This window comes from Pinus tabuliformis, chromosome Q (assembly GCF_031772625.1).
Source record: "Pinus tabuliformis cultivar Carrire ecotype Pingquan chromosome Q, CPIR1, whole genome shotgun sequence".
In the NCBI taxonomy this organism is placed as follows: Eukaryota; Viridiplantae; Streptophyta; class Pinopsida; order Pinales; family Pinaceae; genus Pinus; species Pinus tabuliformis.
The window spans coordinates 523,338,336-523,482,514 of NC_142296.1; the positions used below are offsets into that span (position 1 = coordinate 523,338,336).

Sequence of the window (144,179 nt, forward strand, 5' to 3'; positions counted from 1 at the left end):
GTGGGATGTTAGAGAGAAAAAAAGGGGCTTAAGATTTTGTAGCAACTTTACAAGACACTGGTCTTAGGTAACTCTATTGAGAGTACCTCTTTCTTTGCATCTACACATTTTTCCATAGTAGAGAATAGAGATCAAAGAAACCTCACCTTCTAGCTAGGTTTCTCTTGTAAGGCTTTCCCAAGGGAAAAAAATGTGCCTATTTTGGTTAGTGTGTGTATGTCTTGTTAATCTATATTGCTTTCATTTCAGCTAATTTATGTCTAAACATACAAACAATAAATAAAGAATCAGGTATCTAAAAAGAATTAACATTCACAGTAAAAATTTCAATATTTTATCAGATCTATTATGATAAATTGTTCCAATGGAATATCCACGACAATTATCATCTCCACATCTTGCCTGAACGACTAGTGACTTCTTTACTACCACTTGCTACGTCGGTCAGTTTAACATATTATGTGATTGTATGTTACTTTACCTTTGATGTTCTTTTCTTATTTTATCGCCATTCTTCCCATCTTCAAAATGCAACATCCTCAAAGAAAGTAAATCCAATAACCATTAATTAGGAGTTAGGCTCAACAATCATCTTGAATCCATTTTATATTTGAACCCATCATTCATATCAATTGGAATTTCATTTTCAAAATATGCCATGATGGTTAGGTTGTTACTTTCATCAATAGTATCAAAAGATTTTATTATGAGGACAAGTATAAAAGGCAAACAATACATAAAATAATTACTAAAATTTATTTTCCCACATATTACAACTATATATTAGTTATATCGATATTCTCTTACCCTTGTAGCAGTAAGTAAGGTTCCAAATTTATTTATCCTCCCTTAATTGACTATATAAACCTCATTATATCTAAAGTGTAATAATAAACCTTTATATTCACATAAGGTTACGCATATTCATGAAGTCATATAATTTCAATTTACTTTTGTTTTTTGAATGGTTATACACATTTTTCAATAACCAAATTATCTTCATCATAAATTAGTCCACAATAGTAAAATTACTATTTATACAAAAATATAAACCACAATAAAGATAAATGTAAAAGTGTTTCCCAAAAATTTCATATGAAACCATTGACTTATTACATATTAACTTGTTACATGTCTTACTTTTTTGAACTTGTTATAGAATATTTGAATTCATTTTAATCATTCTTCCAAATTGTGGAATGTGCAATTCTCTAAGTTTAAAATGTTGTTTTTAAACCATTGCACTAAATTACATCTTAACAAATCTTGTATAAATATATTACCAATTAAATAAAAATAGAAATAAAATAAATCCCATACAAAAATATTATTAGTTAAATGAAAATAAAAATAAAACACAAAAAAATTACCAATTATACTTTACCAAATGTATCATGAAAACATATAAATCAATAATGGAAAATCTTGAAAGAACATTACCAGGTGAAAAAGTATCACCAGATCAATTAAAAAGTACCAATTCACCTTATAGGTAATTTTTTTCCTCTTTTAATTTTGTTTCAATATTTTATTTAATCACTAGATATGTAGGAGTTAGATGTTAGATGTTAGACATAAATATTTTCTAAATTCAAATTTTTTATATAGTAAGTTTGTCTTTATTAATAAAATTACGGACATTTTTTTAGATAAACCATCTTATCCCATATCTATCAAGCACTGAGAGGGATCAAATCTCTTGAGGTGCAAACCTCTTTTTTGAGTGAAAAACTTGAGGAAAGGTTAAGATGGGATTAAATCTCCTAAGGTGCAAACCTATTTTTTGAGTGAAAAACTTGAGGAAAGGTTAAGATGGATCCATATATTTGATCCCTCTTGGTGCTTGATTGATCCAAGGATGTTTGATCCCTATATGCGCTTGATAGATCCAAGGTTAAGATGGATCTAGGATGGTTATATAATATATATATTTGTATCTATGTGTCTCTTTATTATTCCTCTCTCTATCTCACCCCCCAAATATACACACTCTCTCTCCATATCTATCTATCTCTCTCTCACTCCCTTTTCCTCTCCCTATCTTTCTCTTCCCCTTCGCTCCCTCTCTCTCTCTCCTCCCTCTCTTTGCTCCCACTCTTCTCTCTTCCTCACTTTCTCTCCATATCTACCTTTTCACTCCCTCTCTCCCTCCACATTTATCCCGCTCTCCTCTTTTCCTCACTCTCTCTCCATATCTACCTTGTCACTCCCTCTCTCCCTCCACATTTCTCCCTCTATGACTTTCTTCTTTCCTCCCTTTGTCTCCCCCTCCATCTCCCTCTCTCTCTCTCCTTTCTCTTGAGTCCTATCTCTCTCCCTTTATCTACCACCTCCCTCTATCTCTCCCCCCATCACTCTCCCCCTCTCTCTTCCCTCCAACTTTTTCACTATCTCCATCCCTCTCTCCTTTTCTCTCTCCCCTCCATCTGTGTCTCCCTCTCTCTCTCTTCTCCTTCTCTCCCTATCTCTCTCCTCCCCACTTCTCTCTCTTCGCTCCTCTCCTCTCTCCCTCACTCTCTCTCCACCTCTATCTATCTATGTCTTTATTCTTTCCTCCCACTCTCTCCCCCTCCAAATCCATATCTCTATCTCACCTCGATCTCTCCTCTCTATTCCTTCCTCTCTTTCCCTCTCTCTCACCTCCCTCTCCCCCCTTCCCCCAATCTCTCTCTCTCTCTCTCTCTCTCTCTCTCTCTCTCTCTCTCTCCACCCTCCAACTTTGTCACTCTCTACTCCCCTCTCTCTCTCTTAAATTTGATCCCATTGTATTGTGTTTAAGAAAGTATCTAAATTAAAAAAACTCAATTGGTTGTTAAATATTAAACATATATTTTGGATTAATCATGTCAAAGAAAATACAATAATGAAAAACTTAAGAATCATGCATTATATTTCCTCTATTATTGTGAGTCAATTTGCTTGCTCTAATTTCTTGGATCCTTAGTTAAGATGGATCTATGTTTGTTCTTGATCATATTATTTATATTATATAAATTTCACATATTTATATATAAAAGTATTCTCATTTTTAATTTTATCAAAACCTTGATTTAATTTCTATGGAAATAATTTTAGTATTAGTGAGGATAGAGGGTTTAGATATATCTCAAAAGTAATTATAATCATTTTCTTTTCAGATTTAATTAAAAAAGGTTATAAAATAAAATGAAAATGAAATATTGATAAAATATTTTGATTGTGAAATAAGTTATGTTTTTTGGGCATGTGGTATCAATAAGTCATGGGATTGTAACAAAGCCTATTTACAAGTTAAGAATATCTATGGTAAAGTCGGGTGAATATCCATGGTAAAAATCTTGTCATATTGTTATAAAATATTTTGATTTCGAAATAAGTTATGATTTTTTGGAATGTAGTATTGATAAGCCATGGTATTAGATTGTAACAAATCATATTCACATGTTCATAATATTAATGACAAAGTGGGGTGAATATCCATGGTTAAAAATTCTTGGCATATAGTTATAAAATATTTGATTGTGAAATAATTTCTAGTTTTTGAGCATGTGGTTATAATAAGCCATGGTATTGTAACAAAGTCTATTCACAGGTTAATAACCAAATAAAAATATAACAAATTGAATTTTAGTATTTTTATTACTTTAAATTTTTATAATTAACCGACCCAACATTTAAATGTTCAATGTTTTAAAATTGTTATATTACACCTGCACATCTATTGTATACTTATAAATAAAATCAGGTTAAAATATATAACACATATAAGTCGTACTTGTTAGCGCTGCTACATAGCTTTGGTTTTTGAAGGTCAAAAATGAGCTTGGTCCGCTCGGTTATGCTTAAAGGAAGCTCATAATGGTCATTCTTGCCTTTTTTCCTTAGCCCCACTCATTCTACCTCCATCTCCGTTTCCCCCGTTTTGCTTCTAAAAAACCAACAAAACCCCTTTTTGTTGCAAGCCCTGAGCGCTAAGGCCTAAAAACTACCATAAAACCTTATCCGTATAACCCAACGCGCTCATAAACCCCTCTTTTAATCACAACTGTCGATTTCTGTCTACTGATCCAACGGCTCCCATCACACCCGATAAAGCGACTTGCACGATCATTTCCCCATTGTCCGATCATCTCTGCCGAAGATCCAACGACATTCGCTCTCCTCGCGCCCATAAAGTGATGGAATGATAATGTGCGATGGAGAGCGGTTTTTCTCTGCCGCTACATTTCATGCGTTGAATGGGATCGCATGCCCTCGTCTTTTTACTGCCTAATGCCCAAAAGGCAGTGCGATCGATACGGCTTACCGCTTAACCCTTCGTTCCCGCTCAATAACGGCCGCGCACTTTCACCGCCCGATCACCGTTGGATCTGTCTACCTGATATCCCATGGCCCACGTTCGTCCCGCTCCCACCTCTTCCGATATCCTCCATCAAGCCATCTCCACCGTCTATTCTCCCGATCCGATGGGCGATCTTTCTCCCTCACCCAACTCGTCCACCTGCCATGTAGTCCACATCCCTTGACCGTTCCGTGTGCTCGAAGGACGAAGGTGACCGGCTCACTAGTACCAATTGCAGTTGCTCCTCAAAAACCATATTTAAGAAACAGTATGGCCAAAAGGAAAAAGGACAGAGCACGATCATTTAACTGCATTTAGCAGTTATGGAACTTCATTGATACGAACACTCCAGTTGCCTGAGAGGATAGCAGAGCACCTGAAGAGATCAGATTCATCCACTGAACCAAAAAAACATACTCAGAGACTCCATCAGGTAGTTAAATGCAGTTGGTGGCCAATTATGACCCCTCCATACCTAAAATGGCCCAAGTGCCCTATAATATCAATCTATAAATACCCAGAAGAAAGATGTAATCAAGGTTGATGGTTGATGTTTTTGTGTAAGGTTCAACTTCTAGAGACTGTAACTATTTTGACACTTGCAGCATCTCGTCTTCATTTTCAGCTAATACAAGCTTCTTTTGTTGTTAATTGCTCACTTTTCATTCTTCTTTTGTTCCAAGCTATGCCTCATAGGATATATTCTTGAGCTCTTGATGCTTAGCATTAGAGTAGCTGTCATCCTATCTCTATGTTAAAATCTTGTATGCGTCATTGAATAAGTTATTCAGGTTTCTCTTCATCTAGTGCCAGAGAGTTGTCATCATGTTTGTGCATTAGGAGATTAGATTTACAGGCTTCTTTACTGGTTGCAGTCGGCCATCACATGGTCTTGTGCATCTGCTGGTGTGGTCAATATTCTCCATATTCACCCAATCCTTAAACTATGAGTAGTTGGTGGTCTAAAGCCTCGTAGTCTAGGGGTGATCTCGCATGTCTAGAGTGAGACAAAGTAGAAGTGGTTATCTGGATTGGACAAGCATCATTCCTTCCATTCATCCATTACAACAATAAGTTGAATTTATATGTTACCAGGCATCTCCAAGCTACAACCTAGGAGAGTTTCTTGGAATCCTAACATAATTGGTGCCGTTGTCGGGAGATTGAATCTTAGCTTCCCTGGGAGAATGACACAGATCTAGCTTTGATGGTAGACAAAGTCTGGACACATTTCCAGTTGTAATCATCTATCTAGCGACTCTACTAGAGGACCAACCTTTGGCGACTCCACATTACAGTTCTGGCTCAGTTCGTGAGGCACACCCGGAGAAATCCTCAGAAATCACCAGCTGACCTAGTGCCTGACCCTGAAAAGATTTCAGAAAGGAGCATCAGGATCAGGTAATCCCAAACAATCTTATGCATCTCTGCAAGAGAGGCTTGTAACTGTGCATACACATTTTTAGGATACAGAGCCTAACATTGTTAGTGAAGAAATACCCTCAGAGATTCATAATGCTCCTTGTTCATTAAGCTCCCCTTTAGATCTCAGTCCAAAGAGAATCTCCCACACATTCCATCATATTGCTTTGTCACTATCATCTATTTCACAGCTACCTACCTTTCAAACTGCCAGTATCCTTCCACCTACCCCAGTCATGGCAGGCCCACAAGCTCCCACTAAGATGGAAAGAATCATAGCTGCTAGGTATGGACCCCTGGTCCTACCTGTTCCTTTGAATGCCATGCCTGTAGGAGAATACCAGAAATACATGCCTAAATTCACTGGTACAAAGGGAATAATGGTTGAAGAACACCTTGAATCTTTTTATAGTTATGTTGATAACCTGGATATCAGTGAGGATGATGTGTGCATGAGAGTGTTTGTCCAAAGCCTTGATGGAGAGGCTAGAAAGTGGTTCAGAGAGCTGACCCCTAGGTCCATAACAGACATTGAAGCATTAGATGATGTGTTTTTAAAGCATTGTGGGGATAAGAAAGACCTACTATACTACCATACTGAGTTTGGAAACCTCAAGAGAGAAAATGGGGAATCATTGTCTGATTTTAATAAAAGATTTAATCGTATGTATAGTAAGATACCAGCTGAAGTAAATCCTACCCCCACCTCTGCAAAACTCACCTATGCTAATGCATTTGACTCTGACTTTTGCTTGCTGTTGAGAGAAAGAAGATGTGCCATGCTGGCCGAAATGCAGGATGCAACCCTAGAGGTAGAATCTAATATCATGGCTGTAGAAAAACTCAAGGGTCATGCTGACAGAAGAAGGCAGAGAGGTGAAGCTTCCACCTCTTCTTCATATTCAGAGCCCAAATTAGATAAAATGACTAAGATGATAGAGTCATTGGCTGCTGAGATATCTAAGCTGAAGGTTGAACAGAGTTCTGGGAAGGCAAGGCTGCCTAATTCATTTGCTCCTAGAAATCCAAGCTCATTCAGAAGAGCAGATGATCAATTTCAAATCATTCAGAGAGTAAAGGAGACCAATGAAGAATAGATAGTTAAGACTCCTTTTCAGAACGTAGTGATGGAGGAACAGTTTAATGAGGAGGATGAGATTCACTGCATGGAAGACAAGGGTAGTGCTGCCTTTTTTACATTAGCTGCCTATGAAGAATCATTACTCCAAGACTAGACTAGTCAAGAGTGGGACAGAGAAGCTGTTCTGCAGACTGATGAAAAAAAAAGGTATAATTTGAGGTCAAGGACAAGTAATGTCAAGGAGAACCCTACCCAAAGAGCCGTTGTCCCCACAGAGCAGCAGATCAGCAAACAAAAAAAGCCAGCAGCTGATCTAGTCATCCCCAAAGCCCCAACTCAAGAGGTAAGAAGCCCTGATAAGTTCCCTTCCCCTTTCAGTTTTGAATCAGAAGTCCAGAAGTTAAAAATATATGTGCCTCTGATAGAACTTGCAAAGAGTGAGGTATTTAGAAAGCCTATCCTTGATGCCCTTGAGCTAAAAGCCTCACAAGCCTCCAATGACTATGTAAATTTGCAAGATGATAAACCTGCAGTTGTGCTTAGCCCAATGACTAAACGCTCTGATAATAGCTCCCCATCATTCTATGTCTCCTTGACCATTCATGACAAAACCCTCCATAACTGCCTGCTGGACACCAGTGCCAACCATAATCTGATGCCCAAAGTTGTCATGGAAGAGTTAGGCCTTGACATTACCAGACCTTATCATGATCTATTCTCCTTTGATTCAAGAAAGGTAAAATGTCTGGGATTAATCAAAGACTTGGCTATTACCCTAACTTAGCTGCCCATGAAAAGCATGATGATGGATATTATGGTGGTAGATGTTCCCCCTAAGTTTGGTATGCTACTTTCTAGAGGGTGGATTAAGAGGCTGGGTGGAACATTACAAAATGATTTATCTTATGCCACTATCCCAGTTTTTGGAGGGGAGAGCAAGAGATTGTACAGAGAAGCACAATTGGCCTACATCATCAGTGATGAGAAGAACCCTCTAATCATCCCATCTATGCTGTGGACACTAATTTTGGAGCATGTATTCTCCAAATTGAAGAATCCCAGAAGGCCTCATTACATCTCAAGAAACCAATAATCCGGGCCATGGAAGAGCAAGGAAGTCAAGTTTGGGATATGTTCTTTGATGGAGCATGTTCAAGGGAAACTGCAGGAGCAGGGGTGGTGCTGATATCTCCAAAACAAGAAAGCACACATCTGTCTTTCAAGCTAAATTTTCAAGTCATCAACAATATAGTAGAGTATGAAGCTCTGATATTGGGCCTCAACGTAGCTAAAGGCAGAGGAATCAGAAAAATAAAGGTGTTTGGAGATGCTGATCTCATCATTCAGCAAGTGAACAAAACGTTTCAAGCAAAGCACCCGAGGCTAAAAGCATATAGAGATGAGGTATGGAGACTCAAAGATTCTTTTGATAGTTTTTGTATCTCATATATCCCTAGAGTCAAAAATTAGCTCGCTGATTCCCTTGCTGTGTTTGCTAGCATGTTTATCCCTCCCATGCCTCCCAGACTAGTTTATGAAGTTCATATAAAATATATACCATCCTTGCCTGATAATGTCCAACATTGGAAAGTCTTTGAAGATGATGATGAAGTAAATAGGTTTTTGCAAGTCATTGATGAATTCTCTGAAATGAAAATTGACCAAGAGAATGAAACCTTGGAAGAAAACCCCCAATCCCAACTAAAGAACAGAATTGACCGAGATAGCATTTTCCAGCTGCCCACCAATCATATATCTAAAGGCCTAGTTCCCTTAGAAAAGTTGTTTGACCAGAATGATGTGCCTTATAAGGCTGCCCAAAAAGAGGATCAATTTGCAGTCCATAAACATAACATAGGAAGCCCAGATCATCCAAAGCATATAAATTTGTCCACCCATTCGTCAACTACGCAAAGTTCTGATTACTGCACCTTGATGAAGCAGTTTGCTGATGTCTTTGCCTGGGAGTACAATGACCTTAAAACATTTGATAAAAAGATCATCCAGCATAAGATTCCCTTGGAGATAGACACCATCCCTTTCAAGCAGAAGCTGCGACCCATAAATCCTTTGCTCTTTCCTTTGATTGAAAAAGAGATCAAGAAGTTGTTGGTTTCCAAAATCATAGTCCCTCTCAGATATTCAAAACGGGTAGCCAACTTGGTAGTGGTGAGGAAGAAAAGTGGAGAAATCAGGCTCTGCACTGATTTCAGAAATTTAAACAAATGCTCTAAGAAAGACAATTATCCTCTACCCAAAATGGAGAGTTTGTTGCAGAAGTCTCAGGAGCTAAAGTGATGTCTTTCCTGGATGGATTTTCAGGGTGTAATCAAGTCGTTGTGCATCCAGATGACCAAGAGAAGACTACATTCACCACTCCTTAGGGCACTTTTATGTATTCCAAGATGCCTTTTGGTTTGATGAATGCTGGAGCAACCTTTCATAGAGCTATGGACATAACATTCGTGGGAGAGAAGGATAAGTTTGTCCTTATCTACCTTGATGATATAACAATATACTCCAGCAACCATCAAGATCATTTGCATCACGTAAAGAAATTATTTCTGAAATGCAGAAGGTTTGGGATATCAGTCAATCCTAAGAAGTCACGGTTTTCTTTAGAAGAGGGAAAGCTGTTAGGACACATTGTCTCTGTTGTAGGTGTCAAAATTGACCCAGAAAGAGAGAAAGAAATTCAGACCTTGTCTGTCCCAAGATCAAAGAAGGATACCTAGTCCTTTCTGGGCAAAATAAATTTTGTAAGGAGGTTTATTCCAAATTTTGCAGAACTTGTAAAACACATCACCTCCATGTTGAAAAAAGGGTCAGAAATCAAATGGACTGAGGAAGCAAGAAGATATTTTGAATACATCAAGAGAGCCATTATGGAAGCTCTTACTTTGATTAGCCCAAACTATAGCAAGGAGTTCCATATATTTTCGTTTGCCTCAAATGACACTCTTGCTGCAGTTCTATTGTAGAAAGATGATGAAGTTTCAGAACATCTGGTGGCATTCTTCAACAAAACCTTAAGGGATGCTGAGCTGAGGTATGACATTATAGAAAAATAGGCCTATGCTCTTATCAAATCCTTGAAAGCTTTCAGGATATACATCCTGCACTCCAAGGTAATTGCATATGTGCCCTCTGCTTCAATGAAAGATGTCCTAACGCAGCCAAATGTTGATGGAAGAAGGGTTAAATGGATTGCAAAGCTGATTGAATTCAATATAGAGCTGAAGCCCACCAAGTTGGTCAGAGGTCAGGGCCTTGCCAAATTGATGGCTGAAGAAAATTGCATGATGCTGGACATAAATCTCATAAGCACAATTTCAGAAGATGGACAGGCAAAAGAAATAGCTACACCAGGGTAGAGCCAATCAGTGGCAGAAAATATAACTTCTTGTGAATGGTATTCTACAATAGCTCAATTTTTACTGAAGCTAGAAGTTCCTTCAGGAATGAGTTCAAGCCAAACTAGAACCATTAAGCTTAGGGCAGCCAAGTATTGCATTCATGAAAACTTGCTGTATTGGAGGGACCCATCTGGAATCCTTCTAATATGTCTGGACAAAGAACAATCCATAGAAGTCATGCATCAGTTTCATTCCAGCATTTGTGGAGGACATCACTACTAGAAAACCACAGCCCACAAGATCCTCCGGGTTGGGTATTACTTCTTGTGACAGGTGCCAAAGGTTTGAAGGAAAACAACGGTTGAAATTCCTGCCCCCGAAGCCAATTCATGCCAGTGGCCCTTTTCAACAGTGGGGTTTGGATTTCATAGGAGAAATCAATCCACATTCCAGTGGCCAAAACAGATGGATCCTAGTAGCCACTGACTACTTCACTAAGTGGATTAAGGCCATCCCTACAAGAAAAGTTGATCATCATGTGGTCATGAGGTCCTTGACAGAGAATATCTTCACCAGGTTTGGTTGTCCACATAAATTAGTTACAGACAATGCAGCAGCCTTCAAGGCAAAGGAGTTGGTGGAAATGTGTGACTCAACGGGCATTAAACTCGTTCATTCCACCTCATACTACCCTCAAGGTAATGGCCTAACAAAATCTTCCAACAAGAGCCTGATAAGGATAATTAAAAAGCTGCTGGAAGACAACAAAAGGAATTGGGATTCCAAGCTTAAGTATGCATTATGGGTTGACAGGGTCACCACCAAGAAATCCACAGGGAATTCCCCATTCAAACTAGTATATGGCACTGAGGCTGTATTCCCAATTCAGTTAACCCTCCCTGTGGCAAAGTTCTTGCAAGAAGAGCAGAATGAGGAAGATGATAAGGCAAAAAGGATTGTTGATTTGGCAGAAGTACATTAGATCCGAGATCAGCTGGTTGAGAAGTCCGCAACACATCAAAATAGAATCAAGGAAGTCGTCAACAGGAAGGCAAAGACAGATAGTTTTCAGGTTGGAGACTTGGTTCTTAAGTGGGATGCACTGAAAGAGAAGAAAGGTAACCATGGGAAGTTTGATGCTCTGTGGACTGGACCTTTTGTCATCACTCAGATCCAAGGGAACAATACTTTCATGCTGCAAAGTATGGAAGGAGAGACAGTTTTTGATGGCCCAGTTAATGGGTGATTTTTGAAAATTTATGTTGTTTAAGGTCTTCAGACCTTAATGTTGTAAATAGGCTTATTTATCAGGTTTTAGTGTATATTTAATTAGACTCCATGCCCAATGGGACACTAGGAAATTTTGCTAATCTGGTCTTCACAAGAAAGGCAATGGTTTGCAGTTCTTGAGACCTCACAGGGAGGATCTCATCCCCAGAAGGAGCCAGTGTTAGCGCTGCTACATAGCTTTGGTATTTGAAGGTCAAAAATGAGCTGGTCCACTCGGTTATGCTTAAAGGAAGCTCATAATGGTCATTCTTTCCTTTTTTCCTTAGCCCCACTCGTTCTACCTCCATCTTCGTTTCCCCTGTTTTTCTTCTAAAAAACCAACAAAACCCCTTTTTGTTGCAAGCCCTGAGCGCTAAGGCCTAAAACTACCATAAAACCTTATTCGTATAACCCCGCGCGCTCATAAATCCATATTTTAATCACAACCATCGATTTTCGCTTGTCGATCCAACGGCTCCCGTCGCGCAGGATAAAGCGACTTGCACGATCATTTCCCCACTGTCCGATCATCTTTGCCGAAGATCCAACAGCATTCGCTCTCCTCGCGCCCACAAAGTGATGGAACAATCACGTGCGATGGAGAGCGGTTTTTCTCTCTCCTCCGCCGCTACATGTCATGTGTTGAATGGGATCACACATCCTCGTCCTTTTACCACCTAACGCCCAAAAGCGGTGCGATTGATACCGTTTACCGCTTAACCTTTCATTCCCACCCGATAACGGTCGCACACTTTCGCCGCCCGGTCACCATTGGATCTGCCCGACTGAGATCCGATGGCCCACGTTCGTCCCTCTCCCACCTCTTCCGATATCCTCCACCAAGCCATCTCCGCCGTCTATTCTCCCGATCCGACGGCCGATCTTTCTCCCTCATCCAACTCGTCCACCCGCCATGCAATCCATGTCCCTTGACCGTTCCGTGTGCTCGAAGGACGAAGGTGACTGGCTCACCAGTACCAGTTGTAGTTGCTCCTCAACAACCATATTTAACAAACAATATGGCCAAAAGGAAAAAGGACAGAGCATGATCATTTAACTACACTTAGCAGTTATGGAACTTCATTGATACGAACACTTCAGCTACCTTAGAGGACAGCAGAGCACCTGAAGGGATCAGATTCATCCACTGAAGTAAGAAAACACACTCAGAGACTCCATCAGGCAGTTAAATGCAGTTGGTGGCTAATTATGACCCCTCCATACCTAAAATGGCCCAAGTGCCCTGTAATGTAAATCTATAAATACCCAAAAGAAAGATGTAATCAGGGTTGATGGTTGATGTTTTGATGTAAGGTTCAACTTCTAGAGACTGTAACTATTTTGACACTTGCAGCATCTCGTCTTCATTTTCAGCTAATACAAGCTTCTTTTGTTGTTAATTGCTCACTTTTCATTCTTCTTCTGTTCCAAGCTGTGCCTGATAGGCTGTATTCTTGAGCTCTCGATGCTTAGCATTAGAGTAGCTATCATCCTATCTCTGTGTTAAAATCTTGTATGCGTCATTGAATAAGTTATTAAGATTTCTCTTCGTCTAGTGCCAGAGAGCTATCATCCTGTCTATGCATTAGGAGAGTAGATTTGTTGGCTTCTTTACTGGTTGCAGCCGGCCATCACATGGTCTTGTGCATCTGCTGGTGTGGTTAGTATTCTCCATATTCACCCAATCCTTAAATTGTGAGTAGTTGGTGGTCTAAAGCCTTGTAGTCTGGGGGTGTTCACGCATGTCTTGAGTGAGACAAAGTAGAAGTGGTTATCTGGCTTGGACAAGCATCATTCCTTCCATTCATCCATTACAACAATAAGTTGAATTTATATGTTACCAGACATCTCTGAGCTACAACCTAGGAGAGTTTCTTGGAATCCTAACAGTACTTATAAATTAACATCCATCTTACCATATAAATTAAAATAATGATTCCGTAACTATATTTAAATTAAATTAATAAGCTCATAAAAATTTAATATTTGCAATATAACGACATTCTTAACCGTGAATATTCAAACCCATTTTACCATAGATATTAATAACTTCAAAATATGTTTTTTTACAATACCATGGGGTAATACAATGACTTATCAATACCACACACCCAAAAACCATAAATCAATTAAAAAAGAAAAACCAAAAAAATATAAATGTTTTATTTTAATTTAATTTTATACCAAATTTTAAATTTTAAATTATAACTTAATATTTACAATAAACATACAATATAACAAGATTATTAACCATGTATATTATTAACTTATAAATAGGCTTTGTTACAATACCATGGCTTATCAATACCACTTGCCCAAAAATCATAACTCATTTCAAAATTAAAATATTTTACTTTAATTTTATTGCTCTAGATGTTTTAATGTAATGTCCTATTTAACATTTCACTAAGTCAAATCACATAAAAATTAAAATTAAATTAAATTAAAAAAAAAATTAATGTAATGTAATCATTTTAACTCGGTCAAAATAAAATAATAAAAATAAAAATGGCCCATGGTATTGATCTGTGGTATTGAGAATCCATAATATTCATGTAGAATATAGCCTATTTAAAGGGGGCAATTAAACCAGCCTAGATCCATATTAACTATGGATCTACCAAGCATTGAGAATGATCAAATCTCTTAATATGCAAACATCTTTTAGAGTGAAAAGAGATTTGATCTCTCTTGGTATATATAAAAAGACCTTATACAATATGGATGCAAAGAGGTTTCCTGAAATTGCTTCTAACTTTATCCAAAACCTCCACCTTCAATTGAAGTGAGGGAGGCATAAGGATGTCTAGTCTTGGCTAGAGCCTCGAGGAATAAAGACGAGATCATCTTGCAGAATTCAAATAATATTAAAAATAGTATTGTTGCCAAATTTAAAGAGAAATTGTGGGAAAATAAAGAGTTGGAGGGAAAAAGGAAAGTGCAATATTATAAGGAGGTGATAAAACCCAATCTAGAAAACCAAATTATCTTTGTGCCTTGACTAGTGTTAATATGAAAATGAACATTTCTAAGATTAGAACTAATTTTCATGAGCTTCATAGTGAAACTAGGCATTGGTGAATTCTCAAAACACGGTGGGAGGGTTGAAAAAATACATTGGGATGAAAGAGTTTATCACCAATCCTAAAAGGATTGAAAATAAAAATCACTTTCTCTTAGATTGTCCATCTTATACTCACATGAAAGGAGTTTGTCACCAATCCTAGAAGGGTTGAAAATAAAAACCACTTTCTCTTAGATTTTCCATCTTATACTAGCATGAAAGAGTTTGCCACCAAACTTGTTAGGATTGAATCTTGTACTCACATTAAAACGCTTTCTCTTAATTTGTCCATAGTATACTCAATTTCACTTTCTCCATCTTAGATTGTCCATCTTATAATCACGTTAAAACACTTTCTATTAGTTTGTCCACCTTATACTCACATTCAATCCCCTTCAAGCTTATAGGAATTACTAATCAAACATTAGACAGAGCCTAACATGTCTTCAAAGAATATAACCCAGGTGGAGGGTGAATTAAACCCGTTGCTACCACTAGAGCTATTTTCCTTTGACAACCTTCTTAACATTTTAACTCATCAAAACTATGGTGATTTGGGAACCCTTCTCTCACTTCTTTTTGAGCAGATAAATAAAAGGTTAAAGAATCCTATTTAATATATTACCTTCTTAAGGTCTGATAGACCATATAAGCCTTAGTGGACATTAATCACCATAGTCATAATTATACATCTAAATGATCATTTCACTCCTCTTAATATTATTATAATAATATCATACATTTTTATTTCTATTTTTATATATAATAATTCAAAACACCTATAATTAATCTATTATTTTTTAAAATTTCACATTACTTTTAATTTATATCTAGATTATTAATTTAATAATAATTATTATTAATTCACAACAAATTTAACAAATTTCTAAATCCAATTTTCTAAAAATTAAAACTAAAAATAATTACGTAGTATTTATAAAAAATTTAAACAATTTTCATTTTTTTAAATAAGATAATAATTATAATGAAAATATTTAAAATCCAAAATAATTTTTTTTAAATAAAATTCTTAAATTATAATTTTTTTAAGTAAATTTTTTAAATTATAATTTTTTTAAATAGTAATATTTTTACTAAAAAATAAATAATTATATATTATTAAAAAATTATAATTAAAAAACTTACAATTAAAATATTAAAATAGATATTCATTTTTCTATATTTAATAACAATTAATTATTTTAATTTATATTAATATAAAAAATATCAAATATATATATATATATAACGAATTTTATTTACCTTAATCACATATTCATTTCAAACTCACCAGCGTAAAACCTTTTTAATCCACACTGATTTACGTATGTGTATATATATGTATCAAAATTGTTTTTTAATTTACATGACTTTTCTTCCTACTATTAAGACAATGTGACATTACATTCGATAAAAAAAATTAATTATATATATATTTTTAATGTATTTTGGTTATTTTTTCTGAGTTGATAGTTTCATATAGCTCATAATGAGATTCCTATTTCATAAAAACATAAACCATGTTTTTACAGTGTAATAGGGTTTCCACTCTGTTAAACTATTGGTGCAACACTCGAGAAATAAATTGCTCCAGCCTGGATTTGTGTGTCCCCACAAGACCACAGATAGTCCAAATTCCATGTTTCTAACTCTGCATTAAATGGAGCCAGGACAAATGACAAATATTAAACGTGACATTCTACCAGGTACAGAATAAGTTATCCGCTGTAAAAAATTTCGGATAATAAATAAGTCTGGTAATAACATCCGATGACAGAAACGGTGGGCTCGAGTAGTCACGTGTGCAGTTCAGAGAACTTGCAATCTATATAGGCAAATGCTATTTCCAATCTTATAGCATTATAAATGCGGCTAACAAGCGAGGGAAATAGCGCTCGCCCTCTCTTTCCATGCTCCATTCATTTGTTCACGTGCTGTGGAAAGAGAGAGCGAGCACTATTTCCTTCGTCTATCAGCACGCATTTATAATGCTATAGGGTTGGAAATAAGAATCACTATCGACAAAAAGGTTGCCAGAATAGATAGTTCTGTTGGGTAGGGAGGTGGACGGAGTGGGAGTGGGGGCATAAGTCAGTATGGGGCACCTCAAGTTGACAATGGAGAGTGAAATGGAAGCGACGCTCGTTATGCAGAACAATATGAAACAGGGTTTGCGTCACATGGCTATGATCGACTCAAAGTTTCAGAATTGAATATAAACTGCAGATTTTAATAAGCAATTGTTATTTATAAATTCTGTATATTCTTTATTTTCAGTTTCATAATTTTTATTGTTATTTATAAATTTGGTATATTCTTTATTTTCAGTTTCATAATTTTTCCCAAGTACGTTTTTCAAAACTTTTAATAGTTTTTTTAGCGATGATTTTTGTATCTGAAACATTGTTATAATTCCACTAGAGTTTTGTTTCGATTTTGTGTGGTGTTGGGGAGAATTAATGGTGGATACTTAGATGATTTTATTTATTTTTTTATTTTATTTTATTTTATTATTAGTTTTATAGATTACACACATATTTTGTATAATAAATTTATTATTATGTAAATTTTGATGGTCAAATTTAACTATCTACATAATATTGGTTATTTTTATTAATTTTAATTGATTTTAAATATTTTTAAATTATAAATTTTTTAATTGTTGTTAAATTAAATATTATATATAAATATCACTTGAGTCTATAATTTACTAAACCATTTATTTTTTATCGTTCAATTTACGAGATCTTCTACTGTAAGTTCCCGGAAGAACTATATAATTCCCTGCGGAGAGTGTAAGTGAAGGGTCGGTCAAAAGGACAATAGTCATCTTGTTGTGGTTGGGGCCCTGCTGATCTTGCAGCACTCCACCACCTGGACACCGATCTAACAAGAGCGGTAGATTTTTGGTTACAGACTACTCTGGGAGGATATGTGTTCGAGTCACGGGGGCTTCACTCAATGAACCTCTAACATAGCACCTGCGTTCGTGGCATACTAAACAATACCCTTGATTTGACTACATATTGGAAAATACCTCTAAAAATCACATTATTTAACCCCCTAACAATATGAACCCAATACACCTTCCCAATTCAAACACCCCTGCCTTCACTAGATATTGTAGGTATCCATTTTTTATACCCCTTTATATTTTTTCATTAACTTTGAGCTCCATTTTTTATACATGCCAATATAAAAACCCTTTACCCCCTATATTATGCTCAATATATTTTGCCATTTTTTCTTCAATATATATCCCCCAATATGAATGCATGTGGTATGGTATTGCTCCCCCAGTGAAGCCCCTGTGGGCTAAATTTGCGACAGAAAGTTATGAGTCCTTCTCGAAGGTTGATGTTGTGTTCCGATCGGGGCTGATAGGAAAATTGTTGAAGGAAGTGCCTCTTTGGATTAAAATTATAATGGTGGAAGAAGGTTTAATTTCCTTCGAAGAGTCGAGCATGGTAGCATAAAACCCTAGTGGTGCGGGAAGGATCAAAGGGGGAAAATGCTACTGAACAGGGGACTGTGATGCCGTTGAAAGGATGGATGTAGAAGACTCACAAAGGGCTAGGGAAGTAAGAGCACAAAGGAAGGCGTTGATAGCATAAAAGTGGCAGGAAAGGGCCACGCAGACAATGAAGGTGCATGTGGAGGGACCACACCAAGCAGGAGCGGCGTCGAGGGGTCCATAAGGAAGAGATGAGATTGCGGAGAACTCAGAGAAAGGAATAGAGACAAATGGGCTAGACAGAAGCCCGTAAGGTAGTAGCAGCCCTCCCTCCCCAGTTGCGGGGGAGGTGTCTAATGGAAGTGGTTACAATAATCCCGAAGAATATATGGAAGATGAGATGTGTGATTTTATGAGACAACTGTTTGCGGAGGGAAACGCACTAGATGAAATCAAGAATATGATCCCCCGAAGCTCAGGTAGCATTCACCCCGACCTTCCCCTAGTGCTTTACGACAGTCCTAGTAGATTTTTTGCTAAGTTGCTTAAAGCAATACAGATACACAAGGCTTTGTGCTTCTAGCACGCACTCAAGTCATAATGGTAGGATCCTTTACCAGATATCCACAGTTCTCTGGTCATGGAAATGAGGATATATAGCAACACTCATACCTCTGCAAAGCTATATGAAGAGCTCGCCAAACGCTAGACCACCCTTAGGGAGAGAGCCCTGAGATGGTTTATCAAATGGGCAAAGTTAAACCAGAATTCCATGATGGATGACATCAAGAAGAGCTTCGTACAAGAATTCAAGCTTCCACAAACATATCAGCAAGGGTTGTCAAAGTTGTGGGAGATAAAGTAGCGGGATGGTGAGACCACCTAGGAGTTGATGCAGAGGTTCAAGGATGCGACTAGCGAGCTAAGTTACACCATAGACCCCAATCACTAGAGGGATTGGTTTATCAAGGCACTCCTACATCTTACCTGAACGCCCTTAAAACAACATAGGATTAAGACCTTGCAGGATGCTCTGGAGTAGGAAATTCGCATTGAGGCGATGGTAGGATACCCACATGAATATCGAGGGGGCCAGGGTCATAAGACTCATCGATCATGGGACTCCTGCACTAGATAGCCAGCATACCAGAGAAATTGAAAGACTTACAGTCGGTTCGCCCAGCAAGACCCAACATGTGGTGCACCCATTGTTTGGTCGAAGGTCATGTCACAACTGGTTGCCCGAGGCTAAGAGGCATGAATCCTACATCAGGGCCCGCCGAACAATTGGGGGTTCCGCCTATAGCTAGGGTTGCGGTGATAGGATCACAAGGAGCATTTCCGGGCTGAAACCAACCTAATTAATGTGAGGTCTATAGGAGTTATGGACACTCAACACGATTATGCCTGATATTGTAGAAATACTCAACTATACCAAAAAATAACTACTGTGAGTTTTTCGTGGCCACGACTCACCACACCAAATAGTGTCGATCATTGGATGCATTGGCGAAGCGGCTAGCCCGGTTGACTTTCAGGATCAATGAGACCACTCGCAAAGGGCCAGGAGGGGGAGGAGGAATGAGGGCCCCCTGCCTTCATTCCTCCTCCCCTGGTTAACACACACACAACAGAGGATTTCCCCGAGTTAATCACAAGATGGGAAGAGCGAACCAGGAAACGGGGAACTAACTTGATCAATGCAGAACCGATGGCTACTAAAATAATTCCATTATCCAATATAAACATAGTCACCAGAGGAGGAAAGAAGACGGGGGATGACCGGGGTGCGCCAGATCAACCCCTGATTTTTTAAGTAGCTTCCCCAAAACAACCATACGAACTTGGACAGCAGAAATAATACTATCAGGAAGCAGCAAAAATGTTCGAAAACTTGGCAGAATCTCAAAAGGACAAGGTACCAAATTTAGAAAATCCCATTGTTTCCCGCCCAATTAAGGAATGGTTCAGACTATTCTTGCAGATTGTCGACAATGATCAGATGTTAGGAGAGATATGCAGGAGTCTGAAAGAAGTTCTTCCAGAAGGAGAAATTGGGGAAGAAGGAATCTTGACAAATTTGCTAGAGAAGCACACGAGAAGAGTCTGAAAAAGCAAGAAAAGAACAGGCAGGGAGTTTCGAATTGACACACAAGTGGCAGGATTCCAGATCAAAGATACAATGTTGGACCTGGGTTCATATGTTAACACTCTACCCAAGAAAACATGGGAGGCACTAGGAAAACCACAATTGAAGTACTCACCGATCCAGTTGTAGATGGCTAACCAATACTGCATTCTGCCCATCCGAAGGCTAGAAGATGTGGAAGTAGATGTCATAGGGGTGAAGACACATGCAGACTTTGAGGTAATAGATATAATGGGTGACAAATATCCTTACACAATACTGCTTAGCATCGATTTGGCTTATGAGAATTACATTGTCATCGATCTCAAGAAGGAGTTGATGATCTTTTAGGTGGAAGGGATGTAGGTAATACAACCATTGGATGGATACCAAGGGCCAAGATTCACGGAACTAGTAGATGACCGAGATGAACCTGGAACACTAGAATAGATCTATCGATTAACAACATGGAGGAGGGAAGATTACATCAATCCCACGATGGAGGGGTCAGTCAGCTGGAGGAGTATATAGAGCTTAGAGGTTGGCTTCAAGGCTATATGGGATGCTTGGCACCAAGGAGGATATGAAGTCAATACAAGACGATGTGCTACAATATGTCACATCAACTCGATTGGGACAAAGGTAAGATATTATCCTAATTTCCATGGCATATATTCAGTAGATGTATTTCTAAGTAATGTTGATAGAACCATAGGGGAAAGCCACAAGGTACCATTGATGGACATTGCACTGTAAGAAACCCCAATATGGTGGTGGGGATCTCACCGCAACACCCTTCATGATTGGGATAAGATTAAGCGGGCCATGAGAGAAAGGTTCAAGCAAGAAGGTGACCGACTGTGAGAGTGTGTAAAATACAAGGGGGCCTCTGATCCCTGACAACAACTAGAAAGATGCATAGAAAAATGGAATAGGAAACAAATCTCGAAGGAGCTATGGGTACACATGTTTATATAAACCCTGGGTATAGTCCCTCAGGTGTGGTATATACAAGAAGAATTTCGAAGATAAACTAGGGGCTAGAATGCACTGGCTAAACAATTTTGTAGTGAATTTTCATTCAAAGACAGTGACAGACGGATAACCGAGGCTATGTATGCCATCAAAATAATACTCTTCACATCAAGACAATTGTGGGAAGGATGCATTGACAAAAAGTTCTTGAAATACTTTTATGAGTCAGGGTACCCAGAGTTGATGGGTTGTGGGAAGGTGAGCGCAAATCCAGAGGAGGTTGATCTAGAGGGACTAAGGCATCTAATGTTTCAAGAGACTGAAGGATAAAGGGATATTCAAGAGGGACCGATAACATATGTCCCCCACTTGGCAATTTCCTCCAACTAAGACTGCGGAAGCATAAGATCGGGACGGAGGACAAACCAAATATGGCATCAATAGGGGACTACTGGGAAGAACACATGACTAAGGAAATTTTTAATCTATTGAGGGAGTATGAGGATTTATTCCCATCTTTAGTTGCTAAGTTAAAAGGAATCAAAGGAGATATCAAAGAAATACAATGACGCGGAAGAGACACACGTGGTGTGAGTAACTTACTATCAATTGATTGCACGACATCTATATAAGTTGGGCCTCGATCAAGTCTTGCGGCAATGTCTCCTCCTATGGGAGTGCCACTCTGGAGTCACAAGAGGGAATGTCGGCGGAAAAGAAACATTGAGGAAGGTCTTGCAAGCAGGGTTATGGTGGCCTACAATCTACAAGGATGCCAAAGGATATGCAAAAGGGTGTGATGTGTGTCAGAGAATTGGAAAATCGTCACATCGTGATGAATTACCATTACAGCTAGTACGCTAATGCATATCTTTGAGAAGTGGCCAGTGGATTTCATTGGGGCAATCAACCTGTCGGCACGTCATTCTCAAGCATGATATATCATCACAGCTACCAAACATCTCATGTAATGAGTAGAGGCAGCATCAGTGAAAGATTGTACAACATGTTGGGTTTGTTATATTCTTTCCATGACTGGCCTCCCTAGTCAACCGGAGGGTTAGAGGGGGGGCGGAGCCCCCCCTTCATTGTGACGACTATGCAGCGGGGGGGTCATGGGGGGGCAGCAACCCCCCTTGTACGAGGGGTTTGAGGGGGGCGGTTAGCCCCCCTCTACGGGGTCCAAGGCAACACCCCGGGGAAATTTTCTTTTGACCCTATATTAGGTCAGGCGGACCTACCTATGGTTTTGTGCATGGTTTTCACACATGGTTTTGGATGTGATGGTTTTCGGTCCATGGTTTTGGATGCAATGGTTTTCGGTCCATGGTTTTGGACTCGATGGTTTTTGGTCCATGGTATTGGATGCTTCGGCATGTATAAATATGTATTGTAACATTGAAAGGAACATAATTAAAAATCAAGCTGGTAGTCCAAGGGATAATCTCTGTGTATATGTGTTTTATGTGTTATGCTCTCGCATTGTTTATTTTTTGTTCTTACAATTCGTATGCAAGTAATTTCTGTACGGGGTTAAAACCTACACAACAGACACAGTTGCGGGGCTCATTTTTAAAAACATCATATCCAGGTTTGGGTGCACAAAAATCCTGACAACTGACCAAGGGACTCATTTTATAAATGAAACATTTTCATTGTATAAATGAAATAGTTTCATCTGGCCTCCTGCAGAATCTCCTAGTCCAACATCATAAGAGTAGCCCATACCACCCTTAGGCTAATAGGACGTTCGAAACATTCAACAAGATACTTGAAAAGGGGCTAACGAAGATATGTTCGACAAGTCGAGACGATTGGGATGAGCATGTACCAGCCATGCTATGGGCGTACAAAACAACAATCAAACGATCACACAAGAAAACACCTTTCTAGTTGGTATATGGATAGGAAGTTTTGGTACCAGTTGAATTTGTAGTACTGAGCATCTTCATTTTTCAAGCTACAAAGATGACAGACGATACATCTGATCTAGGTGGATATTGGTGGTCACCCGCGTATTCCACTTGGACCCTCACCATTTTTCTTTCATTTTTTTTATAGTTTCCTTAATTGTAGCACAGTTTACTATTTTTTGCAGTTTTTGGGTCCTAAACTTCTGGAGTCGTTTTGAGGCCCTAAACGACGCTTTTTTGGCAAAATTCCTTTTGGTTATTTCCAAGGAAATTTCATCATCAGCTGTAGTCGTCAGAGAGATCTTTCCAATGAGGTATCATACGCATCAAACGGAGATAATGTGGCCAAGTTACGACCCCAGGTATTTGGTTGCCCAACTTACCCCAATGGGGCCCATAAACTCTAGGTGTTACATATCCTCAGGTTATGGTTTTGGTTGTTTAGTGTTTTATCTTATCATTCAATAATAAAAATGCCCTTAAGCCTCATTGTAACTCAGTTCAGAGGCATGTAGTCACCACATCTCTTCTCAAAGATAAGCTACCATCGCCCGAGCTAGTCTTATTTCCATTATATTTGTAAGCATACTTTTGTATTTGATATTAATGAAATGAAATTTTATTTCTATTGCACATTTGTATTTATGGTTAAATCTGTAATTTGTTGCATTCATGTTTAAATCTGGATCAATGGTATCAGAGTGGTTTGCCTTTTCTCTATTTTTTTTCATGTCCCCAACGAGGTTTGGATATAAGGAGTTAGGGATCAATCTGGTTGAACCTTTGCAAGATCAACCTCGCAAACCCCGATGACCGCCCATGGGGGAAGAAAAGAAAGATGAGGGAGTAGGAGATCCTATCAAAATATTTCTTGAGGAGGCCCTCGAGAAACAAAGGAACGTGATGATGGATAACTTTTCCCAGATCCTTCAATAGTTGCCCACCAGCAGTGCATCCACATTCAGCAGCTGTCTAGTCAATTTAACGTCTTAAATTTCTCTACATAAATTATCAATCCGGGTATCGTAAACTGATGAAGTGTGGTGCACTATATGTGCTTAGTTAACCTTTCTCTTACTTTGTTGTTTTATAGTTTATTTTGTTTATAGTAATGGTTTTATAAACAAATGAGTGATTTGTGTGTGTATGGTGGTTTCTAAATGAGTGAGTGTGTGTAACTGGTGGTTTCTAACTACCTTCTAAACTTGCAAAGAAAGAGATTGAAAGAAATAACTTGAAATGAAACTGAAAGCAAAGCATAAAAACCACTTTCTAATGGCACTAGTCACTACTCATGCTGCTGCAATAAAAAGGTAAGAAAAACCACTTTAAAGACCAATTATAATGTTCTTCTCTTCCTAACACTCTGCTTCCAACATATAGTACTATGTGAAACACGATTAAGAAGTAGTTAGATATAAGTCTAAAAAGTAATCAAGCTCTAAGATGACAAATTATAACACCACTTTGCCTTTCTCCAACATTCTGCTTCCAACATACATTGTAATGTGTAACAAGTGAAGAAAGAGTTAGTGATATAAGTCAAAAACTACTCAAAGCAAGCTGTGATTTATTAGTATTCTGACCTCTTAAAGATGAACAACTTATGATAAGGAGACCATCAATATGTTAGCATACAACTTGAGAAACTAAACTTAGAAATCAACCTAGAAAAAAAAAATAAAGGCAGCAACTTATGAATATGACAACTGAAAATACCATTAGAGATAAAGCAAATACAACAAAGACATCTGTACAAGGCAGAGGCCCCCTACCACCTATGAAATCAAAGCAAAATTAAACACACTTGCATAAATTAAAATTGCATGAATGAAAATCTAATCTACCTTACATTCTACAAAGCAATATTTACAAAATGAAATCTACTCTACTTACATCCTAATATGCTCCATGACATCTACTTCACATCTCCTTCCATGTTGAGAACATCAAAGCTTTATTCAATTTCTTCAAAAGTACAAAGTACAAAAGCTTTCAAAAGCCATGGGACTAACAAGCTAAAAGGACTAAGAAAAGACTAAAGGAAAGACTAGCAAATGAAGGAGAGAGATCTCCTATTTATACAAAAAGATGAGAGCCATCTCATTAATGAGAGTCCATGAATCTCTCCCTCTACCTCTAGAGTCCTAATCAAAATAGGAACTGATAAGACACATGTCTTTTTAGAGTTACAATACAATTAGGAGATGTGACACATATCCTCATGATCCCATGATTCTTTCCAACCAAATTCGAATTTGGCCTTAGAGTGCCACATAAGGGTCTTCTAGAAGCCTCCTTTCAACCTACACATGTCAACAATCTCAACCCATTTGTTAGGTATAAGCATATGCACATTATTTTCTAATGTTTAACCACAAATTCACTTAAAAGGCTTAGAAATAACAAATATTGGAAAAACATAAAGGTGGTCCAATGATAATGAAAGTGGGATGAATGTGGTGACATAGTAGTGAAATGGAGGTGAAATGGAGGTGATATAATGGACATAATAGTGAAAGTATAATGCAAATGAATGACATTTTCAAGACTCAACATACCCCCCAACTGAAGCTATTGCATGTCCTCATGCAATATATATTACATTAACTCTTTTGATCCTTGAGCTTTGGCTTAACTTTGCATGATATCATTTGATAACTTCATATTTATGCAAAGTGTTTCACTTGAATTGCAACATGGTTGGTTCTTGTGTTACAACCATTTTTTTTGTTGTTGCCTTCTATTTTGATCTTTGAACTTTGCATAATGATATTTTGATTATTGTTGCAAAGTATATCTTTATTGGATTGCATGATGGTTGGTTCTTGTGTGACAACCATGATTTTGTTTGTATCCAATTTATCCTTTAAGCACTTTTTCAAAAGCCATTGTATGCTCATAATAGCAATGTAATAATTAATATATGTTGGAAGTATGTGAGCTCTTGAATATGATATGGACATGGCAAGATATGAATATGAATGTATTCCCCCCCCAACTGATGGTATTGGCAATTTTATGAAATGAGGAAGAGAAATGTTTTTCCAACAATTATCATTCTAGCTTTTTATGGAATTCTATGGTTAAAAGTTATAAAATTTTGTACCTTCACTTACCCTTTGGAATGGATGAGTTGTATGTGTGGTGGCTGAAAACTTCTGATCATTTTCTTCTTCAAGTGGCTGATCAAGAGGAGTCATGGATAGAGAGATAAGATGACTTTTTATTGCTTCTACTAAAACTTGCTGAATCTGCTCCAAAATGCCGAAAATAATAGTCTTCATGTCTTCAAAACTCATTGTCACAATTCCTACTATGTGAAAAGATGTTCTGATGTCGAACATAGTAGGAAATTGTTGGCTTAGTGACCATTAATGGATGCCACTAGTCAACACGAGAACTCTCACCATTGATGACAATGAGAGTCAAGATGCCCAAACACATCTTGCTAGGTACGAATGAATTTGTTGATGTCGAGTCACCTAGAAGATCTAACGAACAAGGGACATTAATGTATTCCCATTGTTTGTCATCATGAGGACTTGCCATTAAGGCATGCAAGCCTCAAGGCGTTTTTACAAAGAACTTAGACTCAAAGGACTATGGACTCAATAATTTGCATTGAAGCAGGGCTTATTTGCAGAATGAAAATGACAAGGAATGGAAAATGGCAACGGAGAACAGAAATGGCAATGGCAATAAGCATGTGAATGAGCCTCTTGCTTTTATTTGTGGGTTATGAATGGACAAAAGAGATGGAAAGTGTATGTGAATGTAAGTGAAAAGTATGGAGTGGAATGAGGTGAATGGTTTATTATGAAGTATGGATGTGATGGATGGATGTGATGGAGACAATAGTATCTGAAAGTTTTTCAAGTGTTTGGATCTGATTTTGCATCAACATATTTCCTCTTTGTTGCTGATCATCCTCTCATGAAACAAATTGGTCTCTTAGAGAGACACCATTCTCTTGTAGTCATTTGTCCTTCCTCCTGGAACCTGCAAAAAATTAATACTTCTTCTGCAATGGAATGTAAGATTATCAAAGGAGAGAGGTGATCAATCTCTCTAATTATGATATTTACACACAAAACTAAGAATTTGTATTAATGAAACAAGTCCTCAAAGGAAAAATCAAAAGAATTTATACATGCTTTGGAATTAGTGCCTCAAGTTGATGTTGCTTCTTTTCAGCAATTTATTTCATTATTTTCCATTTCAAACTCTAATGATATATTTCTCATTTTATAGATCTTGTTGAGATCTTTCCAATGGTACTTAAATCATCAAAATCTGGTTTTGTATGAGAAAGATAGGCTGATTTGAACAATGAGGTTTTTCTGGCTACGGAATTGGGGAACAGCTCTGTATCTAAAAATCTTGAATAAAAAGTTAGCCATTCATCTTTCATTATCTGTCCAAAATTAATCAATACCTTCAGAAAAGTGAGAAAATAACTTGTTCATTTCATTGATTCAAAATTATTATTTTTTCTTGACATGCAGCGACTTAGTGTGGCGACTCAGTGTGGTGACTTTGTGATAACACACAATTTGACTTCCCTTTGACCGGGGTCTTTTTCATCAAATTTGATCGAATGAATAGGACACCATCCATGTACCAACATTTCCCCAGCTACCCATGTGACTTGTTTTGCTTGATGACACCTGCAACCTAGAGTTTAACAAAACAGCTGCGGAATCTGGGATTGGCTGCGGAAACGCTGTATTGGCTGCGGAAAGTGGCTAAAACAGTTTATCATCAATTTTGAAATTTTTTTTTTTTTTTTCATTGTCTGCAAGTAGGAACTCTGTGAATGGAGCAAAACAGTTTTAAAGATGGAAATAGATCAGAGTAATTCCTATGCATGCTGTAACAGAAACACCCAAATCAATCTCAAAATAATTGGGAAGTTTAACATGCATGTGCATATTACAGGCGTGATTCAAAATTTTTAGCAGCAACGGGTGCACTCAGGGGAATGCCTCTTACAGCTCATTCTTACAGATAAGCAAATGGTTTGAAAATTCCAAGTCTTCTCTTTACTTTGGCCGTATATCTCATCACAATAAACACCACTGCCGTAAAAAATTTTGGACACGTCTTGCTGTGAGTCGTGCGTTGCATGAGACTATCAGTCATTAAAGACGTGTAATTAATCTTGAATACAGCACATAATTGATTCCCAATTAGGTTTCTCTTCTTCAGGCACGCGGAATTAAATCAGCATTCAAACTACCAGTTAATTAACTCAACTCCAGTTTTTTTTTCACGCGGCAGCAAGAAAGAGGCTCCAAAGAACCGAAGATTTCTCCCAGACCGCCACGAATTTCCTCAAACGGTTTCTGGGTTATCTAATTAACCCACCTAGCAAAAAAACTCATGTTTTAGTTTTTTGAAATTTGCCTTCATTTGGGCAAATCGAGTGTTTTAAATTTGACGTTTTTCTGCTGTTTACGTTTCCTTTTTTTCTGAGTTAACAGTTCTGCATTCGGCTGTGAAATTGATTTTGAATTTTTTTTTTTATATGGAATACTTTGGAGGAGAGGCAGCTGAAGGATATGGTCAGGAAGCATTCCGAGTTTATTAGCTACCTCATTTATTTGTGGACTGAGACTCAGAAAAATTGCATCCATTCAAAGCTAAGAATTCAATAGCAGGCTTGGATACATGATCAGCACCAAGAATAAGAACTGCAAATTTCTTATTAGAATTCTCTTTCATTCGTAATGAATTATCCTTCGACACTCTATTTCTTATAGAGGACTCCTTTATTTCCTTTTCCATGCCCCAATTTCCACGCTCATTATCAGAGTTAGCTACAGCAGCCAGCAGGTCCACAATATGAGCCAGGAGATCCTTGTCATTAGCGCTGATTTCAATTTCTGCATATGACATGGCATCAGATGTCTGACCCAGTTCACATCTATCCAGGTGAAATGAACCACCGGCGGCCCCAATAATATCCAATGCCTCATTGATGAGAAATTGATCAAATAAGTGTCCATTAAGAGAGACCGATGTTTTGTATTTCTTTCCCCTATTAGCATTATCTGAATGATTGGCAGCCTCTTCCCTCATTCGTTTAATATAACCATATAGGGGAGTTATTTTATAAGAGTCTCACCAATGATTGGGAGGATCACTTGGCCGTGAAGCATTTCTCTGTGTTGTATTTTCAAGTGTATGACAGAGATACGATAACATGGATGAAGCACGGGGGCAATGATATCATCAGTAAAGACCACAGCGAAAACTAGGAATGGAGATAGCCATAGATTGTTTTTCTTCTTTTTTGTCTTCTCTGAAATTGTAAAATTTTATAAAAAGGATTAATGATTTTCAATTTCAGGCAGCAAATATTTCAAGAAAAACATGCTAAAAACATGACTTTGACTGAGGTCTTAGGCTATTTTTTCATCGATCTAAGCTGGGTGACTAGGATAGGATCCATGTCAGGACAATTCTGGAGATGCCCATGTGGTCGGTTTTTTCATTAGATGCCTGTAACCTGCTAAACCTTGAAACAGCTGCGGAATTGTCAGCTAGCTGCGGAATCAGGGCAGTTTCCGCAGCTAAGTTGCAAAACCTTATTAAAACAGGATACAGTGTTTTGAAGACCACTACAAACCATAACCAGACAAGTTTGGACAATTTGAACCTATCAAAGCAGTTGAGTTTCATTTTTTTCATCATTTTTTTTTTTTTTTTTTGAATCAATTGAAATGTTGAAGTTTATTTTGTCTCCTATATTTTTTCTTTACAATTCTTTTTCTGATCCTCCAGATCACACAAAGCGCAGGAGGAGATCATACTCAAGAATTATTATATTTTTTTTTTTTACTTAACAATCCTTTTTCTGATCCTCTAGATCACACAAAGTGCAAGAGGAGAACATACTAAAGAATTATTAATTTTTTTTTTAGATGTAAGAAATAAGGTCTCCTAATTACACTTCCCCGGCAACGGCACCAAAATGTCTAGTCAATTTAACGTCTTAAATTGCTCTACATAAATTATCAATCCGGGTATCGTAAACTGATGAAGTGTGGTGCACTATATGTGCTTAGTTAACCTTTTTCTTACTTTGTTGTTTTATAGTTTATTTTGTTTATAGTAATGGTTTTATAAACAAATGAGTGATTTGTGTGTGTATGGTGGTTTCTAAATGAGTGAGTGTGTGTAACTGGTGGTTTCTAACTACCTTCTAAACTTGCAAAGAAAGAGCTTGAAAGAAATAACTTGAAATGAAACTGAAAGCAAAGCATAAAAACCACTTTCTAATGGCACTAGTCACTACTCATGTTGCTGCAATAAAAAGGTAAGAAAAACCACTTTAAAGACCAATTATAATGTTCTTCTCTTCCTAACACTCTGCTTCCAACATATAGTACTATGTGAAACACGATTAAGAAGTAGTTAGATATAAGTCTAAAAAGTAATCAAGCTCTAAGATGACAAATTATAACACCACTTTGCCTTTCTCCAACATTCTGCTTCCAACATACATTGTAATGTGTAACAAGTGAAGAAAGAGTTAGTGATATAAGTCAAAAACTACTCAAAGCAAGTTGTGATTTATTAGTATTCTGATCTCTTAAAGATGAACAACTTATGATAAGGAGACCATCAATATGTTAGCATACAACTTGAGACTGATTCCACAGGTTTCCATCCCCAAACTGATGGCCAAATAGAGGTTGTCAAGAGGATGATCATACACATTCTGTGCATGTACAACTCAAAGCATCCACGAACATGGGATGAGAGCCTCCCCCATGTCCAGTGCAATTATAACTGGGCTCTCCATAGCTCAACTAGCCATAGACCTTTTCAAGTGGGCTTGGTATTCCAGCCACTATGTCCCATTGATGTGGCCATACCATTTTCCACGACTCAGGAAAATTTGACTCATGTCCAGTCCAAAGCTGATAAGGCAAATAACTTCATTGAGCACATTCAACACATCCTCCAACAGTTCCATGACATATTGGACAAAGCCAATGCGAAGTACAAGTAGTGTCATGATCAACATGGGGTGCCACACAAGTTCCAGGTGGGTGATAAAGTTTGGCTACATTTGCAGAAGGAGCGCCTCGCCAGGCCCCACCAAAAGATTTGCCCGCTTCGATATGGGCCATACACCATCACCAGACTGTGGGAGATAATTATTTTGAGCTCAACATTCCCCCATTCCTTAGCCTGCATCCATTGTTCAATGTAGATCACCTTCAGCCATACTTTCCACCATTACTGGACACATCCGGCATTGCAGAATAGCTCACACCAACAGAGTTAAATCCAGACTGCATGGAACAAGCTGCAACTTATCAGATCATGGACACGCAGATCAAGAACACTCGCCAACAGAAGATCCAACTATATCGAGTTGTCAAATTCAGCGAACTCCTGCACCAAGAAAAATGGCTCACTAGGGACCAAGTTCAATAGAAGTTTCCTCATCTCATGAAGGAACTCAATGCAATGGAGACCATTGCTTCCTAAGGGGGGAGGACTGATCCTGGTGGATATTGGTGGCCACCTGCCTATTCCACTTGGACCCTCACCATTATCTATATATATATATATATATATATATATATATATATATATATATATATATATATATATATATATATTCTTTTTTCTTTTTCAATTTCCTTAATTGTAGCATAGTTTACTATTTTTGGCAGTTTTTCGGGTCGTGAACTTTTAGAGTCGTTTTGAGGCCCTATAACGATGTTTTTTTTGGAAAAATTCATCTAGCAATTTCCAAGGAAATCACGTCAACAACTATAGTCCTTGAAGAGATATTTCCAACGAGGTATCATACACGTCAAATGGAGATAATATGATCAAGTTACGACCCCGGGAATTTGACTACCCAAGTAACCCCAACGGGGCCCATAAACTCTTGGTGTTACATCTCCTCAGGTTAGGGTTTTGGTTGTTTAGGGTTTTCTCTTATTGTTAAATAATAAAAATGCCCTTAGCCTCATTGTAACTCAGTTTAGAGGCATGTAGGCACCACATTTCTTCTCAGAGATAAGCTACCATCGCCCGAGCTAGTCTTATTTCCATTTTGTTTGTAAGCATATTTCAGTATTTGATATTAACGAAATGAAGTGTTATTTATGCTACATCTCTCTATTTATGGTTATTTCTATAAAAAAAAAAATTCTTGTTTAAATCCAGATTAGTAGCATCGCTACATAAGCATTTGGAGGCATTGATGCAATTAGATGAAGCCAGATTTCTAGCCAAATTCCACCAGTCTATTGAGCAAAGGAGGCAGAAAGCATGGCACGACAAACACATTAAGAAAAAATTATTCACGGTCGAAGGACAAGTTTTATTATATGATGGCAAGTTTCAGAAGTTCCTAAGTAAGTTGCAGATGCATTGGCTCGGTTTGTTCATAGTCGCGGTAATTGATGAGTCCGGAGTGGTGAAACTTGTGCAACTGGATGGAATATTGATACCAGGATGGATGAATGGGGCACGCATGAAACCTTTCCACCAACACAACACTGAATTTTATAGTTGATGAGATCTCTGAAAAGGGCCTATAGGTAGGTTTAGAGTCAATACGAATAAGTCAGTCAAGCAGTCAGTCTGTTTATTTCTTTATTTTCAATACAATAATTCTTGTGTGTCATTTCAATTGCGGTACCTATGCCGCCTCACCGCAACCGACAGTGGTCGGGGAGGTCATTCACACATTTCACAAGTCTTATCCACCATACTCAGCGTCTTTTTTGTAATAATTAGGTAATAATACCCCTCTCAGGTAAATTTCCGTAGAATATTTTCTCGTTATGGAAAGAGTTAACTAATAAAAGCTGCCATTACAGTCACATTATTACCCATCCGCTCCACTTTGTACTTTTTCCGTCATACATCATCCAAGTTAGGTACATCTCAACCAACGACAATTTAACATGAACGATTCTACATAGGGAAATTTTTCATGGTAATTAGTTAGCGAGTCTAGTCAGAAATGTTGTGTCGAAGCTGGTCTACTTAATTTGCATGGATATGCAGGAATTTTTAGAATTTCCAATTTAGGTGACATAATTGTTTGAGTCTCGATTTGAACCTCAAAAATGTCGCTAAATCACTCCCTATTAGCCTCTTTTAACTATTGTATATCTGCATCGCATAAGAATAACGAAGATAATCTCAGTTCTTGAAGATAAATTAAATGAACGAATTATTGTTTTGGAATCATTATATGGGAAATATGACAAGGCAACACTGGTAGACAATGACCTTTCAGATTGCTTCTAGTTTCCAGCACTCAAGAGGGAGGTATATATAGAAGAAGTGCCAAAGGATGATGGCGCAATGGCAACGAAGATCAAAGTAAAATTTTGGGCACTCTAGCGGTTGAAATTGATTAATGTAAGGAGTCTGTCGGTCTTCAGAACATCTTTTGCTGCAATGCAATGCACTAAACTTATGGTGAGTAGGATGCATGGTGGTTCACTCTGGTTAGGCAAGGAATATAAAATTCATGTGGAGGACATTTAGCACCTCACCAGAATCTCAGCAACAGGAGATGCAGTGTTGTCAACGTTCCAAACAGGTCGAAATGAGATAAGAAAGAGGGGGACAATGATTGTTATAGCAAGTAGAACACCAAGCGCAGTGACAAGGGTGTTAAAATAGATTTGATCAAAAAATACCACATCAGATTCACCTACTACATCATTTCAGTGAAATTAATGTGACACTTCTCTAGAAATGAGTGCACATTAGACACCATATCAGTTGCGGAGCACTGTTGCGAAGGAATTTTTGCTAAATTGGTCTACATTCCTACTGAATGAGTTATTTGAATCTTGCGATGATGTCTATAAACAAAGCACAAATTTCATTTTCTAGTATTTTATTATGACCTTGGTGATGTGGAAATGGTGCCCGCTAGCAGGGAGGGACCTCGTGGAAATCATAGATGAACAACCAATAGGGCTTAGGTACACACCATGGAGGACGTCCGAGGACCCCAGCAACAAAGAGATCAACAAGGTATGCTTTAAAGAATGGTACATGAAGATGCTTGTGACCATAACGGTGGCAAGAAGAATCCCCAAGGGACTACTCGATAAGTACTCACAAGAAATATGGTTTGGGGTAACACATGGCCAGACTTATATCAGGCCACAATTTGTCCACCCAGAGACTTTCCAAATGAGGCCACAGAGGTTCACAATAGAAGAAGGAGCATTCCACACAGAGGTCGGATCGTGGCCAGTGGTCTCCTACAAGATTAAAAATGGCCAATACAAATATTTTTTCAGGGGCATGCAACCGCAACCGTTGATAAGAGACACGACCAAGATCAGTAGGAAGAGGGGTCCAGAGGAGAAATTGCAGCTAATGGTCTATCAAATGGAGCAACATATGAGCTCCATTAAGTAGACAATTACCAGCTTCAAGGGTTCATCATGGATGACTTACCAGTCCATTTCTTTTCAAGGGTTTATTTTGCTCAATCCAATCATAACTACTCCCCTTGTTGTGGCTATCCCCCATTACATCCCTCACTCTCAGAAAAATCCGCCCATCCCCAAGCCCAGGCAGCCCAAAGGTACCAAGGTATCAACGGTCAAGAAGCAGAAGACAATGCCTGTCGTTCCTGTTGTTGACCTCACTAGTGATGGACTCCAGTCAGCATCGACCTTCCCAATTTTTGAAGAAAACCCACAGTCCACCTCTACTATTTCACCCGGGTCGCAGGATCCATCCCCCCATATAGCTTCCACCTCCGCGACCCTGTCTGATACAATCCTCCAGGCACCCACATCGCCACAGAAGAAATGGAAGTCGATTCAGCTATCTAGCCCACCATGTCATTGAACAAGGGTAAAGGCCATACTACTGTTCAAAGATCCATGATATCCCTATTGCTAGGGTTGAGCCCACTCCCGAGTGAGGAACCACTCACCTCACAACCACACTCCACTGAGATCGAACCATTTCAGTCCTCATTTCCAATACATTTCCTCGTTGTTCCAAAGCTAGTCATTATCCCTCCCACTCCCCAATTTCTTGAAACCACGTAGCCTACAACTTCCTCTGAAGGCCACTTAGAAAAATCTATTGCTAGCATCTAACCCCTGCAAAGCAACTTCCCGGACCCATCAACAATGCAGCTCTAGAACCTTCAACACTAGTCATCTACACAACTGTTTGGATTTATCCAACAAGTAGCTCAGAGGGCTAAACAGATCCAAAATGACCTAGTCATCGAGCACGAGTAGCAGAAGCAAAAACTTGTCGTTATCACTGTTAGCGTTCGAATTTGCCTCAGGCTGAGGAAGGCAAAACTCGAGGCCACATCAAACCAAGCTCGACCTCGTAGCTAGCCCTACGAGGACAGGAGAGGGCTCTCTCCGGGTCTATCTCGGCAAAAGGTCTTCAAAGGGGCTGAGATGACCGATATGAATACTGATTTTAGGCTAGTAAATTGATAAAGATAGTTTGATTTAAGATTTTTAGGTTTTTGTTGGAAAACAGGGAAAGGCAATTTTGGGTGCGGGGATGTGACACAGTTTTTGCAGAGGTCTTTTTGGGGCAAGGTAGGAAATCGTCCTGATGTATTTAAAGGAATTGAATGGATAAATATGACTGATGAGGAGCTAAGGAGAGCGAGAAAATTTCAGGAGTTCTCCTTAAACAGATGAAAACATAGATATTAAACAAACTTAAAGGGAGAGCATACAAGATTATGAATTCTACCTCAACACTTCATTTGTTTAATTTGCAGAAGAGAATAGTAGGAAAATGATACACATAACAAACTTACAAGTACATGAGAGAAACACACCATCAACACAACTAACCACAGGAATCCCAAATAGTGCTGCAAAACCCTGGTCTTTCCTTTGCCAAAATTGCAGAGATACAATGTGTAATATAGTCTAAGCTTATCCCTCAAGAGTCCAACCATGAAAATGACTAAGAAGATACATAATATAGGCAAGCTAACACATTTTCTTGCCTTTATGGGTTGATCTCATCATCCTAGGAGCTATTTCAACCAATTCTAAACAAAGCACTACAATCTAGGCAATCAAAACAACTTGCCTCTATAAGCTAGGAAACCAATTCATTCATTGATTTTTTGCTATTTTATGAATGAATCTTCTAGAATAGGTAAATAAGAGTCAAGTAAACATAAATTTCCATTAATTACATCAAGGAGGGTGAAAAATCCCATCACAAGTCAAAACTGGTCAAAACTGAGCGAATTCCTGAGCTGGAAGGTGAAAAATGTGCAAAAAATCCTGATGCGTAGCGCGCCAAAACCCTACGCGTAGCGCGCCTTTCAGCTCACTTTTGGGGTACTTCCCGGCATCCAAATTGGGCCTAGGTGGTCTTGTTGGAAAGGTCTGAATGTGTACTTTCCAACCCAAGTAGAATTTCTCAATTTGGTGCCCATTTGCCCTTCCAAAAGTGCATTCTCCCAAGACTGCTTCCTGTGTGTCCAAAAAGGGGCAGTAAGGTCATTTTTTGCATGTTTTTTGACCTTTTGGGGGCCCAAAACTTGATGAAATCTCTTGGCAGTGACTGAGCAGATGTATTTCATCATGACAAATCCAAAAATTCAAACCTTTCGTGATTTAGACCTCCCCATCTTCAGGGTAGCGCGCGGCGCGTTACGCGTTGAGCCAAAAAACCTGTTTTTTAACCAAAAATTTCAAAATTGACAAAAATTTCTCCAAATTTCTTGAAATTTGGGCTAAAGGTGCCTCATCAAGTGACATGCTCAGCCAAAGAGGCTTCGGCCAAAATCTGAAGACGATCAAGCTCCTTTTGCCATTTTTGCTTCTTGACCATTTTCCTCAATTTTGCCTTAAGACTCCTAATTCGCTCCTTGCAAACCAGGTTCCGGACCTTGTAATGCATAACCATGTGTTTCAATAATGCATGATCTCTATTGATACCAAAAACAGTCCATTGCAAGTGGACAAGCTTGCAATTGAGCCAAATAAGTAGGCTCCTCCCTGACATGCCGACCACCTTTGCCACCTTTGTGATACCTCCTTGGCACACTTACCTCTGGTGTAGAATCACTATCATAATCCTGCTCATAATCTGACTCGGTCTCTGACATGTTCTTTAAAAACAAGGTGGCTCGAATATATATATTCTGATATACAACTGTGTGCAAAATTGACTGTAGGCTTTTTCTTTTTCTCAACATGTTGTGACCAAAGGGACACAAATATACAAGGGAACTGTTAGGAAAGGGGAAACATTAGGGAAATGGGGACAATGGAAATAAAACAAGGAATTTAGGGAAGGGAAGGGACATGAAAATTTTCAAATTTTAGGGTTTAGGATGAGGTAGGGTAGGAAAAATATGTTTGTAGTAGAAGGGAGGGGTTTAGGATTGGAGGGAGAATAATATAGGGTTTTAGGAGGGAATATTGGGGAAAATGTTGGTGAATATGGGAGTAGTAGGAAACACAAAAGTGGGAAAACCTTGGCAGCATGTAATTTTGAAACCCTAGCAAACTAGGCCTTTGAATCCACACAGCAACTTTAGGGTTTTTACATTTAATTTGCATGGCACATCTATCATAATTTTTTCTCATTAATCTTGCAAAACCAAGAACCAGCCATGGAAATGAAGCCTACCTGTGGTTTGCTTGAGTTAGGAGAGGAGTTGAATACTTGCTGGCGAATTTCTGGGCAGAATTCCCAACGCGTAGCGCGCCTCACCCAACGCGTAGCGCGCCCCTGGTGCGTAGCGCACGAGTAAATTTACACTAATAAAATTGTGTTGATGCATAGCGCACGAGTAAATTTACACTAAGAAAAGTGTGTTGATGCGTAGCGCGCCCCTGGTGCGTAGCGCGCCCACCCTGATGCGTAGCGCGTACCCAGCTACATAGTGCATTTTGAAGGAGGATTTGGGAGGCCTTCCCGGTGTCACAATCGGGCGCAGGATAGCTCGTTGGAAAGGTCTTTGAGTCTACTTTCCACAAAAAATGGAATTTTTCAATTTGGAGTTCATTTTCCCTGTCAAAAATCAAATATCCCAAGACTGGTCAAAATGTGCCAAATGAGGCTGCCTCAAGGCAGAGTGCTGTTGCAGTCAACTTTTGAATGCCTTCCTCAACTCCAAATTGAGCTCATGATATCTCATTGGAAAGATAATTATGTCTAGTTATCATTTGACTCATCAAGAAATTCATTTGACCAACCAAGCTAGGCGAAAATTTGTTTTTCCCAAGGTCACTCCAGAGGTGCATTTGATTCTCCTGAGGCAACGATATTTTTGACATTTCTCTAAAACCATGACACCTGTGTAAAAAGTGAAGGAGTTTTTTCTTCCTTTCCATGTTGTTGACAAAAACCTCTCTCAGTTTTCCCAAATTCATTTTTGATTGCTCAGAAACATCATGTGAGTAAAACCTATCTCGATGTGTGAAACAAGGGATTTTGTCGAAATGAAGCGAAATGAAGGGGATGAGGGGCTTCTAAATTCTTGGGGAAATTTTTTGAAGTAGGGAGGGATGTTAGGAAGCAGGGGAAAGTGTAATCTCAGAGATCGAGCGAGGGGAAGGGGTCCAAATGGGCAAAACACAAGCCCAACCTAGAAAATTGCCAAGTTGTAGCAAGAAACTAGGGTTTGTGCGAAAATGAGGAATTTGCGGGATCTCAGAGATGGGAAGTGTTTGATAAGGTACATGAAGGATATGGGAAGGTGTATGAACATCTGGATACAATTTTTGCTAATGATTTGACCATCCAAGAGAAATTGCCTTCAAAACCCTAGGAGAGGGAAATGAACCTTGCCTAGGCGCAACTGAAGCATGAACAAGGTGTAAAATGACTCATTAGGCACTGACATGATAATGAAAACCCTATGAATGATGATAGACTCAGCTGAGTAGTGACATAGATCAGAATTTGGGCAATTTTGAAAAGAGTGAAAGCAAACCCTAGACCTAATGCCTATTGACCAAATTTTGCTTGAAGACTCACTGAAATGACAAAATTTGACCTTGACACTCTGAGACCACTTTGTAAGATAATATTTGATCACTGGAGGAAGGCTGGATATACTGACACTAACATTGGATCCAATGGGGATGGTAGCTCCTTAGAGGTGCCAAGAACGACAGATCTTTGGGATTGCAGACCAGCGCCTTATCCATTGGGCAATGGAGTCAAAACTCAAACTAAAATGCATGACTGAAAACTGATGACTTGGATGAAACAAATTGACTCTCACTCAACTAAAAATTGACTCAATACTTAAACACAATCGACAAACTGGAAATGATGCTCAAAGTGGAGCTTATTCATCAAACCTACTCTAACAGTTTCATTCATCACCTGATCAAGTGAAATGAAACAACCAATGCAACCAAGTAAGTATCCCGTCTACTGGTTGAATTCTCCACAAGTTCTCGCTTATGAATAACAAGAGAGAACTACTGAAAGGAAACTCCCATGACAACTTAGAAACAAATCCGTTGAATGATATGAATTCTCTATCCGCCTCCAAAAACACTGCATAAGGATCTTGAAATTCAAGCACACTGGAACTTAGCTCATCAAATGGATTTCTCTTCTCCTCATACCATGAATGCAAACTTTGATCTGAGCCTTGTGATGAGACCTCTGCTAAAAATGACAAAGAAACCGGCTGCCGGATCAAGTTCTTGTCAGCACATGTTTCAAGCTCACATGTAGTCAATGGAGAAAGACTTTGACTGCAAACCTCATCCAAAACATCAGCTATTGGATCATGAAAAACTTGAAAAGACTGATGTAATGTATCCATTGAAAATGTATGACATCCTTCTAGCTGTTCATCTTTTTCTTGAGAGATTTTACGAAGATTATGCCTTATAAACTGAAATGCTTCGAAACAAAAGGGTATAGAATCTTCCTGCATCATCAAATCATGTATTTTGTCTTCCACAACTTCATTTGTAATCTTCCCTTCAATTTCATTTGGTGGCTGCAAATCTGATGCTACAGGCTGCTCAAGAGTTTTGTTATTTGTCTCATCCTCAACATTAACACTGAGAGATTGTTGATTTGTTATAGGCTGTTCATTTAAAGATTTACTATGCAATCTACCCTTCAAAAATTGAAATGATTCAAAACAGAATGGTACGGAGTCACCTTGAATCATTAAATCATGTGTGTGCACTTCCAAGTCTTCATCTGCAACTTGACAATCAATGGCTTTTGGGGGCTGGATATCTGAATATGAGAAGTCTTGAACAAAATTTTCATTGCTCTCAAGATGATTCAAATCAAGACTTGTTGACATTTGATTTCTGATTGCATGGTAGTTATCTCTGATGAACTGAAACGAATCAAAACAAAAAGGCAAAAATCCTTCACTTACTTCAAACTTTGATGCACTTTCCTCATCATTGTCATAGTTGCTATGCATCATTTGATCATTGTACTCGAGCTGTTGTAAGTGAACCTCTTCCTCCCACAAACTAGCTATTGATTTGTCTGCAAGATTAGCTTCTGTTTGGAGAACATAATCATCATCATATTGATCAAACTAAGGCAAAACATCAGTATAAAAGACATCATCAAGCATACATGTCATATCAACAGATCTCTCTTCTTCACAATGATCTATAAAACAATCACTATGACAACTGGGATCAGAAACAAAATGTTTTGGGTTAGCAACTTGTTCTTCTTCAATCAGCGAGCCATGAGCTTGAACATCATAAGCATTTCTTGCAGTGATCCTTTGCATCATCTCTTCCACTGCACTTACCAAAATGTCAAGCTTCACCTGTAGAGATGTCGATTTTTCCGGATTTATGTTTTTCATCTCTTCTTCCTTCAACCTTGCCCTTCGGATCAGCGAATGAGCCTCTACATTTACTGCACTGTTTTGCATCTCGTGAAGTGTTGCAATATCCCTTTCTCTCAGTTGAAACTCCATCTCCGGATCAAAGGCATCCAGATAGTGCAAGAGAGCCGATCTAGGAGTAGGCCTTATATCAACTGGCATCGAATAATAAACTTGGTTAAATCTAGCTGAAAACTGTTGTACTGTCTCCCCTGGCAATCTTTTCAGCTGGTTATACTCTTCGACAAGAAAGAAAAGGTTCTGCTCGATCACCCACCTGTTGAGAAAAACTTTGACAAACTGCTGGAAATCTGAAATGCTTGCATCAGGCAGGGCTTTGAACCAACTCTTCACTTTGGCTTGCAAAGAAAGAGCAAAAAGCCTTATACTAACATCTTCACTATCAACTTCAAAAAGGTCTAGAAAAGACTCAAAATTCTGCGCATGTTGCTGAGCGTTAACATTCTTACTTTCACCATCGAACCTCGGCAAGTATAGATCATAGTTTTTGGGGAAAGCATGAAGAACAGAAGGTAAAACAAGAGGTTTATACCGATCTGGAATTTTACAAGGTGTATGGGTATGTACAACAGGTATATAATCGGTCTTGGTCTTTTGAGGTTCATCAATCTGAAGATGGTCATCACAAAATTTAGAAGAAAGGTCTTGATCAAGCTCAAAGGCATGCAAATCTTTGGTATTCACAATCTTCAAAGGGAAAGAATCAATTGCAGGCCTGGGATCTTTTCTCAAGCATACTATACTTTGCAAAGCCTTCTTGACATTCTTGGGAAAAGAGAAGAAATAATTTATGACAAAGAACAAAATGTCTTGGATGAAATTCCAACTTGAATACCTGATATGTTCATATTGTCCTTTCATGTTTCTGCTGGTCGAGATCATCCTCCAGTGGATTCTTTGGATCTGATCTCGAAAATGATTTAGAGTCGCCATGTGAATGATTTCAGCCTTGCCAGTGTTTGATCGTTGTCCACCGTCAATAATCAGATCTGAACTTGATACATGTACTGGGGTAATTAACAAGTTAAATGTCACGTTTACAAGCTAGACCAGAGATTGACTGAAGCAGTGTTTATCTCCTTCCGCTAATGCAAAGCAAAAGCGTTTCGAAGGCTACCTGGCATAACTTCAGGCTCCATCTGTAGCTATATAACAAATGACATCAACAAGCAAACCATTTGTTCTCCCCAGTATGGTCGCCACTATGTTAACGTTCAAATTTGCCTCAGGCTGAGGAAGGCAAAACTCGAGGCCACATCAAACCAAGCTCAGCCTCGTAGCTAGCCCTACGAGGACAGGAGAGGGCTCTCTCCAGGTCTATCTCGGCAAAAGGTCTTCAAAGGGGCTGATATGACCGATATGAATATTGATTTTAGGCTAGTAAATTGATAAAGATAGTTTGATTTAAGATTTTTAGGGTTTTGTTGGAAAACATGGAAAGGCAATTTTGGGTGCGGGGATGTGACACAGTTTTTGCAGAGGTCTTTTTGGGGCAAGGTAGGCAATCGTCCTGATTTCTTTAAAGGAATTGAATGGATAGATATGACAGGTGAGGAGCTAAGGAGAGTGAGAAAATTTCAGGAGTTCTCCTTAAACAGATGAAAACATAGATATTAAACAAACTTAAAGGCAGAGCATACAAGATTATGAATTCTACCTCAACACTTCATTTGTTTAATTTGCAGAAGAGAATAGTAGGAAAATGATACACATAACAGACTTACAAGTACATGAGAGAAACACACCATCAACACAAATAACCACAGGAATCCAAAATAGTGTTGCAAAACCCTGGTCTTTCCTTTGCCAAAATTGCAGAGATACAATGTGTAATACAGTCTAAGCTTATCCCTCAAGAGTCCAACCATGAAAATGACTAAGAAGATACATAATATAGGCAAGCTAACACATTTCCTTGCCTTTAGGGGTCGAGCTCATCATCCTAGGAGCTGTTTCAACCAATTCTAAACAAAGCACTACAATCTAGGTAATCAAAACAACTTGCCTCTATAAGCTAGGAAACCAATTCATTCATTAATTTTTTGCTATTTTATGAATGAATCTTCTAGAATAGGTAAATAAGTGTCAAGTCAACATAAATTTCCATTAATTACATCAAGGAGGGTGAAAAATCCCATCACAAGTCAAAACTGGTCAAAACTGGGCGAATTCCTGAGCTAGAAGGTGAAAAATGTGCAAAAAATCCCGATGCATAGCGCGCCAAAACCCTACGCGTAGTGCGCCTTTCAGCTCACTTTTGGGGCACTTCCCGGCATCCAAATTGGGCTCAGGTGGGCTTGTTGGAAAGGTCTGAATGTCTACTTTCCAAACCAAGTGGAATGTTTCAATTTGGTTCCCATTTGCTCCTCCAAAAGTGCATTCTCCCAAGACTGCTTCCTGTGTGTCCAAAAAGGGGCAGTAAGGTCATTTTTTGTATGTTTTTTGACCTTTTGGGGGCCCAAAACTTGATGAAATGTCTTGGAAGTAGCTGAGAAGATGTATTTCATCATGAAAAATCCAAAAATGCAAACCTTTCATGATTTGGACCTCCCCATCTTCAGGGTAGCGCGCGGCGCGCTACGCGTTGAGCCAAAAAACCTGTTTTTTAACCAAAAATTTCAAAATTGACAAAATTTTCTCCAAATTTCTTGAAATTTGGGCTGAAGGTGCCTCATCAAGTGACATGCTCAGCCAAAGAGGCTTCGGCCAAAATCTGAAGACGATCAAGCTCCTTTTGCCATTTTTGCTTCTTGACCATTTTCCTCAATTTTGCCTTAAGACTCCTAATTCGCTCCTTTGCAAACCAGGTTCCGGACCTTGTAATGCATAACCATGTGTTTCAATAATGCATGATCTCTATTGATACCAAAAATAGTCCATTGCAAGTGGACAAGCTTGCAATTGAGCCAAAGAAGTAGGCTCCTCCCTGACATGCCGACCACCTTTGCCACCTTTGTGATACCTCCTTGGCACACTTACCTCTGGTGTAGAATCACTATCATAATCCCACTCATAATCTGACTCGGTCTCTGACATGTTCTTTAAAAACAAGGTGGCTCGAATATATATATGCTGATATACAACTGTGTGCAAAATTGACCGTAGGCTTTTTCTTTTTCTCAACATGCTGTGACCAAGGGGACACAAATATACAAGGGAACTATTAGGAAAGGGGAAACATTAGGGAAATGGGGACAATGGAAATAAAACAAGGAATTTAGGGAAGGGAAGGGACATGAAAATTTTCAAATTTTAGGGTTTAGGATGAGGTAGGGTAGGAAAAATATGTTTGTAGTAGAAGGGAGGGGTTTAGGATTGGAGGGAGAATAATATAGGGTTTTAGGAGGGAATATTGGGGAAAATGTTGGTGAATATGGGAGGGGTAGGAAACACAAAAGTGGGAAAACCTTGGCAGCATGTAATTTTAAAACCCTAGCAAACTAGGCCTTTCAATCCATACAGCAACTTTAGGGTTTTTACATTTAATTTGCATGGCACATCTATCATAATTTTTTCTCATTAATCTTGCAAAACCAAGAACCAGCCATGGAAATGAAGCCTACCTGTGGTTTGCTTGAGTTAGGAGAGGAGTTGAATACTTGTTGGCGAATTTCTGGGCAGAATTCCCAACGCGTAGCGCACCTCACCCAACACGTAGCGCACCCCTAGTGTGTAGCGCACGAGTAAATTTACACTGAGAAAAGTGTGCTGATGCGTAGCGCGCCCCTGGTGCATAGTGCGCCCACCCTGATGCGTAGCGCGCACCCAGCTACATAGTGCATTTTGCAGGAGGCATTTGGAGGCCTTCCCGGTGTCGAAATCGGGCGCAGGATAGCGCGTTGAAAATTTCTTTGAGTCTACTTTCCAACACAATTGGAAATTTTCAATTTGGAGTTCATTTGCCCTGTCAAAAATCAAATCGCCCAAGACTGGTCAAAATGTGCCAAATGAGGCTGCCTCAAGGCAGAGTGTTGTTACAGTCAACTTTTGAATGCCTTCCTCAACTCCAAAGTGAGCTCATGATAGCTCATTGGAAAGATATTTATGTCTAGTTATCATTTAACTCATCAAGAAATTCATTTGACCAACCAAGCTAGGAGAAAATTTGGTTTTCTCAAGGTCACTCCAGAGGTGCATTCGATTCTCCTGAGGCAACGATATTTTTGACATTTCTCTAAAACCATGACACCTGTGTAAAAAGTGAAGGAGATTTTTCTTCCTTGGCATGCTTTGGAAAAAAATCTCTCTCAGTTTTCCCAAATTCATTTTTGATTTCTCAGAAACATCATGTGAGTAAAACCTATTCCGATGTGTGAAACAAGGGATTTTGTCGAAATGAAGCGAAATGAAGGGGATGAGGGGCTTCTAAATTCTTGGGGAAATTTTTGGAAGTAGGGAGGGATGTTAGGAACTAGGGGAAAGTGGAATCTCAGAGATCGAGTGAGGGGAAGGGGTCCAAACGGGCAAAACACAGGCCCAAACTAGAAAATTGCCAAGTTGTAGCAAGAAACTAGGGTTTGTGCGAAAATGAGGAATTTGTGGGATCTCAGAGATGGTAAGTGTTTGATAAGGTACATGAAGGATAGGGGAAGGTGTATGAACATCTGGATACAAGTTTTGCTAATGATTTGACCATCCAAGAGAAATTGCCTCCAAAACCCTAGGAGAGGGAAATGAACCTTGCCTAGGTGCAACTGAAGCATGAACAAGGTGTAAAATGACTCATTAGACACTGACATGATAATGAAAACCCTATGAATGATGATAGACTCAGCTGAATAGTGACATATATTGGCATTTGGGCAATTTTGAAAAGAGTGAAAGCAAACCCTAGACCTAATGCCTAGTGACCAAATTTTGCTTGAAAACTCACTGAAATGACAAAATTTGACCTTGACACTCTAAGACCACTTTGTAAGAGCATATTTGATCACTGTAGGAAGGTTGGATAGACTGACACTAACAATCACCACAGAGCGAGATCAACTCCGACAGACCAATCAACACTTGCAATCATAGGTCGAGCAGGTGACATCAAAGCTACGAGAACTTTGGCCAATTGTGGCCGATTTAGTAATTGAAGCGCTCAAGGATTTTTGGGGTTACACATTGGTCGACTGCTACGGCCATATTCAAACAGCATGCACGGAACTTGTGGCTACCTACAAGGAGATGAAGAACAATTTAGATATGGAAAGATCAGCACTGCCTGATCCAACTACAAGCTACATCACGAAGATCGAGCAAAAACTCCACACTGCCGATGCATTGAAAGCTTCGCTAACTGATGCGCTAGTGGATGGTTATGTGCTAATAGAGTAGGTCAACGATTAGTCAGGCAGCCTAGCCATGAAAAACCAGCTAGTGTATCTAGTTTTCCAACAACTCTAGCAATGCATCACTGACAGCAAGACCTATAGGGAAAAAAGCCAACTAAATAAAATTGATGACGAGATCACCTCCCTCGAGGCCAGGGTACAAAAAATTGAGGAGGAATTAGCCAAGATGAAAAAAAAAAATTGTGATCTTAGGCCATCGGTTCATAAGCATGTGATTTCTCTACGGTATGTATGTGATGAGGTCGAAGAATAGTGGAGCACCCTATAGAACACTCGACCCAATCAACTAGACTCCACAATAACAACCAAATTTCTCCAAAAGGTAGAAACCCTCGCAGACGTCTAGAATATGGCATTAGAAAATTATAATTGCTTCCACCAAGAAATGATTGTCACAGTACCTGAGTTGGGGCTTTTGTTTGGAAAAGAATGCCAAAGTGTAGCAGAAGCAACCTTGCACAAAGTGGGACCAACACAGCCAAAGGCAGAAGCAACGACACCTCTTGGTACGAAAATGACAACAATGAAGAGACCCTAGGTTCAATCTCAAGTGGCCAACAAGGCTTCAGTGTAGCCTAGGACAACGCCAACATTTTCACCTTACCGGGAGGGAAATCAATCTCACCCGAGGTGTATCATGACCGAAGTTAGATGTGGCTAGATGGGGCATCAAGGAAATGAATATAACATACAACAATAGCTCATTGCTCTCAATTATCTATAATATCCAAGACTACCACTCTACTCATACCATCGTAGGAAACTACCTAGCTACTAATCATTCATTTAAAATTTTAAATAACCCATAAGGAACACACCAATACAATATGGAACCCAAACTGCTTCTTTCATTAACTAGAATATAAGGGAGTACACGACAGATTACAAAAGGCTCGAAGCCTATTCTTCAAATACACAACGAGTACATTCTCAGAGAATGAAACTGAAAAGAATGGACATAAGCAAAGCAGCGGACAGTCCTCACCTTTCCGCAACCGATCCGTCTCTCAGGATCCTGCCCTTGCTCATCCATTTCATCACCAACTCCTTCCTCATGCTATATTTTTAATCAAGTGCTCATTATTTAGCTCGAAAATCAAAGTTCTCATATTGGCTTAAAAACTGAGCGATTGCGCTTGTCTTGTCAAGACAATCACAACGCAATTCATTTCATTGAAAATCGAGTTCGAATGAAGGAGAAAAGCCCTGTTGTTCGTTTTCCTAAACAGCTAAAAAAATTGCAGAATAAGACAGAATGATGACATGGAAATATAGTTAGCATGATGGGAATCTTCTTTAGTTTTTGCCCAATGAGGTTGCAACAAGTGTCACTTCAGGATTCACCAGTTTGGTTGTGTGAAGGTGAAATTTCCCAATGTCCTACAAGGTAGAATTATGGGTTCATGAGAATATTGTGTGGAAGTTATATATATATATATATATATATATATATATATATAGATAGATAGATAGATAGATAGATAGATAGATAGATAGATATATATATATATATATATATATATATATATATAATTTTATTTTATATGATTTAATATCATATATTATATTATAATTATTTTATATATATTATATATTTATACAAATATATTATAACTCCGAACCATATCCAAAAGCGAAATATATACAATGGCACATTTAAATTTCATATGGTATAGTCAAAATCCAAAGGTATCGAATATTTAATGGGCGGCAAAATATATGAAGCGAAGGGAAGAGGGCGAGTCGAATGCGTGACCTCCCCCTCCCAACTACGTTGCAATACCGTTGAACCAATGACAGACTTGTAAACGGTGGCCCGAAACATTATATTTATGCCTACAATGATGCCGACGACATAGCGGAGGGAGCCAGCCCCACGAGCTAGCTCCCTCACCATACGACCATGCTATATAACCATGGGCCAACACTAATGGATAAGCGTGCTTAGGCACTGCTAATCTTGATTTAAATTAATTAATTCATTTTTATGTTGGCAGTAGTTTTGGAGGCACGCCAATTTTGGCGGTGCTAACTAGAGTCTTCTCCAGTTTTAGCGGAGTTTCCTAAGGAAACATTGAACGAAGCATATCTTGAGAAATTTTCGACCAAATTGAGCTCAAAAAGAGGTGTTCTTGGCTAATTTGAACATTCTGAACACATTGGTGCAAGTATCAGGAGCTATAGAGCTTTGTAAACAACATTTTTTCCACATTGAGCTAATATAGAGGCCCAAGCCATGGAAGCTGGACCAAGGAGATGTAGCCTAGGAGGGGTGAACTCCTTCATCAAACAATATGTTAATGTGTCTCTTTGATGGTTTGTTGCACTGTATATGTTTTTTATTCAGTATTTGTTTCTGAAGCTATTTTTCTCATGAATGTATTTTAAAACATAAGGAAATTTACCTAATTGTATGCACAAACAGCTAATGAAACCTCAACACAAGGAGCAATAACGAAACTAATCACACAAAAATAGATCAAGTTGGTATCAGAGCAAAGCTTGAATTGCTTGATTTCTTGAGTTTGTGAAATTAGGGTTTTAATGGTTGCAAAATTGTGATGCTTACAAGGTTAAAGTTGCAGAGAAGAGAAGGGAAGCTATTGGTTGTAACTCCTGAGGTAATGCCCAGAAGAAGGACAACAATAAGGCCACAATCTCCACCACCCAAAGTTCCAATTCCAACTACACTTGAATCTCCTCAAGTTTTGTCTTCAATTGAGATTGAAGAGGTACAAGCATTACAAATTTCTGAGCCTAAATCCATAGCCATTATGTTGAGAGAAAAAGAGCCTGAAGGTCCCTCTCCAGAGGAGGAAGAATTCAAGAAAAATTTCTATACTTTGACTGATATGGTTAAAGTCCTATATGAAGAGAGGAACACTAGAATTGTTGGAGAGAGTTCTAAACATCCACAGGGAGAAGGAAGCTCTGAGGACAAAAAAGATGAGAAGAAGGATTCCGAAGGGAATGGTGGAAAGCCACCTCCATCTCCACCATCCTCATCATCTCCATCATCTCACACAACATCATCTTCCACTACCACCACTGAAACTGGTCATACTCATTCCAAAACCCCAAAAGGAAAGACTCCATTACTGAAATTGGACATAAAATTTGAACTTCCCATGCACAATGGGGAGGTGAATGTCGAAAAGTTGGACAATTGGATTCCACAGTTGGAGGTATACTGCAGAATTCAGAACCTTCAAGAACATGATATAAAGATCCAGTTGGCTTCATTGAGGCTAGAAGGAGCTGCACTAGTTTGGTGGGAAGCAAAGACTCAAGAGGAAATGAGAATCCATGGTAAGATATCTGTCACTTGGGTTGAATTTGTTTCTGCAATTAAAATATAGTTTTATCCTTTAGCCTATATGCAAAAAGCCATTATAAGCTAGCATAATTTTAGGCAGCTTAAAGCCAAACGGTCCAAGATTATACACAGGAGTTTAGGAAACAGGCTTTTTTATTAGGATTGATTTTGAATTCCCAAGGCACACTGCTAAAATACATTGGGGGTTTACATTCCTATCTTAAAAACACTATTCTTATGTTCAATCCAACTAACTTGGATGAATTATGTGTGCAAGCCACACATCTTGAATCTAGAGGAAAGAACACTTATGAAGAGAGTAGTAATACAAAGCCACCTAAGGGTACGAAGAAAGAGAAAGGAGGAAAATGGAAAGGGAATAAAAATGCAAGTGTGAAGAGAGAAGGGGAGAAATTTATCTGTAAACATTGTTCAAAAGAGGGACATAATGAGGATCATTGTTGGAAACTCCATCCAGAAATGAGACCAAATAAGTTCAACAATAAAACGAAACAAAAAACCACTGCTATCACTCAAGAAGATTTAGGTTCTGAATCGGGTGATGAAAACAAAATCACTATCATGGGAATCAAAGGAAAACAACATATTTCAAGAACTAGTTCACAAAATTGTAACACTACTACTACTCCTGATGAAAAGAGACGAATTGAGTTATTTCATGTTAGGGTCATATCTAAACACACCAATGTTGACACTCTTCGATAGTGGCTCACAAGTGAATCTAATCTATAAAGACTTAATCAACAGATTGAATCTTGAAACTGTACCTCACCATAAACCATACCCTTTGGGATGGATAACAAGAGACACCGATTTATAGGTTACAAGAAAATGTGTGTTTAAGTACCGCTTGATATTTTAGATGTGGTGTTGGGTAGTCCATACTTTTATGAATGGAAAGCAATCTTGTAGCACCATAAAAACAAGTATCACTTGTTCAAGGATGGTGTGGAGTATATAGTGAGAGCCCATCGCAAAAATTTAAGCATATCAATTGTTAATGTAGGTTAGGCAAAAATACTAGTGAATTCAAGTAAAAGTTTAGTACTTCTCATGTTCAAGCCAAATGATGATATTGTTTATGAAAATGTGGTTCCATTTAATGCAAGTTTCAATTCTGATTTGGTTGGTTCAGTTCATTAGAGTGTTGAAGTATTTCAGGTTGTGAAAGAATCATCCTTCAAGGAGAAAGAAACTTCACATGAAATATCTTTGCAACAAGAGGTTTCTCTTTGTGATGTTAGCATGCAAGGGTTGAAAAAATTTCAAAGTGTAGAGACACCAATGCAATGCAAAAGTTTGTTGAACAATAGGCTTATGCAATCATCTCTTACGCCATGTTGTGCACCAATGGTTATGGTGTCAAAGAGGAATGGTAAGCATTTCAAGTAAGAGGACAAAATGAGTCTTTTTCGTCAAAGAAAAGTTGTAAAAAGAGGTCAGTGCAAGAATATACGTAACACCAAAAAAAATGGTTTGTATGGCTTTTAATGTTGTATGTTCTTTGTAGCACTTCTATTACATACATGTATTTGAATTATGGCAAGAAAGATTCCTTTATTGAAGAATTTGTCCACTTGGGTGACATAAGCATGTTTAGAAAGTTTTCTTATGCACATGTCATCTATGAAGGAAAATTGTTTGATGTTTTGAAGATATCAAAGTACAAGTTTGGTTTAACTTCTTTGATGCATTTGGGCCATGATAACGGAGGAGGTAAGTTGGAGACAAGCCTCTCCAAGTTGGATGCCATTATTGATTGGTCAATGCCCAATATCATCATTTAGATAAGAGGTTTGTTGGGAGCAGCCCAATGTTGGAGGAGAGTTGTTGTTGACATTTCTTATTTTGAAGCTCCTTGGAATGCATTGTCATGTGTGTACAAAGTCTTCCAGTGGGGGGAAAACAACAAGAGGCATGTGTTGCTTCAAACAAAAAGACCAGTTCTATTCTTTTTTACGCTCTTTAAAAATTGAAAGGTTCATTTGAGTTTCAGGTTTATGCAAACAACTTCACCATCTTATTTCATTCAGAAGATTTCCATGGTGTAAATATTAAGTTGCAGTGATCCATGAACTCACATTGGATGGATACTTGTCAAAAATTTCACTTGGTTTGAAGGTACAAAAGAGGTATAAGTAGCAGATTTATTGTTATGCCTTTTAGGCATATTAGTTATATAATTGTTGTTTTTAGGCATCATTATGTTTTACATGAAAGTTAAGTTCAGGAAATTTCATACTTTCAAGGTGTACAATCGGGCTTGAGTCATGTAAACCAAGTAGTGAAATTTGTCATCCATTTGCATTATATTTTGTTATGTCATATTAGTAAGAAGGATGTTGCTTTTGATGGTGACATGGAAAAAACCATGAGTTTCTATGAAAAAATGAAAATGGTGCAACAAACAGTGCAAGATCAGCTTGAAAAGGGCATAGACAAGTACATGTATTATGTCAATCACAGGTTTCAAGTCGACAGTGCAAGCTGGTGTCAGTTTTGTAAAAAAAGGATTCAAGTTGTTGAACAAGGAGAGAATGTTCAGATTTCACATTCTGAATGAATTCCTACAAAATTTCTGAATCAGTTTCAACAAGACACCATCTATGACATAAGAATGGGCTCCTCAAGGTAAGTGAATGTTGATTTCCTTAGAGAGGAGCTCAAGGAAACAAATTCATCAAAAGCCAATTGGATTGAGCTTGTAAATGTGAGAGGGTTGTACCTTCATCTACTTGTCAGATAATAGTGATATTTTGGGGTCCAAAAGGCTTATAGTGGGGAGGAATGGTCATGTGCTCAGTATTTAGCTCAAAAATAAAAGCTCTCAGATATCCTCAAAAACTGAACGACTGTGTCTATCTCGTCAAGGCGATCGCAACACAATTCATTTCACTGAAAACCAAGTCCAGATTTAGGAGAAAATGCCTGCTATTCATTTTCCTAAACAACTAAAAAAATTGAAGAAATGACAGAATGATGACATGGCAGTACAGTCAGCATGCTGGGAATATTCTTCAGTTTTTTCCCAATGATATTGTGACAAGTGTCACTTCAGGATTCACCAGTTTGGTTGTGTGAAGGTGAAATTGCCCAATGTCCTCCAAGGTGGAATTATGGGTTCATGATGAATATTATGTGGAAGTTGTATTATATATATATATATATATATATATATATATATATATATATATATATATTATAACTCCAAACTATATCCAAAGGCTAAATATATACAATGGCGCATTTAAATGTCATATGGTATAGTCAAAGTCCAAAGGTATCGAATATTTAATGGGCGGCAAAATATATGAAGGGATGGGCATAGTGTTTCAGGGAAAACTAGTGTTGATTCGAACTGCTAGTCCCACTAAGACGGGTAGCTATCTTAGAAACAAACAATGAAAGCTTTTCAAGAGTTCCTTTAAGTGTGATAGATGGAAGAGAAGAAAAGAGGACCAACCTGGATCTTTTGCTTTGATCCTAGCTTGATTTCTCCTTCCCTTGATAGAATTTGCCACTCCTCTCCTACTTTTCCCGCTTGAAAGAGTACATGTAGAGTCAAAGTAACAACAAACTATAAAAGCATATCTATCTAAAACATCATAAACAATGCGGAATCAGAAACAAATTGACCATACGATTGCATTCATAAACTATAAGATTCACAAATACAAGATCATATGGAGGAAACTCAAAGAACTTTACTAATAGTAATGTAAGAGAGGATTACAACCTAGCTGTCTGATCCAGCATCATCCTCCCAGTTGTAGAAGCCCTCTTCACCTCATGAACAAGTAAATCACCCAACAATGCAATGTCTCTTCTCAGCAAACCAACAACACTTCCTTACAAAATACAAAATTCCAGCCTTCAGATCTCTCAGATGAGGGATCCATTTATAGATGTCTCGCAAGGGTGTGATTTAGCTCTAGGTTTTTGATTAGTGTCATTCCATTGATAGTTCTTGGTTCCACTTGGAGATTTCATGATCTCTTACTCATCCCTGGGTGAATTCAGAGAGGCAAGTGTCAAATGAGAAGTTTCTGGAAGATTCCATGTTCGTCCACTTAGCAAACTGTCTCTGCCATTTGTCTATTCTCGCTCATCGCACCCTACAGAAGGCTTTTTCAGTATGCATCACACCCCCCATGTGTACAAGGTGAGATGCATCGCACCCTGACCATGGAGTAGTCAGTATGGTCCAATTTTGGCCAGTTCAGAGTAGTTTTTGAAGCGGAACTTCTGGGAGATGATGTAATCAGTTGACCATGATCCTTTAGGGTATGAAACAAAACTTTTAGGGACTAAAGAACCCTTGGTTTATGGACATATGAGTTTTGGGTTGCAGTTCCCAAATATGTCTATAACAGCTGCCCCCTAAAGCATGAGGTCGTAAATATTCTGATGTCAGGTGAAATGCTTTATCATGAGGATACGAGGTATTTGAACTGGAAGGTGACCTGTATAAGATACAATACAATACATCATCATCATATTATTTTCATCATCTAACTAAGGCGGTCATTCCCATGCTCAACTTTATAAATTCGTTTTCATGTACATAGGATAGACAATCGTCTACTGTTGCAGACTTGTGATTCTTCACATGAAGAGTCATCTTCCCTGGCTTAGATGAATATCTGTGCAGCTTTTGTGTACATTTGATGGCTTTATTTTCCTGAATATATCGCAGCCTGGATGGATGAAACTAGATCCAGGGTATTTAGAACTAGTCTAATCTTCGCCCGATGTACAAGTCGATCCATGTAAAAAGATGTTCTAAAGTCGAACATGGAAAGACATCACCTGATTACCAGCCAATGATGTAAGCTGTTAACAGATGCGAGAGGAGTCAACAATAATGATGATGACCCTCAAGGTACTACAGTACAATTCACATGGTGTGAATACATGAGCCGATGTCGAACACCACGCAAAATCTTTCGGTCGAAGGTCATTGATGTAAACCTGTTGTCGGAAGTGAGAAACTTGCCATTGAGGCATGCAAGCTTCAAAGTACTGAAAGGGTTGTTTCTAAGTAAACTTCTTGGATAATGAGCTAATTTCAACAAGAAGTGACCTGTCATAGGAGGGCCTTGATGTATCCCACATCTACGACACGAAACAGAGCAAATGATTTTTGTGGAGGTGAAACGATCTGATGATATGAGGTTCAGGAATGGCGGTCATGAAAAATGAAGCGTGATCGTAATGTAGTGGATGAGGCGTTTGCTGGATGGTGAATTCTTTGAATGACTTCTCTTCAACATATTGGCGACACTGATATGGACTGGTAGTGTTAACCCCATGGATGGCACGGTGGACCAATGGTGACGGTGAACGGAAAAACCCAACCCAACTCAATCACGATGATGGAGTGAAAGTGTCATGTTCAAGAGTGACCTGCTACCAATGAAGTTCTTCAAGTTTTCTTCCCATTTTTCCCCAGTCATTTCTGACCAATACCTCTTTATTTTTGACAAGCTTGAGGAGGAAAACATATGCTTTTTTTATAATTTGCCCTTCGGGCAAACCTGTTTCTTTGTGTTTAGCGAGCCTAGCGTTAGTGAGACTCATTATTGTCTGGGTTGACAACTTTGTCGCTATTGTTTTAATGAGTTTAACAAAAAAGATAACTCGGTCCTTTTCATGTTTAGAGAGTTTGAAAAATGGATGAAAAGGAGACTCCAACAATCCTTTTTCATGGCATAATCCCTTAAGTCCGAAAAAGTGTAAACTAATACGAAAGGGATGACTTTTCGATAGTTTTAATGAGCTGACAAAGACAAGCGCTCGATCTTTCTGTTTAATAATCCCTCAAGTCCAAAAAGATTAAAATATATGAGAGGGATGGCGTTCCCCTTACTTTAACGAGTTGGAAAGGCCAATATCTCAACAATCTTTTTATATTTAATGAGTCTAAAAAGAGTTTAAAAGAGACTCCTTTTTTAGGAATGAGTGGTATTTCTGGGTAGCAGCTGGTTCCGGGTAAGTTTGGAACTTCTCAAAACATGGCAGTGTGAAGAGCGTGGCAATCAAAATCACTCATCGCAGATGTTCCTCAAAAGGGTAAACAACCAAGTGGAAGCGTATGGTCGGCCAAATGAAATGGAGGTGACGAAAGGAACACAACCAAAGTTCAAAAGGGCAGATAGCAAAGCGATCACAAAGGTTATTTACCAAAGTCGGGTTTATTTTTTAATGAGCTTGAACCTTGTGCCAACATTTGCTCAGTGCAGGTTGATTTTTTAATGAGATTGAACCTTACGGGAGCATTGCTCTTTTTCCTTTTTATGTATGCTAGGAACAACCAAACTATAAAGCTAAAAAGCTAAAAAATGAAATTGGTCATTTTTGCTTGTATAAAAAGGTTTGCATGCCCCCAGCATAAAAAAAGTCTTCAGTAACCATATGGAAACTTACCGTGGTTAAGAAGGATGATTTTCTATCAATACTTAGACAAAACACTTCCTGCACTTTGTCTGCCAAATAGACAAAGATGAAAGGTCACTCGGACTGATCACATAACTTACAGGGAAACTTATCTCTACAACTGGGTTTGTCCACAAAATAGACAAGGGTGCATGCCCCCTAAGCTTCGCTACATTCACCAGACTACTTGGTAATTAGGTGGATGGAATGAAGGTTTCTTTACGAGATCAAGTGAAAGACTCGACTTGAAGCTTTGCTCAACCTTGTTTCATTTTTTAACAAGCTTGACACAAGACAAGGAATTCTGAGATCCTTGGTTTCATTTTTTAACGAGGTTGACACCAGTCAACGAACTATCCTCTGACAACCTTTGATCACAACTCATAAGGGGTCATGAAGGAAAGATATGGTTCCAATGCCCCCAGTACATAATGTACAACATCACTGAATTGATTGTCAGATGATGTAGGTATGGTAGGGCTTGGGGGTAATACCTCGCAATGATCCACACTATCAAAATGGTCAGAGTTCTTCTTAATCTTTGATGATGTAGAAGATATCATATGACAAGTTTCCACTGTGGCCACTTTCGCCAGATTACTCAGAGGTAGAAGGGCAAAAGTACCCATTAAGGAAGGGTCTTTTAAGAGACCTACTCCGATATTTTGAAGTGATATAGAGCTTCCATGGATCAATGGAATGCTTCCAGTAACTTGTGAACTGTTGGGGAGGAAGGTTAGTTGGTCAATGATTGTAATTCCACCTTGGAAGGGGAATGCAATCTTTCTAAAATATGTTGACACAACAGCAGCCATAGCATAAATCCAGGGTCTGCCCAGTAGGATGTTGTAGTCAAGGTTTCCATCAATGACCTCGACCTCAATTTCTACTATGTTGCCCCCCATTTCAACTTGCAAGTTACTTAATATCCCATACGGCGTGTATGTTTTTCCATCGAATGCTTTTAATGTTGTTGATGATCATGACAAGGGTGGAGAGCCTAAAGTTTTCTAGCAACTCATTGACATAATACAGGTAGATGCTCCCTCATCAATGATTGTTCGATGAATAGTTTTGTTGAGGGCTTTTACCTATATGAGGAAAGCGAGTTGCACTGGTAATTGAGGTTTGTATCCTTTATGATTAAAGGCCACTAGATTGGAATCCGCTGGATCAATCCCACCTATCGCAGATAACAAAGCCTGTTTTGGGATGGGAAATTCTATAGTACTTCAAGTGTCGACATGGCGGATGGCGATTGGGCCAAATCCTCCACTATATTATAATTCTGTGTTGCTCGAGCACGAGGATTAAATGTCGATTTATGTACTACTCCCTTAGGCGGTTTTATTGTTAATTCAGGAATGATTGGTGGAACAACTTCTGACGAAGTTGTTGTCGAACTGCTTGGTTGATCTGTAGCCTTGCCGTTCGACAATTGTGGATTTCCATAATCCTTATTCCTTGTAGATATCAAAGCGTCATTTTGCTATTTTGAGATGGATAGCATAAGCACTTGGGATGGGGAAGCATGATCACTAGCAACCAGGTTAGTTTCTGGATTTGGAAATGGATCAGTCAATACTGCTGAGGTATTTGAAGTCTTTTTGAAAAACTTCTTGACTTCAGCTTGATGTGGACAATCTTTTGTGTAATGGTCCTCATCGCATATGAAACATGGCCGATTAGGTTTCTTGTTTCCAGTAGGGTTTCCAGAAGGTTTCTCAGGAGTCGAATCCTCCTGTTTCTTCTTTTTGTTTGTCCCTTTCTTCTTGCCCCCTAGTTGCTTAGCATTTTTGCCTTTGTCGGTTGACACGGCATTGACCTTCGAGGCGAGAGGTTCCTCATCTGATTTTTGACTAGAATCCGTACGGACTTTCTTAGATGTAGCCTTTGCAGTTTTTGTGCTTGTCGTACCTATCATGCCATCGCTAGCATGAGAGTCTTTGATTGATTTAGGAAGAGGAGGAACGGAAAAATTTGGTCTAGGAGCATTAGGAATTTTGTCGTAGAGCATGCCAGACTGAGTATAGATCAAGTCTAAATATTGTGCACGAGCAATGACTTACTATTCTGTAACAACTCCTCCCTTAGCCACATCCTCTATAATAGAGGGTAACAATGACTTTATAACGCATTCAGCTAAAAGTTGATCAGGAACATATGTCTTCACCATTCTTCAATGACGTCGCCACTCATGAATATGATCAGATATGTGAGTGGCTGTCGTCTGTTTAAAGTTGGTAAGGAGTTTTGTCCCTGTTCGTACCTTATGGGTAACTGAAAATGGGTTAAAAAGGTAGTGGTAAGGGTGCTGAAGTTATCAAACGAAACTGTAGGCAATTCTATATACAATTTAGCTGTCGGACCAGTTAACGTTCACTGAAAAAGGAGAAGCCTAATCGAATCATCATTCAAGGTGTTGGATGAACACCACAAATGGAATGTCATTACATGATTCGATGGATCTTCATTTGGATTTACATTGAATTTAGGAATACCAGAGGGAAGTTTATGAGGAATCGCAGGCCACCAAGGGGCATAAGAAATTTGATCATTCATCAAACGGTTTAGATCTGGTAATTCTAGAGTTGCTACAAAGGGTAACTGTTGATTCAAGTTAGGCGAAGCATACCCAGGATAAGATGGAATCGCCTGAGCAGTAGGTCTTTGCATACCAGCATAATGTATTTGATGCTAGTAACTTTGATAAGGTTGATGGGCATAACCATTATAGTATGGTTGTTGATAACCGCTTTGGAAATGCGGTTGCCTATTACTTACAAAGACTTGTTGCTCAGGTCCTTGGTATGATTGCTGGAATTACAGTTGTTGATATTGAACCAGCCATGGTTGTTGGACGATTTGCTGTTGTCCAATACTAGATGATTGACCAAGATGCAGAGTCATAGTACATGTTTGAGCCTGAGTCACTCCAGATAAGGAGGCACTAAGCTGAGGTTGTGATTGAATCATTGAGATGAGAGGCTGTTGTATTGCAACTTGAGAAACTTGAGTTTGACATGCAACAGGTAGCGCTTGTACTTGCGACACAGTCACAATAGAAGGTGTAGTGGGAATATTCGACACAGGATAGACTGGTTGCATTGAATATACAACCCTTGGTTGTTGAGGCAATATTGGTACCCAACCGCTGGATGTAATTCCAGTTTGACCTGAACTTTGTTGTAAACTCTCATATGGTTGTTCTTCAGGAGGGAACAATGAAAAGACATACTGCCCCCCATATTGTGGTAATCTAGCACTTAAAGGGTAGATTGGCCTTTGAAGACACATTGGATCAACTTGTTGAGTTTCACCATAAGAAATACCAGATGAGAATCCGGATGAAGAAATAGGAATTGACCATGTCGTCAAAATAGTCCCTGATTGGACTCCGGCTTGTTGTTGATAACTTACCGGGACAGATGGTATACCAGCAATCATTGTAGGAACGACAGCAGGAAGCTCTGCCATAGCTGTGTTAGTTGACACAGTCCTAGATGTTTATGGTTGTTCAGACATTTTTAGTCTATCCAAAATATTTCCTAGCGATTCGACAGGAACTTGCGATGAAAAAGAACTAACTTCTTTAGTAGAAGGATGTAAGAGGATCCCAGTTCTAAAATGTACTGGAGTAGTGGGTGGAAGATCCTCTACTATCTCTTCTATAGCAATCAATCCAGGTGGAATAGGTAGACCGTCAGGTCCGTAAAATATTTCTGGAGCCGAAGAAAGTGTAGCTTCTTGTTATAGACATTTTTGTGCCTAACAGCATGGAGCATGAAATGTCAATAATCTGAGGATCCAAAGTCCCTAAACATGTTGTTCTTACCCTTAGAGGAACAAGGTCTGCAAACCACAGCCCTGAAAATCAGTTCTCCACCTGAAAACACTCAAAAACAGGCTATTTCCGGATCATGTCAGCTGCTCCACTGAGCATCTGCGCTGAATGTCAACTGCTCCTCCTTGTACCTGCGCTGAAGGTCAAAACTAATGAAGGCTACCTGCGCTGGGCGAGATTGGCCAAGTGGCACAGTCATTCTGCAAGGTGTCAACTGCCCAGGAAGCTTCCAAACTGACACTTGGGTCAAGGAATTCGCCTAGTGATGAGTAAGAGGGTCTTGATCTCCAAGTGGAAGCAAGATTCTCCAAGTGGACTCAAGAACTGAAGATTAACTAAAGTGGGAGAGGACACTAGTCAGCTTTATGCCAGTCTCAAGATGACTCATCCTTTCTCCAAAACCCTATATATAGATCTCTCTCATCAGGTCTAGGGAGGCTGGAATTTTGTGCAAGTAAGGAAGTGATGTTGGTTTGAGTATAGAGTTATTGGGTGTTTTGCTTGAAGGAGGTGAAGAGGAGATTTCTTTCAGCTGGGAGGTGTTGCTGGATTGGGCCTACTGTGGTTGTAACTCTCTCAGAACTTTACTTCTATTATCAATAAAGTATTTGAGGTTCTTCTATATGCATGTGTCTTTATGATGAATAGATGCTTGTATATTTGATTTATGCTAATCCTATAATCGATTATGGATGTATGCTTCTTGTAGTTTCCTTTTCTTGTGCTTTTACAGGATCTGTGTGTAGCTGGGCCGGTGAAAGGGCAAGGAGCTAGGAGCAAGCGGCAAGGAGTGAAGACTGGATCGACTATTAGCGCAAGATAACGGTTAGTAGATCATCCTTTTCTTCCCTCTCTCATCTCATAAAGAAGAAACTTTGAATAGCTTTGCATTCAGTTGTTGCTGAAGTACTATCACCTTCAGAGTGGGATAGAGGCATTCTGCATTAGATACTTTTCCCCCCAACAAATTGGCAACTCCGCTGGGAATCGTATCTTGTTGGTTATTTGTGGTTTTTTGCTATTCATTTCATAAACAAAGGGAGTATCGAATCGAACTGTGTTTGAATTCATCAAACACAAAGTAGAGGGCAGCTACTCTAGCTCAGTTTCTGGGCAAGTTTATGATTTGAAGAGCTGATCCACAAGGACTCTAAAAAGCTCTTAGTGATAGCTTTTCATCCTCCTTTACATCCCTTAGTGTGTCCTTGACTGATAGCTTCTGATTTGAGCAAAAACTGTGAATTTTTGAGCAATCTGTGACCCGGAAACCAAGACGGACGAAAGTCTCGTTCTTCATTGCAGGCTGTACAAAGGCTGTCTGCATTTCAGCGCAGTTCCCGAAGGGGCTACCTGCGCTGAAGGTCAAACAGGCAGTGTTACACCTGCGCTGGACCAGTCTTGGCTTGAGCTACTGGGGTTTCCTGCTGTGTCTTGCCTTGTTTTCACTATTGTTTTTGCTGTTTGTTGCCAGTCAGTGGGCCTATCTGAAACCATCTTCCTTTGTCATTATTCCGCCTCAGTTGTATAAAGAAACTATATTTGTTCTTTTGTATTTCTTGTGTCATTTACAGTTTCCCATAACGAAAGTGAACCAGTCTTGCATTGACCTCTTAGATCTAGACCTGTGATTAAGTGTCGTTTTGATCTTAAGAGTAAGTTTATTTGCTATTCATAGCTGATTGTGTTTGTCGCTTTCGTTATATGGTTTCAATTTATATATTTCTAAGTGTCGAAACAAGTGAATCGTAAGGTGTCTTTCAATTTTGGACAAACTTGTTTGCTTTCGCTTGAAATTGAATTCAAAGTTATACAACAGCTTTCTTTTTGCATTTCATCAACATTAAGAAAGAGAAAAGAAATACTTGCATTGTGCATGTACATTATGACAGCTTGCATGTTGATTTAGGAAAGTGCATTAGTGTGTGCTCTATGATCTGTGTGAAAAGGTGTTATCTTCCTTCTCCCTCAGTAGTTAAGGTTTTCAAAGTTGAAAGATTGAAAAGCTTGCTTATCATCTTAGATTGCATTCAGGAGTGTTTCTATACATCTCGTGGTGATCCATAAAGGCAAACTGCTAAACAAGATCAACCTTAAATTAAATTGAATTTACATAACAACGCATTGAAACATAACGCAAACATCTAGAGGTCTAAGCTAGAGACGTGTTCCGGCGTCGTTAAACTTGATATCTTAGCGTTGAGTGGTTGGGTGATTCCTCCACGGTGAAGCGATAAGTATCAATACGGACTTGTGCTCCCACGTACCGTCGCGTATATATTGGGAGACCCCTATAGGATCAAAGCCTTTATCCATAGGAAACCGTGTCGGCCGCCCTACTGATCGCAATGCAGTGAACACAACATTCACGAAGATCGACCACTCGTACCGTAAAACGTATTCTGTGGTTTTGCGAAAAGTTTGGCACACCCTCTGCCTAGAACTCCAGAGCAGTTTCTTTTGGCCTTTTTCAAACTCTATAACTGAAAAAGTCTATCCGAGCATTTGTCACTTCGGGCTCGTTAAAACATCGAAGGAGACTAGAGTCATCTTTAGCTTTTTCTCGACTCTTAAAAAGTGAAAAAGCAAGTTGTGTCTAAGCGTCGTTATAAAATTTATTTTAAACGGAACATAATCACCTCCTATTCCCGCGTTGATCTTTAAGTTGAGAACATGGAACGCCCCAACCAAGGAACTCCACATGATGGAAATCCTGGTCCTTTCTCCTCTTGGGGATAAGTTGGTGCGCCCCATATGGCCACATTGTCGCTTCCAGGACTGACAATTGGCCTGCCTGTTTGGCTATTCTCACTAGTGTAGTTCAGAACACCATGGTTCCTGAGCAGTCGAGTCAACAGTTATATGAGTCTAGAGCCTCCCACCAGCCTTCTACTTCCTCTAACCCTTCCTCCAATCCTTCATCTTCAAAAGGTGGAGCCGGCAAAAGCCAAGCTCCCACGGAGAAGAAGGAAAAGAAGAAGAAAGAGAAGAAGAAGAAGGAGCCTAAGGCGACTGGGGGCAAGCAAAAGACATCTGACAAAAACCCACACACAGCACAGACCGGGCCTAAATCGCCATGTGTCGTATGTAGAGGAGACCACTTCCATAGAGATTGTCCCTATATTCCCCGGATACTAAGGGACTGGTCCCCTCGTCTGCACAATTCGGGAGCATCAACCTCTGATAGCCATGTTGATTGCTTACCGTCAACCAGCGAAAGTGAAGGTTCAAGACAAAGAGGGGGAGCAAGATCCCCCTGCAGACTGTGTGAAGGCGGTCACGCCATCCACCGTTGTCCCTTCTTAGACGAAGCGAAGAGAGTTTTGGAAGATCGTCCGGTTTCCCCGGTAGTACTTCCTCCTGGATACAAAAAACTCGTGCCAAGTCCTTCGTTGGTTGAAAATACAGCTGGCCCGCTCAAGTGGTCAGCTGAGGCGTCAGTCATTGAAAGTGAACCTACTGAATCCAGACCAGACGAAAGTCTAAAGGTCAATACGGCAGTTGACCCGGTTCTTCCTTCAGAGGTTTCATCCTCAAATGACACCGTCACTGAAGATTCATCTTCGAATGACACCCTCACTGGAGAGATTAAGGATGACACCATCCAGATTCTTTTCATCAACACAGATTCTGATGAGCATCAGGGAAATGCGCCCATTCCTTCATCGTAGGAAGGAACATCGTCAGGATCGTACCCGGTCGTGTATTCGGTCCCACCACCAAGCAACCTGGTTGTGTCCTTTGATTGGAACCAACTGGGCAGACCCCGGTTACCAGCCAGTATACCATTCAGAATCATAGTCCAAATTTATAGAATGGTAATGGTTGGAACTATCATCGATGAAGGGGCATCTATGAGTATCCTTTCCTCTGTTGCTTGGAAAGCACTGGGTTCCCCGGCGCTTTTGCCTGAGATAAGAAATCTCTCGGGCTTTGATAAAGGAACCAGTCGATCGTTAGGGATCCTCCCCAATGTGCCTGTTACATTGAAAGGGAAGACCGTTAATTTGAACGTGATGGTCGTTCAAGGACCCTTGGATTATAACCTACTCCTTGGACGTGACTATATATATTGCATGGGAGCTATAGTCTCCTCACTCTTTAGAGTAATGTGTTTTCCACACGAAGGAAGGATGGTCAAGCTCGTAGACCAACTTTCATTTCCGGGATCACGCATCGCAAATAGTCAAATACCAATCCTCAATGGTCTATTTACCCAAGAAATGTCTCCACCCCCAGTCCTCCTTCCCGATGAGTGCGAGTGATTCGGAAAGATGGGACTGGAACCCAGGGGGCATGCATCCTGGTCTGCTTCGGGCAGAGGAAACCTTGGGTATAAAGTAGAATTTCCGCGAAAGAATATGACTAGTCCGTACCCCGTCCGTATTTGGAAGAGGGGTTGTTCTGGAATAAGGTTCTTTTGTCAAGGTTATGTGTTTGACGAGTTTTAGTCATCCACCATTGTCTACTATGGGAGACAGTGCCAAGGAATGTTTTCGTTTGATGGTGTTAACAAAACAATCTTTGGGTAACCAGAAAGAGGCAAGCCTCACCCTTAAAACAAATGTTTTTCGGATAAGTAGGGGCAGCCTTGAAATTGTACTTTGTACCTGGGGGCATGCAACCTTTTGGAATGCAAGCAAGGGACGACTATTTATTTTTTTAAATTTTTAGGTCCTCCCTTTAAACCTGTAGGTCTAACCCTTTAAACTCGTAGGATTAGCCGTTTCCAAACTTGCATAAAGAAAGGATGAGAGGGAGCATAGCTTTGGTAAGGCGCAAGCTCTATAAAAAATGGAATCTTTCAGGAGACATTCTTATCTTATGACTGGTATAATCGAGCAGTTTTAGCATAAAGTTCATGCTCGTTAAAAAATAAACGCAAGTTCGAGCAGTTTTACCGCGGAATTTATGCTCGTTAAAAAATAGAAAAGCGTGAGCAAGGGTTCCACCAGAGTTCAAGCTCATTAAAAAATGAACCTATCCCGGTAAATAACCATTGTGATCGTAAAATTATTAGCCATAAAAGCCTTGGTCGTATTTGCACCCGCCACCTCCATTTCATTTGGCCAGTCGTTCACCTCCATATGATTGTTTACCTATTTTGAGGAACAGCTGTGAAGAGTGATTCCACTTAGCCATCCTTGTGACACTGCCGTGATTGGAAAATTCCAACCTGTACCTGGAATCTGCTGCTATCCCTGTTTATCACTCGTTCCTCAAAAGACGAGTCTTCTTTGAGCTCTTTTCATCTGACTCGTAAAATATGAAAAGTTTGCCGAGTTTTGGCCTTCCAGCTCGTTAAAAGGACCGGAAGAGCTATCCCTCCTCTAGATTTTAATCTTTTTGGACCTGAGGGATTATTGCACAAAAAGGTCGAGCGCTTGTTTTATTCGACTCGTTAAAGTTATCGAAAATTCATCCCTTTTGTATTGTTTTATACTTTTTCGGACTTAAGGGATTAGATGACGAAAAAGGAATTTTGGAGTTAACTTTCTGTACCTTTTCAGACTCTCTAAAAATGAAAAGGACCGAGTTGTCTTTGTCGCTAGACTCGTTAAAATGATTAAATAGCGACAAACTTGTCTTTAGACGAGAACGAGTTTCCCTATCGCTAGGCTCGTTAAAACATAGCGATGGGCTTGCCCGAAGGGCAGGTTATAGAACAAGCATATGTTATCCTCCTCAAGCTTGAAAAAAATAAAGAGGTACTGGTCAGAAATGACTGGGGAAAAATTGGGAGAACCTCAAAGCTTTGATGGTAGCAAGTCGCTCTTGAACATGACACTTTGTCCTCCGTACCACATCGGGTTGGGTTGTTTCATTCACCGGTCTCATCACCATGGTCCTCGTCAAACCATCCGTATTTGGGGTAATGCTACCGATCCATCACATTAAGTGTCATTATATGTTCAAGAGATGTGTTCAGAAAGAGTCAACCGTGTCCCATCCACTGCCATACATTATCCTTCATCCACCCATGATCGCCACCCTGAATCATATCTCACAGATTGTTTTCACCTCCACTAAAGTCATTAGCTCCGTTCCGTGTCATTGATGTGGGATTCATTAAGGCCCTCCTTTGACGGATCGCTTCTTGTCGACTTTAGCTCATTATCCAAGAAGTTGATCTAGGAACACCCCCCCTGTACTTTGAAGCTTGCATGCCTCAATGGCAAGTTTCTCACTTCCGGCGACAGGTATACCTCAATGACCTTCGACCAGAAGATTTTGCGTGGTGTTCGACACCAAATCCTTTATTCACACCACGTGAATTGTACTGTAGTACCTTGAGGGTCATTGTCATTATTGGTGATTCCTCTCGCGCTTGTTAACGATTTACATTATTGACCGGTAATCAAGCGATGTCTTTCCATGTTCGACTTCAGCGCAATTCTCACATGGATCGACTTGTACTTAGAGTGAAGATTGAACGAGATTGAAGACCCCGGATCTAGTTTCATCCATCCGGGCTGCGATATATATTCAGGAAATATAAATACATTTGATATGTACATTATTGCAGCAGATGATCATCCTACTCAAAGGATGATAATTTTAGCAGAGAATTATCAGTCTATCATCAGACGGTCGTCTGTTATGTGTACCAAAATGGATTTATAAAGCTGAGCATGGGAATGCCCGCCTCAGCTAGATCATGAAAGCAGAATGAAAAATAATGTATTGTATTGTATTTTATTGCAGGGCACCTCTCAGCGATTGAATGAACTTCGGATCCTCCTAATAAAGCATTTCACCCGATAAACGACCTCATACTTTAGGGGGCAACTGTTATAGACATTTTTGTGCCTAACAGCATGGAGCATGAAATGTCAATAATCTGAGGATCCAAAGTCCCTAAACATGTTGTTCTTACCCTTAGAGGAACAAGGTCTGCAAACCACAGCACTGAAAATCAGTTCTCCACCTGAAAACACTCAAAAACAGGCTATTTCTGGATCATGTCAGCTGCTCCACTGAGCATCTGCGCTGAATGTCAACTGCTCCTCCTTGTACCTGCGCTGAAGGTCAAAACTAATGAAGGCTACCTGCGCTGGGCGAGATTGGCCAAGTGGCACAGTCATTCTGCAAGGTGTCAACTGCCCAGGAAGCTTCCAAACTGACACTTGGGTCAAGGAATTCGCCTAGTGATGAGTAAGAGGGTCTTGATCTCCAAGTGGAAGCAAGATTCTCCAAGTGGACTCAAGAACTGAAGATTAACTAAAGTGGGAGAGGACACTAGTCAGCTTTATGCCAGTCTCAAGATGACTCATCCTTTCTCCAAAACCCTATATATAGATCTCTCTCATGAGGTCTAGGGAGGCTGGAATTTTGTGCAAGTAAGGAAGTGTTGTTGGTTTGAGTATAGAGTTATTGGGTGTTTTGCTTGAAGGAGGTGAAGAGGAGATTTCTTTCAGCTGGGAGGTGTTGCTGGATTGGGCCTACTGTGGTTGTAACTCTCTCAGAACTTTACTTCTATTATCAATAAAGTATTTGAGGTTCTTCTATATGCATGTGTCTTTATGATGAATAGATGCTTGTATATTTGATTTATGCTAATCCTATAATCGATTATGGATGTATGCTTCTTGTAGTTTCCTTTTCTTGTGCTTTTACAGGATCTGTGTGTAGCTGGGTCGGTGAAAGGGCAAGGAGCTAGGAGCAAGTGGCAAGGAGTGAAGACTGGATCGACTATTAGCGCAAGATAACGGTTAGTAGATCATCCTTTTCTTCCCTCTCTCATCTCATAAAGAAGAAACTTTGAATAGCTTTGCATTCAGTTGTTGCTGAAGTACTATCACCTTCAGAGTGGGATAGAGGCATTCTGCATTAGATACTTTTCCCCCCAACACTTCTGCAGTAACAGATACTAGAGGGGTGACACCTTCTGAATTCTGGAATTCAACTTCCAGATGTTTAGGAAAGTGAACTTCAGTTTCTGGATCAGTCCTAGGTGGAGCTGTTTCAGGAATAGAGGTGTTTACCGTTACACTAGGATCAGTTCTAATGTCCTATTGTAACTGCGGAACTTCTTCTATAAAGGCAGTTGTGCCAGAAACAATTGGAGTAACTGTAGTCTCTGACGATGTTGAAACACAAGTTTCAAATAAATCAGGTGAATTCGACTCAGTTAAACGAGAACGATTTTCCCGGGATGGTTTCGTTTCTAGGGTCAAAGACGGTTGACTCGCTAGTCTCCGCGAACGACGGGGCTTTGATTGACTTTCTTCCATGATTGCGGATTACTTGATCAACTCAAAAATTAAAGGGGAAAAATGTTATTTCGATTTAAATGAATTTTAGGACACTTTGACGCAACTTTCCTTTTCAATTTTTAAGAGTCGAGAAAAAGCTAAAGGTGACTCTAGTTGCCTTCGATTTTTAATGAGCCTGAAGTGACAAGTGCTTAGATGGACCTTTTCTTTTAAGTAGTCGAAAAGGAACGAAAGTGACTGCTCTGGAAGTCTAGACAGAGGGTTTACCAAATCGATCATAAAACTGCAAAATACACCTTGGTGAAAAATTATACAGAAATTACCAAGGGCTTATGTACGGCAGTCAATCTTCCCGAATGCTTTGTTTAGTGCATTACGATCAATAGGGCGGCAGACATGGCTTCCTAAGGATAAAGGATATAAGCCTATTGTGGTCTCCCAATATATATTCAACAGTACGGGGAGCACAAGTCTGTATTGGCACTTGTTGTATCAAAGAGGAGGAATCACCCAACCTTCGATGAAAACAATAGTTACCAAGTTTTACGATGCTGGAACACGTCTCTAGCCTAGACTTCCAGATGTGTTGCGTTAGATTCCAAAGTGTTTTTATGTTCATTGAGGTTTACTTTAGAGTTGATCTTGCTTAGAAGTTTGTCTTTCAAGGTTCACCGCGTGATGTAGATGTGAAATTCCTAAGTATGCAATCTAAAATGATAAACAATCGTTTATGTTCTTTTAGCAATGAAAATCCTAGCTACAAAGGAAAGAAGATAATGATTTTATTTTAGTAGAGAGCATAGAGCACACACTAAATGCACTTTCCTAAATCAAATTTCACAAGCAGTCAAAATGCAGATGCACATACATGTATTTGTTTTCTACTTTCTTAATGTGTGAATGACAAAAAGAAAGCTAAGTACAGATCTGAACTATTTTCTTTCAAAGCGACAGTACTAACAATTTTTCTTTTCAAAAACGAAAGGAAGACTAAGACAGCACTTTTCAATTTCGAATTGAAAACTGTTTTCGACACTTGAAATACTAATAATTTCAAAATCAAGCACAATGAAAAAAGTACAATCAACTATCTAGAAGAGGAAGACTTTACGACACTCTTCTTTTGATTCAAAATGACAATTACGACACTTGCATCAAAACGACAATTCGATTAGGCTACTTTTGACAAAGGAAGATTGTAAATGATTGACAAATACACAAAAGACATTTACAATTCCTTATTGATGGAGGCTGAAATAATGTGAAGGAAGATGGTTATAGCAAGAAGGTACTGATCATGAACAACAAAACTACTGAATAAAGTTGAAAACAAAGAGAAAAAACCAAATTTCAGAGAAGAAAAAAAGTTCACTCAATATTCACACCTGCAACACAGGGAAACAGGGATGCATCTCACCTGCAACATATGGAAACAGGGATGCATCTCACCTGCAACACACGGGAGGTGCGATGCATCCAGGTTGCACAGTTACGGATAGTGTGATGGGCCAGGGAGTGAAACTAAGCTTCGTTTTTGCTCAAAACTTGCAGCTAAGTTCGGTGATTTAGGCTGAGTAATGATGGATAGTAAACACAAAGCATAAGGGTGGGATCTGATAAGGTTTTGAGCTACCACAAGGGCACTTAGGATGCTTTGTAAGTCAGATGTTCAGTTCATAAACTAACCTGGAGATTGACTGAAGCAGCATTTATCTACTTCGCAATTGCATAGCAAAGGCGTTTTGAAGGCTAGCTAGCTAACTTCAGGCTCTGTCTTTGGTTTATAAAGAAAACAATAAACAAACAAAACAAACTATTCGTTCCCCAGCGGAGTCGCCATTTTGTTTCAGGGAAAACTAGTGTCGATTCGAACTCCTAGTCCCACTAAGACAGGTAGCTATCTTAGAAACAAACAATGAAAGCTTTTCAAGAGTTCCTTTAAGTTTGATAGATGGAAGAGAAGAAAAAAGGACCAACCCGGATCTTCCCCTTTGATCCTAGCTTGATTTCTCCTTCCCTTTATATAATTTGCGACTCCTCTCCTACTTGTCCCACTTCAAAGAGTACCTGTAGAGTCAAAGTAACAACAAACTATCAAATCATCTCTATCTAAAACATCATAAACAATGCGAAATCAAAAACACATTGACCATAGAATTGCATTCATACACTATAAGATTCACAAATACAGTATCATATGGATGAAAACTCAAAGAACTTTATTAATAGTAATGTAAGAGAGGATTACAACCTAGCTGTCTGATCCAGCATCATCCTCCCAGTTGTAGAAGCCCTCTTCACCTTATGAACAAGTAAATCACTCAACAATGCAATGTCTCTTCTCAACAAACCAACAACACTTCCTTACAAAATACAAAATTCTAGCCTTCAGATCTCTCAGATGAGGGATCCATTTATAGATGTCTTGCAAGGGTGTGAGTTAGCTCTGGGTTTTTGATTAGTTTCATTCCACTGATAGTTCTTGGTTCCACTTGGAGATTTCATGATCTCTTACTCATCCCTGGGCGAATTCAGAGAGGCAAGTGTCAAACGAGAAGTTTCCGATCATCCACTTAGCAAACTGTCTCTGCCATTTGTCTATTCTCACTCATCACACCCTACGGAAGGCCTTTTCAGTATGCATCGCACCCCCCGTGTGTACAAGGTGAGATGCATCGCACCCTGACCATGGAGCAGTCAGTATGGTCCAGTTTTGGCCAGTTCTGAGTAGCCTTTCAAGCAGAACTTTTGGGAGATGATGTAATCAATTGACCATGATCCTTTAGGGTATGAAACAACACTTTTAGAGACTAAAGAGCCCTTGGTTTATGGACATATGAATTTGGGGTTGCAGTGCCCAAATATGTCTATAACACGGAGGGTGGGTCGAACCCATGACCTCCCCCTCCCAACTATGTTACAATATCGTTGAACTATCGGTGGACTTGTAAACGGTAGCCCAAAACATTATATTTATGCCCAGAATGATGCTGACGGTGGAGCGGAGGGAGCCAGCCCCGCAGGCCAGCTCCCTCACCATACAACCACACTATATAACCATGGGCCAGCACTAATGGATAAGCACGCTTAGGGCATTTCTAATCCTGATTTAAATTAATTAATCCATTTTAATGTTGGCGACATTTTTGGAGGCATGCCAATTTTAGCGGAATTGCCAATTTTGGCGGTGCTAACTAGATTCTTCTCCAGTTTTAGCAGATTTTCCTAGGGAAACATTGAATGAAGCATATCTTGAGCAATTTTTTACCAAATTGAGCTCAAAAGAGGTGTTCTTGGCTAATTTGGACATTTTGAACACATTAGTACAGGTATCAGGAGCCATAGAGCTTTTTTAACAACATTGTTTCCACATTGAGCTAATACAGAGGCCGAAGCCATGGAAGCTGGACCAATGAGATGTAGCCCAGGAGGGGTGAAATCCTTCATCAAAACACTGTGTTAATGTGTCCCTTTGATGGTTTTCTACACTGTACATGTTTGTTGTTCAATATTTGTTTCTGAATCTATTTTTCTCATGAAAGTCTTTTAAAACTTAAGGAAATTTACCTGATCGTATGCACAAACAACTAATGAAACCTCAACACAAGGAGAAATAAGCATGCACATATTTATAAATATGTAATTTTTATTAGCACAACAAAACTAATCATACAAAAATAGATCAATTTTTACTTTTATCATTTTCTCTACATTCCCACTGCTAGTTATGCTCAGTTGACTGCACCCTCGGCTGCCTTCTATTTCCCTTTGTCAGCTGCTTCTGTACTCTTCTGCCACCTTTCTGCAACTACCCATTCACTCTTAGTTTCTGCCCCTTTCCATTGGCTGTCAGCCCTACAACGCAAACCATTATCCCAGCCGCCTATTTTTGGTCTTTCTTCCTGCCAAAATCCAAAGTTAAATATGAAGGCCCAAACAAAACCCCTGGGGCACTTCGATTGTTGAAGAGTTCACTTGTCAAACTTATGATTTCAATGAATCGCTGTTGGATTCTTAACAAATTAGATCATAAAATAAACCTGAAAAGTTTCCAAAAAGTCGCATTTAAAGACTACTTGTTTATATATTTCCTATTATGATTTGCATTGACAATGATTGGGTGTTCTATTAAGGCACTCTATGTGAAAATACCATTGGTGGGTGTTCACCCATAAAAAAATTCTTTATAAAATCACTAATAATTAAAAAATATTTGCCTAGGTGGAAAAAGAGCTCATGATAAATAAGTGTACAATTTTTTAGTTTTCACTCATACTATTAAAAAATGGCAAGTTCTTGGAAGAGACTTTTATTAGTCCTTATCTAGATTATAAAATTTGACTTTCTTTGATTTCACATACACACACACACACACATATGGTAAATTAAAGATTGTATTCTTTTTATTTCCTACGAAAAGAAACCCATATTACCATTTATAAATAAAAGAAAATGCATTTTGTAAATAGATAATTTTGATGTGCATTCTATGTGGATCAACCCCAATCCATCTAAGGCCATCTCAATATAAAAATAATTATACGAGTGTATGCCAAAGTATAGTATCAATTTAGTTCATCAAAAATATAACAAGAAAACAAATTCTTGTTTTAAACAATCATTGTACCATGAAAAAGAAACCTAAACATCAGTCTATAATATAAGCTATACAAAATGGTTGTTGAGCAACAACACATATATAGATATATGAATAATTAATAAAGATGCCAATCCACATAGGGACGATGGAAAAACTAAAATTGCTCAGTGCCATGAAACTCTGTCACAAGCCACAATCCTTGATCCATGAGCATACACTAAATGTCCTCCACAATAACAATAAGTAATAAATTTCTGCAAAATTATGTTCTTTTTAGCAAGTTAACAACAACCAAAGAGTCCCCAAAGCACTGAAGATGTGTAACTTCTTCTTCAATAATGAAAATGATAAAACCACGACAAGCATGAACCTTAGGTGGAGGAAAATGTTGGAGAGTTGATTCATGATACAAGAAATACACAATCTAGAAAAACCTAATGCATGCAAACAATTGACTTATATTGGTAGATGAAGACTATGATGGGAAAAGTACTGGTGGAGCAAAGTAAAGTCCAAGATGAAACACTTCTTTGCACGGATGCCCTGTAACAATATATTAGACAACAAAGGTTCAATGTTGACCGAGAAACTTGTCAATATGGAATTCTACAATAGTGAGGATGATGAAAAGCTCCAACTCCCACCCAAGTGGTTTCTCCTATAGGTTAATCATGGTCTATGTTATATCATTTTTTAGTTTTAGGAGATTTTGTAGGCAATCCTGCATTGTTGTTAGTTTCTATTATGTTTTATTTCCAAGCTTTTATATAAATGTAAACTATTCTACTTAGGGAAACATAATAAAACATTTGGAATATTAACTTTTGTGATTTCATACTTATTACCTATGCTACTACTTTGGTTTCCCTAGTGGCAAAACAATATACATAGATTTGTAATTTTTTCATTTTGATCAAGTAATACAAGGTCAACCCAACTTACAAAAAAAAGATTGCCTATGATATGTATTTTCAATAAACATTTTATAGTTAAATAATTTCATAAACAACAATGATATGTACAATTGTATGTTCTTATGAACAACTTATTTCATCACAACTTTAGAATCAAAATAAAATATTTATATGTAATGTTGTAGTGTAACTATTTCATTAATGTTGTATAGATTGAGTGAGCCTACTCATTAAGATCACATGCTTCCTTGTTAGTTGTCATAAGTTCAAATCTAAAGGGCAGTGGGTTGGAATGAAATGAATTATATGTCATTATGAAAATAATTATTTAATTTTTAATCATTTATTTTTTATCTAAATTGGATCATTATATTGTTTGTCATACATCTTGATGCATTTGGAGTGGAAAAAGTGGAGGACTCAGCTGACAGGACCGTTTTTACCGGTGAGATCTAGTTTGGCAAAATGGGGTATGAAACATTTCGGGAGCATTTTAAGGCATCAACCGATGTTTTTTGGAGGTAAAAATGTGTCATGAAAGCTCATCACTTTTTCATGTTATTCTACATAGAGATCTTTCCATCGGTGTAATAAGTGTGTCAATCAGAGTCTGTATGCAAATGTTATGCCACTCAAAAGTTGACCTTCATGTTTTCATGCCTATAGTTCGGGAGGATTCCATGTCAGCCCCCATTATTCATGGAAAAGAGGTTAGCCACATGTTTGTGATGTAAAATACTCTATAAGATTCTATTTTGTAACTCTAGTTAAAATTTGATGTAGTCAAACTTAACCACTAGTAAGCTATCAGGTTGTGTTATAACCGAGCCACTAGGAGGAACATTCATTCCATTCTTTCGAGAGAATTTTGTTCCATAGTTGAGAAAATATAGCCAAGAGAGATAGGAGGTAGAGCACATAGAGAGGATTTGTGAACTGTACCAGTCCACAGGCCACAGACATTACTTCTTTGTATCTGCAGCCATCTTTCCAAATAGATAAAGAGAGTGAAGCGGTCTCACCTTCCAGCTAGGTTTTCTCCCAAAAGGGTTTCCCAAAGAGCATATCTCGTGTATTATGTGTGTGTGAGCTTATTTTGAAGTTCTCTACTTTTCTGCTTGATTTACTTTTACATGCATGCACTAATTACAGTCAATTTTACGGATCTAGAAATTAAATAAAACTATAATAGTGTAGAATCTCATATCTTTAATATAATATTATCAGATCTATTGTGACAAACTGTCGAGTGGAATAGCCACGAAAATTTACGAATCAATTTTTCATAATTAACCATTTGAAATTTAAATGATTTTAATTATATTTTTTTGTTTGCTAGTTTATGTGTGTCATGAGTTGACTCACACAAATGACTTGTGGTTAGAGTGTCCATGGACCAGGGGCATCTAAGTCATCGAAATCGTCTGAGGATCACACCTGGCCTGGCCCACACCAACTCTTAACATGGCTAATTTTTTTCCCACAGAGTTTTGAACGTATAATCTTTACACCACATAGTACCTTAACAAAATACCCTGTTACCATCTTCTCTATGCTTCTTGGGCTACATGGTTTTAGTTCTTTAAAGAAAAGGTTTTTTCTTTTATTATCTTTCATTAGTATTTAATATTGAGAGTTATTATGGATCTTAGGCTGGAATATGATCCCTCAATCATGTTATTATTGATCAATTAATATTATCATTATAATTTAAAATAGCTAGTGTTAAATAATTATTAACATTATTATTAATAATAATAAAATTAGCTAAGAAAGTAATTAATTAATTAAGTAATAATTATTAATGCTATTAATAACATTAATTAAGGAAATAAGTTATCATTAAATATTAATTAATTTAGAATATTTAACTTTTTATTTTTTTTGCTAGGTAATGTGAGTTCTAAGATGACTGGCATGCCTGACCTGTGGCTTGAGTAGCCCCAACCCAGGGGCATATAAGCCATCAAAATCACTTGGGAATTACACTCGACCTACGCCACACCAACCCTTAACATGGCTGGATTTTTTTCGTCAGAGTTTAGAACTGGTGACCTTTACACCATGGAGTACCTTAACAGAACACCATGTCATGCTATCACTATGCCCTATGGGCTTATAATAATTAGTTGATTATAATGTATGAATATAAATATTAATTTAATATTACTATAAATAGATATAATGAATAATATTATTAATATTATTAATTTGATTTAATTAATATTAATATTAATATTAATTTATCAATTATAATAAATAAATAAATAATAATATTCTACACTCGAAGTGGAAGGTTTTCACCTTGAGAGATTTGAACCCTCTTAGGGCATGATAGATCTAGAGTTAGATTGATATAGGTCAGTATCAATGTTTTGCAATCCTTTTATTGGTACTAGGATTTATAAAAGAAAAAATGTTATATTTATATAATAATACATCAAATTGGTGCATGAGACTTCAATTTAATGATTTGATTGCTAAAATTTGTAAATGTGGCCTGGGTTGTTAGCTCAAGTGGTTGGGAGCATGGTTTTTCTCAAATCCATCCGGGTTAAATTCCAAGGGACAGTTTTGTTTGTTGGGATAAGTCTTGAAGAGTAGGTGCCCCCTTGCTAAAATTTACAAGGTTGACCTTCATTTTTAGGTCGAGTGGTTGGGAGCATGGTTTGTTCTCCCATCCACTCTTGTTCAATTCCAAGGGACATGTTTGGAATGTTGTGATAAGACTTGAAGAATAGGCTCCCAACCCACCTAACGTCTTGACTATTGCTAAGTCATAAGTTATTGGTGTATCTGATGAATTGTAAGATGTTGGATATACTCTTGGTGTTATAATGACAGCTTGAGGATTGGGCCCTAGGCCTCGCTTAGAATACTACAACATGTAACATATTCACCATGGTTAAAAAAAATCACAATGGTGGCTTAGGTGGTTGGGAAAATGGTTTGTTTCCCCCCACCTAGGATCAATTTCCATAGAGGGACATGTGGGCATGTTGTGATAAGTCTCTAATAATATGCACCCTACTCATATGTTGATGTCTCGGTTATTTAGTCATAAGTTATGCCTCTTTCTAAATCATATGTTATTGATATATTAGCTTGTACTCTTTTGGATATATTCTTGGTGTAGTCATCTGTTGATGTCTCGGCTCTTTAGTCATAAGTTATGCCTTTTCCTAAGTCATATGTTATTGATCTCTTTATTCATAAGTTTTGATTGTGGACCTTATCTAGATTACTCCAACATGTTACCAATTCGCCATGGCTTAATGTTTAGTTTTTTACAAAGATGTACATGCTCTAACCCCCTTGGATTTAAATCTATGACCCTTTATAACAAAACACATGTTCTTAACCATTAAACCCACTCAAGCTATACATGCATATAGAACTTTAACCTTCCCTTATATTATGGTCTATAATCTTTTGGCTTGCCATCAATAACCTATTAACATGCATGTATGAGCTTATCATCAATAAACCATCAACATACACTTGGTGATCCAGGTGGATGTTGGTGGCCACCCACCTATCCCATTTGGACCCCCACAACTGTCTCTTTCAACTTTTTCAGTTTCCTAAATTGTAGCACAGTTTACTATTTTTAGCAGTTTTTCGGGTCCTGAACTTCCGGAGCCGTTTTGAGGCCCTAAACGACGTTTTTTGGGAAATCTGGGGGCAACATGGTCCATGGACCATGTTGCTCTTCCCAAAGTGGTAGTACTCGGATAGATCTTTCTAACGAGCTATCGTACGTGTCAAACGGAGATCGTATGCCAAAGTTACGACCCCGGGAAATTGATGTACCAATTTACCCAAACGGGGCCCACAATTTGGTGTTTCATCTTCTAGGGTTAGGTTTCGGGATGTGAAGGGTTTTCCATTGTTTCTCAACAATAAATAGGCCTTTGAGCCTCATTGTAACACAGTTCGGAACAGTTCAGAGGCATGTAGCCGCCACATCTCTCCTCAGAGATAAGCTACCATCGCCCTAACTGGTTTCTTTCAAATTCTATTTGTAAGAATATTTCAGTATTTTATAGTAATGGAATGAAGTATTATTTCCGCTGCATCTCAGTATTTATGGTTATCTCATCTATGTATTTATGGTTATCTCTGTAATTTGTTGCGTTCCTGTTTAAATCCGGATCACTTGGGCTCCAACCAAACCTATCAAGCACATTTAGGAGTTTGTCATCAATGACCTATTGAGATAACCTGTCCTTTTAATGAATATCGAATACTCCACTTATATTCGGGAATGGCGTACTCATTAAAGTAAATTCCAAGCTAGTGTCGATATCTAAAATGGTGTTTAATTGGACTTGGCTTAGAGAAATTTGAGGATCTTGAAGCATTTACAGAAGGCAGAGTATGACTATTCTATGTTTTATTTTTTTTTCATAATCTAGTGATACAATTTGTGGCAATATTGTGATTTTTAGTTGTTTATATTGAGTTTTGGAATGCATAAACAGATTCAACAATATAAAAAAATGTAGAGCAAGATTGTGGAGACTACTTAGCTCAAACTTACAATTCCAACAAATTCTTACTAAACTTTAAGTAACAATGACCAAAAAATATACCGAAGAAAACCAAAACATAAAAAAATTAAACTATACATTTAGAAAAAAGTGAATTTGTTTAAAGAAAAATAATTTCACCAACTCCCATAGAAGCCTAAACCCATTTATATTTAAGTTATGAAAATAATAAACTAAAATAATTATATAAACCAAAAAACTAACCCATTTATATTTAAAATGCGAAAACAATAGACCAAAATAATTATATAAACCAAAATGTGAAAACAATAGACCAAAATAATTATATAAACCAAAATGTGAAAACAATAGACTAAAATAATTATATAAACCAATAAACTAGTTGTTTGGCATGAGAATATATATATATATATATATATATATATATATATATATATAAAAGCACATGTTTTTAATGGGTACAGAATAATTATGATGGGTTGACCAGGAAACAAGCCCTTTTTTAGAGTTTAATACTTTACTCAACACACATTTGTTTTAAAAAAGAAAATTAGAATTTTGAATGAAAAATTAACTATCCATCTTTTATTAATTACTCACCAATCCATAAATTATAATTTTATTAAATTTAATTCTTAACAAAAAAAATTCAATTAACCTTTTTTTGCTAATTTCAAAAATAAATTACTCAACAATGTATATATGATTATTATATTCTTTTATTAATTACTCACCAATCCATAAATTATAATTTTATTAAATTAAATTCTTAACAAACAAAAAAATTCAATTAACCTTTTTTTGCTAATTCCAAAAATAAATTACTCAACAATGTATATATGATTATTATATTATTTTTTTAAGTAAAAAAAATCAATTTACTACTTTTAACTAATTCTGAAACAATGTATAAATAATTATTTAAAACATATAAGGTGTCACGCCCCTACACCTGCGGTAGTCTTCCAACCGCTTGTAGCGAGGTGCGGCACCACCGAACGCTTTCTTTTTAACAATACTAACATTCGTGGACTACGCCTACTCCAACATTAACATACTTAGTTTGTGTTTCGCAACCAAGTAAAAGCATTATCCTTTATACTTTAATGAAGCCCATACTCATTCATTATCCATATGCAATTAACCGAGAACATCAACAATTGCAAACAAGTATAAAGGGGAGGGGCAACTCCCCGTAATGTGAGTCTGCCCGACAATTTTATTAAGAATATTAGATTTTTACAACAAGTGTGTCTTGGCTGAACCAAGTCTCACACTTAACCAATTTTTACAAAAGACAGGCCACCTGCCTTTTACAACATATTCTGCACCCTTGCACGAAGGGAGGTGCTCACCCGAGCCACCCAAGACCCTTTGCCAAGTCCTGCATAAAACCGTACACAAGAATCCACTCAACACATGGCACACTTGCCAACCATTAACCTAAGACAAATCTGCGTACTCCAAGTCTCATGCGCATGAGATATGCGCATGTCCTTTTACCCCACTACGCACTCCCTTATCTTATGCGAAGGCTTCTTATGAGCGAAAGTCTTATGTTTGAAATGAGCTCATGCTCTTTACATTTATATGAGAGTTAGAGTAGGATTACATGGGGGTGTCAACCCCATGGCCGACCCCACCATCCACTAACATATGCCCATAAGCCTTCATTCATAAGTCGGCTAGCATTCGTTCTAACATCGCATATAAATCTCCACGCTCACACTTAGTCACATAAGTGTTCTTCATAACGTCGCACATAATGTCGCATTGTGTCGCAAGGATTGTTGCATTTCCTCCGCGCTCCGTCGCACATCGGTTGAACGCACCCGCGCGCTCGCCCGTGCCCGTGCACGATCGCCCGCCCGTCACCCTGTTGCACGAAGGCCTTACATCCTCCTCCACCTGAAATCGTTGTCGTCCTCGACAACATATCATCCTGGTAGCTCTCCACCAAGATCATCATCCATCCACGATGTCGACCTTTCTACACAAGGCAAACATCCTTGCAACATATGTAGAACCACTGTCTCCACCATGTCTCGGCCTAGTGACCAACTGCCACCAAGCTCACCATACCAAAGTATGTATCTCCATAATCCATGCTCAGGTCCATGGAAACTCCATCCATCTCATCGGCAACATGTTGTCCATATGTGTCTCTCCTCCATGTGAAGAGACCATCACCTCAAACCAACTCTCGATGTGCCCCATTCAGGTTCATGAAGCCTCTTCATTATCTGCAATGTGCCATCCTCGCGTCTCCATAGAAACAAGTATGCACTTGTCTCACCTATCCATGTGTTGCCCATGATCCTCGATCAGATCAGCCCTCATGTATAGAAAGTAGTTGAGTCTCGGCTCAACACATGCTCAAGTGTATCACCAAAGCATCATCATCATCATCGTTGTAACTCCATCACTCCAAAGTGCCTCATACCGATCTTCTACATCAAGTCACTCTTCCAAGCCATGCCCATACATGTACTTTGAAAGTATGCATCCCATACTGCATCAAAGTCACCTGACCTCAGCTCCTCAATGCATTAGATCCTCTAAGTCCACCATACATGAAGTCACAACAATCTCATGTCCTCATGAGCTCCATAAACCATCCCCAACCAACACCTCAGCAAGCATACAAGATGCCTCAGCTCCCCATGTAGTAGGAATGCTCCATAGCTGCCCACAAGTCCATCCAAGTCTTCAATCTTCGGTTTAGTGAACTCGGTCACTCAACCATCTCATCATTGCATCATCATGTCATGAGTCCCTTCACCATAGCTCCTCCACCAAAGTGTCCACCAAGACTACCTCTTGGTCTCGGCCATGAGAAGTCCACCCAAAACATCACAAGTGTGTGCCCTCCTCAAACTGCCCATGAGTCATGCCGGGCACTTAGCCAATTCTTCATGTGGCTAAAGCATGACCCAATCCTCCACAACGATCATCAAGTTCCACCCTTGTCACGGGTCCTTGCACCTTTCATCACAAGGTCACAAGCAACCCCAACAAGCCCTGCAACAATCAACAATCCTTGCTTTTCCATACAAGGTTCCATCCTAGCCATCCATGGTGAGATCCTCCCTAGCATTGGCAAACTGGCTTTGCCCTTTCCTGCACACGGTCCATCTCCCAAATGCCCAAATGAAACACAAGTATCATCACTTACTTCATCATCATGAGGCTCCTCCATGTGAGTGACCTCATCCATACATGTTGACAAACTGCACGATCCTGGTTCAACTTGATCAGCCTCAAGTTCTTCCTCCATCGTAATCATGTCTGCAACATCTTCATCTACCATGGCTTCCTCTTCCTTGTTAGCACAATCTGCAACTTCATCTTGCTCTATTGTCCAACCAAGTTGAAGAAGTTCTGACTCAGCTTCAACCTTCCTCTTCAAGGCTAGGAGATGCCTCACTTCCTTTTGGTTCAATTTCTTTCTTATCTTGAGCTCCTTGAGTTCTGCTTCAATCAAGTCTACTTCCTTTGCAAGTCGAAGAGCTTCCCCTCTATCCTCATCAGAAATCCCTTCCTTAACCAAGGCACGAAGAGCATCCTTTATTTCAAACAACCTTTCGCCACATTCTACAAATCCTTATTTTACTCTTTCTGACTCTTCAAGTAGACTCCCTTCGAATTCTTCGAAGGATGCATAACCCAATTTCTGCAAGATAGACATATTTACCAAGTCACCTGGCTCTGATACCAACTGTCATGCCCCTAAACCTGCGGTAGTCTTCCAACCGCTTGTAGCGAGGTGCGGCACCACCGAATGCTTTCTTTTTAACAATACTAACATTCGTGGACTACGCCTACTCCAACATTAACATACTTAGTTTGTGTTTCGCAACCAAGTAAAAGCATTGTCCTTTATACTTTAATGAAGCCCATACTCATTCATTATCCATATGCAATTAACCGAGAACATCAACAATTGCAAACAAGTATAAAGGGGAGGGGAAACTCCCTGTAATGTGAGTCTGCCCAACAATTTTATTAAGAATATTAGATTTTTACAACAAGTGTGTCTTGGCTGAACCAAGTCTCACACTTAACCAATTTTTACAAAAGACAGGCCACCTGCCTTTTACAACATATTCTGCACCCTTGCACGAAGGGAGGTGCTCGCCCGAGCCACCCAAGACCCTTTGCCAAGTCCTGCATAAAACTGTACACAAGAATCCACTCAACACATGGCACACTTGCTAACCATTAACATAAGACAAATCTGCGTACTCCAAGTCTCATGCGCATGAGATATGCGCATGTCCTTTTACCCCACTTCGCACTCCCTTATCTTATGCGAAGGCTTCTTATGAGCAAAAGTCTTATGTTTGAAATGAGCTCATGCTCTTTACATTTATATGAAAGTTAACGTAGGATTACATGGGGGTGTCAACCCCATGGCCGACCCCACCATCCACTAACATATGCCCATAAGCCTTCATTCATAAGTCGGCTAGCATTTGTTCTAACATCGCATATAAATCTCCACGCTCACACTTAGTCACATAAGTGTTCTTCATAACGTCGCACATAATGTCGCATTCTGTCGCAAGGATTGTCGCATTTCCTCCGCGCTTCGTCGCACATCGGTTGAACGCACCCGCGTGCCCGCCCGCGCCCGTGCACGATCGCCCGCCCGTCGCCCTGCTGCACGAAGGCCTTACATAAGGGATGAAAAAAACACGAGGATAGGTGTTCAATTGCATTTGGATTAGATAATTTTTATTCTGAAACAATCTATAGATAATTATTTAAAACATATATAAGATGAAAAAAACACGAGGATAGGTGTTCAATTGGATTTGGATTAGATAATTTTTGGGATTGTGAAGTATTTAAAGGAGTTTATTTAATTATTTTATTTTATGTTTTGGTTTTTTTTTGTAATTTAGTAAGATAATTGATTATGATTTTTCATTGTCTATAGTTAGTGAGGTTACAAATATGTTGAATGAGTAATTTACAAAGAGATTTATTTTTGTGAGGTTACAAATATGTTGAATGAATAATTTACAAAGAGATTTATTTTTTAAATAAAATTTTATTGATATATTATAAATTATTAAGTAAATAAAATCATTACGAATTTACAAAAAGATTTATCTTTGTAATAAAATATAATTGATTGCAATTTATGGACATTGGTTCTAATAGTTTATCTTGGTAAATAAAATACAATTGATTGCAACTCATGGATATTGGTTCCAATAGTTTATAAAATCAATATTTATAAGTAGAAAAATTATCACTAAATAAAATAAATCAAAATATTAATAGAGAAACTTTAAATAATGAGAAATTTTAAAATTAAAACATAAATAAAAATATAAAAACATAATATTATTAATTATTTTAATTTCATTTTTAAAATATTAATCAAATAAATAAAAAAACATTTTTAGAATATTAAATAATTAAATATAATTCAATATATATTTTAATATATAATATAAATCTAACTAAATATGGAACTGTTCTTAAAATAACTAACAAGAATGCCTTATCGGCATATAAAAAAAAATCACCCACGTATCCAATGTTACTTCTCATCAAAACCACACAAAAGCAAAACAAAACTCTAATGGAATCATGACAATGTCTCGGATACAAAATTCATCATTATAAAATTTAAAAACTACAATGTCAAATAACAAATAAAAAATAAAAAATACAATGCGAAATAAAAAAATTTCAACTCATTAAAAAAAGGTTTTGTTTCACTCGTCAACTTATTCTAATTATTTTTTGGAATTAAAAATGGTTAATTTTAAAATAGAATATATGTTTGGAATATTATAATAAAAAATAAATATTCCCATGTGAAATTATAAGGTTTTAGGTTTATATTATTATTTTGATATTATTTTTATAATTAAGTATAAATGAGTTTAGTTTTATTGGTGAGTCGGTTAAATTAATTTTCTTCTAATGTATAATTTAATTTTTTATGTTTTGGTTTTTTTGGTTTGTTAATATTGTATAAAGTCAAGTAAAAATTGGTTAAAAATGAGAATTTAAGTTATGGAATCTCCATAATCTTGTTTTATTTTTTTTAGAGTGTTTAATTTATTTATACATTCAAAAACTCAATTTAAACAATAAAAATGAAATTAAAATAATTAATAATATTATGTTTTTATATATTTATTTATGTTTTACTTTTAAAATTTCTCATTATGTAAAGTTTCTCTATCAATATTTTGATTTATTGTATTTAGTGATAATTTTTTTACTTACAAATATTGATTTTATAAACTATTGGAACCAATATCCATGAGTTGCAATCAATTGTATCTTATTTACCAGGATAAACTATTGGAACCAATGTCCATAAATTGCAATCAATTATATTTTATTACAAAGATAAATCTTTTTGTAAATTTCGTAATGATTTTATTTACTTAATAATTTATAATATATCAATAAAATTTTATTTAAAAAATAAATCTCTTTGTAAATTACTCATTCAACATATTTGTAACCTCACAAAAATAAATCTCTTTGTAAATTACTCATTCAACATATTTGTAACCTCACTAACTATAGATAATTATGCAAAATGATGATATATGAATAACTTAAATGTGTTAATATTTTCTTCCCCTAATAGACTCATTCATAGTCATTCAAATAATGTCAGATAATGTTTTATTGATATATATTATAGATCATTCACAATTGGAACTCTATTAAATCACAACAAACTACTTTATCCCCACACAGTTTTCAGCAAGTTCCAGATTTTTAAATTATTCTATGGATTAAGACTGTTATTCAAAAAAAAAATATGAAAGATAAAGAAGTATTAATAGATTCTCAGTCTTAAATAACTATAAACCCAAAGGGCGAACATGGTGGAGAAGGCGAACATGGTGGAACCCTAGCTAGGGTTTTCTGCAGATCTTCGGGCCATGGCGGTTAACAGGTATGGACTTCGGTTTCAGTGTGAACGGTCGGCATAGCCGCGGCATCTCTCTCGGTTTTCTCGGGTCTTTGTTTCTACCTGCGGTCCCCCCTGTGCATTCTCTGTCGCTCTGACCTCTCCTCCCTTCCCGCGAACGGACCCCTAATCGAACCCCGTCTCCGCCTCGCTACCGACAGTTTAGGATGGGGGACGAGGAGCTTGTCGATTACGAAGCGGACCCCATGCCGCATCAAGCCATCTGGGCACATACAAGGACGCCTCAAATGCTGCCGCGGAGCGTTGCACTTGGATTATCGACGGGTGCTCCGTCTCATCTGCCACACTTGTCCGCTTCCGAGAAAAACAAGGCTCCGGCTCTACCTCCCGTGGATTCCTCGCCCCTCGACTGCCCACCCCTCTCCCCTGCGACGGCTCATCTCTTGGGCACCTGCTTTCTCAGCTCCCCTCTCCCTGACGTCCCTCTGCAGTATCACGCTCGACCTGCTTCTGCTCCGCCCCCTCCGCTTTCGCTCCCTCCGCCCCCACCTCCATCGAGCTCTCACTCTCCATCCGTATCATTTATGCCGCTGGCGCAACATCATTCCATCCATCCCTCCGCATCGCTCATTCCTGGAACCAGTTACACCTCACCCCGCACTCCGATTCTCTCCGGGGCTTTCAACACTCCGTCTCTGCCGGTGCGCTCCGCTGCATCCGCCCAGCACAGCACCTCGGACCCGTGCCGCAATTCTCTGAGGGGTTTTCCTTTCGGCAGACGCTCTGAAAAGGTAACGCATGGCCGCTGCCACCGCTCTATAGACCCGGACTATATCATCAACATCGGGCCGGAAGCTCCTCTTCCGGACGTTATGGACGCCGCCAACAAGGTTCTGGTTGGTAGAGTTCGGGGCCGAACTTACTCTGCAGCGCGACTCAAACTTTGGGTGGAAGAGATTTGGGGACCCTACTTCAAAGAACTCCCAGAGGTAATGGTGCTCACTAGAGGCTGGTTCGCTCTCCACTTTCAGAAGCCGGCATACACACAGTGGGTTCTATCCCAATTTTGGCACATTGAGCTCGCCCCGGTCTTACTCAAGCGATGGGATCCCCTCTTCGATCCTGAACGTGAAAAATTGGGGGAAGGACCCATTTGGGTGCGCCTTCCTGGGCTACCATGGCAATTCTGGAACCTGTACACCTTCAAATTAATTGGGGACACACTTGGTACCTATCTGGAGCACGACAGGTCATATGAGCAGACTGGAAATAGGACTATGGCTCGAATCCTAGTCCATATGGATATCAGGCCCGGATTGGTGGAAAAAATTACTCTGCATCACAATCACGTTTCACGCAAGCAGCCTCTAGATTACGAAGGAGTTCCTTACCGTTGTCGCAGGTGCCACAAAGTTGGCCACCTCTACAAGGATTGCCCTTTGATCTTGAAGGTGAATACTGAGGAAGCCAAGGGACTTCGTCAACCGGCCACTGAAATTCACCATGATGGAGATAACATCCCTATGGAGCAGGCACAGAACCAACAGGAGACCCCTTCCACGAAGAAAGGGGACAGCGTTTCAAAAGCTGCACGCAGGAAGGACTTGGCTGCATCTGGACCGCCGAGGACACGCTCAAAGACTGCTGTTAATGCTTCTCAACCTGCGGCGACTGCTCTCTCTCGACCGGGTAATGATTCCATTCCCACTTTCTCTCAGTCTTTTTCTATGAACATGCATTCATTCGTTCATTCATCTGTTCATGATCCACTATCTGCTAATGCGTCTCTTCCCTCCATTCTCTGTACCATTGCCCCCCCTCCACCCACCTTCTCTACCACCCCTCCCTCACACAATCTGATCATGGGTGGCTCGGACACCCCATCCTCTCCGGGTGCATCCGGCTCACACCACTACCATCTTAGACCACGAGCTCGCCCCCGCACCTTGGGTCTGGGATCATCCCCTGGACGCCATCTTAAACTGAAGCGTGGTCGACCCTCTCAATTATCTTCGGCAAAGCTACATGCCGTTGCTGATGTCGCCATGGGGCGACAGGTTACTATTGAACGGGCACTTAGAGCTATCGAGCCCATGACCTGTGGTGATCCATGATCTGGCTCTCTTTCAACTGCAGGGGATTAGCCAACCCCAAAAAGCGTGTGGCTCTGAAGAGACTTCTTCTGGTTTCTAGATGTGATATCATTTTCCTCCAAGAAACTCTTTGCTCGGCTGAGGCGGCGGTGCGTTGTTTGCAATCCCTGCTCCCTGGATGGACCCTGCATGGACTAGATGCGTGTGGGAGATCTGGTGGACTTCTCATTGGTATCAACCCACGGAATTGTAGGCCCCTCTCGGCCTGGGGGGGCAGAGGTTTTCTTGGTATGGACATTATCCTAGGTGATCTGGGTTTACCAATCAGGATCATCAATATTTATGGGCCAAACCAGAATCGTCTCCCCTTCTGGCAAGATTTTCTCAATGGTGGCCACATTACTCAGCATACTATATTGGGGGGGGATTTCAATTTCTCTTTGGGAGCTGGCGAGTCCTGGGGTTATAATGCCCAATGTGATCCCATTGCGGATCAAATGCAATTGCTCCTCGACTCAAACCATATTGTGGACATCCCCATGAACAAGAAGCTACCTACCTGGCACAATCAGCGCACTGGTGAGGCTGCTCTGGGGCGGCGTCTGGACAGGTTTATGATGCATCAGGAACTCATTCAGATTTGCCCCCTTTACAGACAATGGGTGGGCTCAGGGGGGCTATCTGACCACCATCCGATATTTCTACAGATCAGTCAGCATAACTCGAAGCCACGGTCCCCCTTTAAATTCTTTGCCGGGTATCTAAAAGAACCGGATTATATCAAGATGGTCTCGGACTTCTGGGCAACTCAGCCCCCTCTACGGGAACAGAGAAAAGCTTCTGATTTTTGTGAGAGACTCAGAAAACTCACAGGCTTAACCGAGCACTGGGCGAAATCAAAGAGGCACAGGGATGAGCAGACTCTGCAAGATACCGAAGCACAGATAGCCTTATTGACTGATGAGAAGGGGACGGGATATCTCTCGGAAGCCTCCAAAACTTCTCTACAACAATTGCTTGAGAAAAAAGCAAAAATACTACAAGAAAAGGAGGAGCAGTGGAGACTTAAAAGCAGAGCCATTTGGCTCAAAGAAGGGGACTGTAACACTAAATTCTTTCATAACATGGCTAATGGCAGAAAGGCTTCAAATACCATTTGGAGGCTTCCAAAGGAATCAGGCGGTTGGGCTACCACACACCAGCAACTGGCAGGCTTAGGGGTTTCACATTTCAAGAGGCTCTTTACGGCTCCGAATGATATTAACCTTCCAGATATCATTAGAGTTGCAGAAAAATTCCCTCGGTTCGTTGATCAGGATGATATTGGAGACCTTACAAATCCTGTCTCTGCACAGGAACTTGAAAGTACACTTAAATGGTTCAAGAGAGACAAGAGCCCGGGACCGGATGGCTGGCCTGTCGAATTCTACCTGGCATTCTATGATCTTCTGGGAGAGGATCTTTTAGCAGTTGTTGAGGAAAGCCGGATCTCGGGGCACATCCACCCTCCTATGAACCAGACCTTCATAGCCTTGATTCCCAAATCCGATGATCCAACATCCTTCAATGATTTTCGGCCTATATCCCTCTGTAACTGCCTCTACAAAATTATTGCCAAGATTATTGCAAATCGCATCAAGCCGATTCTCTCCTCCCATATATCTGCTGAACAATTTGCTTTTCTTCAAAATCGCCATATTCAAGAAGCTATTGGTGCTGCCCAGGAAACATTACACTCCATTAAGTTGAAGAACCTAAAAGGTGTTTCCTTAAAAATTGACCTCTCAAAGGCTTTTGATAAGGTTAACTGGCTATATCTGAAAATGATACTCACCCATCTGGGCTTTCCTCATATGTTTATCAATTGGATCATGGGATGTGTATCCTCTGTCTCGTTTGCCATTCTCATAAATGGCGCAGCCTCTGATCGCTTCTACATCAACAGAGGTATCCGGCAAGGCTGCCCACTCTCTCCACTACTCTTTCTTATAGTTATGGAGGGCCTGAGTAGGCTTATTGCGGATGCAAAACGGAATGGGGAGCTGTGCGGCCTCAAGATTACTGATCAATTCTCCATAACACACTTATTATTTGTAGACGACATTCTTATCTTCCTCAATGGCAGCATCAGAGATAGCACTGCTCTATATCACATTCTCCTTCTCTTCTGTAAAGCCACGGGCATGGAGATTAACAGGGACAAGTCCACCAGATCTTTGACGAGATGTACACAACAGGAAACTCAATTGGCTGAACAATTTTTCCCATATCTGGAAAATAACCTGTTAGAAGGCATCAAATATCTTGGTTTCAGATTAAGACCGGATGGATATAAATCGGAACATTGGGCTTGGCTGGTCAACAAAATTGAAAGAAGGATCACAGGCTGGCACCATCGTTTTCTGTCAAAAGCAGGCAGACTACAGTTGATCAAATCTGTACTGGAGGCCACACCTGTTTATTGGATGTCCCTCACATGGATTCCAAAGGGCATCTTACAAAAAATACAACAACTTTGCTACAGATTCCTGTGGAATGGAAATAAAAAGGGTAAGGTATTTGCTTGGACAAGATGGTCTCTTGTATCCATGCCCAAGAAATGGGGTGGATGGGGACTTAAATCCCTCTCTGAATTTGCTCATGCCTTAACAGCAAAACAGGGCTGGTCTCTACTTAAGATGGATAGTTTATGGGCTGAAGTCATTCATTATAAATACATCTGGCCATCCAACATCATTGATTGGCTCCGCAGACCTTCATGGAACCAACAGAGTGTTTCTGCTATTTGGAGAGCTACCCTCAAAGCACTGCCTCTCATCAAGGATAATCTGTTATGGAAAATAGGAAATGGTACTCAAGTTCGTATTGGGCTTGATCCATGGACTGGGTCTGGGAACGCTCATCTCTTGCCGGACGACCTTATCCGTCACCTCAATAATAGGGGCATCAAATATCTGGCACAGGTTGGTGATCCACACAGATCCACCATTTTCTCTCAGGCATGGGTCACGGATCCACTGTGGCATCTGACTGACGAATGGTCTGATATTTGGCAAAGATACACACAGGCTCTCACAGAATCTCATATCAAGTTACATGAGCTGGATGACGAACTTATATGGGCACCGGCCAAATCTGGTTCTTATGCTCCTAAGTTCGGATACATAAAGCTCATTGAAGACAGACAGCCTGAAACTCTCAATAGCTGGTGGTCGGATATCTGGCAGCTACACGCTCAGCCTAGGACCAGACTCTTAATGTGGAATATTTTGGCAAATAAAATACCTACTGGGGACAACCTTAAAAAAAGAGCTTTTGCGGGTCCGAACTGGTGTGTTCTTTGCAGAAAGGCGGAGGAATCTACAACACATCTCTTTCTAACTTGCGAGACCACTCATGCGATCTGGCAGCAGGTTACCCAGACCCTCAATATCCCCACTGTCTGGCAGGCTAATGACATACAAGCTGCCTGGACGCACTGGTGGACTGCCGTGTCCTCGGAAAAGGCTAGAAATCTACCTCTAGTTGTGTCCTGGTATATTTGGATCAATCGCAACAATATCATTTTCGAGCAGGGCAAGGTCAACTGGCAGCTCCTTCCGCCCTCCATTTGCGCTGCCTACTCAGAAATCCCTTTTGAGTCGAAACCAAATCCTCCCAGACATATTGTGCCCGAAATCATCAACAGGGACATGCCTTGGGCCTATTTTGATGGGGCCGCATCGGATCGCGGTTGTGGCGGGGGTATTCTTTTTCATGTTACTGATACACATTATTTCCACCTGAGATTGGGACTCGGGAGGGGTACCAATAATCATGTTGAGCTTATTACACTGAGACATCTTCTATTCTTTGCACTATCTAACAATTATCGACAAATACAAATATTTGGAGACTCAAAGATAGTGATTGACTGGGCAAATAATAATTCCGTCTGTCATACTTATTCTTTGAAACATATCTTGGAAGAAATTGTTTTTCTCAAAACATTTTTTGACCGGATCACTGTTTCTCATATCTACAGGGAAAGAAATTCAACTGCTGACCGGCTCTCGAAAGAAGCGGCGGATCGGCCTTTAGGTGATTGGATGATCGAAGAATACAGTCCAGTTGGGATGCACAGGTTTTATCATCGTCCATACATTGATGGTCTCCAACAAGGGGGCGGCCTCCCCAACTGAAGATTTTGGATATACAGAAATTTTTTGTACATAATCGGCTTTGCCTGACCGTTACTGTTATTTTTGTTTTAGTACATGACCGGAGGTTATACCTCACTCTATACTTCTCTACTGAACTCTAAGTTATTTTTCTGTTTATACTGTATGGATACAGCCCCTTCGTATCCAAGAGACACCTACTGGTTGTTTTTTTGTAACATCTCAGAACTGTGGTCAATACCACACTTACGCATATGCCTTGGCATCAACAACATGTAATCTCTATTATTTACTCCTTAATAGAAATTACGAACTCTATTTTCCCCGGAAAAAAAAAAAAAAAAACTATAAACCCAAACCTATTTGTGTATACACAATTAAGAATTATATCTTGATATCTACTTTTGGTGGGCAATGCGCTACTTTTTGGACAAAGCAGCAGCTATGGTGCAAGACTCCTCAGAAGGGTATACTAATACACAGGGAAATATGAATTCGAATCCATAATAAGTCTACACAATAAGCTGGTTCTCTTGCTTAATCTTTAAAATGGTTGCACTAAAACAGAGTACGTCTTTGTTCATAAATCAAGGTAAGGTAGCTCCATGGATAGAAACGTCGGTTCACATTTCTAGGCCCAGGCTTTTCTTGTGGCCCTTTTCATGCTTTGTGGGCTTGTTCCCATAATTATATACGATTGTTAAAATTATTGCCTGTTCAACAGGAAATGGTCCACTGTTCTTCAAAATGTGGGGATTGGTATTTTCCTTTTTGTTACAAGCATGGTGACTGCAATGTTAATTGAAACGAAGAGGACACATGTAGAAAAATATCAAAGTTTATTCGACAGCTCTAGAATTATAATTCTTTTTAGTGATTATTTATTTAACTTTAAAAGGTATTTACTTTAAAAGGATCACAGGAATAATTCACTTACCTTACTACCTACCCATTTGCAAAATCATAGTAAGTTTTATGTCATAAGATTACTCATATCAATTCCATTTACAATGTTTTACTAAATTAAATAAAAATTATATTAATACTTATAAAAATTATATTAATACTTACATATTTGATTATGAATATACATAATATCCAAATTTATATATATTATAAAATGAAAGTTTCAAAAAAATATCAAATTTCCACCCTTCACTACTCAACTGATTTTAAATATAAATAATATCCTAATTAATAAATATTGTAAAATAATAATTTTAGTTTCTTTATAAATTAATACATCTATATTATAGCATATTTGAGAATTCAATTACATTTAATTTTTTATCATATTATAGTTTTATTTTATAATCAATTTTGGATTATATAAATTATGTTGGTGAGTAAATTTATATTAAATTATGAATTAAATTGTAAATTATAGAATATTTTAAATTATGATATAAAAAGTTTTTAAAAGGGGTTTTTGATCTCTAAAAAAATTAAGAAATGACCTTTAAATGAACTCTAGGTAGCCAAGTTAGGTTGTGGGTCTTTTTCAAAGATTGAAACTCCTCTCTACAAGGCATATCAAGAGTTTATTTGATATTAGGATTGAGTTTAAATAATCAAATTGTTGAACCTTGCGTTTTTTTCCTTAGTGGACATGATTATGCACATTGACTTCTCGGTTGCTTCTTTTGAAGACCTTATAAATCACCTCTATTCAAATGGACAAAAAAAGTAAATTTAGTGTCCAAATCTATGTGGAAAAACTTGGATTTTGAAGGTATTTTAGTCATTTGTTTGAAAGGATGTAGGAAAATGAGCCAATAATTGATTATGGTACTCTCTTCATTAAGTGTATGGGAATTGGAAGATGGAATTTGTGGGCGTTTTCTAATGAATGGAACACAATTTACATTCTAAGACTATGTCAAGCCAATATGTTATTTTGATGTGTTTTAAAATCAAATTTGTATTATTTAAAGTTTGACATAATACTTTATTTATGATAACAAAAAAAAATATTTCTCAACGTGAATTAATAATAATGATAGTTATTTATTTAATTCAATACCATCTTTAATAATAAAAAATATATATTATTTATTTAATTCAATGCTATACTTAATAATAATGACAGTTATTTATTTAATTAATACTATCTTTGAATTTGTACCATTTTATTTGTTTTATTATTGATTTTAATTTTATAAGATAATTAGGATTAATATTATTTACATATGGATTAGTTTTTAAGTGGGAAATTTTGGAGTTTATGATGGATTTATGGTCAGAATCCAACGAAAAAATGTGTCTAAATCTTGATTTGTGTTGTATATACTAGTTTTTTTTTACTGCACATATGGATTCAACACCCTTAAAAGCCCCTGGGGCACTTCGAATGTGAAGAGTTCACTTGTCAAACTTGTGATTTCAATGAATCACTCTCGGATTCTATACAAATTAGATCATAAAATAAACCTGAAAGCTATATAAAAAGTCACACTTAAAGAGTACAAAAAGTTGCACTTAAAGACTACTTGTTTGTATATTGCCTATTATGCTTTGAATTGACAGTGAATGAGTGTTATGTTAAGGTGTTCCATGTGAAAAGATCACCGATGGGTGTTCACCCAACAAAAAAAATCTTTATAAACTCTTTAATAATTAAAAAATAGTTTCCTAGGTGGAAAAGGAGCTCATGATAAATAAGCATACATTTTTTAGTTTTCCCTCATGCTATTTGGCAAGTCCTTGGAAGAGACCTTTATTAGTATTTATCTGGATTCTAAAAGTTGACTTGCTTTGATTTCACACTCCCGCCCCCCCTCCCCCACACATACATTTATGGGGTAAAATAAAGATTGTATTTTTTTATTCCTACGAAAAGAAACACATATTCCCATTTATAAATAAAAGAAAATACATTATGTAAATACACAATTTTCATGTGCATTCTATATGGATCAACCATGATCCATCTGAGGCCATATCAATACAAAAGTAATCATATGAGTGTATGCCAAAGTATATTATCAATGTGTTCATAAAAAATATAGCAAGAAAACAAATTCTTGTTTTAAACAATCATTATGCCATGAAAAAAAAATCAAACATCAGCCTATAATATAAGCTATACAAAATGATTGCTGATCAACAACATAGATATAAATATATGCATAAATTAAAAAATGTTCCCAACCACATAGGGTCGATGGAAAGACTAGAACTGTTCAATGCCACAAAACTCTATCATAAGCCACAATCCATGATCCATGAGCAAGTCCTCTTTAGAAAGTCTCATTCCTCTGTAAATATGGCATCATGTGAAATATGTGAAAAATAATATGATATGCTAAATTTCCTCCACAGTATCAACAAGAAATAAATTTCTGCATAATTAAGTTTGTTTTAGCGAGTTAACAACAAGTCCCCAAAACGCTGAAGTACGTAAGTTCTTTTTCAACAACGAAAGTGATAAGAGCATGACAAGCATGAACCTTAGCCCAATTGTTTGACCCTCAACCCAAACCTATCATACATGAAAGGAATGATTTGCATTTAGGTGGAGAACAAATCCCCACCATAGGCAAGCTCACCCCCTTGAGATGCACCGTTGAAAAAACCCCATGGACTTGATGGGTCAAGATCTTTAATGACAACAAGCCTATTGATTTGGGAAAGGCATGCCTATGAAAAATGAGAAACAATAACTAGAAACAATGTAAACTTTGAAACGGGAACTATAAACTCAAAATGGGAACGTTGGCCAAAGAACCCCCGAAAAACATGAAAAACAATGCTAAAAACGAAAAGTGTGTATATTGGAACGATGGTTTTTTTGGGGTCAATTTTCAACATTTAAAAAAAATGGTAGTAAAACCGATCTTTTTGTGCAAAAAACGGTTGTTTTTTAGGAAAAACCACACTAATCTTTTTGGTAGAATAACATTTTTATTTCCTAGGTATAATTTCAACATTTTTTATTATTGACGATAAAGATAAAATAATGGGATTTGAAACACATTAAAATTCTATCAGTTTTCATCCATGTTGTTAAACATATAATAACATGACACTAAAGATCGCTAAAATTCTAATTGTTTTCAACCACAACATTGAAGATACAAAAAAATTTGGAAACTTTTCAACCATAAAATTAAAAAACCATGACATTATGAAAAAATTACATGACTAAATTAATCAAAATGTCATTACTTGTAAATTGAATGAAACATACATTATATCTCTAAGTTATTGTTGCATTGTAGATATTCTAAACAATAAAAATCATCATAATTAAAACATATAATCCAACAAACATAAAAATGACTCATAACTTCATTTAACGCCATATGGAAATCAAAATTTTGATTTGAAGATACGATGCAAACATCAGTTATATAAACTCTCTTAGACAATTATTCAAAACAAATCATATTTTCTAGCACACCATCAAAATTCACATCTTCAAATGAATGACTGGATGCAGATGAAGATGTTCCATATTCTTCTCTTTCATCAACTAGTGCCCCATCTGAGTCCACATGTATGCCCACCATTCCAGGTTTCAAAATTCTTCTGGATCTATGACTGATTTTAGCAAACTTCCATCTCAACACTATTCCTTTTGCTAACAACCTCTTCAGAATCTCTATCATCTTGAAGAGAAGAGTTCCTCTCTTTGTTAAATTGAAGTCATAAACAAGTTTGTCAACATCCTCCAATTTTAAGAGATATGTGCGACGACAATTTATATTTGTACCCTTTCTTTTTCTCTTTCCGCCAATTTTTTTGTATCAGCTACCATATCTGGCCTATACACAACATTGAATGGGTGTGTATTTGTGGCATACCAATGTACTTCAACACCTACAACATCTTCATTTTTTTTAATGGCCTTTATAACCTTAGCAACCCATAATGGGTAGCCATTGGGATCTCCATATTCTAGCATTGCGATCATTCAACCCTCCTTAATTTCCTATACCAAATCCCTGTAAAGCTCTTCCATGGCTTCACGTTGTGCATGAGATCTTCTGAAACCAATATACATTTCTCTTTCCTATACCTATGAAGAATTAATAATACCTTGAGATTGTTGTTGTTCAACAATGTTTCTTTCCTCATGTTCATTTGACAAATTTTGTGGCCAAATAAATGGATTTTTCAAAGGTATATCTTCATTTGTTGTTCTTGAAATGATATCACTTTGATTATTGAAAGAAGACTCCCACCAAACTGAATCAACAATATCAAAAGTACTCATATGTATATCTAATACATTTTTTTATTTCTTCTAGGCAATCAGAATAATTTATATCTCTATTCTGCTTGGGTGCATTATGAACTTCAGCAACTGATTGTAATAACAATATATTTGATGAAAATATTGGATGATCTAGAATGAACTTCAAAAATGCCAAACCTAAAGATGGTGCCCATTCTGCAGTAGTTGAATACTTCTTGCCCCATATTAGTGTTTTCCCATCAATTTTTTTGATACGAAATTGATGTTGGAAGCTAATGTCATTAAGTTCTCCTCACCATGCGATCCCAGAATAAACCTTTGCATGTCAACAGTTTCTTCCAACACATCAAAATTAGGCTCTCGTATGTATGATTTCTTAATACATTCAATTAATAATGGCAAGCTCCCAACTTCCTTCCTCCTCAATGCGACTAAAAAACAACTAAAAATCTTATCAATATGGTCATGAGTGTGCCCAACAAGAAGGAAACCAACCTTTACCTTTTGAAAAATTCTCAATTCAACAAGATGTTTAGATATCCAAAAACAGTCTGACTTTTGTTTTTGCGACAAGTGTTGTCCAATTGTAGATACAAAAATTCGGGAAGATTACCAGACCAATGAGAAAGCACATCATGAATTATGGTTATCGTTAGATTTGCATCATTATGAATATTTGGAGTTGTGAAGCATACGCTTGGCAACATTTTCCCATTGAATACCATACAACCGACCAAGTCATACTAAATAAAATTTTCCTCCTATAAATTTTTGGGTGTGTGAACAAAATGTGGTAGAAGTGTTTTCTTCTCGTCCATACCATCAATTATCAAACCCAAATATTTATTTGGATTATCATGACACTTCTTTCGATGCTTGTACAACTTTTTCCTTTCACTTTTTTGGTGTTCGTGATGCTCTTGAAGTGCTTTGACAATGGAATCTACACAACATAAAAGAAAGTCATTCAGAAATACATTTTCATAGTTGATGACTATGCAATTTTAAAAGTTAAAGTTATGAATGCTTACCACTTTCTGACCCTTCAAGAGAAGCACATGTATTGCAAATCCCCATCCTTGTCTTCTTAGGAATACAGACATTTTTGAATTCTTTGTTCCATATCTTCACAAAATATTGATATGTAATAAATTGACCATGTCCCTCGGCACCTTCTGCATATTATTTGTATAAGTCGTAGATTTCTCATCTTGAAAAACTATCTAGAATATTTATTGTCTATCTATTTGGCATAAATTCTCCATGCTTTGAAAAGAAATCTTTCATCCATGACATTTCAATATTTGATAATGGCCCAAACTATTGTTTATGACGTACTTTTGAATAAAATGTGGGATCCTTTTCCAAATTTTCTTGGATTCTTGACAGAAGAAAATTACCCATTGAATGAAACATTTTGAAAGCCTTTCTACAGATAAATAAAGACCCAATATGATAATCATAACCTGACAATGTAGATTGCATGCACCCCACTAAATATGAAATTTGCATGCTTTTATTCATTGACAAATATCTCTTCCTTTTCTCTAATGCAAACTTGAAATCCATATGTTTCAAGCAATATTTTTGACAACATTCACTTGAAATGAGAGCATTGATAGAACTTCTTCTCGTCAGATATTCTGCTCTACCCCTTGTATAACTAGAACATCTTGGATTGATATGAAAAGGTCTACTCCTACTCCTCAATACAATATTTCCTAGCAACATCTCCATCATTGGATCATCATTTGTATAAGCATTTTCATCATCATTATGAGGAATGTTATCCTCACTATGATCATCTGTGCTTTTGAAATGCTGGCATGGAGGATATTCTTCATCTTTCCATTCTTTAGTGCTACCCTCACATTCCTTAGAATCAGGAATAAATGGAAAATTTGACTCGATGTTTATTGGATATTCTTCATCATGTGAATTGTTAGTGTTGCTCTCATAGTCCATAGGATTAGGACTACATCAAAAATTTGACTCTTTACTTTCTGAAAATTCTTCATCCTGCCCTTCGTCACTGCTGCTCTCATAGTCCTTATGATTAGGACTAAGTCATCCTATCCTTCGTCACTATTTCTCTCACAGTCCTTAGGATTAGGACTAGGTGGAAAATATGACTCTCGATCTATTGGAAATTCTTCATCCTGACCTTCATCACTATTGCTCTCATAGTCCATGGGATTAGGACTAAGTGGAATCCACGACTCTTTATTTATTTCAAAATCTTCATCATGCTCTTCATCACTGTTTCTCTCATTGTCCATAGGATTATGACTAAGTGGACACCATGACACTCTATTCATTTGAAATTCTTCATCATGTTCTTCAACACTGTCTCTCTCATAATCCATAGGATTAGGACTAAGTGGACACTATGACACTCTATTCATTTGAAATTATTCATCATGCTCTTCATCACTGCTACTCTCATAGTCCATAGGATTAGGACTTCGTGGACGCCGTGACACTCTATTCATTTGAAATTCTTCATCACTGCTACTCTCGTATTCCATATGATTAGGACTAAGTGGAAACCGCAACTCTTAATTTTTTTGAAAATCTTCATCATGCTCTTCATCACTTCTACTCTCATAGTCCATAGAATTAGGACTAGGTGGAAATCATGACTCTTTATTTATTTGAAATTATTCATCCTGTATTTCATCAGTGTTGCTCTCATATTCCTTAAGATTAGGACTAAGTGAAATATTTGACTCTCTATTCATAGTGGAATAATTTTCGCTATATTCATCAATATGAATAGAGTTGTTACGTGACGAAGATGTTGATGCTTCACAAAGCGAAACTTCACTATCAGAAGAATACATTCCTTTCAAAAAAAAGAGGTTGAATGATACAAATGCACTCCCTCCTAATGATAATATATAGCTTAAAGAATGAAAATTTCCCTCCAAAGTTTCCCTCCAAAAATTTTCACCGAAATTTTTCCCTCCAAAAATTTCATTTCATGTATTTTCCTCCATAATTTTCTTCTACAATTTATTGAAAAATTTTAACTATAATTTTCTTATGAAATAAATCTTCTAAACTAAATCTTTAAATTAAAATTGTAAACTAAATATTTTACCTAAATTAATTTTTTACTTAAACTATATAACATTTACTAGACAATTGAATGTTTTTTTTAATTTTTATTATATCTTCTAAAATAAATTAATCCCACATTCGCCATGCGGTAAAAAAATTATGTAATGTTCGTTTTATCATAATTTACTATATCGCCATAACAATATTTATATGTTAAAGTCATTATAAAAACAAATTAATCTCACATTCACCATGCATAAAACAATTCCGTAATGTTCGCTTTATCATAGTTCCCTATATCGCCATAACAAAAAATTACATGTTAAAGTTTTTATAAAAACAAATTAGTCCCACATTAACCGTGCGGTAAAACAATTCTGTAATTTCCGCTATAACATAAATTTAATTATCACTATTCCTCACATCACATCAAGGTTTTTCGAGGTTCACTAAAAGACTTGTAAAGAATTTGTGGAGCAGCTACATTGCTATCAACAACATATTCAACGGAATATTATCTCATTTGAAATGTTAGTTTCCCTTCTGCTGTGTGCAAGTTTTAAAATTCAATAGGTTTAAGGAAATTTTTTTTTTTAGAAATTTAAAATTTAAATGAGCCATATTTACCCACTACGTCCATAGTGGGCGTGGTGGGCCCGATCGTGCTTGCCAGCAGGCCCATGGGGGAGGGGCGTCAGGGCTTGTGCTCAACTCCCCCACGCCACCCCAGTGGGCCATTGGGGTGGGGCGAGGAGCTGGGTGCAATCGTCCTGCATAGTTGGGGCCGTCAGGGTGGGGCAGGAGGGCGCTGCACAATTGGGGCTGTCAGGGTGGGGCAGGAGGGGGCTGCATTTTTTTAATTTTTTTTAAATGGTTATGTTTTACAAAATTATTTACCATTTATAGTTTTGTTTGTTAATTTAAGCTATTAGTTTTTTGTAATTTACTGATATATATGTGTGTGTGTGTGTGTGTGTGTGTGTGTGTGTGTGTGTGTGTGTGTGTGTTTGCAATAAAATGGCATCAAAGAAGATTTTTGTGAATCTTTCTAGACCAAAGACTGCTAAAATTAAAGGTGGGTCATTAGAAAGCAATGCTGAATGAACAAACCTGATATGATAACTACAAATCTATCAAGTGCCTCAAACGATAAGAAGATGATTTCATACTAGAAGAAATCAAAACAAGTGAAGCTTCCAGAAAATGTATGGTATGTGAAAGAAAGAGAAGGCGAAGATGTGCAGATATATCTATATGTTGATATACCTAGCGATAGTGGAATTTATGAGGTGCTAGAAAAGGTCATAGACATGTGTTTGATACTAGACACTGAAGTTGTTTATATACTTAGAAAATTGCCCAAGTCACATGACAAGATTAAATATCGGTTATCATTGTCATTGTATGACACGAGAGAGGCATCTACAAAGTTGTCTAAACAAATCATAAATGAGATTGCACAAGATATCGTAAGTATTGTTATTTATATTTGTGTTTTTCATTATTGTAACTGTCTCATTATATTTTTATAGCTTAGCTTTTATTGACGTATGATATTTTGTTCGACATAATTTTATTGAAAAACTTTCAATTATGTTGAGAGGCATTCATTTCATAGAGAAGGATATTATGAATGTTGTCAACAGTTTCTACACAGGTTCAGAAGAAGATATGGAAAACAAGCAAAAGGTAGTAATTCATGGTGCTACAAAACTACATACAAGGGATCAGAAAAAATGGCCTCTAGTGGATAAATCTAGCAAAGGTAGACAACTTACTTTTGAAGATGAGGAAGTTGAAACTGACACTGAAGAATATGTTGTCGTTACTGGGGATGACATTGGAACTGATGTTAGAAAAGACAAGAGCCATAAAAGACCAAAGGTAATAATGCCCAAGAATGTCTATGTTCTATTTAATGATGAGAATGTTAGGAGGAAGAAAATTAAAGTTGAACATTCTCAAGTAGTCATTACCAACAGTGAAGATCCTAGTGAAAATTCAAAAGAAAGCAAGGAAATCATTACATCGTGAGCTGATTTAGAGGATGGCATTATTAAAACAAAACAAAATGCCATTCGATAGAACTTGATAAAGAGAAACTTAATTGAGGGTGTTCGTCATTTCAGCTTAATGTGAGACAAATCTATAAGCCAAGTGAAAGAAAATGTAAACATCAAATCAAAAAGCGACACCACCTGCATGTTCACAACTTGAAGACATTGATGAGGTACAATCCATATGATCATGTGGTTCCAGTTTAAGTTCCCAACAAAGATGAATTTGATAAGTCAAAATGTTTTTAATACAATTATTATGTGCTTGGGGGGGACCATTCTGTAGAAGCTCAATGGAAATTGATGGAGGAATATCCCAATAACCCATGTTTTGGAACAATGAAAAGTATCATTTATGCTGGTATATGAAATACAGAGGAAAAATTATTGGCATGGGACCGTAATTCAAATAATGAATATAGAATATATATGACTTTCATCCAAAGGGTTAGATTTATTCATAGTGAATTTGAAGAAAAATGTGGCGGGGATAAGATAAATTTTACTGTAAATCTCCTAAAGGAATGTTGTATGGAAATAGGGTATCAAATTGAGAAGAAAATCAATTCAAAAGGCGACAGAGTAAATAATGATATATTTAGAATTATTGATAACATTTTCCAGTTGGCATTTAGAACTAGAGAGATATGGGAATTGATTAATGAGATTTTTAGCATATGGGAGAACATTGGCGTTAAAAACCAGAAGGTCAAAAGGTCTAAACCATTGATATGTAGCAACAGTATTCCCTAGTTATTGCAAATATTCCCCATGGTTTCAATATCCCAAACATTAACTATGATAGTATCCCTTATACTTCTTAAGCTCTTAGTAAAGTGGTTGCAGAATTTATAGAAGTCACATCATCACCATTATGGAGATTTGTGACATTTCATTAAGACACACTATTGGCAATGTTATTGTCAAGCTTCAAGGGGAAAACAAACTCAAGGATGCAACTTACATGGTAAGATGTTGAAATTGTATGTTTGATTAATGTTATAAAATTCATTTATGTACAGGTTAATTGAACTTTTACTATTTCATGTTACAGGAAAAAGTCAAATCTTCTTAACCGTGAAGATCAACCATTTATAAATGATTGTGATTTCATCCATATTGATAGTTGGGAAAAATATGATAGTTATATGTCTATGCTTTTTAATCGGGTAGATGGAAAGAGTCATAGCCAAGCACTGGTTTATGATGTTGTTGTGAAAAAACTAACATATGAAGACAAAGAAGCAAAAGGATAGATAGTTAACATTTATTAAAAACCATAGTCATTGATTAACAATCTTATATACATATGTTAAAATGAAGGAGATTGGCTTCTAGATTTATTTTCTGGCTCAGGTAAGTTTTGTTATATAGAATTGAATTTCAATATCTTCTTTTTTAATTTATATGTCATTATAATAATTTACTTCATTATTTCTTGTGTGCTTGATAATTAGGTACAACACTAGCATGTTGCCTACAAAAAGGAAGAAATTGCATGTCCATTGAAAAATATCCAGTACAGTGCAAATTTATTCAACAAAGAATTAATGCTCTTCAATTTCTTCCAGATGGAATGCAATAAATTGGGTTGAAGAAATGGTATTTTAGTGAATCATGTGTGGAAAAAAAGGCAAAGGAACCTCAACCACCATTACATGGAATGATTGGAAATGCATACATTGGAGATTCGCAGACATCAAAGATCCATTAGAAGAGGAAAATGAGAAAAATGAAGCAGAAAATATTGTGGGAGAAGACAATAATGAAACTCTAGAGGATGAAGAGTTTGGATTATATGATATTGTTGATTAAATTTAAGTTATGCTTGGAAATCAAGCTCATTTTTTGTAACTATTAATTAGTTATACTTTTAATGCTTTTTACTTAGACATTTTATGAAAAGAATAAGCATTCAATTAATGTTGTTATGTGTTCAAAATTTGTATTATGCGATTTTTGCTTTAATTTTTATGTGAATAATTATTTTTTGAAAAAAATAGTGATTATTATTATTTTTTGACATGAAGTTCATAAAAAAAACTATTATTTAACCATTTTTTGTTAATTTTTTCGTATAAAAATTGTGATTTTGACATGTCATTTCTAGCAAAAAATGATCAAAATGTGTAATTTTGTAGTTATATTTATGTTGAAAATGGTTATTTTTATGTCAATTGTTAAAAATTATTGTTTTTTAAAGACAATTATTCGATGTGCAATGAAAAATTAATTAACAATATATAAATATGTATCGAAACTTTAAAATATCGACCTTCTTCTTTAACTATGCAAAAAAATAAAAACATCACTACAAAAAAAAATATGAAGAAGATGACCACTTCAAAAATTGTTAAATTTAGAAAATAAGTATTCACAATTAATATATTAGAAAATTTAAAGTCAAAAAATACGTCTTTTAAAAAAATGGCCTGATGCAAAATCAACACTTTTTAAAATCAGCATACAAATCACAAACAATCTAAATACTAATGCACATAAAAAAAAATAAAGTGTCAAAAACTATGCTAAAAAAAATTATGTGTACTCTGCATCACCACTTTTCAAAATCGAGTCACTTTCTTGCTACCTCAATGAAACGGGTAATCGTATCAATTCTCGTTTCAAACTTTACATTGTTCAGACCCTCGAATGCAATTTTATCTAGGTACGAAGGAAGCTCTGAGAAAATCATCTTATTGCATGTAATCCAAATATCCCATCTAAGGATCAAAGGGAGATCACAGAATAATTTTGTATTCCTGTTTGTCATCCATTTTCGTTAGGCAACCAAAAATGATATACCAGACCACAGACAATGCGAGCCCAAATAGGCTTATTGATGATCATAACAACTACAATGTGAAAGCTAGTTTCTAACTAATCATAATTGCATGTATCCTAAACCTGAACAGTAAAGGGGCAACATATGAAGTGATGTTCAATTGATTCCCCACTAGTCGTGCATAAGGCACACCAACCTGGACCAATTTTATATTGGCGTTCCATTACATCCCACGTAGTCAATTTGCCCACCATGATAGCCAAGACGAATAATTTGTATTTCTCTAGGCACATGGACTTCAATAAAACTCCCCACCATCAGTCCATATCTTGTTTATTCATTGTTGAGCTAATACATAGATATCGAATCTTGAGAGATATATACCACATGAAGCATATGACCACACAATCTCATCCACTCTATCACTGAGCTGGATGTATGCAAAACAAAACACCCCTCCCCATCCAACATTCCCCATATGGTATTTTATAATTTCCTACCTTTTCCATAGGCATGGAACAACTTTGTGTTTTCATTGCCATTGTCCAACCAAATGGCTCTACTTTTGAGCCTCCAACACTCTTCCTTCATCGCCAATATATCCTTTCGCATAGTCACAAGTCTATGATAAGAATCGCTCGACTCCTATGATTGAAAACCATCAACCCCCAACTCATTAAAATACTCTATCTTATTTTGAACCTATAGTAGATCTTCCTCCTCCCTCCTCATAGACACTGCCTAATATTTAACCTCAACTTTGATATATTTTAGATTGTGGGAAAATTGTCCTACAACAAAGACACCCATTCAACCATCAAAAGGACTCCAATTTTACTTAACTAGCTCATAAAAAGAATCATATTTTAACCAATGAGAAATCATTTTAAAAGTATTGTTCATTTTATGAAGTATCTTGCTGATCTCCAGACATATAGGACTATGATCAGAAAGTTCACCAAAACCCACCCATTTATGGATAAGAGGAAAGGATTGCAATGTAGATTAAACCACCAAATATTGATCAAGCCTATTGGCTACTTGATCCTCCCTCACTCTTTGGTTGTTCCAGGTAGGTTTTATCTAAACGGGAGGTACATCAATCAATGGACAAATATTATGTTTATGAAAAATTATTCAGTCAAGGCATCCATCCTCACCTGAGAACCCCACGACTCTGCATCACCCAATGAGAAGTTTAAGTCACCACCTAGTAGAATATTAACAAATATCAAATGGGAAATCCAAAATAATGAGTTACAGAAGGTAACACAATCATCATGCAACCCATACAAATTAATAAAAGTGGAAAATTGATCCAACTCCAAAGATTAACCCACCAACCCAAGCAAGATTGGACACTCCAGAAAATTTGAGGTTGATTCTTTCGAGAATCTCAACCCAATTCTAGGAAGGAAATAAGGGCTCTAAAAAATCCACGCTATCCCTAGCCCCAAGGGTTTTTGTCACATCATGGAATTCTAGAGAAGAACAATCACTTTAATCCATTTTTTTGAGCACATTAGCCAACCCACAACAATTAAAGGAAATGATTTTCATAAGGAAACCCCTTAAAGGGCCTTCATTTCTCTAGTGCCACATCAATTGATGTTTAATGACTCAATGACAATTACACATAAGCATTTCCCTTTTCCAAATAAATCTTTGATTTCCTCCCTCACCGTTGAACTGAGGATTTCAACAAAGATATGATACCCAAACCACCAGGAGGACACCTAGATCACAAACCGATATCACAAGTTGTGTAGGATATTTCCCTCACCCGACTCCCTAAAATAACTTGATATCACATAGGCATGCGAGGATGTATAGTCTGTTGACCCAAAGGGAAAATACAAGGGAAATTTTCAAATGGGGAAGGATAACCAAAATAGACTTTGTTTCATAAACCAAGCCCAAACTTAAAGGAAGACCAATACTCAAAGAGCATACAATAACTAATGTGTAAATTTTGCAGAGAAAGAGGAACTAAATTACCAAGATCAGAGGTGGCCTCCAAAGATGGAGCATCCCATCCCACAACTAGTGATGGAGATGCCAGTAACAAGGGTTATAAATGAGATACCAACATCGAACATGGAATGGAAGATATATTGGTCACCTTTGAAAATGAATCCACACAGGGGTTTCTTCGATCCTCTCCTTGTGGACATCAAAAGTAGGTGTCCATAATTTAAATATCACTAGAGTGGAATCAATGGACCACACATCCTTTTTAACTTTGTCCACATCCTCCCTTATCTTAAAAGAAAATTGGATCCTTCCCATGGCCAAGAGAAAAACATCAGGAGCCTCAAAAACCACAGGTGTGATGCACCTGTCACGCCATTCCATGAGGGTACCAAGTCTAAATTTATCCCCATAAGTGTGTCCCACACATTTATTTCTTACTTTGGATGGAAGACTTGATACCCCTTCCTCTTGTATCTCATCACCAAAAACCCCATGAGCTGATACTTCCAATCCTAAACCAAGAGGAGGATCCATAAAATGTGCTTCCTAAATGACAGAGGTTTGAGGCACCACCCCCAAGCCGGGTTTTCAGTTGGGATGTTTGAATTCCCCGACACAAAACCCTCAACATGACTAAAATTATTCAACTACTAAGGAAAGAAAAAAGTGGAGGAGACACCACTTGAACCAAGAAAATGAAACCGCTACCATTAAAACCCCTAGACATTGGTTTGGATAATTCGAAAAACCCCTCATTACTAAAAATAAGGAAAGAGTGAGAAATGCCATTGGCTGATGCCAGATGTGGTAATTTTTCCAAGGGAGGAAACCCAACACATGTTGACATCGGTGACATAAATGAACATGTGGAAACAATTTGGACACCCTCATAACCAAACAACTAGAGTTCCAAGATAACCCATTCTTGGGGTTCAAACTTGCACCCACAACCCTAGAGGACTGTATGAAACACCTGTTTATAACCACTCCACCGCTTGAGACAAAAATGAAACCCCTAATGGGGTTCACCGAATCATAATCGATAGTCTCCACATAAGACATAAGGACCACTACTACTCCAAGTCAGTAAAAACCAACAGATCTAGATGCAGGAATCCAAAAATTCCCCAAGCTTACTAAAAAATCATAGATAAAAAGCACCACTAGGAAAATAACTGGACAATCACAAGGTTTAGCCATGCGAAAGAAATAGAAACAATAAAAAACAAATTTAAATCCTTAAAAAACCTATGATCGTCGAGAATGAGGATGCTCGCCAGTCATGCCAGCAGAAATAAAAAAACTCTGAAAACCCTAGCTGAAAACCTCAAATGAAGACATCGTCGTCACTCCCCAACTCACCACCTCAGGCATCATGTCAATTTAAGGGGTAAGTTAAATATTGTATTACCTTAGAAATTTAAAACATTAGCATATGTGTGCATTCATCCATGGTTTTCGAAATTTATCAAAGGCGGTCTCAATTTACCACTAGGTAAACTGGATCTAGTAACCACCTTTAGATTCATAGTTATACCAATACAAAATTAATTGAAATTCAAACAATCTATCACCTAGCATTCTATTAACTAGATAGCTACAACAAAAAATATTTTTGACAAGAATGAACCCTCAAGAGTTTGAGGATGTCATTAGTTCTGGGTCTTTAGCACTAGAGTTTGGAGGAGTTATTGGCTTAGATTCACCTTGAAAGTGGCTCTCCAAGTGAGCTTTCCGAGCATCTAGAATTTCCAGACAAGAACATTGAACTCTTTAAGCTCATTTGATATCATTCATGGAAGAAAATATGTTGTATTCTTCCTCTTTCTTTTCCTTTAAAACCCTGCCAATAAGAGTTTTGAGTTTCCAGTGAAGATTAGTAGAGTTGAGAAACTGCTTCTATCTTCCCCTGGTGTGGCCAGGGCCTAGAACCCAACGGGGGACATCGTTAATTATGTTGAAGTATAAAAAACAATGTGATCATCAAAATGCATAGTTTTAAAATGCCAAATTTATGCTCGAATCTCCAAAGGAGCTCATAATGTGCATAAAACAAGAGGGAAATGCAATAGTAGGAAAATTCACAAACGAGGTCTAGAAATAGGAAAAGATTTTGTCCAAAAACAAAGAGTAGTTCTATAAATAGAGGGCGAGCACCAAATGGAACTAGTAGGAAAGAGAAAAATATCTAGCACCAACTTCAGGAACTTAATTTCCTACCACTTTCCTTAAGCCTAGAATAGAACCACAATATAGCATCTAACTATGAAAAACCCAACAAGTAAACTTCCAAAATTAAGGAAAGTTGAGACAAAAAAGATTGAATATACCACGAGTAGAGACGTGCAACCACACCCAAGGTGCAAGTTGAAATGTTCCTCTATAATATCCACAACAATTGTGGGGATAAGGTACCAATTCCAAATAAATCCACCAATTTGTAATTGGTCAACCACTTGATTGAGTCACTTGTTCCACCCACTCCTATAGTACATTATCTCAAAAGATGCACATCCTCAAATTTTCAGGGAACATATTGGCACAACTAGTTCTCCACATAAGTCTTCAGACCAAGCCAAACCCGAAATTAAGATAAGAGAAAGCACTAGAGTTGAATGCCTTTGAGTTTTCGACGAAAATCTTAAACCCTTTAACCATAGACTCACCCACTATCTGGTACAAAAATCCAGTGCAGATATATAAAACCTTGTTTCCATCACACTTCACTTACATGTTGATGCATGTGAGGGCAAACCACACCATCCCTGACTTAAATTTCGGTTGAGGCAATGGGGTGGTAGGCTCGCCCCCCATCTCTTAGGCCTTCCTTATTCTTCACCCCATCGGGTATATATATATATATATATGAATATGAATTTTTGTTCAAATCCAATCAATATGTTGAATGTAATATATCGTATTTATCATAGCATTATAGATGGAAATTCAAAATTTTAAATTGAGTGAGAATTTTTATTATTTTAGAATTTATTTAAAATTTCAATTATAATGATATGATACATATGATATATTACATTCGACATATATTTTGGATTTGGAAAATATTTTAAAGTTAAAATTAACAAATTGTATCATTTGTATGCTCCCACTTAATTATGTTTTAACAAGAATTAATATTTTGACATCACTAGGGTTGCATCAAAGTATCTTTATGATAAAAACACTTCACGCTTCACTTAATCCTCCACTATGAGGTTACCATTGCTATTGACTCTTGAATAAGCTATTTTGGGTGTGTATCTAACTAATTAATAATGATAGCCATGATTATCTTGATTCTTCCATTGCATGCTTGAATTTTAGCTATATCCATGTGAGACGATGAGGAGCTACTTGTGAATTTCATCAATGTTATTAAGACAACATGAAATCAGAAGTGTTATTAGCATCATAGTTAATTTAATTATATAAGGACACTTGGGTGATTATAGAATAAATAGTGTAACTAACTAAAAAAAACACCACACACTCTTAACTCATCTTCATTTTTATTAATTCTCCTCCCACATAGGAGTTGTGAGTTGGACTCGTCAGGTTAGGTAGGATGGGAAAGGTTATGTTGCTAGTCATATGGAAATCTCCTTCTATGACTAGATATAGGGTGTTTGAAGACCCCATTGTCTATTCCAAATTACTTGCATAAAATAATGAATTTATTATATCGATGTGGGATTCTAAACTAATGAAGCACACTCATTATATGTTAAAGAATTATCTTAGTTTCTTAATGTGTCACTTTAATGAAGAATAAACTTAACTAAAAATGAATTTTCTATAAAATTATAAATTAGCTTTAAGGTTTAGATTCAAAGGGCTAGCTATGGATGTTAATTAAAGGCTTAAGTCAAAAATGAAATCTGTACTAAGATTTATAATCAAAATAAATATGAAATCTAATTAAGTCACTAAATAAGCTTTGCCTAAGAATGAAATTCAAGCTTTGACTAAGAATGGAATTCAATTTTACAATTGTGATTGAAGGAAGTATAAATGCACTAATTTAGTGCAGTGGAAAAACTAAAAGTTTTAACATATTCACTTGAACTATTGTAATGTAAAACAAAATTCTAGACTAGCAATGTAGCTTTCAAGACTAATAGGAACTAATATTTTCCAATCTAGGCACAAAATCTTGCGGAGGTAGAAAACCAAGTTGTGAGCTATCATGCCTCAAATGGCTCGCACAAAAATACTTTGTTTACTTGTGTAGTGTAACAAACCTGGTTGATTTTCCGTGTAAAAAAATAAATAATACCAAGGTCATGGGACACATATTCCAAGCTGAATGTTGGACAAAACATCCTAGTGGGTGTTCATTTGGTTTATTATGGCTAAAGGAAATTGGCAAAGGCATTGGAAAAGGAATTTGAAAAGGAAAGAGGCATTAATTGGCATTTTATTTATGAAAATAATGGAAAATAGGAGAAAAAGAAGGTGAAAGATCACAAGGTTTGCATGAGAGGGAAATTGGAGGCAAAATGAAGAAAATAGAGGCCTCAATGATAAAAGAATTTTGAGGATCAATTCATGGCTTTTATCATTTTTATCTTGGATATCTCTACTCTATTCCCTCTCTCATACTCATGCACACTTACGGATTTGTTGGAGCACAATTGGAGTATTGTGGCATACTTGGGATTTGGAGCAAGAAGGAAAAGGAAAAGAAGGAGAGTACAAGGGGACAACAAGATCAAAAGCTACAATTGGTTTGCTTTGCAGGTATCGAGTTACATGTATGATTTCCTTGCTAGTTTTGGCATGCATGGCACATTGATGTGGTTGTTTTGTTGTGATATGTCATTGGCATGGAGGATTGCCTGGATTGACAGTGGTTTTTCCTAGCCTTTCCATTTCCTGGATAGCCATGGTGTTGGGGGGTTTCCCTTTTGTTTTCCGATTGGTGTTCATGTTCCTTATGGTTGTGGTTTGAGTTATTAGTTCATGGAGCCTTATTTGGATAAATACTTTGGAATCTCTTTAACATCTTGGGTTGATTTACTAGTCCTGGAAGCCTTGGTTGGAAAAACGCTCTAGTACCCTTGGTGGGTTCAGTTACTAGTCCTGAAATCCCTAGTTAGATAAATGCTCTAGAGCGCAACAGTAGTTGTGGATTGAGTTACTAGTCCTATAAGCCTTGGTTGGAACAAACACTCTAGATCCTTGGACAACTTGGGTGGAGACCGATCTGGTGATGGTTAGTGATGTCCAACCGTGAGGTGGAATCACTGGTTAAGGGTTGAGGTGGTTTGGCATCTAGAAGCCCTGGTTTGGTGTTCTTGGTTTATTCGATGAGATGCGACATTCATGCTTGGATTATGGAATAGGGGTTATTGACTAAAATATTGATTTGGTTCAGTCCAATCTATGGTCGGGTAGTACGTGGAAGTCTCTGACTTGGTTGGATTTGCATATGTTAATATATGCTCATTTTCCTTTGGTATTTCAAGAGTAAATGTGCTTGTCATTATGTGGCTTTAATGGTGGTTTCATCATTGATATTTCTCTAGATATTTGTTGGTTATAATCATATTTTATGATAGACTTGAGTTATGGCTCTCATCATCCCTTCTTGATGATTCTTAGATAAGTATGAGACCCCTATGTTCATATGTGTATTTATGACCTATACATTACATGTTTATGATATGTTTGACGAAATGCCTGTCATGACTGGTAGGGTTGAGGTAAAGTTATTGTCCAAGTGTTTACATTAGTAGCCTTATCTCATTGTTATTTACAATTTTTGGAATTTCATGAAGTTTTGGGTAGAGGCCTGAGCCCTAACCCTGAAAAGGTGGCTCAGAATTTGAGGTATATGGAACAAAACTTCCTGAAAAGGCTGCAATTTCATGGATTCCTTATCATGGGAGTGACTGGAGGCTTAGTCGCATGGAAGGCTTTTCATGGGACTGACTCGGGGTCTAGTTCAGCATAACATCAAGTTGTCTCAGGGTTTGGACACCTGGACGGGTTGGTTGGTTCCTGAAGGTTCTATAGCTTCTAAGGAAGGACAGATTGGTCTTGTCTGGTTAGTTCCACTTCCTTAATTGTACATGGAAAGTTGAATCATATCATAGTAACTCTTCCTCACATGTTTACTCTGGTGGACCGGTTAGCTTAGGTAAATGTGGGAGGAGGGTGTTACATGGAGTTTGTTGATTGGGAAAAAATTTCTAACCACTTGTGCATCAAATAAGAAATACTGCTCTAAATTAAATCAGATGAAATCGATTGAGTCAAATATAGCTAGCTTATTAATCATTCATTGGGGACTCAATGGGTAGAAAACTAGGTTGTAGTGTCTCTATTCTACTCCCTTGGGTGAAAGAGGCTTGCAACAATACTTTGAGGACCATTCCAATCCTTACCCACAAGATTAGAGTTGATTTGAAAACAAATTCTATTTAATTAAAGCAAATGTTTGCTATTGTTGAAATTATATAGCAGGTGTAGTAGAATACTATTTTATGATCTGATAATTACCTCCTAATGAATTTCAAACAATATTTCTCATGTCACTGATATCATTGAATAATTACACACATAAAATATCAACTATAACAAAAACAATGAAGATCGTAGAAAGATAACCATTCACAATAGGCAAAATATTTTCACCAAAACCCAACAATCTTTTGACTTGAGGAGAAATTTTATTTTCAACAAGGTTTACATATCAGAATTTGTCTAGAAATTTGTGCCAATATTACAAGTCAAATTTCTAGTCAAACTTAGTGAAACTATTGTTGGTCAACACTGGTCAAACTAGCCAAAAGTCGACTAAAATTTATGGTCAGCTTGATAAACTTCCTGTGCTCAAGCTTTGTCAACTATGGTAAAAATAAGTCAACTACCTACCGTTTAACTCAGTCAACCTATGATCAAACTTAGTCAAACTTCTTGTGGTCAAACTCAATCAACTACAGTGAAAGTTTGCGATCAATGTTGGTCAAATTCTATAGTCAACGCTAGTCAAAATATATGATTAGAACTCATCAAAATATGCAATTAGTACTACTCAAAACTTACAGTCAGTGCTAGTCCAAATTTGTGGTCAGCATTGGTCAAATTCTACAGTTAGCGTTACTTAAAAATTTCCCACGTGTAGTTGTACAAACGAGTCAAACTCGCTTGTCAAACTCGGTGATCAAGTGCTCAAAATTAGGCTCAAAAATAAAAGTTTCATAATATTGATATGATTAGATTCAGATCGAAGAGCTCATCATTATGATTACAACGGTGCAAACGACACTCAAATCTGAGCTCATATGCAGAACTTAGAGCAAGTCAAAGTTCATGTTTGATTTGGACACATGGCATGATTGGTTGATGTGGCAAGGCCCTTCATCGAATGGGGAGGCACCAAGTGGCAGGAAGCCATTGGCCCCCACATATCACAAGTCACATGTCACAGGTGGGTTGTCTTTTAAAATTGGCCCCAAAATAGCCAAGGTGCGATGCGATAAGGCAGGCGGGAAGGCATTAAATAATCGGCCCCAAGCAGTGAAGGGTTGCGATCCGATGGATCATAGATCACAATCACACTTCGCAAAAAAAAAAGGTACCACATATATGAACCATTAATACTCTGTTGAATTGCAATTTGTGAAAGGATTCAGGACACGATATGTTTATCGGTTGTGGTTAATACTTTGGTTGGGTCCATCACATGGAATCGCAAATCGCCCATCACGTTCACAGACTATAAAGCCCGCTGGTTTCCTCTCTGATTGTGATTTGTGATAAACAGTTAACCGACAGATTATGGCCTACTACGCAGCGAAATTTTTCCCATTTAGCATATTTTTGGGGCTAATTTGTAAGATCATGTCGGAAATGGGGCAATTTGTGGAGCGAATATTGGGAGAACTAGGAGAAGTCATAACTTCTTCATTTTTCCACCAAATTGGATGCAAAAATAGGCTAGATAGCCATTTTTAAGTATTTTGGATTGATTGGAGCAGGTTACACAAGCATTTGAGCATTGTAAACACATATTTTTACTTTTTTGAGCATAATAGAGATGCTCAAGCCATTGGAAGCTGGACCAAGGAGACGTAGCCCAGGAGGGGTGAACTTGTTTATCATGTGCTTGTTGTAATTTGTTTTTGATGATGTTTTGTACATGTTTATGTTTTTTTTTTAGTTTCTTATTTATGTTAAATTTCTCATAAAATTAACATAAAAAAAATCTTCATTTCACTTGTAAAAATTCATGAATCCTTAAGCACAATGAAAGCATTTTGTTTATAATCTGAGGAGGATATTAGCACTGCAATCTAATATTCTAAGTCAGGTCAATTTGGTATCAGAGCACTAGTTTTTCTTTATAAAGTAAGTATTTAATTGTTTGCAAGTTTATGTCGTGCTTACAAGGTTAAAAATCAAAAGAGGTGAATGGAATCTGGTTGGAAGCCGTGAAGTTGGGTCAAGGGGAAGGAGAGAAAGGTTGCCACAATCTCCAACACTAGTTTAGCCTCAAGTTGTAGTTGAGACTCTAGAGATCATGTCTCATGAAGGAGAACATACAAACATGACAGAAGATGAGAAGACCTTCAGAAAGGATTTCTTTGATATGACAGAGATGGTGAAGGTCCTCTATGAAGAGAGGAATATTAGGTTGCAAGGGGAAAGTTCCAAACCTCCCAAAGGAGAAGGCTCTTCAGAAGGAGGTAATGGAAAATGAGGTAACGTAAATGGAGGCAAACCTCCACTGTCTCCACCATATTCTTCATCTTCTTCTTCACAAGCATCTTCACCTTCTTCCACTAACACAACCCTTACTCATACTCATCATCATTCTTCAAAAGGAACTAGTAAGTCACCTTTTTTTAAACTTGATGTTAAATTAGGGTTGCCCATGTATAATGGTGAAGTGAATGTAGAGAAGCTTGATAATTGGATTCATCAGTTGGAGGTCTATTGCAGGATTCAAAACGTTCAAGAGGATGACATAAAGATTCAGTTAGCTTCCTTGAGAATGGAGGGTGCAACACTAGTATGGTGGGAATCAAAGACCCAATTGGAGATTAAAAAACACAGTAAGATCTCAATTTCTTGGATTGATTTCATTACTGCAGTCAATAGACAATTCTACCCTCCAGCTTATTTGTAGAAAGCCATCATGAATTGGCAGAACTTTAGAAAGCTTAAAGGTCAAAATGTTCAAGATTACACCCAAGAATCCAGAAAAAAGGTCTTTGATGTTAGGTGTAGATTTGCAATCACATGACACATTGCTGAAGTACATAGGGGGTTTACAAAGATATCTTAGGCCTACTATCTTAATGTTAATCTCAATAATCTAGATGATGTGTGTGTGCAAGCCACTCATCTTGAGGCAAGAGGGGAAAACACTTCAGAAGAAGGTAGTAAAAATCCATTTAAGAGTAAAGGAAAGTAAAAGGCTTTCAAAGGGAAGGCAAAGAAAAATGTGTCTATAATTAGAGTATATCAGACAGAGCCTTAACTCAAATCAAATTCATTTGTGTCAAAGAAGCATCCAATTATTCTCAAAGTGAAGAAAGAGGTTGGACCTTTCTTAATTAACACAAAAGCATCATCACAAAATTTTGAGGAGATGCTAAAATAGATGCAATTTCCCAAAGGATAAATCTGGCATTATGATTCTCACAATATCATATCATTAAGGAGAGTGAAACATGGATTAGTTCCTTATAAGCATGTTCCCAAACCAAATATTGAACAATGTGCAAACAAATATGTTTGGGAGCAAGATCCAATCTAGACTACTCAGACTAACCACGAAGCAAGCCAAAATTCACAACCAATTATTCTAGATATTCCAAAACCAAAAGAAAAAAGTCTCAAGAGAGGATCTAAATAAACACAACAATCCTTCTCAATTTCAGGAACATAGGATAAGCAGCAGGGCTTGCAGAAAAATCCTAAGAGTTGAAGAAGAGGATGTCTTAGTTTCACTTCCAAACACATAGGAAGCTATATCAAGTGAGTTTGTGTTCAATTGGTAACTCTTGCCAATAGCTTATGTGGTTCAAGAGAAATCATCACCAAGAATGTCACCTTTGACAACATGAAAGCAAGATAATATTTATTTGTAGTTTATGGAAATCAAACTATCAAAACTGCATAAGATTACAAGGAAGCGAAGTTCACTATTGATTTGAAAAAAATACATCTAGTGAACCATATAGAATTGCATAGATAAACTGGAGAAATGATATTTAGAAGCTTGAAAAATATTGTTGTTAACGCTTCAAAGTTAGAAATTATGCTCACAAAGGTTGTCAATCAATTCAAACAAGAGAATATTGCAACAAGAACTAAACAAATGAAGATCGGTGACTCGGAGCAGTGTATAGTTAAGTTGGGGATAGACTCGAAGGACTCTTCCTCCCTACAAGACTTAATCAAGTCTCAAGACACTAATATTCAGGTGCTCAGAAGAAAGCTTAAAATATTATCCATTGAAGATGTTCAGACATTTGAAGTAGAAGCTACGTAAAAAGAGAGAACAATTATTGTTCCTAATAATTGAACAGACTAAACAAATTGAAAACTTTGTGTAGTAGATTGACATCCTTACAAAAGAAAAACATTGAACATGTTTTTGCATCAACTTCTTCAACACCATAAACAACATATTTTGATCCTTATGAGAAGTTTCCTGAAATAATGTTAGCTTTGAGTATTAAAGATATTGAAATTGAAATCTCAAGAAAATACTCATAGTGAAGAATTTTGAAATAAGTAATTTCAGGGAAGAAATAGCTAAGAGAAATCTAACAATCCACATAGATTAAGAACTGAAAGAAATATTATAGAAGGAAATTGTTTGGTTGAAGAATCAGATAATACAAACAAAATCTTTGTTTGAGGATAGAAAAAATATTTAGGAAGAGATAGTGATCAGTATTTCAGAAATGTGGGGATCTATTAAAATCATTGGAGATGAATCAGACTTGGTCTACAACATAGATGAATCCATTGACATAATCCAAGTAAAGTTAGGAAATTAAGCCCTAGATTGCCACCAAACTAGTAAAAATCCTCAATACCAAGAATCAAGAACAATTGAGAACTTTGGGTGAGGAAGATAGAACATTTGTTACCATGGAAGTCAATAAAGTTTCAACTAAGAGAAATTGTGTACAACAGGAACAAGATAAATGCAAACTAGTTAAAAGGAGGTAGATTTGGTTAATTCTAGATTTAATGTTTTAAGGGAAATAGATATGACATCCCATTGACATCAGAATGGCAGGTTAATGTCTTTGGATGCATACAAATAATTTTTATTAATAATTATTCCAACAAGTTTTTAGACATGAGTGGAACGTTGAAGGGCCCTGCTATAGTGGATAAATTGATGGGCGATTTATACATTCACTTCCAAGTGAAAATGTTCTTTTCAATGACTCCAACATGTAAAAAAAATTACAAATTTTGATATTACCTATAGGAAAATGATGTCATACATTTATCCAGTCAGGTCAGACTGGGAGTGGTTGTTTAAATTTTCCCTCTAAATTTGTTTGACTCCAATAATAAAATTCAGTCGAAAAAGTGACGTGTGGATAGAAACTCTTTGATATGTGTAAACTATTTCAATTTGTAATAGTTTGTTCCTAGATATCTAATCTAGCTTATTTATTAGATATCTAAAAGGTATTGTCCTATAGTCCATATGACAAGAGTTGAATTGAATGAGAACCTTTCTTTAAAAAATATCAATGCCTTGGCATAGTTTTCTAGCCAAAAAATATCTCAAGGATACAACAATATCTACCTTAATCAAGCTTATGAATTTGAAATTAGTAAATTAATGTTTCTAAAACAATTAATAGGAATTTTTATGACTAAAACACTTCACATTCAAAGTATTGTATTGAGTTTATGTTAAGATTTCATTAATTCAAGATGTTATAATAGTTTCACAGCCTTACCTTTCAATGGCTTGCCGCATAGGAAACTAGACCATTACAAAAAAATAGGTTATAAAATAAAAAATAAACTTTAAAATGGAACCAACATGCAAAAATTCTAAAGAGTTCAAATAGGTTCATGAAGCACCATGAAAGAGCATAGACAGAGCAACAAAGTGCATGTTAATTGTACTAAAAGGACCAACCAACCATAACCTATTATAACTAGCTAACCAGAGAAACAACAAAACCAAATGCATCATAAAACTAAGTAGATGTGGAGACATCCACCTCAATGGGGTTGATGTGCCCCTAACTACAATCGCCTAGACTTGGAGCAAGATCAAGTTGGATTTCAATGCATTTGAGACAACCCCCATGTCTTTTTTGTGGAGTGCCACCTTGTCCAGTATCAACAAAGTCTCCTCCATGGCTTCATTCCTTTCCATAATAACCCTTCCAAGAACTATTTTCATCCTCCAATAGAGGTCAATAATTAGAATGCACTAATTTTGTCTTCCTTTTTGTGCCTAGGGTTAGGAACCCACTCAATAATGTCCATTAACACCTATGAATCAAATAGGAAACATGTTCCACTACTACATCAACCTTAAACTCCTATAGCTCTTCTTGGACCACAACAGGGACCTGTTCACGAAAGATGCAATATCATGAAGCCTCAACCCTACAATGAGCACGAGAACTATTATAATCACAAAACTAAGAGAAGTGATGGTGTCTAAAGACGTCATTGCTTGGGATACCAATGGCCACTAGGACAATTTTTCCTAAGTCTTTCCACTTTTAAATAGCTATATTCGACACGAATACCATGCATCAATACCAAGGATTTTCATAAACCTAGAGCTCAAAAGTTGTTAGTAACTTGATCGAGTCAAGTTTACTCAAACTACCCAACAATCCCCACCTTAAACTTCACTTGGGTATATTAACATGGTCCCAATCACTCTATCAAAGCCCATAGAAAAAGGTTATCATCTATTGAAGTACATGGGTAACTAGTCGTTTTATCCCTTAGTTATCTAGAACATATTTTCATGTACATGGTTCATCAACCATTTTACATTCTCATTTCCCCCCCTCAAGCTAGGATACCAATACACCTTTCACCCTTGGTACCTATCCAAGTGGTCCATTTCACAACTTGATAACTCCATATGCCACTACACTATCTATATTCCTTATCAAAGTCTTAAGGTCTTACAAAAACATGTGCTCCTTCATAACATGTATGCATGAACATCAGTTCTTATAATTTCCTCAGGAAATACACATGCCTTGGACCAAAATCCTTAGGGTGTTCACACACCATTGGTGTAATGACACCATTATGGATCTCATCACATGTTGGTTCCTTCACTATCCTCAAACACCATCAACTCCATCTCCATTTTCTCATCCATATGACCACACTCTCGCTACATATATAGCTTTGTTAATCCATATATTGACCTGGAATTTCAATAATATTTTCACTCGTCATGTCCATGTAATATCTCATTAGCACATATTGCACCCTTTTCACGGGACTGAAACAATTTTTCCACATCCACCATACCCTTGCACTACACATATGCAATCTTTCTTCTCAACAAATTCTCCGTGGCCTTTAGAACTTAATTTTCTAGTCATAAGATGCACTCAATCTAGGCGGCTTGAATTGCACCACTGTAATTTTTAAAAGAAATAGATTATATCCTCTATCCAACCAAGCCTTCTTCTAGTTATCTTACATCATCGTCTTCCTTCTCGGAAGTCATTTGTTGCACCTATCTCTCCTTAACATAGTCTTCCAGTTGCCATGATTGATCGTCTTTTGCATCTACTTTCTCAACAATCATATGTTGCGCTCATCTCTCCTGAACTTCCACACCCACACTATAGCTCTACTTGACTTTCCTTCTTTTTAAATTTTTTTGTTTTGTTCACATTCAAGTGACTTCTACAAGAAAATATTTGCCGCTCTCCACTATTCTCTTTGTGTATTGATTAGTCTCAATCGCCTGCTCTAAATATTCTCTCCTACACCCTACATGACTTTTTGCACACATACTCTACTAGACCATCCATGCTCAACTCTACCTCTAATATTCACTAGGCTATTATACCGAATGTTAGGATCATTAAATTGAGAGAAGTGGTGGTGTCTAAAGGCATTGTTGCTTGGTATCCCAATGCCCACGAGAAAAAATTTACCTGAAGTCTTTTCACCTTTAAATAAGCTATATTACACATGAAATCAAGGGTTCTCATAAAACTAGAGCTCAAAATCCGCGAGTAACTTAACTGAGTCAAGTTTACCCGAACGCTTCCTCATTGACATGACACACACTACAAAACCATCCTTTCATGTCCTCCTAACAATGCAATATGTCACAGACCTATGAATAAGATAAGAATCAGAGCCCACATAGCTCATAGACACTTTCAATGGAAGTGGTAATGCAGAGAAGGTGCACACATAGACATTGGATGTGGAGGAAGCCAACTTAGAAACAACATCGATAGAGAAAATTGTAACTAAGACCACACTACTGAGGACCTAAATTTTTTCAAATTTGATCTGTAAACTTCCCTAGATAGCTCGTCACAACAGATCTACTAATATTATATTAAAACTCTGAAAATTTTACACTTTTATAAGTTATTAAACTTTAAGATTTGTGGATTTAACTGTAACTAATGAATGAATGTCAATGGAAAATAAACAAAAAAGTAGAGAATGGCAAAATAAACACACACACACACACATAAGACACAAGATATGCTCTCTCGGAAACCCTTTTGGGAGAAAACCCAACTGGAAGGTGAGGTCGCTTCACTCTCTTTCTTTGTCTGGAAATATGGTTGCAGGTACAAACAAGTAATGTTTATGGCCCATGGGCTGCTACAGTGCACAGATCCTCTATGTGTGCTCTATCTCCTATCTCTCCTAGCTATCTTTTCTCAGCTATGTGATCTGGAGATCAAAATTTTTCTCAAAAATGAAAGTGCCCAGAATGTTTCGAAACTAGTGTCAAGTTGTAGTGTTCGTCGTTATGAATCCAATGCCACTTGAATCGCATCAATATGATGTCGTATGGAAAAGTTATGATGTTCTCAATCTTTGGCTCAACGGCTAAAAAATTTGCAGGTGTGTTGATTGGGTTGTTGACTGGGTTGTCCATACTGCTGATGTCAACTTTCCTACTAGGTGTACGATTGACCAATCACGGCTTTCCGAGTGACGGCTCGTATTGGTGTAGGTTGGCACATTTTCATTGGTCAAATTTTATTTTGGTGCCCCAATGGGAGGCTGCCACGTGGCCCAACTAGAGATTGCCATGTGGAGCCTCCACACTAGCTAAAAAATTTGTTAAAGGTCGGATAGCCTCAGCAGGAATCAAACCAGCAACCAACCACAACATAGCCGAGTGCTCTACCAACTCACCTACATGGTGTTTCTTAACCATATAGTTCTTTGCATCTACTTAAGGTTTAAGTGATGGCATGTTTGGGAGAGGGGTCGGATGGTAAGCCCCGGCCCTCGGTCACGTGCATCTCCACAGAACCCTAGAAGATGTATCTAAGTAATTAGGGCAGGACCATCTCCGGCCCTCGATCGTATACGCTCTCCACACGACCATGGCAGAGAAGCAGAGGGTGGAGTGTGATGGGGACCAACCTCTTGTTACAGGATAGACCGTAGGACCGAGGAGGAAAGGTAAAAGAGCTAGGAATGGGGGTGGACTTTGAGGCCTGACCCCAAGTCACTTGTTCGACATGTAACCATCGGAGGAGATTTAAGAGCTAGAACAGTGGGGGCAGGTGGTTAGCCTCGGCCCCCGACCACATTAACCCCACATGACCACCAACTCGACAAACCAGGTGCCTAGGTCGTCGGGGGTGGACCGTTGGGCTAGCCCTCAGCCATATGGCATCCATGTGGCCCTGTTTTTGCACCTACGAGGTTATTGGAAAAATTAATGAAGCGACAATTTGCATCAATGGCAGGTGAATTTGTCGCCTTCCAAGCGGATAAAAGGGAACAAATATTGCTCTCTTTGTAGGGGGAAGCCAATTTGGAGTACGAATAGCATGAGAAACTTGGGAGAGCCATAACTTGATGAGTTTTTGGTCTTTTGAGCCCAAGAAGAACCCAAATAGGAGTTTTTGTACATTCTAAATCAAATGTGAGCTTATGTTTATTGATTGGAGCACTTTTGGAAGGAATTTTTGCAGGTTTGAGTCATAGGGTGTCAAGTACAATCAGTGGTTTGAAGCATTTTTTGAAGGCTTTTGAGCATGGAGAGGACCTTGTAGGGGTTTTCTAGCCTTCATATGTTATCTGCAACAACTATGACATCTATGGTGCAACTCATGTTTGTCTTTTCTCATTATGTCTTTTTGAGGAAATATCTCTTTTAGTACTTCAATGTAGAGTTGTTGTACATGTATGCTCATTTTCAGATGAAGCATAGCATCTTGATGTGAAAGCTCTTTTCTTGTTGATTGTTTCATGACTGACTGTAGGTTGCTATGCTTTTTAGAGTGAGACTTATTTGCAGGAGAATGTTTCCTTGAAGGGGAAACTAGCCACTCATTTGTCAACACATTTCATGTACTCTTTTATCACTAAAATATATGGAGTGGTCTAGCAATGTTAGCAGGCCCAGAGATGTAGCCCAAGGGGGGTGAAATATGTCAGCAAATTTTTTTTTTGTCTCTCTTCTTATTTTCCTTTATGATTTTCATGATGATATGTTGCTTGTTTAAAGTTCACATGAAAGCGAACTGATTGTCCTTGAAGATACCATAAAACTTGTTTTTTTCACAAGACCCATTTTTACTTGCAAAACATCAGAGGACGTCATTTTTTAGGAAGGAGAAGTTCTCCTCCAATTTCATATCAATTGGTATCAGAGTTGGTTCTGACCAAGTTTCAGGTATGGGCAAGAAGCTAGAAAGTCTCCAAGAGTTGGACAAGATGAATTTGTCTCTTTGAAGGGAGACTGTTGAACTAAGGAGATTGCTTGAAGTTGTTGAAGAGGAGAAGAGGCATATGCACCTTCAGTTGCATCATGTGCTTGAGGAACAAGTTGGTGAAAGTTCCACTCCAGAAGCAGCAAATAATTCCTCCAAAGTGAAACCAATTTGTGGGCATGGTCCAAACACAGGTTATGGACCCTATGTGGAGAATGATGCTTGCGAGTTTTGTCAGCATCTCAAAGATTCTCATTATATGCATGTTGGTAAAAGTGGGTGGCTTGAGTCATCTTCAAATTCATCATTAGCATCTGAAGTAGAGAAAATGGGTGGCAAATCCGAGGTAATCAGCATCTATAGTTCAATTCCTTCAGTTTATGTTAATAACACATCTTTTGTAGCCTTTGAACAACATAGTAAAGGCATTAGTATGAAGTTGCTAGCTCAGATGGGTTATGAAGGAGGAGGCCTCAGAATCAATGGCCAAGGTATCACCAATCCTATCGAGGTAAAGGAGAGACAAACATTTCAAGGATTGGATTATGGTCATAGAGAGTTTGGAGATTGTTCTAAGCTTTATGAGGCAAAGAAGTCATCAGATGATGATATGTCATACCAAGATGGTAGTGATAATGGTAATTTGTCTCCCAAGAGAGGTGAATGTTTCAAAGGAATTTTCATGTCATCGTCAATTCCTCATCATCAAAGTTACAGCCCAAGGGACAAGTATAAATGTCATGGGAATTTTCAAAATGTTGGTAATTTTGATTATTTTTGGGACATGTATCCTTGCACTTTTTCTAATGCAACTGACCATTGTGTGGTTGATTGTGAGAAACGCAAAGTGATGGTCAAAAGAAGGGACCAAATTCTTATCATCAAGCATGAAGAACCTCCCTCAAGTTTGAATATTTCCTTATTGATGGGGAAGTGTAAGTACTTTTGTACCCATTGTAACATGAATGGGCATGGGAATGAAACTTCATCGAGAACTTCGTCCCAAGAAGGATAAAGACGTTATGCAAACCAATGCAAGGAAAGAAAAAAGTGGCAAAGAGGATATTCGCATAGTTCCTAAGGCGACCTTCAAAGCAAAGAAGATGCATAAAGAGAACCCATAAGCCTACAAGAGGAAAAGATTGGGTAGATTTTTTTTTGTATAGTTTGTTGTTTTGTAAATTGTAAATACTTGTTCATTACCTATTTTGGGTATTTTGTAAAGTGAAACAAGAATAATCACTATTTGCAATAAGTATGTTTTTCATTGACATGTCATGTTATGTTGTCTTGTTTATGAGTCCAATTATTTGAGGAATTTTTGGGATGATTAGTGTTTGTCATCCAATATGTCTACAATTGCATCATGTACTCACTGATACAAGTGTTCAAGATGAAGCTTGTTGTGAATGAAATCTTTGATAAAGAGTGTACAAGAAATGACTATGTTTTTGTGTACAAAGCCAAATGTGTCATTGAATTATTGCAGCGAGAGTACTTTTTTGTACAAGCACAGTTTGAGGACAATAAATGAAAGTTTGAATTAGTGCATGGAAAGCATTGAATTTCTTCTAATTTCCAAGATGGAAAGTCAAGTTTTTCTTCAAAAAGGTAACTTCAAGATGAAGTTGTTTGAGCCATGAAATATGGGTTTGGAGAGAATGTTCAAATTCCATCCATCAATGTTTTTTTTTCCTGCATGGTTTTAATAATTATGGCTCGGTTCTTGACAGGAAGGTGAGGACTTCACGCAGAGGATAGGTAGAGTACCTTGATTGGAACTTGAAGGAACCAATTGAAAACAATACATTAAGGATTAATATTTGGTAATTTTTGAGCTTTTTCCTGTTTTTTTTTGCTAGGAGAAGATAAACTTTTGGAGTCCAAAAGTTCCTAGTGGGGAGGTATGATCCGGAGATCAAAATTTTGCTCAAAAATTAAAGGGCCTGGAATGTTTCAAATTCCATGTTAAGTTGTATAGTTCGTCATTCTAAATCCAAGGCCACTTGAATCGCCTCAATCCGACGTCGTATGACAAAGTTATGATGTTATGATTGTTTGGCTCAAGTTACAGCTAAAACAATTGCAGGTGTGTTGATTGGGAAGTCTGTATTGCTGAAATCAGCTTGCCTAATGGGCATATAGTTGAAAAAATACGACTATGCAAGTTCTAGGCTCATACAGGTGCAGGTTGGCACATTTTCATTGGTCAAATTTTGTTTTGGTGGTCCAATGGGAGGCTACCACATGGCTTAACCGGAGGCCACCGCGTGGCGCCTCCACACTGGGTAAAATTTTAGTTAAGGGCCACATAGCCTCGGCATGCATCGAATTGATGACCTGCCACAACATATCCCAACACTATACCAACTTGCCGACATGGTGTTTATTAACCGTATAGTTCTCCACATCTACTTAAGGTTTAAGTGATGGCACGTTTGGGAGAGGGGCCAGATGATCAGCCCTAGCCCCCGGTCACGTGCATCTCCACAGAACCCTGGCAGAGGTCTGCAAGCAAGCGGGGCAAGGACTAGCCCTGGCCCCCAGTCATGTACACTCTCCACACAACCATGGAAGAGGATCATATGGTAAAGTGCAATGGGGACCATCCCCTAGTCACAGGGCAGACCAGAGGACCGAGGCGGAAAGGTAAAAGAGCTAGCGATGGGGACAGAGTTTGAGGCCTGGCCCTAATCACTTGTTCGAAGTGTAACCACCAGCAGAGATTCGAGAGCTATCATGGAGGGGAAGGGGGCAGGTGGGTAGCCCAAGCCCCTGGCCACACTAACCCCACATGACCACCAGCCCAATGAATCAGGTGCATAGGCAGGTTGGGGCGGACTGTTGGCCCAAACCTCGGTCGTATGGCGCCCATGTGGCCCTGTTTTTGCACCTACGGGGTTATTGGAAAAATTATTGAAGCGATAATTTGCACCAATGGCAGGTGAATTTGTTGCTTCTCGAGCGGATAAAAGGGCGAAAATGTCGCTATCTTTGTAGGTGGAGCCAACTTGGAGGACGAATAGTAAGAGCAACTTGGGAGAGCCATACCTTGATGAGTTTCTGGCCTTTTTTAGCCCAAGAAGAACCCAAATAGGGATTTTTGAACATTTTAAATCCAATGGAAGCCTCTGTTTACTAATTGGATCACTTCTAGAAGGACTTTTTATAGGTTTGAGTCATAGGGTGTCATGTATATTCAGTGGTTTGAAGCAATTTTTGAAGGCTTTTGAGAATGGAGAGGACCTTGTAGCGGTTTTCTAGCCTTGATATGTTATCTACAACAACTATGATGTAACAGCCCTGGTGAAAACTCCATGTAATAAAAGTTAATAAAGGAAAAAATAATAACCATGGATGATGGGACACTTGTTCCAACCTAAATGTTGAGCAAGACATCATGGTTTAGTATGACTAAGGAAATTGGCAAAGGCAATGGCTAGGGGTTTGGAATGGAAAAATGGCATTTTTGGCACATTTATTTATGAAAATAATGCAAAATTAGGAGAAAAAAAGGTGAAAGATCACAACTTGCATGTGAGAAGGAAATTGAAGGAAAATAATGGAAAATGAGGAAAATAGAGGCCTAATTGATAAAAATGCTTCTAACGATCAGTTTGTAACCTTTTTTGTCAGTTTAGTTTTGGAGCTTTCTCATTATCCTCTCTCTATCTCACTCTTGGACAGTTAGATTTGTCTTGGAGCATTTTGGCATTGAATCGAGAAAGGCAAAGAAGGCAAGAGGAAGGAAGGAGAAAGAAAGGAAGAGCACGATCAACCAACTATAACAATATTCTTTGCAGGCATCGATTTGCATGTATGTTTTCCTTGCTAGATTTGGCATGTATGGCATTTCATGTGGCTCTTTGTTGTTATGGAATAGGTTTTGGCAGGTGTGACAGTGTTTTCATCCTAGCCTTGCCATTTCCGGATAGCCATGGTGTGATGGGGTTCTCATGTTTTGGTTGAGTTAGATTGCTGGATGGATTCAAAGCTGAGCGAGGTGGATATTCGAATGATAGAACACATGGCCTAGTAACACCTAAACCAGACTTTGGGTTGCAATAAAGCCGGATTTTGTGTCCTCGATGGGCCTAGGAATCCTCGACCAGTGAATGGTCGGATATACGGTAAATCCTAGAGGTGGTTGCCCATTATTAGGCCTAGAAATCCTTGTCGGTGAATGGCGGGATATACGGTAAATCATAGAGGGTGGTGTCTCGGTTTAGGGCTTAGTGATCCCTGGATCAAACTGTGGATTACGGTAAATCCTGAGAGACTATGAGACAAGAAAATTCCTCATGGTGTAGGTGGAGAAATTTGGTGTCATTCATGCTTGTTTTGGCCTAGTGATCTGGTGGAGATCATGGTAAATCCTGTTATTACATGTTGATTGTGTTGGCCTAGTGATCTGGGATGGATTAATGTAGAGCCCGGTTTCTATTGATGAGGGTGAGGTGGTTTAGCCTCAGGATGCCCTAGTTGGTTCTTTTGGTTTGAGTCCCACATTCATGCTTGGAATATGGCACAAGGGTGAATGGCTGAAGAGAGAATTGGCTCAGCCATTCTATGGTCAGGTGGAACATGGTAGTCCCATCCCGGGTTAGATTTTGCATTCATTAATAAGAGGTTCTTTCCTTGATATATTATGTATAAATGTATTGGTTTATATGTGGATTATGTGGATGATGTATCCTTGATATCTCTGTTGTTATTATGTTGGTTATAAGCATGCATTATGATAGTGGTGATGTATGGCTTTCCTCATGTTTTGATTTGTAAATGAATGAAAAATGTATCTATAACCTCATAGATGATAATGCAACGAAAGATATAAGGGAACAATGCTTCTTAGTGATCCTAAAATAAGTATGAGACCCATATGCTCAGATATGTTGTTTACACCTGTAGATTACATATTTATGATATGTTTGACGAAATGTTTGTCATGGTTAGTAAGGGTCCATTCAAATTCTTATTCAAGTAATTGCATTTGTATCATCATTCTACTATTATCTTTATGTTCTAAAGGTGTCATTTAGTTATGGGTAGTGACTTGGGCTCTAGGCCTAAAAAGTGGCTCAAATCCCGAGGGTGCGGGCACAACACTGGGTAGAAAAGTCCCTGTACGTTGGCATACCATGTTGTGGGATCGTCTAAAGCCCTATGGACGCATGCATGCCCATATCAAGGGAGCGTCTGTGATTTTAATGCTTTAAAACCTTAGTTGGTCTCAGGGGCTGGCTACCTGAGTGGTTGGGATGGATCTTGGGAGTTTTGTTACTACTGTGGAAGGTATTTTTAGTGTGTTTCTGTCGATTCCACTTCCTTAAGGTCACCTAGGAGGTTGAATTCCATCATAGTAGCCTCTCGTCACATGTTTACCCCAGTTGGTTGGTTACTTGGGTAGATGTGGAAGTAGGGTGTTACAGAGTGGTATCAAAGCATGGTTCACCCCTTGGATTGGATGGGCAGTGTTTTTTGGTCATGCATTCATGTCGGTTTCACGTGGTTTAATCATCCTTGTGGTCTATGTGCTTGTTGCATATGCATGGTGTCAGTCATGGTTGTAGTGATGTCACCATGTGAAGGAGGATGTTGTTGTTGTGAAGTGTGTCGTCATGAATGTATGATTGGTTACATGTTGTTTATACTTGTGTATCATCAGTGTACATTGGTAGGGTTGTTGTTGTCATGCATGAGTTCATGTTGTGTAGTTATATGGTCATGCATTGATGACTATACTCTATCTAGAATTATGTTTATGTGTTGATGCACCTATTTAATATATGTATATATGTTGTCATGATTATGTTATACATGTATTACGCTGATTGGTTGATTTTGTAGATGAGATATCCTCCTCGAATTATTTTTTTAAGGTACGTTGGTTTATTGTGATTTGGTTTAGCAGACATAGTATGCCTTACAGGAAAAATATTAAAATGAATTGCAAGATGGTAGATTTCAAATCTTCTCCCTATGAATCAGATGAGTGGCATGGTGTTGGGCACTCTTCTGATTTAGCGGACACATTGAGAAGCTTAAAGGAAGAAATAAAGAGTTGTAAGGCGAACAATGACAAATTCATGCAGGCACAAGAGAAACAACCAGAGGTTAATGCAATACTCCTTCAAAGTTTGTCAAAATTGCAGCGACAGGGGCCACTTTGGATTAACCATGGACATGAGGACATAACCAATCGGGCATATGGAAGTAGGTCTCATGGTGGTCATAGGTCAGATAGAGATGACACAGTTAGGGATGGCAAGTTGTTGGATACTTTGGATAGGAGAGGTGATGGACACATGTACTAATATAGTTATGGTTTTGATAGGCATCGTGATCGTCATCATAATCATCCTTACAGGAGGAGTGATAGGGGATACTTGTCAGATGAATTTAAGAAAGAAAAGTCACCTATTTTTGATGGAGACTTGAAGAAACCAGAAGATGTAGAGGCTTGGATACTTGGGATGAACAAGTTCTTTGAGTTACATGAGTACATAGAAAACATGAAGGCCAGAATTGATATCTTGAGCCTGAAAGGTAAAGTAGGTATCTGGTGGGAAGATGTGAAGCAGGTCAGAGACATCAGGACGGAGGACTTGAGTTGGAATGAGTTCAAGAGGATTTTCAAGAAGAAGTACTTGTCAAAAAGGTACTATGATGGTAAGTTCAATGAATTCTATGACCTAAAGATGGGATCAATGAAAAATGAAGAGTACACAACTAAGTTCCTGTAGCTATTGAGGTATGTACCATATCTTAAAGATGAGAAGTTTAAAGTTCAATGATTTTTCAGTGGTTTTCCATTAGCATTTAGAGATCAGATTGAGTATGATGAGCCTCAGTCACTTGAGGAGTTTATTGGAAAATTCAAACATTTCCATGAACGGTCAAATTGTAAGAATGAATCTCAGCAAGGATGGAAAGGGAAAGATAAGGTAAAGGTAAATGGTAGCAGAAAAGAACAAGGCCTCTAAATGCATAAGAGAAAGAAAATGTGGCACCACAAAAGAAGTTCAATGCAACTATATAGGTACATGGATCACAACAACGGCATATAGGTGATCGTATTGGACAGTTGGAGTGTTGAACATGCGGTAAAGAACACCTTAAGAGAGATTGTCCACAAAATCAGGGTGGTAGGTGTCAGATTTATAGTGCACAAGAGGTGCAGACTGTTTGGGATGTTGGTTAGAATGTTCCTCGTATCTATGCAACACTGGATAATAGACAGGGATACCATTAGGCATCTATCATTGAGATGGACGATAAGCTTTGTGATCAAGTTGTTTCTATTTTGATTAACTATGGATCTTATTATAACTATGTTAGACCTGACTTAGTGGTTTGAATAAAGAAGTGCATGCAGAATCTTGGTTAGTGCAGTTGGCTACAGGTACAAAGAAGTGATTTCATCATTGGGTAAGAGCTTGTGCATTTGATTTGAATGGTATTCCTACTGCAACACATTTTAATGTATTACCATTGGGATCATATAGTATGTTGTTTGGCATGGGCTGACTATACCTTCATAGGACCAAGATGGATTTTTATGACAAATCCATTGAGTGCTTGGATGAAAATGGGGAACCAAGAGTCTTACAGGGGAAGAAGAAAGACACATCAGTTAGGATGGTGACAACTATGCAGGCCAAACATAGTCACAAGAAAGGGTGTGTGTTATTTGCCATACATATCTCTAGTGACAAAGGTAAGGAAGTTGATGATGCAGATGTTTTGAGCAGGTACCCAGTGCTACAACAATTTCAGGATGTTTTTCCTGTAGAAATTTCAGAGTTTCCACCTCGCAGGGAAGTAGAATTTTATATTGAGTTTGTGCCAGGGGAAACTCCAACATCAAAAGCACCTGACATGATGAGCACACCTAAGTTGGTAGAGTTAAATTTGCAGCTGAAAAAGATGCTTGAGAAGGGATACATTAGGCCAAGTGTATCACCATGGGGCGCACTGGTATTGTTTGTGAAGAAGAAGGATGGTACTCTCAGATTATGCATTGACTACAGGCAGCTAAACAAAGTGACCATAAAGAATAGGTATTTGTTATCGAGGATTGATGATGATTCAGATTTAAACAGGAACCCAATACATTACAGAGATAACCATAAATACAGAGATGAAATAACCATAAATACATAGATGCAACGGAAATAATACTTCATTTCATTACTATAAAATACTAAAATATGCTTACAAAAAAAAATAGAAATAAATCGACTAGGGCGATGGTAGATTATCTCTTAGAAGAGATGTGGAGGCTACATGCCTTTGAACTGTGTTACAATGAGGTTCGAAGGCCTATTTATTGTTGAGAAACAATGGAAAACCCTTCACATCCCAAAACCTAACCCTAGAAGATGAAACGCCAAACTGTGGGCCCCGTTTGGGTAAATTGGTACATCAATTTCCCAGGGTCGTAACTTTGGCACCCGATCTCCGTTTGACACGTATAATAGCTCGTTATAAATATCTATCCAGATTTCCCAAAAAACGTCGTTTAGGGCCTCAAAACGGCTCCGGAAGTTCAGGACTCGAAAAACTGCTAAAAATAGTAAATTGTGCTACAATTACGGAAACTGAAAATTTGAAAGAGACAGTTGTGGGGGTCCAAATGGGATAGGTGGGTGGCCACCAACTTCCACCTGGATCATTCCTCCCCCCTTAGGAATCAATGGTCCCCATTGCATTGAGTTCCTCCCTAAGATGAGGAAGCTTTTACTGAGCTGGGTTTCTGGTGAGCTGTTCTGCAATCTCTGAAGTGTCCAGTAATGGTGGGAAGCATGGTCGATGACTGTCCACATTTAACACTCGGTGCAAGCGAAGGAGTGGAGGAATGTTGTGCTCCAAAGCATTGTTTCCCATAGCCTTGGTAATGTTGTAAGGACCATGTCGGAGTGGTCTGAGCTTCTGATGGGCTCTTGTCAAGCGTTCTTTCTGTAGATGAAACAAGACTTTGTTGCCCACCTGAAGCTTGTGTGGTACCCCTGTGGGTGAGGAGAATTTGTTCATGTGTTCTTTCATGAATGTATCCCTCTGTTGATGTTGCTGCGTGGAGGAACCTTTCACGGGTGTCATGGATGTGGTGAAGATCTTCCCCTTTCTTTGGTAGCGAACCAGACAGATGAATTTCCTAGTCTGGGAGATGAGCTTGTTGCCTTTCTTAGCAGTGATCAAAGAGGTGGTGGTAGGTGGGGCTACCTCTGGTATCCTGTATAACGAATTACACAAAGAATAATGACAGCACGAGGCCTTGACTCATACACAGCATGTTGCCTCCCCAAGTATGGCTAGACTAATAATACATCACAAACATCCAGAGGTGTAACATCACACAATACCTCGTCTGTGAAGGGCTTGATGCTGTAGGGAAGGCGGCACTGTTGGCGAACTTTGAGATCTCGTCCTTCGTGAAGCCACCTGATATTGTACGGTTGCGGGTGTAGTATAGTCGGTAGGCCCAACCGCTTCACAACCTCTGCTGAAATGAGGCTTTTTGGCTGCCACTGTCGACAATGAATTGTAGCGGCGAACCCTTCACCCACACCTGTGAGTGGAAAAGACACTCCCCCTCCTCTGGATCTTCGGGCTCATTCTTCTGGATCTTGGCAGTGGCAACAGTGGCATTGGGCTCCGCGTCAACGATCTGCTTCCTTTTGCCATTCCCCTTATCGAGTTCTGACTCAGGGTTGAACATGCATCTGATTCGGAAGCCTTCAACTCGGCCACTAGTGACTGTTTGGTCCAACACTCACTTGTGTTGTGAGTGGGGCTCTTGTGGAACTCACACCACTTTCTTGTGTCCTTCTTCGACTTCAGGGTGTTTTTCTTTTCTTGCGGCTTCAATGGGTTGTCTTGGGTCACCCCGCCTTGGCTTTATCCTTTGGTCTTTGGATTTGCAAATCTAAAGTCTCACTTCTTCTGTTTGAAATTTTGCTCGATTTTGACAGTGTATCGATACGCTGTGCCGAGCGAGGAGATGTTCAAGAACTCCATCTCTTCCTGGATGTATCTATGTAGGCAACCACGGTATTGAGTACCAAATGTAGCTAAGAGTCCTTAATACCCAACTGTGTGCGAAGGGTATGAAAAATGTTTGTGAACTCCAGCACATCTTGGTCCCTTCTCTGCCGCAGTGTGGTCCATTTGATGTATTTGTCCTCATAGCTTTTGACAAGGTAATATTGCTCCTTGATGGCATCTCGGAATGAATCCCAAGTGGGTGCGGCTGAAAATAGTGATCCTGTACTTTCATCCTTCTGCTCGGAGTAGGTTACCCACCAGTCCTTAACATGGAGGGTTGCTTTGAGAAGAGCGAAAACAATCTTTTCCCGACTCGAAAATTCATGAACAGAAAAATACCGATCTAGCATATTTAACCATTTATCTACGGCATCTACGTCTATTTGACCCTCGAATATGGGTATTTCAAAATTAATTTGTACCTTAAATGGTGTGGCGTTTCTAGAGTAGCTGTTGGAAGTTGATGCGTTTCCTCTGGGTAGTTGCTAAAGGATCTGTGCAAAGCTATCCATCATCGCGTTGCTTTGCCGCTTGAGGGCTTCTTCGAGCAAGATTTTGATAGGATCTCCTGCCCCCTCGTCTTTCTTTTCATTTTCCATGGGAGGCCGTCTGGATTTGCGAGGCTGGTCTTGCAAAGGTTCGCCCAGTTCAAGCCCTAACTCCTTATATCCCGACCTCGTTGGGGACATGCAAAGAAAAACAGAGAAAAAGCAGACCGCTCTGATACCACTGATCCGGATTTAAACAGGAATGCAACAAATTACAGAGATAACCATAAATACAGAGATGAGATAACCATAAATACAGAGATGCAGCGGAAATAATACTTCATTTCATTACTGTAAAATACTGAAATATGCTTACAAACAGAAATTGAAATAAATCAGCTAGGGCGATGGTAGCTTATCTCTAAGAAGAGATGTGGCGGCTGCATGCCTATGAACTATGTTACAATGAGGCTCGAAGGCCTATTTATTGTTGAGAAACAATGGAAAACCCTTCACATCCCAAAACCTAACCCTAGAAGATGAAACGCAAAACTATGGGTCCCGTTTGGGTAAATTGGTACATCAATTTCCCAAGGTCGTAACTTTGGCACCCAACCTTAGTTTGACACATACAATAGCTCGTTAGAAAGATATATCCGAGAAATATAACTTCAGGAAGAGCAACATCGGTCCATGGAACCATGTTGCTCCCAGATTTCACAAAAAACGTCGTTTAGGGCCTCAAAACGGCTCTGGAAGTTTAGGACCCGAAAAACTGCTAAAATAGTAAATTGTGCTACAATTACAGAAACTGAAAAACTAAAAGAGACAGTTGTGGGGGTCCAAATGGGATAGGTGGGTGGCCACCAACATCCACCTGGATCAGATGACTTGTTCGATCAGCTGAAGGGAGAAGCAATGTTCTCAAAGATTGATCTGAGGTTTGTATATCATCAGGTACGCATTAAATAAGAATACATCTACAAGACAACTTTCCAGACCAGGTACGAACATTATGAGTTTTTTGTAGTTCCATTCAATTTGACTAATGCTTCGGCTACTTTTATGTGTTTGATGAGTAGTGTGTTGCGTCCATATTTGGATAAGTTTGTTATTGTGTTCATTGATGACATATCGATATATTCTAAAAATGAGGAAGAGCATGTCGATCACTTGGCAGTAGTGTTGAGATTGTTGAGAAGCATCAGTTGTATGCTAAGATCGACAAGTGTAGTTTCTTTTAGACTTAGGTACATTACTAGGGGCATGTTGTCTCCAAGGATGGAATAGAAGTGGATCCAGAGAAGATAAGAGCTATCATGGAGTGGGCAGCTCCCAGGAATGTAGATGAGGTGAGATCCTTAATGAGATTGGTTATTACGGGAGGTCCATCAGGAACTTCTCGCAGATTTCTTATCCTATTACATCATTGCGAAGTAAAGGTAAGAAGTTTGAATGGATAGAGGAGTGTGAGGCCAGTTTTGTGCAACTTAAGTAGTTGTTGACGCATGCACTAGTATTAAAGATCACAAATCCGAACAAAGAGTTTGTAGTATGTACATATGCTTGCAAGAAAGGACTTGGTGGGTTCATTATGCAGGAAGGATAAGTAGTTTGTTACGAGTCATGAAAACTAAATGAACATGAGAATAACTACCCGAAGCATGAACTTGAGTTGGCAACGATCATACATGCATTGAAGATGTGGAGGCACTATCTTCTTAGTAGAATATTTGTATTGATGAGTGATCACAATGGGTCGAGATACTTTTTTGACCAGCTGAATCTTAATGGCAGGCACGCTAGATGGTTTGTCATGATCAGTGAGTTCGATTTTGAGATCATATACATGAAAGGAAAGGAGAACAGGGTCATAGATACTCTTAGCGGGTAGATACAGGTAATTCATATAGTAGCTATGAGTTCCTATGGGACAGATCTACATGTTAGGATCTTACAGGCATGTCAGAAGGATGTCAGGTATAAGGAGATTGTACACAAGTTGCAGCATAGTACAGGTACAAGAACAAGTGCAGGTGCACAGGATGTGGACTATCGTCTCACGGCAGATGGATTGGTCAAGTTTAGGGACAGCATATAAATGCCAAATAGCAGTGAGCTCAAGAAGGTGATCTTGAGGGAGTTTCATGTGAAACCATATTCAAATCACTCAGGTTATCAGAAGATATTGACCGCAGTGAAGGAATTCTTATTGGTTGAACCTAAAGAAGGATGTACCATATTTTATGGCTAAATGCTTGGATTGTCAGCAGAGTGTAGGAATCTAGATGGAATGCTACAGTTGATTGCGATTCCAGAGTGGAAATGGGAGGTCATTTCTATGGAATTTATCACAGGATTTCTGAGGACAATGAGACAGCATGATTCCATCATGGTTGGTATGGACAGGTTGACAAAGGTTGTGCACTTCATTCTAGTGAAGTCTACGTTCTCTGCTAGCGATGTAGCACAAATATTCATTAGAGACGTGGTCAGATTGCTTGGAGTTCCAAAGAAGATTGTCTCGGACATGGATGCAAAGTTCACTTCCATGTTTTGGAAGGATCTGTTTGCGAGTTTGGGCATAGAGTTTGCCTTCAATACAGCTTATCATCTGCAGACAAATGGACAAACTGAGAGAGTCAACATGATATTGGAGGACATGTTGAGGATGTAAGTGATGCATCAGTAGCGAAAGTGGGAAGAGTATCTTCCACTGGTAGAGTTTGCTTACAACAATGGGTATCAGGAATCTTTGAAGATGAGTCTATTTGAGGCATTGTATGGGCAGAGTTGCAATACTCCCATCAGTTGGAGTGATCCAGTTAACAGGGTATTGATTGGACCAGACATGTTGGCGGAAATGGAATAGGAAATGCAAGTAATCAAGAAGAATTTGAAAGTAGCACAGGATAGGCATAAGAGCTATGCATATCAGAATAGGTTGCTTAAGAAGTTCCAAGTTGGGGAACCAGTGTACTTGCGCATCAAACCAAAGAAGAGCTCCTTGTGGATTGGATCATGTGCCAAGCTGGCACCACGATTTTGTGGATGTTTCAGGATTATTTAGAGGATTGGGCCAATAGCCTATCGACTTGCACTACCTCTGACAATGAAATTCCATGATGTTTTCCATGTGTCATTGCTTAAGAAGTATGTTTTAAAATAAGTTGATCATTTGATTGACTGGTTTGTATTGCAGCTGGAGCCAAATGGTGAATTCTAGCCAGAGCCTCAGCGTATATTACAGAGAAAGGTGATCATGCTCTGGAACCGAGCAATCGAGTAGGTTAAAGTGCAGCGGAAGCACTTTGGGCCCGATGAAGCTACGTGGGAGATGGTGGATCAGATGTGGGCTATGTATCCTTCCTTATTCGTTGGTTGAGCGTATGTTTTGGTATATGTCTTAGGTATATGCTTTTGGTACATGTTTTGGTGATGTTTGGTATATGTACATATGTATAGGGATGTAAATACTGCCATGAGCTATGTTATAAAGCTACAATAAGCGGTATGGGTGTTATGTCATTATAGTTGTCATGTTATTATGTTGTCATGTTGGTTTTCTTTTCAGCAGGGTGACCATTGTAAATATTGCATTGAGTTACATTATAAAGATCCATGGGCAGTATGTATTCTTTTCGGAGGTTTTGTTGAGATATAGGTGTGGTTGAACACCAAGGATGGTGTCCCCCAAGGGGGATGGTTCTGTAACAGCCTTGGTGAAAATTCCATGTAATACAAGTTAATAAAGGAAAAAATAATAACCACGGATGATGGGACACTTATTTCACGCTGAATGTTGGGTAAGACATCCCAGTGTGAGTGTTCATTGGTTTATTATGGCTAAGAAAATTAGCAAAGGCAATGGTCAAGGCTTTGGAAAGGCAAAATGGCATTTTTGGCACATTTATTTTATGAAAATAACAAAAATTAGGAGAAAATGTAGGTGAAAGATCACTGGTTTCATGTGAGGAGGAAATTGAAGGAAAATGAAGAAAATAGAGGCCTAATTGATAAAAAGGCATTTGAGGATCAGTTTGTAACCTTTTTTTTCAGTTCATTTTTAGAGCTTTCTCATTATTCTCTCTCTCTCACTCTTGGACACAAGGAGTTTGCTTGGAGCACTTTGGCATTGGGTCAAAAAAGATAAATAAGGCAAGAGGAAGGAAGGAGCAAGGAAGGAAGAGCAGTATCAAGTAGCTATAATAGTATTCTTTGCAGGTATCAATTTGCATGTGTGTGGCATGCATGGTATTGCATGTGGTTCTTTTTTGTTATGGCATGGGTTTTTCCAGGTGTGACAATGTTTTAAGCCTAGCCTTCCCATTTCCGGATAGCCATGGTGTGATGGGGTTCTCATGTTTTGGTTGAGCTGGATTGCTAGATGGATTTGAAGTTGAGTGAGGTGGATCTCCAAATGTCATAGAACACATGGCCTAGTAGCCCCTAAACCAAACTATGGGTTGTGGTAAAGAAGAATTTCGTGTTGCCTTGGTGGGCCTAGGAATCCTAGACCAGTGAATGGCGGGATATACGGTAAAGCCTAGAGGTTGTTGCCCTTAATTAGGTCTAGGAATCCTTGCCAGTGAATGGAGGGATATATGGTAAAGCCTGGAGGGCGGTGTCTCAGTTTAGGGCCTAATGATCCCTGGATCGAAGTGTGGATTACGATAAAGCCTAAGAGACTAGGAGATAGGAAAATTCATCACAGTGTAGGTGGAGAAATTTGATGGCATCCATGCTTTTTTTGGCCTAGTGATCTGATGGAGATCATGATAAATCCTGTTATTACATGTTGATTGTGTTGGCCTAGTGATCTAGGATGGATTACGGTAAAGCTTGGTTTCTATTGGTGAGGGTAAGGTGGTTTAGCCTTGAGATGCCTTGGTTGGTTCTTTTGGTTTGAGTCCCACATTCATGCTTGGAATATTGCATGAGGGTGAATGGTTGAAGAGAGAATTGGCTTAGCCATTCTATGGTCGGGTGGAACGTGGTAGTCCCATCCCAAGTTGGATTTTTCATTCATTAATAAGAGGTTCTTTCCTTGATAACTTATGTATAAATGTATTGGCTTATATGTGGATTCTATGGTTGATGCATCCTTAATATTTATGTTTTTATTATGTTGGTTATAAGCATGTATTATGACAGTGATGATGTATATATTTCCTCATGTTTTGATTTGTAAATGAATGAACAATGTATCTATGACAGCATAGATTATAATGCAACTAATGATATAAGGGACCAATGCTTCTTAGAGATTCTCATATAAGTATGAGAACCCTATGCTCATATCTGTTGTTTACACCTATAGATTACATATTTGTGATATGTTTGACAAAATGTCTATCATGGTTAGTAGGGGTCCATTCAAGTCCTTGTTCAATTAATTGGATTTGTATCATCATTCTATTGTTATCTTTATGTTCTAAAGGTGTCATTTAGTTCTAGGTAGTGGCCTGGGATTTGGGCCTTAAAAGTGGCTCAAATCCCGGGGAGGCAGGCACAACAATAGGCAAAAAAGTCCTTGGACGCTGGCATACCATGTTGTGGGATCATCGAGAGCCCTCTGGATGCATGCATGCCCATATCAGGGGAGCATCCAGGAGTTTTATGGTCTAAAACCTTAGTTGGTCTTGGGGGCTAGATACCTAAGTGGTTGGGATGGCTCTTGGGAGTTTTGTTGCTGATGTGGAAGGTCTTTGTAATGTGTTTTCGTCGATTCCACTTCCTTAAGATCACCTAGGAGGTTTAATCCCATCATAGTAGCCTCTTGTCACATGTTACCTCAATTTACTGGTTACTTGGGTATATGTGGGAGGATCATGTTACATGTGACATCTATGGTGCAACCCATGTTTGTCTTTTCTCATTATGTCTTTTTTAGGAAAGCTCTCTTTTAGTACTTCAATTGATCCGGATTTAGACAGGAACGCAATAGATTACAGAGATAACCATAAATACAGAGATGCAATAACCATAAACACATAGATGCAGCGGAAATAATGCTTCATTTCATTAATGGAAAATACTGAAATATGCTTACAACCAGAAATGGAAATAAACCAGCTAGGGCGATGGTAGCTTATCTCTGAGAAGAGATGTGCGGCTACATGCCTCTGAACTGTTCCGAACTGTATTACAATGAGGCTCGAAGGCCTATTTATTGTTTAGAAACAATGGAAAACCCTTCACATCCCGAAACCTAACCCAAGAAGATGAAACGCCAAATTGTGGGCCCCGTTTGGGTAAATTGGTACATCAATTTCCCGGGGTCGTAACTTTGGCATACGATCTCCGTTTGACGCGTACGATAGCTCGTTAGAAAGATCTATCCGAGTACTACCACTTTGGGAGGCAACATCAGTCCACGGACCCATGTTGCCCCAGATTCCCAAAAAAACGTCGTTTAGGGCCTCAAAACGGCTCCGGAAGTTCAGGACCCGAAAAACTGCTAAAAATAGTAAATTGTGCTACAATTTAGGAAACTGAAAAGACTGAAAGAGACAGTTGTGGGGGTCCAAATGGGTTGGTGGGTGGCCACCAACATCCACCTGGATCATCAATATAGAGTTGTTATACATGTATCCTCATTTTCAGATGGAGTATAGGGTCTTGATGTGAAAGCCCTTTTCTTGTTGATTGTTTCATGACTAACTATAGGTTGTCATGCTTTTTAGAGTGAGAGTTCTTTGCAGGAGAATGTTTCCTTGAAGGGGAAACTAGCCACTCATTTTTCAACACATTTCATGTACTCTTTTATCACTAAAATATATGGAGTGGTAGAGATGTGTTAGCAGGCTCGAAGATGTAGCCCAGGAGGGGTGAAATCCGTCACCAAATTATGTTTTGTCTCTCTTCTTGTTTTTATTTATGAGTTTCATGATGATATGTTGCTTGTTTAAAGTTCACATGAAAACTAACTCATTATCCTTGAAGAGACCATAAAACTTGTTTTTTTCATATGACTCATTTTTACTTGCAAAGAATCAAAGGACAGACAGTTTTTAAGAAGGAGAAGTTCTCCTCCAATTTCATATCACTATGGAACAAAATTCTCTCAAAAGAATTGAATGTCTCTTTCTCCTAATGGCCTGGCTATAACACAACCTGATAGCCTACTAGTGGTTAATTTTGACTACATCAACTCTTAACTAGAGTTACAATATAGACTCTTCTAGAGTCTTTTACATCAAAAACACATTGCTAGCCCCTTTTCCATAAATAATGGTGGTTGACGTGACATCCTCCTGAATTATAGGTGTGAAAATATTAAGGTCAACTTCTAAGTGGCATAACTTTTTCATACGGACTGTGATTGACGCGCTTCTTGCGCCATTGGAAAGATCTATGTGTGTAGAGTAGCATGAAAAGGTGTTGTGTCGGTGTGGCAAAGTTTTACCCCCAAAAAAACTTCATTTAATGCTTCAAAATTCTCCCAGAAAGTTTTAGACCTCATTTCGCCAAACTTGGTCCTGCTGGTAAAAACGGTCCCATGAGCTGATTCCTCCACTTTTTCCACTCCAAATGCATCTAGATGGATGACAAACAATATAATGATCTAATTCGTATCAAACTTCCAAGTGAGGCCGACAACAATGAAAGACCCAAGCTGAACTAGCATCAAGAATGATGGTGAATACATCATATCTAGCACCTTTTAGGCTTCAATCATGCGAACTGCAACTCTTCCTTATATCCCAGACTCATTTTATGTATTTATGACCTTAAGCTATAACATAGACCTTGAACATGTTGCAGAATTATGCCATGCAACAAGTCATCCTTACCAATTATGTGGGATGACTACTACCTTATTTCATCCCAACTCGCCTCATCTCATCTTAATTGTGCTTCACCTTAAGCTATAACATAGACCTTGAACATGTTGCGAAATTATGTCATGCAACAAGTCATCCTTACCAATTGTGTGAGATGACTACTACCTTATTTCATCCCAACTCACCTCATCTCATCTTAATTCTGCTTCACTAAGTAATAAGTTTAAATTTCAAATACAATGATTATTACATATTTTTAAATATATATTTTAAATTTTAATATAAGTTAAAATTTATTTAAAGAAATTTTATACTTAAAATTTTCATTAATTAAATTAAATAATATAAATAATATTTTTTGACCATATTTGCTTACTTACTAATTTACTTTCTCAAATTTATAATACAACATACACAAAATAACCGAGATCCCAAAAAAAAATATATTTAAAATTGTTTGCCAACTTTTTCCAAATAATTAGAATCAAATTTCTTTATCACATCCACCTCAAAATTTCTAAAACTACTTTCTATAATATATATATATATATATATATCACTTTCACATTTGTAATACTCCAATGTGTAATATCCCAAATTTCCATAGAGTTTATGGAACCTAGTTGTATGTATCATTGGTATAGATCTAATTTAAGTAAGGATCTAGCTTGAGTTGAGAGATCAAATTTCTTCACTTGCAAATTTTTTAAGAGTGCAAAATACAATGTGTTATTTTTCATAGTTTAAATTGTATTTTTCAATGTTAAATAAAATATATAGGATTAAATAAAAAATTTAACCATAGAACCCTTTTTTTTTGTACATGGATATATATTAAGTTAATATTGACATAAATTAGTTAACATAGATCTTCAATTAATTTATCTAAATCTCTTGTTAAAATATTTTTGAAAAATATAAAATTTAAACATACTTTATACATTTAACTTTTAATTACTTTAAAGCGCATATATATAAAATTTAGTTTACATTTATTTTTTTATTTAAAACATAATTTTTATCTTAAAAAACTGAGACCCAAACAAAACTAAAATAAGCCTTTTCAGCTAGTGACTCGGAGATATTGATTTCTTTTATTTAAAAATGTATGAGAGTACTTTCCGGTAACGTGGGTACTCTCTTCACCACAAAATATGCAAACAGGCCTGAGGCCAGTAATGATTGTGTCAAATTGCACCAGATATTGGCAAGCAATTACTTAAAAAATATTATTTATTTATGATCATGCGCGTATCGATTTGATCGGTTCTCTGTTCGAGTTACAGCCCACCCCTACAAGGCAGCGCCTAATGAGCTATATATCAAGTATTAAATGCACCCGGAGATGCACGCGATATAACTCGTTAACACGCGAAATGCAAAACTCGTCACTAAATAAAAAAAAGGCATTTTGCGTGTTAACGAGCTATATCGCGTGCATATCCGGGTACATTTAATACTTGATATATGGCTCGTTAGGCACTGCCCCCACACAAGCTATCAGTACCGTGTTTTACGTCAACACATACGTCAGTATATTGACGTTCATAAGCAGACACAGCTGGGCAGGATAGGATTGGCATCTTCTGTTGCAATAACCTGTGATGAGTGACTAATTGCTTAAATTCGGATTGGCATCTTTTGTTGCAATAACCTGTGATGAGTGACTAATTGCTTAAATTCGCATTGGCATCTTCTGTTGCAATAACCTGTGGTGAGTGACTAATTGCTTAAATTCTTCTCTCATATAGAGAAAGTTTCAACTTCATACATTTATTTTGGCAGCGACGTTTTTATTTTTTCCCTTGGCATTATTCGGGTTAGTTTTGGCTGAAATTCGGCGAGGAATTTTTTAAATTTTAAGTTATAATGACGTAGTTTAGTTAAATTTAAAGCTTCAGAAATTTTTTAAGACACTAAATTTATTTATACATTCAAAAAATTAAATGGTAAAAAATTTAAATTCACAATTTTACTAAAAATTATATCACCAATCTTATTGAAAAATTACAGTTAAAAAAATTCAACAAATCCGTTTATTATAAATTATAAATTAATTATTTATATTCATTTTGTTGAGAAAAACAGAAGTTTACCAAATTATAAATGGTTTATTTTATTTGAAGTAGTTTTAGTTTTATAACTAAATGAAATGAGTTTTTTAAAGAGACTAAAAATAGTTTATGAGACTTTTTCACCTTTTGCAATTCAATCATTTTCTTATTCAAATTAATGATTAGCAAGCTCAACCTTCCAACAATTCCCTAGCCAAGAAACTGATGCTAACATTCCCATAACTTTCTCTGATGTCTTTGAATGCATCATATTGACTTGCAAAATGTACACTCCCATTCTTCCCAAATTTCTTTAGGCCTTTTCCACTGTCATTCTAAATTGATGCGAGTTGATTCTTAATTGAATAATAAGTACTTTTGCTCTCCATAAAATGCTAACTCCAATAAACTCTTTTTTATTATAAATTACACTTAAATTAAAATCCTAATATAATATTTTTTACTTCTACTCAACTCTTTACCATACCAATTTACTAAATTTCTCCGGAACAAAATTTTAGCTCCTACACATTTTTGTATGTTATACTTTTTCTTTCTACTCAACTCTTTACCATACCAATTTACTAA

The 144,179-nt window shown here is 38.1% G+C and overlaps 1 protein-coding gene across 1 annotated transcript; it reads right to left on the bottom strand.

The window, feature by feature from the left end:
* Positions 1-28,581: 28,581 nt before the first annotated feature.
* Positions 28,582-29,067, bottom strand: LOC149220504 (alpha-aminoadipic semialdehyde synthase-like). Its single transcript, XM_089387116.1, has one exon. It carries the CDS (start codon positions 29,065-29,067, stop codon positions 28,582-28,584), a length of 486 nt encoding a protein of 161 aa, XP_089243242.1.
* Positions 29,068-144,179: the final 115,112 nt, after the last annotated feature.

Coding starts and splice junctions, on each gene's coding strand:
- LOC149220504 (XM_089387116.1), bottom strand. CDS start 29,067: ATGAGGGAAGAGGCTGCCAATCATTCAGATAATGCTAATAGGGGAAAG.